The sequence below is a fragment of the Acinonyx jubatus genome, chromosome D1 (assembly GCF_027475565.1).
Source record: "Acinonyx jubatus isolate Ajub_Pintada_27869175 chromosome D1, VMU_Ajub_asm_v1.0, whole genome shotgun sequence".
Lineage (NCBI taxonomy): Eukaryota > Metazoa > Chordata > Mammalia > Carnivora > Felidae > Acinonyx > Acinonyx jubatus.
In genome coordinates, this window is record NC_069390.1 from 12,232,540 (window position 1) to 12,376,718 (window position 144,179).

Sequence of the window (144,179 nt, forward strand, 5' to 3'; positions counted from 1 at the left end):
ACATTAGACATTTTTAAAAAAAATAAATATAAAAAATTACTCAATGTCCTGTGCATATTTATTTATTAGAGAGAGAGAGCACAAGCAGGCGAGGGGCAGAGAGACAGGAAGAGAATCAGCGTGGAGCCTGAAGCAAGGGCTCAATCTCATGACCAGAGCGAAAATCAAGAGTCAGACACTCAAGTGACAGCCATCCAGGAACCCCTTGTGCATCATAATTTAAATGACCGTAATAACAAATTAAACTCATGATGTTCTTGAGAGGATGTAAGGAATATACAGATTTTCCAGGACTTACAATGAGCTTATGTTTCAATAACTCCATGGTAAGTTGAAAATATGGTAAGTTGAAAATTTACTTAATACACCTGACTTACTGAACATCATAGCTTAGCCTCTCCTACCTCAAACATACTCTGAGCACTTATATAAGCCTACAGTTGGACAAAATCATCTCACACAAAGTCTGTTTTCTAATAAATATCTCATGTAATGTACTGAAAGTGAACCACAGAGTGGTTGCCAGTGTCTGGGTTGTTGACCCTCATGATTGCGTGGCTGACTGGGGGCTGTGGCTGGTGCCAATGCCTAGCATCATGAGAGTCAAGCCTCACATCAGTAGGCTGGGAAAAGGTCAAAATTCAAAAGTCACAGTTTGATTTGCATCGAATGTGTGTCACTGTTGCACCATCATAAAGTGGAAAAAATCATTAAATCGAATCATCGTAGGTTGGGGACTGTCTGTACCTCTACAGGGTCTGCAGCAGTTTCTGGTGGGTGAGTCATGGGCAAATACCTGCTTTCACTAGGCTTGGGGGAAGTGAACGGCCAGACATTCCTTCTGGACGAGCCGTCTTGATCAAGTTATTTAATTCTCTACATCTCAGTTTACAGATTTCTAAAACTTTAGAATTGAGGAGATGCTCCATACTTCAGATTCAACAGTTTGCAAATCTACACATCATTAATGCGCTAACTTTTGTTGTCAAGCTAATTTTTTTTTTATCTGGAGAAACTTGATATACAAGCTACTGCTCTAATGAAATAACACATACTGTATGTATACACTTTTCAATATAAGTCTCTTGGTTTATCACCCATTTCTTTCTTCTCATTGCCATAGCGTTTGTGGTTCTCAACACTGATGGATAACAGGACAGAAGTGATGCAGTTCATCTTGCTGGGACTAACCAGTGATCCAGAACTGCAGGTTCCCCTCTTTATCGTGTTCACCCTCATCTACCTCATCACTCTGGTTGGAAACCTGGGGATGATGGCGCTGATTCTCTTGGACTCTCGTCTCCACACTCCCATGTACTTTTTCCTCAGTAACCTGTCTCTGGTGGACCTTTGTTGCTCTACAGCTGTCACTCCCAAGGTCATGGCTGGATTACTTATAAGAGACAAGGTCATCTCCTACAGTGCATGTGCTGCTCAGATGTTCTTTTTTGCAGCCTTTGCCACTGTGGAGAGTTACCTGTTGGCTTCAATGGCCTATGACCGCTATGCAGCAGTGTGCAAACCCCTCCATTACACCACCACCATGACGACAGGTGTGTGTGCATGTCTGGCCATAGGTTCCTACACCTGTGGTTTCCTGAATGCCTCTATCCACACTGGAGACACGTTCAGACTCTCCTTTTGTATGTCCAATGTGATTCATCATTTTTTCTGTGATGTGCCTGCAGTCATGGTTCTTTCTTGCTCTGATAGACGTGTCAGTGAGCTGGTTCTTGTTTATGTAGTGAGCTTCAACAGCTTTTTTGCTCTCATGGTCATCTTGATTTCCTACATATTCATATTTATCACCATCCTAAAGATGCATTCATCTACAGGATATCAGAAGGCTTTATCTACCTGTGCTTCTCACCTCTCTGCAATCTCCATCTTCTATGGGACACTCATTTTTATGTACTTACAGCCCAGTTCCAGCCATTCCATGGACACAGACAAAATGGCATCTGTGTTCTACACCATGGTAATCCCCATGCTGAACCCTGTGGTCTATAGCCTGAGGAACAAAGAGGTTAAGAATGCATTCATGAAGGTTGTTTCAGAGGCAAAATTATCTTTAAGATTGTGATTTTTTAACATTGTACAATGTACACTAATCTAGTTTCATTAAGACCACTGTGAAATTAAGTTTCTGGAGTGATATCTTTGCTTATTCAATGCCTCTTATCCTGAAGGAAAAAAACATATGTCCGGAAATGTAATAACCTGAACAAGAATGATTAAGATGTCTAAGTGCCTGGGTGCCTGGGTGGCTCAGGCATTAAGCATGTGACATCTGCTCAGGTCATGATCTCAGGGTTCTTGAGCTGGAGTCCCAGATCGGGTGAGCTGGAGCCACGTCTTGGGTGAGCTTGAGCCCCACTTAAGTGAGCTCTGCTTCTCTTTCTCTGCCCTTTGCTCACTGGCTCCCCATCTCTCTCTGTCAAAAAAAATCGCCTGGGGCCTACTTGTAAAAGCAGGTATTGATTTATTCATTTATTCTACATGAATTTGTTTCTACCACATCAATGCAGAAGCACATAAAATAGGGACACAAATGAGACCATGAACAGAAGGCACGTATCCTTATGTGCCCATGAAGATACATACACATTGGAGTAGGGAATTTCCCAGAGTTAACTGGAATGTTGTTAGTTTTTAATAATAATAATTTAAATATTTAATTCATGTATTAGAATAGAAATTTATGTCCAATATTTTTATTTCGTTAGTTGAATGCTGTTCGAAGAGTCCTAACTTAAGAATAACCTTGAGAATATACTTAAAGTAATATGCTATTAAATGAGTGTATCTACCCTAAGGGGGCACAGCTTATTTTCTGCTTTGCTGAAATATTTTTATCTCACTCAGAGTTTGTACTCCAAAGTTTGGGCACAATGATTTCCTGGATCCCATAATCAAGTGAATCATCTGAAACAATTCTATAATTTTTACTTTGAAGTGATGCCTCATTAAATGGGAAGTAACGTATCAAATAAATACTCTTTAGTAAATCATAAAAAGACATTAAATTTAAAATTATTTGAAGTGTTGGAACACCTGGGTGGCTCAATCAGTTCAGTGTCCAACTCTTGATATCGGCGCAGGTCATGATCCTGGGTCATGGGATCAAGCCCTTCATTGGGCTCCACACAGAATGTGGAGCCTGTTTGAAATTCTCTCTCTCTCTCTCTCTCTCTCAAAAAAATTATTTAAAGGTTAGTATCCCATTATATTTGAAAATTACTTCATATGTATGAAATATAATTAACTGAAATGATTCTAGATATCTACATAGAAATATATATGACAATATCTGTCAATAATAAAGATAATGTACATTCAATATGCTAGTATAATGCACAATATTTATGTTTTTAATTTTGATCCTCAGAAAGCTTTATACTATAAAAATCTACCCGCATAAATATGTACCCTCAACTAATTTGTTACCTCTAGATAATAAGAGGCTTTGATATTTCAGTATTTGTAAGACTGTGCTTGAATATACTAGTATTTTCATCCTACTATTTGGGGGCAGTGTAATATAACACAAACATTCACTTCTACGTTTATGGTAATATTTCTCCTGTCAAAAACATTATTACCTAAATTTTTATAATTATCTTAAATAATTGTTTCATTTTAGAAGTATTTTAGAGTTACAGAAAATTTTCAGAACACTGCAGAATGTTCAATGTAACCCTGTGGCAATCTGAATAATGACTTGATCCACATCCTAATTTCTGGAATCTTCCAAGGTTACCTTATATGGCCTAAAAGGACTATGTAGAGTTGATTAACTTAAAGATTATATCCCATATTTTCTGTGTGGACCAGGAAGGAAATCCCACGTATAATTATAAGAAGTTTGACCACAGATAAAAGAGTAGACAATGTGACATTGGAAGTAGATGAAGTGATGTGACCACAAATCATGGATGACAACAGCCATCAGCAAATGGAAGAGGAGAGGCGCCTGGGTGGCTCAGTCGGTTAAGTGTCCGACTTCGGCTCAGGTCATGGCCTCATGGTCTGTGGGTTCGAGCCCCACGTTGGGCTCTGTGCTGACAGCTCAGAGCCTGGAGCCTGTTTCAGATTCTATGTCTCCCTCTCCCTTGACCCTTCGCTGTTCATGCTCTCTCTCTCTCTCTCTGTCTCAAAAATAAATAAATTAAAAAAAATAAAAATAAATAAATAAATAAATAAATAAATAAATAAATAAGAAAATGGAAGAGGAGAGAAATGGATTTTGTCTTAGAGCCTATGGAGGGAGCGTGGCTCTTCTAATACACTGACTTTTGTCCAGAGAACCCAATTTGGACTTTTGGATTCTAGACTGTGAAGGAATTAATACGTGTTGCGTAAGCTTCTAGGTTTGTGGTCATTTGTTATAACAGCCATAGAAAATGAATACAACTCTCACCTAGTCTCCTCTAAAAAGGAATTTTATATTACCATGGGGCATTTGTAACACTAGGAACCCAAGCTTTGTATATATTAATTTTACTCTGCCATGTAGGGTTTTAAGGGTTTTAACAAATGCAGAGCATTGTGTTCACTAGCACTGCACTATCACTTCTCAGCCTTTTGGCTAAGATCAAGTGTCATTACCAGCACTGTACCAGGGAGAATGCATTATAATTCTAATATTTCCCTTTCCATTTCTGTTATAGACTGCCAGTCCCTACTCCTTCATCTGTGGAAATCACTGAGCTTTCCTCCATCCCTACGGTACATGAATGGAATCTCATGACGCAGAGACTTGGGAAGGAATAAATAAAAACTGGTTTTTGTTCACAGGTGACATGAATGCCTACGTAAAAAATAGGGAAAAATAGGAGAAAAGAACCCTCCCGGGACTAATAAGTGATTATAGAATGATTGTCGGATGCAAGGCTAATATACTAAATTTGATCACTTTCTTATATACTGAAATGAACAAACAGGAACTGAAATTAAAAACATGAGGCCTTTCCTATTAGCAGCCCCCAAATCAAATAGTTATAAATCTAACAAGATAACTAAATAAAAAACTACCAAACTTTAGGGCATCCGGGTGGCTCAGTCAGTTGACCAACCGACTCTTGATTTCAGCTCAGGTCATGATCTCATAGTTTGTGAGTATGAGCCCCGCACCAGGCTCCATGCTGAAGACACCAAGACTGCTTGGATTCTCTCTCTCCCTCTCTCTCTGAGCCCCCACCCTGCTCATGCTCTCTCTCAAAATAAAGAAATAAACTTAAAAAAAAAAAAAAAACTACCAAACTGTGATGCTGATGTTGTTGTTTGTTAATATGGCAATGGACATAGTTATTTCTCTGATATATTTCAAAAGAGGTTAAAAAAATAATGTATTAAAAAAAACATTTAAGAGATTGGACCGGGTACTAAGGAAACTAATAGAAAATGGGAATTTTTTCCAAAAAGAAAAATCAGGGTCTTATAAAGAAATATACCCCATCACCAGGGTTGAGGGGCCTTCAAAATGTCGATTCCATAAGATTTCTTTTTTTTTTTTTTCCAACATTTATTTATTTTTGGGACAGAGAGAGACAGAGCATGAACGGGGGAGGGGCAGAGAGAGAGGGAGACACAGAATCGGAAACAGGCTCCAGGCTCTGAGCCATCAGCCCAGAGCCCGACGCGGGGCTCGAGCTCATGGACCGCGAGATCGTGACCTGGCTGCAGTGGGACGCTTAACCGACTGCGCCACCCAGGTGCCCCGAAGATTCCTAAATTGAAATCTGTGCGCCTTCCATTACTATCTATTCTGAATGGGAGCTCCTTTTTTTCCCATTATCTTTACTCTAGTCCAATTTTATTTATTGGGAATGAATGTGGAAGAAGCTAAGTTTTCCTTTTAGTGCATAAGTTACTAGGCAACAAGGAGCCACACAAGGACTGGGTGGAGAAGACCTTTTAACCTCTCAAATAGCCTGGACATTGTGCTTCTATATTAATTAGTTGGGATTTAGGTTGTCTCCCTGGTGGAGGTGAATAAGAAATTTTCTGTAGGAAAGGAAGTATAAGATGAATATTTGATGATCATAAGCATTACAATGGAAAAGACTGGTTAGTTATTTTCCCAAACTATTTCTTTTTTACTCCTGGAAAAAACATAGGCTCTGTTCCTCTGCCTTCATACAAATAATTTTGACCATATGTTTGTGTTCTTAGCCATGGAATGTGAGTACAGATCATACATGCTGCTTCCGAGTCTGGACCACAAAACTCTCTAGGTGATGTCCTGTTCATTCTTTTTCTTTGTCACCAGCTGGGCGGAGAGGATTCAGACCACAAGAGATGACAAAATTACTAATGGAAAGAATCAGGGTCAACTGAATCTCTGTAGAGATTCCCCCAGAACAACTAATGGAACAATATGCAAGCACGAAAGACGTCTATGGTCATGTCACTGCTGTTTGCAGTTTGCTTGCTCGGCAGCTAGTATTATTGACCCTAACAGATTCAGAGAGCTTCCCATAAGATCATCTGGAGGATGTTGTGAGGGTGGGGAGGATTTATGCTGAGAGAACTATCAAATTTCTCCAACATAACTTGATTCTACAATGATTTCTTTTGAAAACTCACCAGCCTCCAAATCATAACCAAAATGGCTAGCGCCAACTTAGCACACGTTTTGGAGAGAGAACAAATCCAATGTGAATTCCATTCCAAACCAAACTTTGTGATGTAGGGCAAGTTATGTAAGTGTTCTGAGTTTCTAATGGGGAAACTACTGCCTCTCTCACAGACTTCTATTAAACGGGTACTGAACGAGCCAGACTGTAGCACAGTGCCTGGAACAGAGTAGCTGCTCAAAATATGTCAGCATCCTTTCCCTTCTGTTCCTTTTCTTATCTCTCTTTCAATCATCTAATATGCCAACCTTCTCCATAGAACTACTAAAACTTATATTATATTATATTGCTTTGTTTTTATAGGTTTAGTTGTAGCACTGAATTGCAAGACTTTTGAGCCCACAAATGTTATCTCATTTAGATATGTATTCTCAGAGTCTAGACTAATGTTTATTCCATAGAGCTCAAGAGTAGCTAATGAAATGTGATTCTGTATAGGAACAAATTTACATGGGAAAAAAAGGGCACAAATATTTATCTCTGTCTTCTTCATAAACAGTGGTCAAAATATTGCTTATTCATTTTTGTGTGTTTACTCCTTTCATTTGTTTTCTCTATTAGAATAAAAGTTCTATGCAGCCGGGAACAATTTCTGATTTGTTCACTAACAAAGACTCTTGAGAGTTCAGAGCTGAGGCTCAGTAAAAGATTTTAAAGAATGAATAACTGCATGAGAAGAGGAACTGACACCGGACAGAAAAACTCATCATCTGTTTGTAAAAACAGAACACAGACAACAAAGTATGCTAGCTCATACTGCAGGAACACATTAAATTGAAAACCCAGTGGTTGAACACAGCAAAGATAATAAAGATTTTATGTTAGTTTCCTATGGTTGCTGTAACAAATGACCACACTCTGGGACCTTAAAACCACACGCATTTGTTTTCTCACAGTTCTGGAGGCCAGTTGTTGGAAATCAGTTTCACTGGGATGAAACAAAGATCTCAGTCTTGGGAGTCTCTAGGGGAGACTCCGTCCCTGGTGTATTTCATCTGCAGGTGACCTCCAGCATTCCTCAGTGGTATTTCCATCAGTTTCTGCCTTTGTGATCACATTTTCTCCTACTATTGTCTAATTTCCCTCTGCCTGGCCTTTTTTAATGTATGGGAGATTAGCATAAAAAATCTACTGTTTTAAATTGTGCAACTCAGTAGTATTTAGCACATTAACAATGTTCTGCAACCATCACCTCGATTTAATTCCAACAGACTTTTTTTATTCACAAAGAAGATCCCATACCCATGAAGGCCCCCTGTCCCTGGGAACCAATAACCTATGGATTTACCTATTATGGATATCTCATGTAAACAGAATCATATAATAAGTGATCTTTTATGTCTGACTTCTTTTACTCAATTCATTGTTTTTGAGGCTTATCTGTGTTGTAGCATGTATCAATGCTTCATTTCTTTTTATGGCCGAACAATACCCCAGTGTACATATATACCACATCTTTTCATCCATTCTCAATTGGTAGACATTTGGATGGTTTTCACCTATTGGCAACTGTTAATAATGCAGCAGAAATATTTGTATTCATGCACAAGTGTTATTTGAGGACCTGTTTTCATTCTTGGGTGATGTTACTAGGAACAGAATGGCTGGTTTATACGGTAATTCTATGCTTACCTTTTGAAGACCATGGAACTGTTTTTCACAGCAAATGTTCCATTTTTCTTTCCCACCAGCAACGTACAAGGGCTCCTATTTACCCACATTCTTGCTACAATTTGTTCGTTTCCATTTTCTTTTACACACCATCCTAATGGGTGTGAAATGGTATCTCGTGGTTTTGATTTACTTTTCCCTAATGCCTAATGATTTTGAGCATACTTCCATGAGCTTATTGGCTTTGAGTAAATCTTCTTTGGAGAAATGTCTGTTCCAGGACTTTGCCAAGTTTTCAACGGGTCTATTGGTTTCTCTGTTGTTGAGTTGTAAGAGTCCTTTATGTAGCCTGCATATTACAGCCTTATTAGTAATGTGATTTGCAAATTTTTTTCTCCCATTCTTAAGCCATTCTTTTCATTTTCTTGAAAATATACTTTGATATACAAAGGTTTGTAATTTTGAAGAAGTTCATCTTATCTCTTTTTTCTTTTGTTGCTTGTGTTTTTTGATGTAATACATAAGAAACCATTGCCCAATCCAAGGTCTGGCACTTTTCTCACATTTTCTAATGGTTTTATGTTTTTAGCTCTCATATTTCAGTCATCAACCATTTTGTGTTGAGTTTTATATATGCTGTGAGAAGGGATTCAACTTCACTCTTACATGTGGATATCCAGTTGTCCCAGCCCTTTGTTGAAGATTTCTTTTGCCACTGAATGAACTTAGCATTTTTGTCAAAAATCAACTGGCAATAGACACATGGGTTTATTCCTTGTCTCTCAATTCTATTCACTTGACCGACGTCACTATCCTTGAGGCAATATCAAATTGCTTTGATTAATTTAGATTTGTATTAGTTTCGAAATCCAGAAGGGTGAGTCCTCCCGCTTTGTTCTTCCTTCTCAATATTGTTTTGGCTGTTGATGGTCCCTCAAAATTCCATTTGAATTTTCGCAATAGCCTCTCTCCTTGTGGTCATTAGAATTATGAGAGGGATTACATCAAAACTGTAGATCACTTTGGAAAGTATTGCCAGTAAACAGTATCATATGACCCAATCCGTGAACACAGAATGTCTTTCCACCTATTTAGGCCTTCCTGAATTTCAACAATTTATTCTGTAGTCTCAGTGTACAACACTTTCACCCTTGGTTAAGATTATTCCTCTGTATTTTAACATAAGGGGGCTATTGTAAGTGGAATTTTTTCCTTCATTTTCTTCTGGGATTGTTTATTGCTAGTGTATGTAAGCACTACATATTTTTGTTTGGTGATTAAGTTTGTTAGCTAATAGTTTCTTGTACATTCTTTTGGATTTTCTCTATGTGAGGTAGCATCTGAAAATCATATGGCTTTTCTTCTTCCTTCCCAATTTATATGCCTTCTAACTCTTATTTTCTTATGTAATTACTCTAGATAGAACTTTCAGTACAACTTTGAATGTAAGTAGTGAAAGAAGGCATCCTTGCTTAATATGTGATGTTACAGGGAAGGATTTCACTCTTTCACATTTGAGGATGATGTTAGTTGTGGGCTTTTCATTAGTACTCTTTCTACTTTTGAGGAAGTTCACTTCTATCAGATTTCTGGTTGCTTTTATCACGAAGGCACTGGAGATTTTGTTAAACGCTTTTTCTGAATTAATAAATCAGATAATTTAATGTGTTCTTTCTCCTCAATCTATTGAAGTGGTTAGTTACCTTGAGTGATTTCAAATTTTGCTTTTTCCAGCTTTTTAAGATATAATTGATAAATCACATTATATAAGTTTAAGATATATAACATAATTATTTGAAATAATGGCAACGATGTTTGACTAACATCTATGACATCCCATAGTTACAACATTTTATCCTGAGATGAGCACGTTTAAGATCTAACATCTTAGAAACTTTCAAGTGTACGTATTAGTGTTGTTAATTATAGTAATCGTGGTGTGTGTCACATCCCTAGTACTTATTTATCTTATAACTAGATATTTGTACCTTTAGCCACCTTCACCTGTTTTCTCGATTGCTCAACTTTTACCTCTGGAGCCACATGAGTGCCTAGGGGATTTGGATAGAACATCAGCTGCATTGGCTACAACAGGGTAATTCAGGATGGAAAAGAAACCCATCTGACTACATACCAGAATCAAATTTTTGAATGGCCTTAGTAGTATTAAAGCTGAATGTACTCTCCATATTTTTGGCCTATGTGTAATATTTTTGCTTTGTTGTAAACCCAAGAAGGAAAACAGGATTTCATTTATCAATCTCTAAAAATCCAACAGTCTACAATTTAATTACAACAAGTAAATGAATGGAAAGGAAAAAAATAAAATCAAATAGATGGCATACAAGAAACAAAGTAAGTTTTTACAATCTAATATAAATATCAATAATATAAAAATGTGAATGTATTAAACCCACTAGTTATGGACCGAGTAACTGCTTAATAAAATTTGGGGAAGGAAAGGAAATTACCACAAATGCATCTATGTGCTACTCAGCAGAAGAAATTATATCCCTGTATACAATTTAATTGCTTCTTCCCTAGATAGAAGTGATTGCCCTCATACGGGACTGTCCCCTAGGAATTTCACACCTACAAATTTTCTCCTGGTTCCCATTCATTAGGGCCTGAAATCATATCATGATTCCACATGACAATATTGTAAAGGGACCAGACTCCGTGTAGACCCTTTTGGTCACCATTTATCTAAATGAATGTTAATGCTTTTTAGTACACACACCAGTGTTTTCCCAAACTGAGTGTTGGCAGTGACCCTGCAACCACAGCCAGGGGAAACACCCTAAGATAATAATTATATTATTTTATGTTGAAAGGATAACCCTTACTAAGGTCCTTAAAGACCCACCCTCATTCACAGACAAAATTCTGTGAAATTGGGGGACAAGTAATTTTATTATGTCTATACCACAAATAAGGAAACTGAGCTCTGTGTAAGGTAAATGACTCTTCTAAATACACAGAAAAATCCACGGTAGATGCAAGACTTGAGCCTGGGCTTCCTAACTCCATGTTTATGATCCTTTCTTCATCTCTCCATGTACCTTGGAACTTTGGAACCAATACCTGAGATATGCTCCAAAATTGTTTATACATTCTTCTAGGTCTGAATTTCTGATTTCAGACTCAGTTCAGGATTGTCTTTTATTTTTTTCCAAGAGCAAGGTAAGCTTCTCTGTTTAATATACGCTTTTAGTGAAAAATGTAATTGATGCAGAAGCAGCGAGGCAGCTACCTCTTCTAAGAGTTTTTGAGCTCCTATCTAGTTGTTTGCACACTTTTTCTGAAACCTTGACTTAAGTATAGGATTCAAATGCAAAAAAAAAAACCACAACATTCTAATCCTCAGAGAGTAGGATAGTATTTACGAAATTTCGTGCTGCTTTCCTTAAGAAGTTAGCAAAAATCTATTGTTTTGTGCTGGTCCAAGTCTGTTGGCAACCAGACTTGTGGCTGAACTGACTCTTGAGGTTCTCGTTATGACTGCAAGACCTGCTCAGCCATAACCATCAGGAGACCTGAAAGAGATAAAGTTTATTATTCACAGATCCTGGAAACCACATGGCATCCCTGGGGCCACACAGCAAGGTCATGGATAGGGAGGGAGAGCAGGTCTGGGTTCTGCTTTTGTTGGTGTGGTGGATGAACACCTAAGGTATCTGGGGTTCACACTTGAGTGGTGAATTTAAAGCATAAAAGAGGGAATTTAAAGCATTGTGAGAGAAAAACAAGTGGCCTGGGATGGTAGGTTATTGAAATCCACCAAGATCTCTAAAACCAAGGAGTCTGGGAGGTGAGAAGCTAACTCTTTATCTAGTGGCTGGCAATGTGTTTATTCAAGATAGACATCACCTGATTGGCTCAGTCGGTAGAACATGTGAGATAAACATTTTTTTTCTGAGATAGACATCTTTGAAGTGGGTGTCTCTCTGCGTGGCTCCCTAGGCAATCAAACCATAAATCAGGCACTTGCATTAGAAAAAAGAAAACCTTCTGTCGAGGCTTACAGTGCAACTATGATAGATGGTAAGATTGGGTAGGTGGTAAATTTTTGACTTGTTATTGAAGAGATAACTAACCAAACAGGGCGAAATGATACTCCTTCAGACTCCAGAAGGATCATCATAAAGCTACCAAGATCCTTACTCCAGTTTTACTGTAATTTCCCTACAACCTGCCCTTTTATTACTGGATCATCTAGAAAATCTAACAATGCAATGATTCAAGCCACAGGCATTAAAATCAGTGATATATGGGTTTTTATCTTAACTCGGACTAGATGTAGAATTTTAAGAAGGCATGTAACTTCCAAATCCTTCATTTTCTTAACTGTAAATTAGGGTGTGTGTGTGTTGTGTACACAATTTATACCTTTCCTCTTCTATATCCATCCACCCATTCATCCATCCATCCATCCATCTATCCCTTCTTGATCCATCCTCTATATGCCTGTCTTTGGTGTCTCTGCCGGCCTACTTGTCTGTCGTTTCTGATTTCTGTTTATCTGTGAGATATACTGGCACATAAACACTGGGTTAAAGTTGTTACTAATTCCCAGAAATATGAACTGGGAATGGATTTATTCCAGATATGTGACCCTGAATAAGTTAATACCTCTTTCTGTTGATAATTATACACAATCAGAAAGTTGGCCACAAGATCTGTGAAGGTGTCTCAGCTTCAACAGTGTCTAACTCCCTAGATAATTTACCTATTATGTATTCTTTTCATCCCCACTGTGGCAGTCAGAATAATGCTCCCCTGTATGCCCACATCCTAATCCTGGAATCTGTGCTTATGTTCTCTTACATGGTAAAAGGTATTGTGCACATATGAGTAAAGTTAAGGATTTTGAGATAACAATTTTATACTGGATTATCCATGTGGGCCCAATAAGAGCATTCCAGTCATCATAAAACATGACAAATGCTAAACAAGAAATTGTAACTTGATACTATTATTGAGTGATGGGTTCACAAACACAAATTCTTTAAATTCCAGACATGCAATGTGTAGAGGGGCCAGAAAGAAGATGGTGGAAAATAGTAGTTACCAGAAAATGGATGTCCCTCAACACTTCAAGTATAAATAAAAGGATTTAAACCATTGTGCTTGCTCAAAAACAATCTACAGACTAGAGTCAGCTTCACATATATGGGTTTTCACCCCTCAGTATATATGATCCAGCTACATGCTGACACTAATGACTGTAAGAATATGTCTAGGATAAAATAGGAGTCTTTCAACCCAAACTAAAATGTGGACCAAAAGGAAGAAATTAAACAAAAGAGGTCTGTGTGAGGGTTTTCACACAGAATGCGTGTGACAAAGCCACGAACACGGGGGATATAGGACAGAGTGAGAAATACTGGAAGACACAAAAATATCTAAGTAGGCATAGCGTGTCAGAAAACTCACATCTGAGTAAAGCTGCCGGATGTCAAAACCCACTGGCACCTTGTTCCATCCTAATTATGAGATTATGAATAGAACACATCGGGATGGTTCTGAATACCCACATTGCGTGAACTGTGTGTCCTGATTATTTCATCTAACACTCACAGGAACACAGAGGTAGGTTCCAATATCACCTTCATTTTACTGATGGATAAAATGAGGCTCAGGAAACTTCATTTAGGACCAATATCTCCCAGGTGGTAAATGGATTTCTTCTGTGTGAATGCATGTACACATAAGCCCAGAGGCCAATATTTTACACCCAATTCTGTACCTTCTTTTGCCTTTGTTGACTGTATGTGTCTCTAATGTTGCACTAATCTCACTGCATATATGTACATATATTTGTGGATTGCACTGCTGTGCAACCCCAAGCATTAAGTTTGGAAGAATGGATACCATGATTAAGTGTAAATTGAATGAGATTAAAATCAATTCAAATTCACTGATGACATTTAGTTTGGGAGCCGTTCTGAATGTGTCTAAAGAACAGCTCTGTAAGTAACCAGGTAAACTTGAATACTCAATCTCTTTGTTGCCAAGTTACTTATGATATATATGAGCATAATAACTAATCAATCTAATGGGGATATGGAGAGGAATGAATAAATACACATAAACACTATTGAAGTGGAAATGATTAGTGAACCCAAAAGATCTGATTTGGGAGTTCAAACATTTCTTGGCATGTGGCCTTAGACAGCTCATTACCCTTTCCTGTGACTCAATTTACTCATATACAAAAATAAGTTGGGAAGACGATCTGTGACGAACCTTCCTGTACAAAAGTCTATTCTTTTATGGATAAGTTATCACTAAATTGCATTTGTCATTCCCATGCTTAGAAATGGAGAATATTCACAAATAAAGTATGGCCATAATAAAATAACGCTCATGCTTTTCAATTTCCGTGCAACTTTTTTTTATTGATTATTCTTTGCCACAGAGCGTCTCGTGATTCTGAAATCACATCCATGAAGAATCGTACAGACGTGACCGATTTCATCCTGCTGGGACTAACCGATAACCCAGAACTGCAGTTTCCTCTCTTTATAATGTTCACGCTCATCTACCTCGTCACTCTGATTGGAAACCTGGGGATGATCGTGCTGATCTTGCTGGACTCTCGTCTCCACACTCCTATGTATTTCTTCCTCAGTAACCTGTCTCTGGTTGACTTTTGTTACTCCTCAACAGTCACTCCCAAGGTCATGGCTGGGCTCCTAATGGGAGACAAGGTCATCTCCTACAATGCATGTGCTGCCCAGATGTTCTTTTTTGCAGCCTTTGCCACTGTGGAAAATTACCTCTTGGCCTCAATGGCCTATGACCGTTATGCAGCAGTGTGCAGACCCCTCCATTACACCACCACCATGACGACAGGTGTGTGTGCTCGTCTGGCCATAGGCTCCTATACCTGTGGTGTCTTAAATGCCTCTATAAACATTGGAGACACCTTTAGTCTCTCTTTCTGTGTGTCCAGTGTGGTTCATCACTTTTTCTGTGATATTCCAGCTGTCATGACTTTGACGTGCTCTGATAAACACAAAAGTGAGCTGATTCTTGTTTTTATCTCAAGCTTCAATGTCTTTTTTGCACTTTTTGTTATCTTTATTTCCTACCTGTTCATATTTACTACCATTCTGAAGATACACTCAGGTGAGGGATACCAGAAAGCTTTATCCACCTGTGTGTCTCACCTCATTACAGTTTCCATATTTTATGGGACAGTCATCATCATGTACGTACAGCCAAGCTCCAGCCATTCCATGGACACAGACAAAATCGCATCCGTGTTCTACACTGTGCTCATCCCCATGCTGAACCCTGTGGTCTATAGCCTGAGGAACAAAGAGGTCAAGAATGCATTCAAAAAGGTTGTTAAAAAGGCACATTTTTCTCTAGGTTTTGTCTTAATGAAGTAGAATCCACAGAAAGCTATTAAATCCTTATTAGATTTACTCCATGCCACAACTCAAATGTTAAGGACATTTGGGGTATTAGAAAAAATATTGGTCTAATATTATTTATTTTTGTTGAGGAATAAGTCCAACCCTCTACAATGCAAAAAAAAAAGTAATGGTTTTTAATAAAGTTTATTTCATGATGAAGTACGTGCTTTTGTTGGCACATTCCATCCAGAGGCAAATAATGATAGCAACTCAACAAATTAAAGCTTCAGTCATTACTGAGTGATTTGGAGAGAAAAAAGTATATTCACGTGGAAGTTTGCCAAAGAAAATAAGCATGTTAGAATAAAAGGAGATGTAATTACATATTTTTACCTTTATCTTTTGAGTACCAACTCTTCACATTTTGTCTTAAAAATTACATTAAAGGGGCATCTGGGTGGCCAAGCATCCAACTTCGGCTCAGGTCATAAACTCGAATTTCGTGAGTTTCAGCCTTGCTGTCAGCACGGAGCCCACTTGGGATCCTCTGTCTCCCTCTGTTTCTGCCCCTCCCCCGCATGCTCTCTCTCCCTCTCAAAAATAAACATGCAGAACTAAAATTAAAAATGCATTCAAAAATAATAATGGTGCTTGGGGTTTTTTGGTAATGAATGCTTTGAAATGGTTAATGCCACTCATTAATTTGTACTTTAGCGGAGTAATCGCTCATCCACCTCATTCACCCTTGTACTGGAAATACTGGACAGCCCCAATCTTGCCTTGTCTCGGTATTAGCTATTTTCTCCATGGGCTATTTCTTCACTTATTTCAGAGTTCTAGTTAAATGTTACCCACTCAAGGAGTCCGTAGACGCCTGCCACGAGAACTTTACAAGATAGTGACTCCTTTTCCATGGACTTTTTCCCTAAGCCTGCTCTATTTTTCATAGGCATTATCAACATTCAGCTCTTACATTTATTTCATTTATTTCCCTCGAGTGCATGGAAAGTCCTTTTAAGCAATAGCTTAATATGGTTATTTCACTGAAAATAAAGCTTTGAGCCTTATTTAAAAATAACTTTTCTGAGCATCAAAACAACCCCAGAAATTCCAAGTTATATAGGTGAAAGCGAGTTACAAAAACTCACTTCAAGGGGGGAACACCACCAATATCAACCTGATAATGATCTCAGCTCTTGTAGAAAATTAGCAGTCTCAAAAACTCGCCACCTCTAACAGCGAATAATTCTTCCTCTTTTTAAATTTCCCTAACTGTTCACTTGCCCACTTGCAGCCAACCAATCAGTGACAAATACACCTGAAGACCAGTTAGAACATCTCCCCCACTTCCAAAAGCTATATCTTAACAAAGCACCTGCCAAATATACACTGGCTCAGTATTTCTTCATTTCGCTCAATGAATTTACTCTTTACTAACACCCTTGGACTCCTGCTGAAATGAAATTTACTGGAAATGGGGGGGTTTTTTGATGCAAGTTCACGAATAAACTACTTCTGTTAGTGTTGTGTGCGACATAGTTTTGTGTTTGATATGTTTCAGAAGTGGCAATAAAGAATAATGGGTAAGAAAAAAACATTCAAGTGGTTGGAACAAGGAACCAAGGAAAACAGTGAAAAATCGAATTATGCCTAGAGAAAAAAAAATCAAGTCTCATAAAGAAATATTTCCCATCACCAGGGCTTTGTAATGTCAATTCAGCAAGATTTGTCAACTGTCTGGCATGTCTTCCATTACTCTCTGTTATGAATGGGAGGGTTTTTTTTTAACCTGGTCTAACATTATTTGCTGGGTATGACTATAGAATGAGGTCAATTTTCTTTTTATTTTGTAAGTTGTCAGACCATAAGGGGCCATTTCTAGACTTGATGGAGAGGCAATTTAATCAATTCGTTAGGCTGGATGTGGAACTTCTCTGGCGATTTTAGGGTCTATGGATTTTAGGTTGTCTCCCTGGTGCAGGTGCATAAAGTGTCCTCTGGATGGAGGAAATGGAAAACGGACATTTGCCGATCAAAACATTATAATGGAAAATACAATTAATTGTTTTCCCAGCAATTTCTCTTTCATTCCTGAGCATGTAGCTAGTAGGCTCCATTTTCCAGCTCTCAAGAAACTGAGTTCCTGGGATTGTGTTCCCGTGACTGAAACGTGAGCGTGAGTCACATGCTACTTTCAAGTTAGCCTCCTGAAACTTTCCGTGTGATCTTCTGCTCACTGTCAGTCTTTGTCATCGGCTGATAGAATTCATACTGCAAGACATGGGAAAACCACTAAGCTGAGAGACTCTGGGTCACTGAACCACAGGATGATTTCCCATAGAACAACGAACTGAACAGTATGTAAGCAAAAACGTCTATGACCATGGCACTGAAATACTGGAATCTGCTTGTATGGCAGCTGGCATTATTCCCACTAATACAGAACATTTCCTGTAAGTCAATCTACATGCTGTTTGAAGTAAGTCAGAAGTGAGGGGCTATATAATGAGGAAAACTGTCGAACTGTTCTAACACAATTTAATGCCACAATTATTTATTTGTGAGCCCTCACTCAACTCAATCTCCAAATCAAAACAAAAATGGCTAGCACACATAAAATTAGCACAGGTGTTAGACAGAAAATAGCTCAACATGAACCCCATTCTAACAAGCTTTTCTTATTTATTTATTTATTTATTTATTTATTCATTCATTTACTTTTAATATGAAATTTATTGTCAAATTGGTTTCCATACAACACCCAGTGCTCATCGTAACAGGTGCCCTCCCCAACAAGCTTGTCAATATAGGACAAGCTAATCAAATGCTCTGAGCTTCCGTTGGGGCAAATAATGCCTGCCTCACACAATTATATACTGATTAAGCTAGAACATAGTGCAATGTCATAAACAGAACAAAATGTTCAAGAAATGTTTCCTTTCCTTTCCGTTCCATTCCCTGCCTTTTTTAATTTCCTCCTCTATATTGTCAATCCTTTCCATATAACTATTGAGACACCTATTAATCGTATTGCTTTGTACTTACAATTACTGACTTTTGTCTGTTCCACCTATGTGATGTATTGCACTTATTAATTCGCATATGTTTAACCATCCTTGAATCCTAGGGATAAATCCCACTTGATCATGGTTTATGATTCTTTTCATGTGCTGTTGAATTAGGTTTACTAGTATTTTATTGAGAATTTTTGCCACTACATTCATCAGGGATAGTGACCTGTAGTTTTCTTTTTTTGTAGAATGCATATCTGGCTTTGGCAGCAGGATAATGCTGGCCCTGTGAAATTTGGGAGTGTTCCTTCCTCTTCAATTTTTGGGACGAAGCTGAGAAATACTGGTGTTAATTTTTCTTTAAATGTTTAGTAGAAATCACCCATGAAGCCATCTGTTCCTGAGATTTTCATTCTTAGCAAAGTTTTGATTACTGGCTCTTACTTGTTAATGATCTGTTCTAATTTAAAAATTGTTTTTTTGGTGGTGCCTGGGTGGCTCAGTCAGTTGAGTGTCCGACTTCGGCTCGGGTAATGATCTCACAGTCCGTGAGTTCGAGCCCCACGTCGGGCTCTGTGCTGACAGCTCAGAGCCTGGAGCCTGTTTCAGATTCTGTGTCTCCATCCATCTCTGAACCTCCCCCGTTCATGCTCTGTCTCTCTGTCTCAAAAATCAATAAAAGTTAAAAAATTTTTAAAAATTGTTTTTTTATCATTTAGCCTTGGAAGTTCATATGTTTCTAGGAATGTGCCCATTACATCTAGGTTGTCCAATTTGTTGGCATATAGTTGTTCATAGTAGTCTTTTATTAGCCTTCGTATTTCTATAACATCAGTTATGATGTCATTTACAAATTTATTAACTTGACTCTTTCTCTTCTTTTCTTGGTAAGTCTAGCTAAAGGTTTGGTATTTTTGAGTATCTTTTCAAAAAACCAACCTTGTAATTACATAGATTTTTTTCTATTATTTTCCTTTTATCTATTTCATTGTTTCTGCTCTGATCTGTTATTTCCTTTATTCTGCTAACTTTGGGCTTAGTTTGTTCTTGGTTTTCTATTTTCTTGAGGTATAAAGTTATGTTGTTTATTTGAAATTTTTAAAACATCAGTATGCATTGCTATAAACTTCCCTCTTAGAATAACTTTTGCTGTGATCCATACATTTTAGTATATTGTGTTTACATTTTCACATTTTCAAGATATTTTTTGATTTCCCATTTTATTTCATCATTGACCCATTAAATGTTCAGGACTGTGTTGTTTAATTTCTACATTTGTGAATTATCCAGTTTTCTTCCTGTTATTGATACCTAGTTTCATGCCACTGTGGTTGAAAAGATTTTTGATCTGATTTAAATCTTTTTGACTTGCTAAACCTTGTTTGTGACCTAAGATAGCATCTATCCTGGAGAATATTCAATATGTACTTGAGAAGAAGGTATATTCTCTTCCTGTGGGATGTGGTGCATTGTATATGCCCATTAGGTCCATTTGATCTAAAATATAGTTCAAATCCAAAATTTCCATATTGATTTTGTCTTGATATTTATTCAATTGTTGAAAGTAGAATACTGGAGTCCTTTACTATCATTGTACTGTTGTTTATTACTCTCCTCAGATTTGTTAGTATTTGTTATATTTCCTTAATATATTTAGGTGCTGTGAGGTTGGATATGTGTGTGTGTGTGTGTGTGTGTGTGTGTGTGTGTGTGTGTGTACAAACATTATATCCTCTGGATGAATTGACGCTTTTATAATTATGTAATGATTATTGGTTTCTTATTACTGTTTTTGACATAAAACCTATTTTGTCTGATATAAGTATAGTTACCTCTGCTCTCTTTAGTCTCCATTTGCCTGGAATATCTTTTTGCATCCCTTCTCTTTGAACTTATATGTGTCTTTGAAACTGATATGAGTCTCTTGTAGATAGAATATGCTTGGGTCTTGTAGGGTTTTTTATTCATTCAGACATACTATATCTTTTGATTAGAGAATTTAATGCATTTATATTTAAAGGCAAGGACTTACTATTGCCATCTTGTTATTTGCTGAATGTTTTGTAATTCCTTTGTTTCTTTCTTCCTCTTGCTGTCTTCCTTTGTGAACTGATAATATTTCTGTTGTGATATATTTTGATCCTTTGTTCTTTTTCTCATTTGTTTCTACTATAGGTTTTTGTTTTGTGGTTACTCTGATGCTGACTAGAACACTCTATAGGTACAACACTCTATTTTAAGCTGGTTACAATTTAACTTCAATTGCACACAAAAAGTTTACTCTTTAATTCTCCTTTCCCATTTTATGTTTTTGATATCTCTCTTTACATCTTATATCATGTGCCTATTAAGAAATTATCATAGCAACAGCTATTTTCATACTCTTATTTAAAAAGTTAAGGGGCACCTGAGTGGCTCAATTGGTTAAGCATTTGACTCTTGGTTTCTGCTCAGGTTATGATCTCACCGTTCGTGAGTTTAAGCCCCATATCAGGCTCTGTGCTGACAGTGAGGAGCCTACTTGGGATTCTCTTTGTCTCTCTCTCTTTCTCTCTCTCTCTCTCCCTCCCTCCCTCTCTCCCTGCCCCTCCCATGTTTGTGCTCTCTCTCTCTCCAAATAAATAAACTTAAAAATTTTTAAAAAGTAATTTAAAGAGTTAAGTAGTTTACCAATCACCACATTACAGTATTTGAATATTCTGAATCTGACCATGCACTTGCCTTTACCAGTGCATCATTTCTTTTTATCTGCTTTCATGTTACTAATTAACACCTTTTTATTCCAGCTTGATGGATTCCTTTCAGTATTACCTGTAAGGCAGTTCTTGTGACTTTGTTTGTTTGGGGAAGACCTTATCTCACCTTCATTTCTGGACAACTTTGTTGGGTAAAGTATTGTTGGTCAGCTATTTCTTCTTTCAACACTTTGAATATATTATCCCACTCTCTCCTGGCCTGCCAGGTCTCTGCTGAGAATACCCTGATAGCCTTGTGGGGATTCCCTTGTATGAGATCATTTTTTTCTCTTGCTGCTTTAAACATTCTTTCTTTGTGATTTTAGACAGGCTTATAAACATATGCTTGGAGAAGGCTACTTTTGTTTGAAAATTTGAGGTGATCTATAGCAGTGGAGGTCAGTGACAGGAATTGGGCCAGCACTATGCAGGTGCACAGCTTGAGGGGGCTCCAGGTCATGATCTCACAGTTCATGGGTTCGAGCCCCGCATCAGGCTCTGTGCTGACAGCTCAGAGCCTGGAGCTTCCTTCGGACTCTGTGTCTCCCTCTCTCTCTGCCTTCACCCACTCATTCTCTCTCTCTCTCTCTCTCTTTCTCTCAGAAATAAACATTTAAAAAAATTTTAAAGATATTAATTTTTCTTTTTCATTTTGGATTCCTTTTCTTTCTTTTTTTCTTTCTTTCTTTCTTCCTTCCTTTCTTTCTTCTTTCTTTCTTTCTTTCTTTCTTTCTTTCTTTCTTTCTTTCTTTTGCCCTAATTGCTCTGGTTAGACCTACCAGTGAAATTTTGAATGGAAGTGGTGAAATCAATATCTTTACTTTGCACTTTAACTTAGGGGAAAGAATTCTACCTTCCATTTTTGAATAATAATGTGGTTTCCTTCATAAGTGCCCTTCATCAAGTTGAGGAATTTTCACATTAGTCTAGATTTCTGCATTTTTCTTTTTATAATAAAAGTATGTAAGAGTTTGTAAAAAGCTTTTTTTTAAGTTTATTTATTTATTTTGAAAGAGAGGGAGAAAGTGGGAGAAAGAGGGAGAAAGTGGGAAAGGTGAAGAGAGACAGAATCCCAAGCAGGCTCCACACTGACGGTATGGAACCAGCATGGGGCTCAAACTCACAAACCCATGAGATCATGACCTGAGCTGAAATCAGGACTCAAAGGCTTAACCCACTGAGCCACTCAGGAGCCCCTGTCAAAGACTTTTTATAAATCAATGAGATGATCATATTTTTTTTAACGTTTATTCATATTTTGAAAGACAGAGATAGAGCGTGAACAGGGGAGGGGCAGAGAGAGAGGGAGACACAGAATCCGAAGCAGGCTCCAGGCTCTGAACTGACAGCACAGAGCTTGACCGGGGCTCGAACTCACAAACTGCGAGATCATGACCTAAGCCAAAGTCGGACGCTTAACTGACTGAGCCACCCAGGCATCCCGAGATGACCATATTCTTTTCCTTGATTCTGTTTAAGTGGCTTATGACATTGGTTGCTTTTTGCATATTGAACCATCCTTGTATTCCTAGGATAAATCCTATTAAGTCCTGCTATACAATTATATTATTAGGTAGCTGGATTTGGTTGACTGACATTTTGTTGGTTATTGTTGCATCTATATTCATAAGAAATATTGGCCTGTAGCTTTCATTTCTTGTAATGTCTTTATCTGGCTTTCTTATTCAGGTAATATTGACCTCACAGAATGCGGTTGTGATATCCTACTTGCTGTTTCATGGGCTACTTCAATGTAAAGATACATTTTAAAAATCCAATTTGGGGAAATTCTAGCCTTTATTTCTTCAAATACTCTTTCTGCCTCTTCTTTCTTCTCTCCCTCTGGAACTGTCATTATGCAAATGTTGGTACACTTGATGGTGATCCACAGGTCTCTTAAGCTCTGTTCGGCTTGTCTTTGTTCTTTTTTTTCTGTTCCTCACACTGATTAACTAATTTGAAATATTTTAAAATTTGCTAATTCTTTTTTCTTCCTAATCAAATAATGATCAAACTCTCTAGTAAAATTTTCATTTCAGTTGTATTTTCAGCTCCAGAACTTATATGTAGTTCTTTTATGATCATTTCTGTATCATTATTGATATTCTCTAAAGCTGAGACATAATTATTCTGATTTCCTTTAGCTCCTTCATTATATTGAAGACAGTTGATTTAAAAATCTGTGTCCAGTACAATTTTTACTGTGTCCAATAAGTGTAATGTCATGCTTCTTCAGGAAGTTTCTGTTAATTTCTTTTTTTTCCTTCTGTGGATGGGATATACTTTCTTGTTTCTCTTCACATGTCAATTTTTGTTGAAAACTGAATATTGTGAATATATAGTGTGCTAACCTTGGGAATTCAGATTCGTCCAACTCAGGTTTTTGCTTTTATTGTTTTGTTTGTCGTAGATTGTATTTGTTTGTTTCATGAGTTTTCTAAACTATTATTATTGACTATATGCTTTGTGTGTGGTGTCTCATGCCTCTGTTGTAGCTTGAGGTCACTTACCTGCTTGTCACCTACCTGTTTCCATAAACACTATAGATGAGTCATTTTCATGATTTGACATTTACTTGGTTGCTATACCCTTTGGTATTTTCCATACATCTGAAACCAAGTTTCTTCTGATAGTTTGGCTTATTTTTTGTTTTTGTTTTGTTTAGCTAGCGTTTCTGTGGAGTTACAGACCCTTGGAATCCTTACTCTTCCATTTTTGGGCTTTTCTCTCATAAAGACACTGGATATTGCCTTTAGTGTCCGAAAATGAACCCATGATAATCTGCCAAGTTTATGCCCTTAAGTTAACCATAATTGCAAAGTCTTTGCTATATGGAAAGCGTAACACATTCCGGTTGACAAGATCTCATATTTGGCAGTGATTATTCAGTGTACTACAGATTTGTTTCCCACATATGATAGTACAAGTTCATAACACAGGTTGTCTGGGAAGGGGTAGGTTCTCTCCATGTCAACACTCAAAGAGACAGTTAGGTAGTTTCTACTTAATTAAATGTATACTTACTATCTGACCCAGCGATCTAACTCAGAGATAATTACCCAAATGAAATTAAAATCTAGTTCATGAAAAAATAGGCAAATGTTTAGATATACTTTATTCCTAATTCTGAGATACTAGATGGGACACAAGTGTCCCCCAACTTGGAAACACATAAATAACCTGTAATGTCCATATAATGGAATATAACCAGCAATGAAAAAAAAATTACTACTGATATATTATGGGTCAAATTGTGTCTCCTAAATTTTATATGTTGAAGTCCTAACTCCTAGTACCTCAGAAGATGATCTTGCTCAAAAATAGGGTCACTACAGATGTAATAATTAAGATAAGGTCCTACTGGAACAGAATGGGCTTCCAAGTCATTATGACTGGTGTCTTTATAAAAATGGAAAACTTGGGGAGACATACACACAAGGACAACACCATGTAAAGATGAACAAAGAGATCAGGATGTGATAGCAGAAGACAAGGGATGCCAAAGATGGCCAGCAAACCACCCAGAAGCTAAGAGAAAAGTATGAAACAGATACTCCCTTACAGCTTTCAGAGACAACCAACAGAACCACATTACTAGCAGCTTGATCTTAGATTTCTAGCCTCCAGAAATGTGAGATAATAAGCTTCTGTTATATAGGACATCCAGTTTGTGGTACTTTCTTATGACAGCTCTAGGAAATTAATATAGCTAATATGGATGGGTCTCAAATGCACCATGCTAACTGGGAGAAGCCAGAATCAGAGGCTACATGTGCTAAGATTCTCTTTAAATGACCTTCCTACAAAAGTAAAGCAATATGGACAGAATATGGTTTAGTAATCACTTGAGGGCAGGAAGAGGGTTGATGGCAAAGAAGCTCAGAGATTTTGTTCAGATGATGGAACTCTTCTATATTGTGTTTGTGTTAGTGGTGGTGTGACTGGATAAATTTGACCCAGTTTGAACAGTTGTTCAATAACTACAATACTGAAAACTATAAATTTTACTGTTTGTAGATTACACTTTAATTAGAAAGCAGGGGGACGCCTGGGTGGCTCAGTCGGTTGAGCATCCGACTTCGGCTCAGGTCATGATCTCACAGTTCGTGTGTTCAAGCCCCGCGCTGGGCTCTGTGCTGACAGCTCAGAGCCTGGAGCCTGCTTCTGATTCTGTCTCCCTCTCTCTCTGCCCCTCCCCTGCTCATGCTCTGTCTCTCTCTCTCTCTCAAAAATAAATAAAACATTAAAATTTTTTTTTAAAAATTAGAAAGCAGGGAGAAAGAGAAAACAAGTAATATAAAAACATGTGTGCACCCTCAACATGTCCAATCAAGTCCCCATAGGAAAGCTAATTGATACTTTCCTAGAAAAGTGAGATAAGAGCTACAGATGCCCTCCTGAGGGACATCCCCAGAGACCTTATGTCTCTGTAATTCCCTCCTAATCCCCATGAAATAGCTTTTAAAACTCCCAGTATGTCTCAATGTGATCTCATTTCAAAAGGAGCAGACATGTGCTGAACCCCTTTGGCCATCATATATTTGTCTGAATGTTAGTAGTCATTAGTACATACACTTTCCTCCCATCGCCAAATCCTCACCTGAGGATTTGTCATGAACTTCCAATGATGGCCAGGGAACACGCCTCAAGATGAGAATTATATTCATTGACTTTAGAATGATAACCCCTCGGACAGGCATGTCATAGAGCCTGTTTCACAGACAAATTTCTCGAATCATGTGGGAGAAGCAATTTTCTGCTTCATTTTAGAGATAAGAAGGTACACAAAGATTGCATCGTGGATTCGGCACTTCAACATAGGTTCCTGGCTCCATGTTGCATTCTTCCCTTCATCTTTATTTACCTTATAAATATGTTGGAACTATTTGACTAGTACCTGATAAAGACTATCTCTCACAGTATGTGTGCATCATCCCATGGCTGAATTTCTGATTCCAAGCTAACTCTTCAGGGACTGTTCCTTCTTTCCCAGCAGCAAGGTAAGCTTCCATGTCCTATATACACTTTCAGTGAGAAATGTAATTCAAGCAAAACCAACAGGGCATCTACACATACTATGAATTATTTAAGCACAGAAATAAATTTCTTTTTTTAATATGAAATTTATTGTCAAATTGGTTTCCATACAACACCCAGTGCTCATCCCAACAGGTGCCCTACTCAATACCCATCACCCACCCTCCCCTCCCTCCCACCCCCCATCAACCCTCAGAATATTCTCAGTTTTTAAGAGTCTCTTATGGTTTGGCTCCCTCTGTCTCTAACTTTTATTCCCCTTCGCCTCCCCCATGGTCTTCTGTTAAGTTTCTCAGGATCCACATAAGAGTGAAAACATATGGTATCTTTCTCTGTATGACTTATTTCACTGAGCATAACACTCTCCAGTTCCATCCACGTTGCTACAAAGGACCATATTTCATTTTTTCTCATTGGCACGTCTAAAGCAGTGGTTTGAGGCTAGACACATGTATCAAGACTTCCATCCGTGGGGAGTTTACTGATCATCGTGAAACATTATCATGCTGCTCTCCTAAAAGAGATTTTAAAAATAGATGGATAGGTGTGCTCTGATTGAGTAGCTGTTAATTTTATCTTGTTCACTATCTGTTGAAAGAATCAAGGAGGACAGCAGTGAACCAATGATTAGCAAGGGACAAATGTCCTTCTAAAGGCATCCAAGTGAAATGAAAAGATTAAAAATACGATTCCTACACAAGATGACATTCAAGTAAACAATTTTAAAACATGTAATTGGCCAAAACACAGATCTTCAGGCTAAAGACCAACAAACTAGGAACTTCTACCCAGTGATCCCTGCGATTCAACTGTGGGATAAAAATAAAGAGAGAAAGAATGAGTTTAAGAAAGGGGACACTTTCAACACAAACTAAAACATGGATCTTAAGAAAGAAATGAAGCAAAAGAATGGCTCCCATGCAGTAGCTGAAACAGCAACTCATGTAGGCAGAGGACAGACAGACTGAGAAACACTGAAGACACAGAAGAGCCCAGGAGACCAACCGAGTCTATGATATAAAGCATATTGAAGAGGGATGCCAGCAGACCAAACACTCAACCACGCTGAGCTTGCGTGTCACCCCAGACCTTTCTTAAGCCAACAGAGAGGCTATCATCCCATCCTACTAAGAATACTATCCCTTACACTAATCAGGTTCTACTAAATACTCCTCATTTTGCTCACTTTGATTTTTATATTATTATATACTACCTCATTTAATTCTTACAGTGGTCTTACAATAATACCTTGAGTGAAGTCTCGTTACTATTTTCATTTTGTAGATGAAGAAAACAGGGAGTTAGGTTCGGACTAAAGACTCCTCAGTGGTGAATGCTAAGACTGACATGAACCTGGTCCCAGAGCCCAAGCTTTATACTCAATGCCATGCCCTCCCCAGACTGCCTCTGCTGGCTGTCCGAGCCCCTACTGCTACAGTGATTATACCACATGCACCATGGACGTATCTCTTGGTTACGTCACTGTGAAACCCCAAACACTGAGTTTATGACATGGGAGAAAGACTGATCATGAATTAAGTTAAATTCAATGTGATTTAAATTCAGGTGAGACCAGTGGACTTGGGAATCACTCCACCCGAGCACTAAGTTTGGCTTTGGCGATAATAATTTTGTAAACTTAAATATACATTACTCAAGCTCTGTGCTTCACACGTTAAATGGGGGTAACAAGTAATCAATCTCATAGGTTTGTTGAGAATAATAACTGAATATTCATACAAAGTGTCTAGAGCTTTTTCCGGCACATAAGGACCATAGATATAAGCATTTGCTAGGCTGAGAAAAACTGAATTGATATATAGATTCATTCAAGATGATTCATCATAATCAAGAAATTACATTTTCTACACCACTGTTTACAAATTCACAGAATTGAAAAGTTGGAAAATAATTCATGGATATCTTTCAGTTTTAACAGTGTCAAACTCTACAGATAATTTGTGCCTTAACTTTTATTCTCTAGTCCATACTTTAAATCTGGAGAAACCTGTGAGTAAAAATTATTGCTATAATGAAATATTATGTACATATGTGTGTGTATACACAAACAATATGGAATGAATTTCACTTCAATCTCTCATTTGTTTATAACTTTGTTTCTTTATTTCTTATCACTACAGGGCATCTTGTGATTCCCAAAGAACACCATAAAGAACAACACAGAAGTGACTGAATTCATCTTGGGGACTAACCAGTGACCCAGAACTGCTGGCCCCCCTCTTTATCATGTTCACCCTCATCTACCTCATCAATGTGGTTGGAAACCTGGGGATGATGGCGCTGATTCTCTTGGACTCCCGTCTCCACACTCCCATGTACTTTTTCCTCAGTAACCTGTCTCTGGTGGACTTTGGTTACTCTACAGCTGTCACTCCCAAGGTCCTGGCTGGATTACTTATAAGAGACAAGGTCATCTCCTACAATGCATGTGCTGCTCAGATGTTCTTTTTTGCAGCCTTTGCCACGGTGGAGAGTTACCTTTGGCCTCAATGGCCTATGACCTCTATGCAGCGGTGTGCAAACCCCTCCATTACACCACCACCATGACGACAGGTGTGTGTGCTCGTTTGGCTATAGGCACCTATGTTTTTGGTTTTCTGAATGCTTCTGTGGATGTTGAAAACACATTCCACCTCTCCTTCTGTAAGTCCAATGTGATCCATCACTTTTTCTGTGATATTCCTGCAGTTGTCTCTCTCTCTTGTTCTGATAGACATGTCAGTGAGCTGGTTCTTGTTTTGGTAGCAAGCTTCCACATCTTTTTTGGTCTTTTGGTTATTTTGATTTCCTACCTGTTCATATTTACCACCATCTTGAAAATGCCCTCAATAGAGGGATACCTGAAAGCTATATCCACCTGTGCTTCTCACCTCACTGCAGTCTCCATCTTCTATGGGACAGTCATGTTTATGTACTCCCAGCCAACCTCCAGCCATTCCATGGACACGGACAAAATTGTGTCTGTGTTCTATACTATGGTCATTCCCATGCTAAATCCTGCGGTGTATAAGCCTGAGGAACAAAGAGGTCAAGAATGCTTTCAAGAAGGTTGTTAAGAAGGCAAACCTGTCTCTAAGCTTCACCTCCTAGGGTTGTAGAATCCACGGTGACCTACCTTCATTCCTGTCAGATCTTCTCCCTGCATTAACTTGCAGTTTACAGCCCACATTGCACTTAAATTACTGCTCTGATACTTTCCTCTTCAAAAGTCTCTCACTTAAAAAGAAGATAAAAAAGAGGATAATCCAGTTGTGTAATATCTGGATGCGAATAGCCAGGAAGACCTTAAAGTGTTTAAAGCACTTTTGTCATGAACCTTAATTATATGTGATTTATTCACCTGTTCACATTTTTTCCACCACACGCCAATGCAAGTGTGTGTGTAAAACGCAGCTCAAACCCATGAAGGGAAGTGCATGCAAGGGTCCTCTATGTGCACATACACTCAAGAGGGGAAATTTGTTAAAAGAGTATGGCTAGTTTTTAACAAGAAAGTCAAAATAACTGTAGATCAGAGTATAAATTAATGTTCAGCATTTAAAATTTTTTTTCTAGTTTAAAAAAACAGTTCTAAGAGTCCAAAATGAAGAAAACCATGACATGGATTTTTTAATAAAAGTATGTGCTTTTTTGTTGGAACATTTTTTTTCAGAGCTATGTATCTGTAAAATCTTGAAGGAGTTCATCTTTATGTCTTCAGAAAGTTGTTTGGTAGAAGAAGTATGGTGACATGATAACTTTCAAATGCAAGAAGACCAGAGTACCAGAAAAGGGGATCGAATGATAATAGAGCAGTTTCTCAATTTTTCTGTAAGAACCCCAACTGTGTAAGATACATGCACTGAGTAGTGATAATGTTAGCTATTTTTCTCTCTGGAAATACTATGAAACAGCTCGTGTCTCTCACACAGGGATACTTTAGTTTCCTATGAGCTACGTCACGTCCTGCTGCTTTCCTACTTCCTCCGTCCTCCTCCCTCACACTGAGCTCCCTACCGTCCCCGGACAATCCAAACTCATTCCTGCCTCAGGGCCTTTGTACATGCTGTCGCCAATGCTCAGAAAGCTCCCTCACTTCCCTCAGGTCTTTCCTTAAATTTTACTGTACCATAGTCACCCCATCCCTATGGACACTTTTCCCAACTTACTTAATCCATCATAGTTCTAATCAGTACTCATCTGTTTCTATTTATTTGTCCCTTTTTTATTCACTTACCTTTCTAGAATGTACACTGCCTAAGAAGGGTACCTTTGTCTTCACTACTAACAACTTCATCCTCAACATACAGCCTGTTTCACACTAATTTCTCAGTAAACATTTGTTAAATTACTCAATCAATTAATTAAACTTTGAGCCCAACAGTTGATATATTTGATAATTTGGCTCATTACCTATTATATAATTCTTTAGAAAAGAATTTTAGAACATTTTATGAGACATAACTAGTTTTTCTTCTATTTTCTCGCTCACTACTTATATTCCCCACTTTTGGAAAAAGTCATGTTTTCAAAACTATATTGCCAAATGGATAATATATAACATCTTTTAAATTAAAATTATCTCATGGAATGGCAAAGAATACATGAAATTAATTCTACCTACTAAATCACACAAAGTATATATACTTTCTCAATGGAGCTTTAGAGTAAGTCATGAAATCAGGTAAGGAGTATATTTCAACTTTATTCTTTTTAAATACTACTTTAAGTATTCTAGTAGATTTACCTCTTTCTATAAATTTTTCAATCAGCTTACTAATATTTCCAAAATTCTTCCTCACGTTTTGATTGAGATTAAGTTGAACCTGTAAATCAGCATGAGGAAATTGGCATATTAAAGTCTCCTAACCCATGAACATGACCTTCCTCTCCTCCCGTATAGCCTTTACTTGATTCTTTTCATTGGCATTTTTCATTTTCTACATTCTAGTATTGCACATATTAAGTTAGATTATACCTAATTGCAAATTAATGACCAAAGGGGCTCTGCACACAGTCCAGTCCCTCTACAGTGATATCATGTGGGACCATGTTGGGATTTCAGAGGCTAATGACTGGGTAGAGACTTTTAGAGACCTGGAGTTCTCAGAGGAACAGGACCCCTTTGGGGACATCCAGAGGCCCTCATCCAATCTATCTACAGAAGAAACTTAACTGAGTCTAGGGACTTTGCTTGAGTTGTTAAAAGAGCACACAGATATATTTGGCTTACATTGTCATAAGTTCTATAAAATAAAGTTCATACATTTCAGTATGTTCGTTCCTGAGAGTTTGGACAAATGTATATAGTACATCACCCAGATCAGTATACAAAACAGTCCCATTCATCCGAAATTGTCTCCTGCTTCCTTTATGGTTAACCCCTCTCATCCCCCAGCTTCTCATAACCTCTGATCTGCTGACCCCTCCATATAGTTTTGCTTTTCAAATACAACATGCAACCTCTTGAGTCTGGCCTCTTTCACTTAGCATAATGCAATTAAGATGCACGCATTTCCTTGCCTGTATCAGTAGTAGGTTCCTTGTCGTAAAGTTCTTTATTGAGATGTAACTTACATACCACAAAACGTACCAAAGTATGCAATGCGCTGGTGTTTAGTACTTTTACAGACTTGTCCAATCGTCACCCTGGTTAATTGTTGAAGACTTCTGTCACCTCACAAAGAAACTACATACCCAACCATCAGTCAAGGTCCATTGTTCTGCAACCTCCCACCAGCCCTAGGAAACCACCAATTTACTTTCTGTCTCTGTAGATTGGCCTAGTCTGTATATTCCCATCATCCATTACATCGTAATGGGATCATTTTTGACCAACCTCTTCCACTTGTCATGATGGTTTTGAGGTTTATTCATATTGTAGCAAGTACTGGTACTTCATTCCTTTTTGTTGCCTAGAAATACTCCTTTGCAAGCATAAACCACACTTCGCTTATTCACTCACTTGATGGACCTTTGGGTACAGGTAGTGCTGGTGTTTTAGGTATGGGTGCTCATAGAACAGCCTTGCGGCTGGTGTGTGAGGAAGGCATGAACATAGATCTGGGGTCAGGTGTGTGGGCATTCCCGTGGCAAGGGAGGCTCCAGGATCTCAGCTGCAGGTGCTTGTGCACTGTCCGTGCAGTTGAAGTAACTATCAAATAATGCAGAAGGAAATTAAACAAGACCCCAATAAGTTGAAAGATATCCCACGTTCATGAGAAGGAAACTTCAGTTTTAGTTTACGACATCACTGCGACCCAAAGTGATCCAGAAATTACACAGAATTCCCTTCAAAATTCCAGTAGCCTTTTTTGGCCAACACTAAACTGCCAATCTTAAAATTCATGCGGAATTGGAAGGGGCTCAAAATTGCCAAAGCAATCTTGGAAAACGAAGTCAGAGAAATCACACCTCTTGATTTTAAAACTTACTACAAATTTATAGTGATAAAAACAGCGTGGTACTGATGTAAGTGATGGGTCACTGGGTTCCACTCCTGAAACCAATACTGCACTGTATGTTCACTAACTTGAATTTTAAAAAATTAGTTAAAAAAAGATAGACTAACCAATCAATGGAGTAGAATTGAGAGTTCAGAAATATACCCATATATATGCAGCCAATTGATTTTTGCCGGGATGACAAGCCCATTGAAGGTGGAAGGAACAGCCTTTCAGCAAATGATATGAGACAACTTGATTTTCATACATAAAAAATAAAAGTTGTATCCTTACTTCACATTATATACAAAAAGGGAACTCAAAATGGATCAATGACCTAATATAAAAGCTAACCCATACATTTTTAAAGGAAAACATAAGGTTAAATTTTCACGACTTTAGATTTAACTACAGGTTTTTAAATATGACATCAAAAGCTTAAGCAATAAGAACAAATAAAGTAATAAAACGTCATCAAAATAAAAAAAACGTTGAATATCAAAAACACCAAGAAAGTGAGAAAACAATCCACAGGATGGGAAATATATTTGCAAATCACACGTCAGATAAAGATTTGATATTTAGAATGTATAAAGAGCTCATACGACTCAATAATGAAAAAACAAAGAACACAATTTAAAAATAGATAAAAGACTTTAATATACATTTCTCCAAAAAAGATACACAAATAATCAATAAGCACACGAAGAGATGTTCAAAATCATTAAGATTGATATTTAAATACATTAATTTAAGAAATGTAAATTTTTAAAAAAGAAATGTAAATCAAAATCACAGTGAGATACTACCTTACACACGCTAGAAAGGCTATGTTTTTTAAGACCATATATATATTTTTAATTTTTTAATGTTTATTTTTGAGAAAGACAGAGTGTGAGTGGGGGAGGGGCAGAGAGCGAGGGAGACACAGAACCCGAAGCAGGCTCCAGGCCCAAGCTGTCAGTGCAGAGCCCGATGCAGGGCTTGAACTGGCGAACCACAAGATCGTGATCTGAGTTGAAGTCAGACGTTTCACCGACTGAGCCACCCAGGTGCCCCAAGACTATATATTTTTTAAAGAAAACAATAAGTGTTGAGGATGTGGAGAAGTTGGAACAGTCACTGTGGAAAACCATTTGATATGTCCTCAAAATATAAAACATACAAATACTATGACTTAGAAATTCTATTCATAGGCATATATTCCCCAAAATTGAAAACAGGTACTCAGATACTTGTATTCCAATGTTCATTGCAACATTAATCACAACAGCCAAAAAATGGAAACAATGCAACTGTCCATCAGGAGATGAATGCATAAATAAAATATATCCTGGGTGGCTCAGTCAGTTAAGTGTCCAACTCGATTTCAGCTCAGGTCATGAGCTCACAGTTTGTGGGTTCGAGCCCCATGTTGGGCTCTGTGCTAAGCGTGAAGTTTACTTGAGATTCTCTCCCTCTCTCTCTCTCTCTCTCTCTCTCTGCCCCACCCCAACTCACATGTTCATTATCTCTCTCAAAATAAATGAATAAACATTTAAAAAGGAGGTAATAAATGATAAGGGGACTGGTATTCAAGGATCTATTAAAAAGAAAGACACGTAGACAACAAAACACGAATAGTTTATTATATGTTGTGTTAGGCAGGATAGACCATGTGACGTGCGGTAGAAAATCGGCCCCCAAGTCCAGCGATTTAACACAGCAAAGATTTATTTCTTACTTCTGCTATTACGCGTGCATCACAGGTTATCCAGAAAAGAAGTCTCTCTGCATGTGTTCATTCAAACACCCGGGCCAATGGAGGCTTTGCCATCTGTAGCTACCGTCTCTGGAACATGCTGCCTCCTCGGCCACCATGGTAGGTGGGAGGCATTACATACTTGTGCACTGGCTTGTCTATACTTCAACCCAGAAATGACACACATCATACTTCTTCTCCAGCCCGTTATGTAGAACTAGCTCGTGGCTCCACCTAGCTGCAGGGGGGGCAAGGAAGTGTGGGGAACAGACGTAATGTTTGTGTACTGCTAATTTCGTGCCACGGAATGTATCATTGCTTACTGATGATAAAATAGTAACACTTAAATTAATTGATCTCTTTTTTAAATGTTTTTTAAGTTTGTTTACTTATTTTGAGAGAGAGAGAGAAAACAGGGGAGGGGCAGAGAGAGAAGGAGAGAGATAGAATCCCAAGCAGGTTTCCTCACTGTCAGCACAGAGCCCAAGGTGGGGCTCGAACTCACAAACCAGGAGATCATGACCTGAGCTGAAACCAAAAGTTGGACGCTTAACTCACTGAGCCACCCAGGAGCCCCTAAATTGATCTCTTGATATGTGCTAGACATCTCATTTAATCTTTAGGACTGTCCTATGAGGGATGTATAGTATTATCCTTGTTTTTATAGGTGATACTTTGAAGCTTTGAAAGACTGAATACCTTGGCCAAGGTCACCCTGCAACCGAACCAGAACTTGAGGACAAGCCCCATGACTGCTCAGCTCAAACTTGGCAGCAGCTAAACTGGACTGCATTGATAAAGGAGAGATAATTCCACCTGGTGTTTGTGGTTACAGATGACTATGTGGGGGAAAGAATGGATCCATATCCTTAGTTCTAAACATAGGGAGGGAAATCCCCCTAAATATCCCCAAAGCAGCTCTGCACTGGTAAGAAAAATGGGTATTTTGTTTAAAAAAAAAAAATTCTTAGGGACGATTGTAGGCCTTTCAGAAAAATGTAGCTATTGGTATGCTTGGGTGGCTCAGTTGGTTAAGTGTCTGACTTCAGATCAGGTTATGAGTTCACAGTCCGTGTGTTCGAGCCCCGAGTCAGGCTGTGCTCAGACAGTGCGGAGCCTGCTTGGGATTCTCTCTCTCCCCTGTCTTTCTGCCCCTCCCCCACTCACACTTTCTCTCTCTCAAAAATAAATAAACTTAAAAACCAAAGATGTAGCTATGAGAAAGCTTGCGTGAGAGTCCTGACATCACCTAAGCCAAGATTTTAGTGAGGTTTTTATTTTTGTTGCCTGGTGTGGCTGTGGCACCGCTGATTTGCTGACTGGGGGCTCCTCTCCTTAAGCTTTCATTCCCCCGTGTCTTCAAAAGCACTCTCAGCTCAAAAACACACAGACATTATCTGATGGCTCCTATTAGGTTCAGGACCAACCCTGGATCTGGAGCCTCCTGAGATATCCACTCTCATGACACTAAATGTCCCCCCTGTGATTTATGGGGTGAAAAGGTCATTGACTTGGCCCTGGTATTTGTAGGAGCACAAGCCCAAGTGATGTTCCAGAACACAGCGCTCCACAGGTAGGGAAGGAGCTTCTCCAGCATGATGCTTTCCTGGATGTGGACTTCTGGTCAAGAGTGTGGCCACGAAGGTTTTCCATACTCCCTGCCTTGCACCCTCCTTTGTCTGTTCCCAGAGCAAAAGTAAGTAACAAGAAAACACACAACCATAACCAATTAGAATGAAAAGCGGCTGTAGGAGATCCCATCGTGTTAATTTCACAAATGAGGAAAACAAAGCCCAAAGAGGTGAAATGGCTCGATCATAGACCCCTTGTTAGCTATAGCTCACCATCTTTCCACTGATTGCAATCGGATATCTTGAATGAATGATTGAGGTCGTAGAGTCATAAAGGGAGACCGTGCCTCCTGATCTTTTTTATTTAGAACATGCTAGAAGAGTAGCAGTGCAAATATCATAGCTCCCTTTCTGAATCTCAGGGGTTGTAGAATTTCAACATCTGTTTGGGCATCTTGAGTGAAGAGTCATTTCTTTTAGCGTCAAAGTTGGAACTTTCAATATTATTGGCTGAATTTCCCTCAGGAACTGAGAGATGAGATAGACAATGGAAAGTAATGACTCAGATGGCTTGACTGAAATGTTAGCATCTTTTATGCTTTTCAAAAAACTTCCGTGTTTCCTGTCACATCAGAGCAGGAGAGTAGCCTGCAAGGGAGAGGCACAGGGTTTTGCATCTTGTGAATTAAGAAGATACAGCCAGCAGCAAATCCATACCCAACTGATTTTCAACAGAACTAGAATCAGAATTGGGCTTGTATTTGTGGTACAATCATACCCACACCCCTACACCTCAAACTCCCGGATCAAAAAGAGCTGTTTTGTGTTCTATTTGTACCTACAGACAGTATAGATACGGAATTTGCTCAAGATGTTGGCCATTCTTGGTACATCAATGGGATACAGAAATTAACTTTTTTCAAGATAAATGTAATCGGATTCCCATGTTTGTGCATTTGGGCCAAATCTGGCAACTCTAACAAGCACAGACATTGAGAAATTGAGGAACCATTCTTGGGAGCAAGTAACTTCATCGTCAGTAGGGTGTTCTGGCATATTCTGGGCACTTCCATGATCATTCTGTCATACTTTATACACACTTTTATAAAAGCACTTGTCACTTTTGGGGGATAATTTCCAGAGCCGGCTGACTCTGTGCCTTTAAAAAGTCAGGAATCGGGTTATTCATTTTGTAATACCAGCTGCTGGTACAGAGGTGGCTTCTGTGCAAAGCCAGCTTTTGGGGGGGAGGGAGAACAAAAGGGAATTAACACTGTATACTTGGCATGAGCCAGGCATCATGTTAGTAGGGCTCCCTAAATCACTTAATTTCATCTTTTCAGCTGTATAAAATAGATACATTGGGAACTACATGAACTGGGTGTTTCACAGAAAATGAACTGAGGTTTGCAGAGTATAAGTAATGTTCCCAAGGTCACATCCCATCCAGGGTGCTAATCACTGAGTAACATTTTATCTATTCTACTTGGTGTAAATAGTCACCTTAGGCTCTTCTTCTTAAGGGTTGTAATATGTCTATAATCTAACACATTTTTCCCTTTCTTTCCTTTAGAGTTCTACCAATTAATTTTTTTTAAATATGAAATTTATTGTCAAATTGGTTTCCATACAACACCCAGTGCTCATCCCAAAAGGTGCCCTCCTCAATGCCCATCACCCACCCTCCCCTCCCTCCCACCCCCCATCAACCCTCAGTTTGTTCTCAGTTTTTAAGAGTCTCTTATGCTTTGGCTCCCTCCCTCTCTAACCTCTTTTTTTTTTCTACCAATTACTTTTGCACATCAATCCCTAATTGAGATTTTGATTGTGCCATGGATTTTGCTAATTACTAAGACCTATCTGCCTATAATTGTCTATTTATACTATTGAGCTTACCAATTCATACTTTTGTCCATGATGTTTCTTCTGCCTGGTATACTAATAGTGGAGGAGGCAGCTTGAATTACTTGAGTTCTTGCTGTGTAACTGACGTTATTTTAAGTGTTTTTGCATGATCTAAGTAATTCTATTCATCTGCCTCAAAGGATGAAAATTGTTATCATTCCCACCTGAAAGATCAGGAACCTGAAATACAGGAAGTTTGATTAACTCGACCCACTATTTTGAAAAAGTTGCTTAATGTTATGGATTTTAGACAATATTGCCTGAGTTCAAATCCCCAAGCATACTACCAGATTTGCTACTTAGGCAAGTAACTTACTTCTTTAAGCCTCAGTTCCTTTTGAAGTACAAAGCGAGTAATAATAGAGCTTGCCTCCCAGAGTTGCTAAATGTACTCACTGCGTTAATATATGTGAACGGCTTAGAACGGTTTCTGACACAAAGTAAGTACTACAGAAGTATTGCTATTATACTAACTAATAATTCTCATATGTCTGGAATCTCCAAAACCACAACTCAGGTGTAATCATCTCCAGAGAGGTTTCCTGAGAGTCTGTGTTGGGCTTACCATATATCTTGGAAGTATATTTACTTCCAAAGTGCCCTGGGCATACATAACCTCTACTTTAGAAATACGTTCTGATGAACATATCTTTGGGATAATAGGTCTCTCCCACTAGGCTATTCTTAAAGATGGGGCTGTATCATGCCCTTCCTTCAATATGAAGGATTTTTAATCTAGGAGAAATGTATGTGATGGATTCCAGAGTCAGAAGGGTCTCTTGGGTTGAGAGGGCTTCTCACACTGTAACCATGGCAACCACAGTAAGCTGTTAGCTAAACTGCCACTGGAAGTGAGGACAACCAGACACACAGATAACATGGATGGACACCCACGGCTTGGTCAACGGTACAAAGTCCCTAGGCGAAAATGAAAGTAACACTTTCACCTCCCCCACACTCTCCCTTCCACGAATAAAGCAAAGACATCAATGGTGGTCAGAGATGGAAAACATCAACCTAGGAGAAAAATAAGGACCGTGACATAGAGAGAAAACAACGGAAGTTTTGCTTCAACCTTTTGAAAAACTGTTACTTCTTTTTTAGAGTTACTGAAAGACACCAATATCACTAAGCATGTGCCAGAAATCATGACGTTTCCTTCAGGGGCCAACGGTTGAAGTGGAGCAGCCAAGTGAGGACCCTCATGAATTAGAAAGTGAAGAGTGGGTGTCCCTAAAGCAGGATCCCAAATCACTGTACATCTTCAGCTATTATGAACAAGTCAGTGAAGGATCCCGCAGACAGAAGAAGTGTGTTTGATGAGGCTTGCCATTGCATATACCAGTGACTGACAAAATGTTTCTTTTCTCTTCCTTTTTGTTGATTAAGCTTTCATGAACTTGGAATAAGAGTGCTTGCAAGATACGGCAAGTAGTGAGAGTCTTGTTGGTTTAGTGTAATAGAGGATGCCGTACAACAGACGAGCTGAAATGTGCCTCCAGAGTCATAACACCGTCCCCTGTGGTGGCCATCAGCAAGGACATGTCAGTGTCCTTCCACATAACTTCTAGATGAACGGCTTCGCCCAACTCACCCCCACCCAGTGTTCAGTCCAGCTTGCTGCCTGTGGGTTCCTGCCTTTGACAGAAAGCTGACACACATGGGCCAGAGACACCATTCACAGTCAGTGAATGACCGACAGCCATTATCTTGTGTTTGCTCATTAGCATTACCTTGTGTTTGCTCATCTTGTCATAGACGCCTCTCGTGATTCCCAAAGGACTTTCATGGAGAACATTTCAGAGGTGGTGGAATTCATTCTTGTGGGGCTCACAGATGCCCTGGAGATGCAGGTCCCTTTGTTTACCATCTTCACTATCATTTACCTCCTCATTCTGGTTGGGAACATTGGAATGATCGTGTTGATTCTGTTGGACTCTCATCTCCACACTCCCATGTACTTCTTCCTCAGCAACCTCTCCCTCGTGGACTGCGTTTATGCCTCGGCTGTCACTCCCAAGGTAATGGTGGGGTTTCTCACAGGAGATAAGATCATATCCTACAATGCATGTGCTGCGCAGATGTTCTTCTTCTCAGCCTTTGCCACTATTGAAAGTTTCCTTCTGGCCTCAATGGCCTTTGACCGCCATGCAGCCGTGTGCAAACCCTTGCGTTACACCACCACCATGACAAGTGCTATGTGTACCTTACTGGCCACTGGATCCTACATCTGTGGACTCTTGCAGTCTTCCATCCATGTTGCCTTCACTTTCCACCTCTCTTTCTGTCATTCCAATGTAATTAATCACTTTTTCTGTGACATTCCCCCAATGCTGTCTCTCTCTTGCTCTGATATCTACATGAATGAGATTGTGCTCTTCACATTGGCAGCGTTCAATGTCTTTTTCACCCTCTTGGTTATCTTGAACTCTTATCTGTTCATTTTTATTGCTATCCTGAGGATGCGCTCAGTTCAGGTGCAGAAGAAGGCTTTCTCCACCTGTGCATCCCACCTTACCACTGTTTCCATCTTCTACGGGACAATCATCTTCACGTACTTACAGCCAAGTTCTAGTCATTCCATGGACACAGACAAAATGGCATCCGTGTTCTACACCATGGTCATCCCCATGCTGAACCCTTTGGTCTACAGCCTAAGGAACAAAGAGGTCAAGGGTGCATTTCAGAAAGTGGTTGGAAAAGCAAAGTCTTCATTGGGTTTAGCCTACTAATTAGAAATAGCATGCAAACCATATGACATTTCTCTTGGACTTCTAGTATCTAAGAATATATTTTTTATTTTAATTCTTTCTTGTCTTTCATTTCTCTGAGTAGTTCCCTCCCAAATGAGACTGGTTTTGTTCATGCTTTGGGATTGTGATTGCATAGGACAAAAATTGGATATCTTTTACCAGAAAGAGGATGGTGCTTCTATCTTAAAATGAAGATTACAAGCCTAGATACTTTGAGATCCCACACTACATTGGTCTAAAGTGATTTGCAGGTGAATCTCCTAAGTGTGTGATACCAGAATTACATTTGTAATTACTAAAACTCAAAATAACTCTGATTTTTGTACATAGTATAGAGATATGGTTCTTGGACATTCATTCTCTTAAGAATTACCTTGAGGGTTGCCTGGGTGGCTCAGTCACTTAAGCGTATGATTTCAGCTTAGGTCATGGTCTCACAGTCTGTGAGATCCGTGAGGTCTGTGAGTTCAAACCCCACATCAGGTTCTGTGCTGACAGTTCAGAGCCTGGAGCCTGCTTCTGATTCTGTGTCTCCCTCTCTCTCTGCCACTCCCTCACTCACCCTCTGTCTCTGTCTCTCTCAAAAATAAATAAACATTAAAAAAAAATTATCTTGAGAGGGGCTCCTGGGTGGCTCAGTTGGTTGAGCATCCCACCTCAGCTCAGGTCACAATCTCATGGTTTGTGGGTTCAAGCCCCACATCAGGCTCTGTGCTGACAGCTAAGAGCCTGTAACCTGTTTTGGATTCTGTCTCTCTCTCTCCCTCTCTCTCTCTCTCTCTGCCCCTCACCTGCTTGTGAGTTCTCCCTCCCTCTCACTCTCACACACTCTTTCTCTCTCAAAAATAAATAAATAAAACATTAAAAAAAAAAAGAGTTACCTTGAGAGATGTTGAAATGCAGAATTCCAGGAGTTAATTCCAGATAATCTAATTTAGTATATTTCTGGTAGAGCCCAGAAATCTGTGTAATTATCCACCATTATCCACATATACCTGGATCCTGAACTTAGCACAAATGCCAGTGGTGAGTATAGATAATGAGGGATACTATGTGAGTTTAATCTATTTAGTTCCTGAATTTCAGAGAGAAAAACAGAGTTCAGAGGGTGAAAATATACCCATCCCTATTCCTTACCTGTGTTCTAATAAAGCTCATATAAGAGAGTCTGGATAGGAAAGTCTGCCTACATTCTTAACAAGCTTCCCCTTTATTTCAGAAGAGGTTGGTGTGCAGGTTGCACTTTGAGAACTGTTTCCTGAGACCAGTGGTTCAAAAGCATCATTACAAGGCGAGCAGCATCAGCTTCACCTAGCACTTTTTAGAAGGTGCCAATTACAGAAACCCCCACCCCAGACCGACAGAACCAGAAACTCTAGGACTATAAGCCAGCTATTTGCATCTTAGCCAGTCCTTCTGGTGATTCCGAGGCATACTTAGGTTTGAAAACCATTGGACACAACCCAGAAACACTAACCTAGAACAGTAGTTCTCAACCTTGACTGCACATAACACTAATCTAGAGGAGATTTTTTTAAATATTGCTGCTTGGATCCCAGCTCCAGAGTGTAGGATTTAATGCATCTAGGGATAAGACCTGAGCACCAGGAGATTGTCAAATGCAACCACTTCCCCAGAGCCTGATACAAAGAGGGGATTGAGACTCCCCCCCCGCCAAAAAAGATGATATTTATTTATCATCTAGTGTCTACGCATTATTTGCATATGTGAGCTCATTCAGATCCCACACTACCTCTGAGGTGATCAGCCAGGTAGAGAGGAGGAAATGGAGGCTAAGACACAGGCAGATGGTGGCAAAGTGAGAACTTTGAACCCAAGTCTGTGGGACTCCAAAGCACACTCTCTCCAGTTTAGTTCCACTAACAATCGTTTAACACCATAACACCATGTAGAGGGCATAAGGAATACTAAGATGAAGAATCATTCTCTTTTATCAAGGACCATGAGTCTTCTCAGTATAATACAATTATCTTTGTAATAAATCACTACGACCCAAAGGGACATGAAGAATCACAATAATATTGAGCTAGCATCTCCTTGAAACTGTTTAAATATCCTTTAATGTGGACATTCTGAAGACCCCAAATCCCCACTGCTCATCCAGGCTCTAAGTAGGAGGGTATTAAGCAACATAGGTTCTTGAGGTCATCAGACATACATAAAGAGGACAAGAGCCCATGAGCTCCGTCCATGCGTTGCTGCTACTTACACTAAAGCCCTTGCTATCTGGGAAGCCCTGTTATCCCTGTTTTCCAGAAGCTTCGTACTACACATTCAGTTGGATAAAGACACGCCGCTGGGAATCCTGCGTGCTCCAGTGAACAGCTTCGTTTAAGAAGGTGGAAGGCCATGAACCTTAACATCCGATGTGCTCACCTTCATCAAACCCCAAGTGTCCCATCGCCTTACTGGGAAGAAATAGGAAAAAGGCAGTAAGGGGCGAATGTGTACACAGAAAGCCTTCTTGCCCTGACCTTTGAAGTCCTGGAGGGCTGGTGTGGGGGATTATTCACAAGAGCTGTGCAGCACATTCAGCAGGCAGGTTTAGACGGTGATTTAACCACGTCTAACACCCTGTGGTGGACAGCAATGGGATAATGTAGCAACTCATCTCCCAAATATGCTTCCGTAACCTTTTAATAGAAACATGTAATAAATTTGTACAATCAAAAGTTTCTGTCAGATTATTTCTGGGGATGGCAGCTGCTATAGACTGAATGTGTGCTCCCAAATCTCATATATTAAATGCTAGCACCCCATGTGATAGTAGTAAGAGATGGGTCTTTCAAAGGGGGCAGATTAGTCGTCTAATGCATGTGATTAATGCTGTTAAAAAAGAAATCCCAGAGACAGCTCTCTGTGACCCAGGAAGCAGGCTCTCATCAGACACAGAATCTGCCAGAGCACTGACCTGAAACTTCCAGCCTCCAGAACTGTGAAAAATAAATTTGTTCTGCATAAGCCACCCAGTCTATGATATTTTGTTACAGCAGCCTGAGCAAGCTAAGACATAAGCATGAGGAACACATGAGTGAACTCAAGCCCTTCCCCAAACTATTAACCATGACTTTGACTTTAACAAGACTCTAAACTTCAAGATCAACAGTGAGGGGAAATTTTTTTAGGTGAGCCACAGAAGAATGAAATAATATCCTCAGCCACTCCGGTTCAATGAGGCCAAAATGTAGTTTTCTACAAGTTAAAAGATATCCCTGGACCTGGCATCTAATGAAAACTATATTCTCCTGATGACTGCTCTTAGCTCATACATCAGCCCTCTCTCCTCTACCAGGCTTGGTTTTTACTAGGAATCATTAGATGCTTATTCAATGAGAAATTAAATTAATGACTGAAGAAATATGTGAATGGATGGCTACATGAGTGAATAAATACATGAGTGAATGAACTGAGATTGAGTAAATGAGTCAGTACCAAGCTGGGTCCCTAATGGATTCAAGATTTGCTCATTTTATGAGCCCAAATAGAGGACATATCTCAGGTCACCCCTCAGGATGACCTGAGATATGTCATCCCTCATTCCATGGAAGTACAAACCATTTTCACTAACTAAACTCAATGCTTATATCTGTGGGTCCACGGGTCACCCTTTGAGCTTTTGAGGCATTCCAGATGATCATGAAATTCAAGATTTTAAAAATGATTAATTTGAGCCTAACATAAGGAAATAATAAATAACAGGTTCCAACCCTTGTAAGAAAATTTCTACTGGCAAATATGGAACAGCAAAAAACAATGGCCCAATTTTTTCTACCCCCTGGATCAATAGACAGAAAGAAAAGCAGAGGGGATAAGAACTGGCACCCACTGAAGGCTCTCACTGTGATAGTGTTAGATTTGTTCTCTCTCTAGATGACAGTGAAAGCTTATATTCCTCATGGGGGCCTCATAGCTTGAGTTGTCACTCCTCGCAAGGCCAGACTGCAAGAACAAGACTGCTTTTTTTTCTCTCTAAAGAATTCTGATTAGAAAGACAAGCATCCAGAAAAGAAGTCACTAATGGCCTTACAACCATAAGAAAATTGTTTCGCAAACTCTCCATTCTGAAGGAGTGTTTTTAAATTGTACTAGTAGTTGGAAAGAAAGAAAGAAGAAAGGGAGGGAGGGAGGAAGGAAGGAAGAAAGAGAAAGAAAGAAGAAATGAAGGAAGGAAAGAAGGAAGGGAGAAAGAGAGAGGAAGGAAGGAAGGAAGGAAGGAAGGAAGGAAGGAAGGAAGGAAGAAGGAAGGAAGACAGAGAAAGAAGGAAGGAAGGAAGGAAGGAAGGAAGGAAGGAAGGAAGGAAGGAAGGAAGGGAGAAAGAAATAAAGAAAGAAAAAAGAAAGAAAGAAAGAAAGAAAGAAAGAAAGAAAGAAAGAGAAAGAAAGAGTACTAATGCAATGGTTAAATCAAAAGTCTTTGATGGGAGACAATCTGGACTCAAACTATGTTAATAGTGCCTGGTGCATAACAATAGTAACTACTTCAGAGAGTTGGGGTAAGATTTAATGAGATAATACATTTTATGTACTCAGTACGGTGTTTGGCATGTTGTAAAGAAACAAATTTTAGAATTATTTTTATTATACCTTTAGCAAAAGTATAGAGAATATCACATCTCTCTGCCCCGCAACCCCCCCCCCCCCACTTCATAACCATCTGACCTTATTTCTCCACTCCTGAGGGTTTTTTAATTTTCTGACCCAGACCTGTGTTTATATCCTATATCCACCTGAGGACATCTCCCTGGGGCCAAGGACCATACTGGGAAACCACAACAAAGACCAATTTCTCTGTCTAACTCTGTTTAACCAACCGGTCAAGATAGGTTTAATATTGTGACCCCAGCTGCAGAATGGTCTGGTTCTTTTCTCTTTGGAGCATCCAGGAGATGTTGAAAATGCAGGACTTTAATGTCCTTCTCATCATCAGTACTAATATATAAATTTTAAAATGTCAAAGAATATGGAGATTAGTGCTATTCTTGCAACGCGTGTACCCAAAACACATGTACACACTGCAAATCTTTTTAGTTCTCAAAGTTTTCCGTGAGTACTTCATAAAACTAGCATTTCTAATGTTCTAGTGAGAGAGAGGCAGATGTGCTTTGTGATAGCATGTGTGTATTTTCTTGAAGGCTTCCCCGAGAGAGTGCTATTTGCTGAAAATGGGGCTAGAGGGTGAAAAGAAGAGGGAGGGTGAGACAGAGAAGATACTGAGCATGTGTGGATGTGAGGGAGTAATTGAGTCACATCCTGTCGGGAAAGGAGTTGCTCCTTGGCATTGTGTGAAAACCCTTCCATACAAAGGTTGATGAATCCATCAAGAATAATTTATTCCAACTCCAAATTCTACCATGCGTGTGAATGTCAGCACCGTTATGCAGGCAAACACTTCTAACTTGTTGATTGGGATAAACCTTACCGATCTGAGGTTAGGACATTTGGAACCCATTGAAGGTTATTTGCTACATGATAGTCAATGTTCCTCCTTACAGGCCAAGTGAAATTTCATCTGTAATCATTCATTTAACATCTGAGGAGAAAGTAATGAGAAAAATCTCCTTCCACAACTGTAACTACATAGAAATTCTACACCATGTATTTTAGAATACATACTTTTGGGGTGCCTGGGTGGCTCAGTAAGTTAAGCATCAGTGATTTCGACGCAGGTCAGGATCTCACTGTTCATGAGATCGAGCCCCACATCAGGCTTGCACTGACAATGTGGATCCTGCTTGGGATTCTCGCTCGCTCGCTCTTGCTCTCTCTCTGTACCTCCCCTGCTAGCGCTCTCTCTGTCTCTCAAAATAAATGAATAGACCTTAAAAAAAATAATAAAGTACATACTTTTGCTCTAAGATATGACTGGGACTTATAACCTGACCACGATAGGCTGAAAGTAGTCTGGCAACTTAATTGGGTGAAGGCCAGAATAACGCGCCTGCTCGTGGCAAAGGCATTCACATACGCAACAGCTAAGTCAAGCCACCCATTTGCTTCGGGCATCCGATTATAAACATAAGAACAAACATGATATCTCATTATAAATACAATGACCAAATAAGTTATTATCATGGAAATGTGTGGGAATGGGGCAGAGCTCAGCCGAGAGAAATATGCTATGATTGACAGGGGAAATGAGGAAGCTACGAAGGATGGCGGGCTGCTGTTCTCTGTTCCTTGAGAGAGAAGCAGAAATTGTAGACTTTTGAGGTGAGAGGGGACCATAGACATCACCTGGTTCAACCATGCATAATATAGATGAGGAAATTCAAATATAAAAATCTTCAAAATTTGCCTGAGTTGACTTAGCATTTAAGTGGCAAAGCTCAGCCTAAAATTCACATTCCCAGTTGCCCGGGGGGAGGATCATTTTAATGTAGTCTACTGCTTTGGGGAACCTGAGCTGGCACGAATGTTTCCCATAGACTGAATTTGCCAGAATACCCATCCTTATGTTCCTATGGGTTGGGTTTATGTTCGAATGAGGACACCACCCTGCGGTCCCCGGACAACAGTTGTCTGTGACTACCAAGGTGCCCGTTAACTTTGTCACAGTTGATCAATGCAGGAAATTTCCTCCCAATATTTTTTAGTTTAATTTGGTTTAAGTAAGGCCACTGGGGAAATTCCTCCTCTTTGGGACCCATTATTTTAAGACATCCTATAGAGCACTGAATTATGTGGCTAAATCAGGCAAAATGGACTCTGAGTAACGAGGAGAATGCAGAAAAGGAGTCTGGTCCTTCCATGAACTCTGGCTTAGAATAATTCCAAAGTATACCCACTTTCCTTATGTTCCTCTTTATCTTTCCCTATTCCAAGAATGGCTTTCTAAAACCTGACTCTCTTCCTGAACACCAGTACACTCTTTGCCATGCACATCTAGATATTACAAAGACATCACCTACTGGTTACTTTTCATTTCCAGGGGATTATACACATCTGGATCCCATGTATTCATATTTCATTTCATTCTCAAAGAACAGAATACATAGGGTCAGGAAGCATTCTGAAAGAAGTGCCTTAATCATCTATAGGCAGAAACAAAAAAATTTTTGCCTTTATGAATGTTCTTTGGTGGCTGACGGAATGAAGTGAATTGCAAGGAGGTAAGGAAACATCTTAAGAGACTTTACTTTTTAAAAACTAATGGTTATTTTTTTTCCTAATTGATCTTAACCTGCTGCATATAATACTTCAGGGCAAGGATAGGCAAACTAGGCTATAAACCAGATTCAGCCTCTTTTTGTGCAGCCCTTGAGCTAGGAGTATGTTTTGTACTTTAAGAGAAAAGAATAAAAAAGAGAGAGAGAGGAGATTGGGAAGGAGGGAGGCAGAAAGAGAGAGAGAAGAAGAGAAGGACAGGAAGGAGGGAAGGAAGGAATGAAGGAGGAAGGGAAGGAAAGAAGGAAGGAAGGAAGGAAGGAAGGAAGGAAGGAAGGAAGGAAGGAGGGAAGGGGCAAGGAGGGAGGGAGATACATAATACACAAGGACCCCATGTAGCCTACAATGCCTAAAATATTTTCTATCTTGTCCTTTATAGAAAAAGCTTGCTAATCCCTACTTTAGAGTACAGGGAGAAATTTCAAAGTACATGTAAGAAGGGTTAAATAAATCAAATAGCTTAGTGGTTTGGACGTAATTCTCCACACTCCCCAGATGAGGACAATGAGGCTTACTTAGATTGTGGTTTGTCCAAAATCACATAACTCAGAAGTGGTGAAGCCAGGGCCCAAACTTAGGTCTTTCTTTTCCAGATCCAAAATGCTTGGGCTTAAATCACAACTCCACCATGGACCAGCTGTTGAATCTCAGACTATTTAATCTTTCTCAGTTCTTGATCTGTAAAATACGCATAAAATATGACCCAGCTCATGGTGTAGTTGCGAGGTGCGTCTGAATTAATACATGTGGAGAGTTTACCAGAGTGCCTTCACATTGTGACATGAGCCATTATTATTATGTTTGAATATGCTGCCAAGGCACCTGAAGGAGCTTTTGTGAAACGCCAGAGAAATAAATGTTGAAAAGTTAAATTTATAGTTACTTCTGCACATCAGGATTCTAAAAGCCTTTCAAGCTTATCTCCTCTGCAGGTCACAAAGAGACTATTTAGTTTTTCCCAAATGTGCTTGACTATGTATATATGTATCCATGTACCTATTTATTCGTTTATAAATGTATGTATGTATCTATCTATCCATCCATCCATCCATCCATCATCTTTCTATGTAGGAGGAGAGGTCTTTTATAGCTTTGATATTCTAGAAAGGTTACATAGGAAACTCTCACTTAGAAGAGTTTTTCCCAAATTCTGTTAAACATCGGGTCTCCCCTACATGATTAAAGACACACATCATTTTTCATATTTTTTAAAATGGTTTACCCAGAGCTGAGACTAAGATTTCAGTAGGTGTCAGGTGCTCAATAAATGCTAGCTAGCTTTCTTGCTTGCTTGACGGTGCTTAGTCTGATGCAGGCACAGCAGTCTTGGAACTGAGACAGTTTTGCAGCCGTTCATACAAATAGCACCTTACCCAGAGGTGCAGAGAGAAGGAGAATCAGGAATTCTTCCTGGATAATTGCTTCCTGAGCAGAAACCTGTAGAAATTAGCTAGAAAGAAAGGAAGGAAAAGTCACCCAGGCTGACAGACTTCCAGCCATTTCAGGAGAGAAACAAGATAGTAGTCAAGGGATTAGAGAGGGTGAGCACTGGGGAAGAGATAGGCCCCTCTTAAAAGCTAGACACACGAAGTGAAATAAGCCGGTCACAAAGAGACATACTGTAGGGTCCCACTTATATGAGGAAACCAGAGTAGTCAAAGTCACAGACACAGAGCGGGTGGTTCAGTAGTTAAGGGTCCGATTTGCTCAGGTCCTGTTCTCATGGTTCCTGAGTTTGAGCCCTGCATCAGGCTCTCTGCTGTCAGCACAGAGTCTGCTTAGGATTCTCCATCCCCCTCTCTCTCTGCCCCACCCCCTGCTCGTGAGCTTTCTCTCTATCTCTCAAAAATAAATAAACATTAAGAAAAAAATCATAGTCACAGAGAGTAGAATTGCAGTTGCCAGGGGCTGGGAAGGAAGAGAGATGGGGAGTTGTTTAATGGTATAGAGTTTCACTCTTGCAAGATGAAAAGATTTCTGTCGATAATGGCATTGATAGTTGCACAAAAATCTGAATATACTTAACACCATTGAACTATACACTTAAAAGCGATTAAAATGGTAAATATTGTGTTATATAGATCTTACAATAGGAAATGTTTGGGAGGGGGAAGAGCTGGGCAACGCACAAGGCACTGTGTGTATATTTTTACTAACATGAACACGAACGCTGCAGATTGTCAGCTAAGGAAACTGAGCTTTGTAGGTTTACTTATTAAGTAAATTTTCAAGGCCAGAGAGCTGGTGTGTGGCAGAACCTGGATTCAAATGCAGGCAAAAGGACCTTAGAGCCTGTGTGTTTTCACACAGGAATAATTAACTCAAGAATTTCCTTCACAGTGGTCTGGGGACAATATGGTGGGGACAGTATGGAGTAGCAGGGCTTTTTCTCAGGCTTCTCTAATCATACTTTGTAGGAGACTGCCTCCCTCTCTACATGTATGGATTCAGAGATTGAATATTTGTATTCAACTCTCCAATGGAATTGTTCCAACAAATCTGTCTTTTCTGTGTAGGTCTTTGGGACGTCTTGTCAAAGTTACCAAGTAATTGATAACAGATTAAAAGAATGAAATCCAAGAACCAAAGAGTGTAGGGGAGACTCTACCTTCTCATAACTAGATCTTGCTGGCTCAGGATCTTAGTTTTGTCCTTACCTATATGATTTCTTTGTGATTTCCTTTTTGATTCTGCTTTTTAAGAATATGCTTTCTGGCCATCCAAAAATAAATGTCAGCATATGATAATTTTTAAAAATTCATATCAAAATGAATATTGGTCCATTATTCCATACTGTAGTTATTTGAAAAATAGTTTGAGTTAACATTTAGTGAATGTTTATAGGGACAGATGCCATATTAAGTGCTTTTAACTTATTTTCATTATATTGTCCAAGTGTCTTTATTGTCATTCCCATGTTATGGATTTTAAAAATTGAAGTATATGGATTTTATGTAAAGTGCCCATGATTCCTTTGAACCCAAGGAGTCTGATGGCAGAAAACATGCACTTAGCCAATCTGTTATGCTGCCATACCTTTATCATGAATTGGAGACTCACATATTTATGAGTATTTTCTGTCTTACTGAGCTCTCTATTCCTGCATGTATTTTTAATTCATTTAATTTTGATATACAACATGTTATTATTTAATGCTACAATTTAATAGTTAATGCAAGCCTCACCCTCACTCTTTTTTGAACATCCATTCTCACTTGGCTGTTCTTCCAAATAAACTTTAAAATCACATTATGAAATACATGCACACGCACACAGAAGTGTGCACATATACAAACTCAAATTATCTTGGGATCTGTATCAGACTCATACCAACTACATGCATTATTTTTAAGATACATAATATTGCTAAAATGTTGAGTTTTTCCATACAAAAAAGCTCTACTAGCTGCCTTAAATTTGTCTTATGATTACATTACAGTGTTTGACACTTTATATTTGTGAGGCTATTGGGATTAGAATGTTCTAAGTACTTATTGCTGATACAGAGAAAAACTTTTGTGCTTTCTGTAAAGTAAAAGCCCTTTCATCCAATGCAATCAGAGCCAGAAATTGATCAGATCGTTGAAAAGGCAATTACGAAAAAAATTAAATTTATTATCATTTTTACATTATTTATTTATTTTTATTTTTGAGAGAGAGTACGAACAGGGGAGGGGCAGAGAGAGAAGGAGACACAGAATTCAAAGCAGGCTCTAGGCTCTGAGCTGTCAACACAGAACCCGACTGGGAACTTGAACCCCCAGACCACGAGAACATGACCTGAGCCAAAGTTGGATGATCAACTGACTGAGCCACCCACACACCTGCGCAAAAAATCAATTTTAAAATGTATGTATTCCTTAAAATCTGTAACATATAATTGCATAAGCATATTTAAAACACGTAACTGCATGTTTTTACCCCCATTTCTGTATCCATTTTGTTCTTTTTTCTTTTGAATAATAGCTTCCTTCTTTAATTTTTCTCTTTAACTTTGGAGAAAGACATATATGTTTATATTATGTATATTTGGAAAAATACATTCTCTTTGTGTTTAATATTAAAGTGATCAATATTAAATATTGAAGAATTGGGCACCTGGGTGGCTCAGTCAGTTAAGCACCCAACTCTTGATTTCCACTCAGGTCATGGTCTCAAGGTTCGTGAGATTGAGCCTTGCGTCAGGCTCTGTGCTGACAGCACAGAACCTGCTTGGGCTTCTCTCTCTCCCGTTCTCTCTGCCCCTCCCTCCCCCTCCCTCTCTCAAAATAAATAAAAAACATTTTATGAATAAATATTAAAGAATGTATAAAGAATAAACTTTTCTCTAACCACCCACATCTCAATAAAGTTTATACTTTAATCATATAGAGTCTATATATAAGTCACTCTTTACACAGTGTGAGAAAATTAACAGTTTTCCCTCTCTCTCCTTTCTCCTATCCATTTTTCATATTTTTCATATCAGTTGAGAGGTTTTAGGTCTGGAGTACTCTTAAAAATTATTTTTCATAATAAACTTCTTAAGAATTATATTGGTCATTGAAGAAGGCATCTTTTGGGATGAGCACTGGGTGTTGTATGGAAACCAATTTGACAATAAATTTCATATATTAAAAAAAATTATATTGGAAACTTCCGTTCTTTATAAAACAATACTTGGAATAATTATTTAGACACAGCAGGGTTTTACTGTTTTACTTCTCACGACATTTATATCACACAACACCCAACACTTCGCTTTCGTTTGGTTTTTTTTAACAAACTAGATGATTTGAGGAATTGAGTTATTTTTTTCTGCACGAAACGTGCCTTTATTCTAACTCGGACAATAAAACAACTCAGCGAAGGAAGATCCGGCCCTTTCTGTCGCTCTCTTGCAGGGGACATGTTTGCCAGGAGCCCCGTCCTCAACCAGTCCGGCCCCACCGAGTTCGTGTTCCGCGCGTTCACCACCGTCCCCGAATTGCAGGCCCTCCTCTTCCTCCTCTTCCTCCTGCTCTACTTGATGATCCTTTGTGGCAACGCGGCCATCGTCTGGGCGGTGCGCACACACAGCTCGCTGCACACCCCCATGTACTTCTTCCTGTGCAACCTGTCTTTCGTAGAGATCAGCTACACCACAGTGGTGGTGCCTCTGATGCTTGCCAACCTTTGGGGCGCCCGGAAACCCATTCCGCTGGCTGGCTGTGGGGCCCAAATGTTCTTTTTTCTCACGCTTGGCGGCGCTGACTGCTTCCTCTTGGCAATCATGGCATACGATCGCTACGTGGCCATCTGCCACCCGCTGCTCTACACCCTCATCATGACCCAGAAGCTGTGCGTCCGGATGGTGCTGTGCGCCCTGGGCCTGGCCCTCCTCCTCTCCCTGCAGCTCACCTGCTTGATCTTCACCTTGCCCTTCTGCGGGCACCGCCGGGAAATCAACCACTTCCTGTGCGACGTGCCTCCCGTCCTGCGGCTGGCCTGCGCCGACATCCGCGTGCACCAGGCGGTGCTCTACGTGGTGGGCATCCTGGTGCTGACCGTCCCCTTCCTGCTTATCTGTGTGTCCTATGTGTTCATTGCCTCCGCCATCCTGCGCATCCGCTCCGCCAAGGGCCGCCGCCGGGCCTTCTCCACCTGCTCATCGCACCTCACCGTGGTCCTGCTGCAGTATGGCTTCTGTGCCTTGGTCTACCTGCGTCCCCAATCGGGCTCGTCGGTGGATGAGGACCGCCAGTTTGCCCTAGTCTACACCTTCATCACCCCCCTACTCAACCCGCTGATTTACACCCTTAGGAACAAGGATGTCAAAGGTGCCCTGAAAAAGGCCATCAGTAGCAAAGGAACAGGTGAAGCTCTCTGAAGTTTCAGGGGGACTTGAAACAAGTCCCTGAGCATAGGACAACAGTGAAACCCTTACCAAAATGCCAGATTTATATTTATTTCTCCAAAGTTTGGATTTTCATTTCTTCTGTCCCTAACATGCTTGTTTGCTACAGTTCACTTTCATGTTTTTAAAGTTCTCTGAACCTTTAAAACTGAAAATTGACAAGATTTCTGTAGGCTATTATTCACTTAGCCACGGATTAAAAGTCTACATTTATTCTGAAGCAATGTTATTATCTTTGAAGCTTCCTCTTGAGAAGCAATGGTATTAGCTGATTGCTTGGAAAATGTTCATAAGGATATCTCACCTAAAATGCCTTATTCTTGTTTTATGTTTAGAGTATGACAGAGTTGCCTGGGTGGCTCAGTCGGTGAAGTGACCTGCTCTTGATTTCGGCTCAGGTCATGATCTCACAGTTCATGGGTTTGAGCCTCGCGTTGGGCTGTGAACTGACAGAGTGGGGCCTTCTTGGGATTCTCTCTCTCCCTGTCTCTCTCTGCCCCTCCCCTGCTCACACTCTCTATTTCTCTCAAATAAATAAATAAGCTTAAAAAAAAACCTTTAAAGTATGACAAGTAATAACCTGGTTAATGCACCTATTTCCTTCATTAAGCCTCTTTTGTACATTACAAGATCCTGTGGTTGGGTCTAACCTATGCTCCCACATTCAATCCAGGAATGTACAAGTAAGTCAGGAAAGGTGGTGCAGAATCAGTTTGCTCTGAGAGTTAACATGTGTTGAGAATAACTTATGCCAACATAAGACCCCCTAAGTTCTGGGAAAGCAAGAGTGGGTCATCAAGTATCATGGTCAAACTCTCCAGCGGTCATCCTCTGTATTGGTCAACATTCTCCAGAGAAACAGAACAAACAGGATAGAGAAAGAGGTGTTTGCAAGCAATTGGCTCACACAGTTGTGAAGTTTGGCAAATCCAAAATGTTCGGCCGAGGTCAACAGGCTGAAAGTTCCAGCAGGCATCAGTTGCCATCTTGAGTTTGAAGGCAATGGAAAAAGAATCCCTTCCTTTTCTGGCTGTCTCAGCCTTTTCTCTCAAGACCTTTAAGAGATTAGATGAGGTCCATCCACATTATGGAGGGTAAGCTGCTCTACACAAAGTCTACTTATTTACATGTTCAGCACATCTGAAAAACACCTTCATGGCAGCATCTTGACTGGTATTTGACTAAACAACCGAGTACCATAGCCTAGCCATTTGACTCATAAAAGTAATCATCACTATCCACCCCCTGTCCACTTGGCGTTCATACTCATCTCCTTAGACCATACTTGACCTCCAAATAAAGACAATAACAGCCATATTTCTACCCAACCTGATAACAATTATCGTGTCTATAACCAAAAATGTACTTTTCCTCCCCAAGAGAATGCAAAGTCTTTGGGTGATGTTCACCCTGTCCTTTATACTCTGTAACTTAAATACTATGATGTAAAGTTAATACATTTTATGTTATGTTTTAATGGGATAAGAGAGGGAAGAAAATACACACATACATACACACATATTCCTTAAAAAAAAAATAAAGAAGAAACACACCTAACAATTGCAGTCTTCATTTCTGCAAATGGTTATGTGCTCAAAACTGATGTTTATAAATCCCTTCTTTCAATACCCATTCCGTATTCCCTTTCTCCTTAGAAAGTATCCTAGCTTGCCATGGTTCTTTATGTAGTGGAGTGACTCAAACTTTCCTTCCCAAAAGGTCTGGGACTTTTACAGTCTTCCTTGAATTGAATTGTTGTAGTGGCCCATCCATTTTAACCACAGGGCATAGTAGTACTAAGACATACCCTAAGGGATTCCCTTGAAAGACACTCTTCAGTACCTCTATTATGAAGCAACAGTCCAATTTCCCCTTCGTAATCAGGATGTTACCCCAGTTAGTACAGTAATACCTTGTTTACCTGTTGATTCAGGGTCATGAGGAGCCCAAAGTGGCCAGGTGACAGTCTTAACTTCCAGTTCAATAGAATCATTGTTGTGTCTCATGGTGGAATCATTCCTTCCATTGGTACAGAGACCTCTTGACCAGCAAAGCATAATGTCATGGGGACAGAAAAGAATCATTTTGCTGGTGGATGACCAGAATCCATTCCCATTTCCACCCACTGATTTGCAAGTCCTGGCTATGGGAGAAATAATGCTATATTTCTGGCTATGGGAAGTATGAGTCCTGGCTACGGGAGAAATAATACTATACGCTGATTTAGAGCACATAAAACCTCCTGGAGAAACTTGCCTCAGCCCTGAAAGGTACTGTCAGCCAGCTGGTGCTGTAATTATCTTCAAAAGGTCATTCACTACTCTACCGAGCCTGATGCTTCAGGATGGTGGGAAACATGGTAAGACCAGTGAGTTCCATGAACATGGCCCCATTATCACTTCATTTACTAGAAAGTGAGTTCCTTGAGCAAAAAACTATGCCGCATGAAATGCTGTGACTGTAAATAAAGCATTCTGTAAGTATGTAGTTTGGCAGAAGCATTGTATGCAGAGAAGACAAATCTTCCTGAAAGTAAGCATCCCAAACTGGGGGAGAAAATACAGGATGGGTTTAGGGACCCACTGGACCCACTGTGAGATGAACCTGAGCTAAAAAGTCCTTTGATCCCCTGGTCTCCATAAGCACCTACTCTGACTAGGGACTACAGTGACTTCTGGGTCTCCTGGAATTAGTGTCAGTTCATGGCCATTGTATAGTAGACCTGAAAATTCTGATTATTTCCTTTCCCCCAATGTAGTCATGTTGCTGAAAGTGTTTAGGTCCCTTTCGGGAAGACTGAGCAAAAGATTAACAGCATACATACATTTTTGGAAGCATAGTAGGGTCCTTCCCCATCAAGGCACAGCCTCCCCCTTCATTCAAGGGGTTCTAGGTCTGCAAACTAGCTCAAGTCTGGGAATTGACTCTCTGTTTTATGATTCAAGTTACACTTTTGTTCACTTGATCCGGAACTCTTCCACTCATACATATCAAGTAAGAATGTAGTAGACTTCTCATCCTTTCACTTCTGGGAGCACTGTGATCAACTAGCCAAGGCCGTAAGTCTCTGTGAAGTAGACTATTCTGATTACTGCTTTGACTCTGTGCAGTGTAATAACCACACCCACCCTACCTTTGACAAGTAAGTACCATCACTTGGCCTTGGCCACCCTGGGGTCCAAGTATTTCCATTGCATTTAGAGGCAGCAGATCTTACTGAAATTTCTGACAGAGAGAAAAGCAATCACACAGCCTTCAAAAATGTTGGGGGCTCCCCTTATAAATTTGTTTCCCACAATCATGGGGAAAGTTGTGTCTTCTGGACTTTCTTGGGATAAGTAAGCGGGTCTTAAGTGACAAATCCACTCTAACTTCTAATCTCCTGAAGCTTTTCAATTGTTTTCTCTACAGTAGACCAAAGCAGGACTCGTATTTCAACTTATTTTGGTGTAGCCCCCCTACTGGCCCATGTTTCAACCAAACAATCAAATTGTTTAAGAGCCCTAACACCCCAAGCTGCAAAGTTAATTGAGAATCTATGCTTTGCGGACCCATGTCGATAAATTCAGCCTGATCCAATTTTGTGTTCCTCCCATCATTAACCCATACATTTAATATCCATTTCTACACACATTCCCCAGAATTTTGTTTGTTATAAATTAGAAAAAATCATGTATTTCTTTTACAATGTAATGCACCTCTTCATATGATAGGCTTTGTAGGGGCGCCTGGGTGGCTCAGTCGGTTAAGCGTCCGACTTCGGCTCAGGTCATGATCTTGTGGTTTGTGAGATCAAGCCCTGCGTTGGGCTCTGTGCTGATAGCTCGGAGCCCGGAGCCTGCTTCAGTTCTGTGTCTCCTTCTCTCTCTGCCCCTCCCCCACTTGTGCTCTGTCTCTCTCTATCAAAAATAAATAAGTGTAAAAAAAATTTTTTTAAATGATAGACTTTGTACCCCATCTTTCAGGGCCTGCTGGGACTTGAGCCTAGTTATAGGTCAAGAAGCAAAGAGGGGTGATGGGAGTGGATCCTATGGAGAACCAGCAGTGTCTCACAAGGCAAATCGCTCAGGGGAGGCCATTATAGGTAAGGCAGGATTAATCTCCTCAGTGGGAGTGGTATGCCTTGTTCTACTGCCAAAGAAGACTCATCAGAATTTGGGGGTTCTATGCCCCCAGAATCATCAGGAATTATCCTGTATATCCTCATTCCAATTTTCAGGATCCCATTCCTTCCCAGCTAATGTCTTCAAACGTCAGGAGGAAACCCTGAGAGGCTAAGAATCCAATTTACATTGTAAATCAGCCACTCACAGAATGAGTTTCTGGGTGTGTTTTTCAGCAACCTCAGCTCACAACTACAGAATACACTGGTCTCTTTCAGGCAGGCATGGAAGTTTTCAGGTCATTTATGAAATAGTAGAGCTGAGACTTGAGTCACCGGGCTCAACCTTTTCTTTCCCACTTACTCTAGTGCATTTAGAAGCAAACAGCCAATCTCATTATAGTCATCACTTGGACAAAAATATCTGAAGGTATCATGTGCATGGTCACCCAAAACCTGGCTTCCGTAAGTACTGACTTAGCTGTACCCAGTGGTGATATTTTGCATATCTCTGTTGCTGCATCACACTGTAGACTCAGTGTTCCCTTTACAACTTGAAGTGGAGTCTTCAGTGCCTTTATCTCTTATCAGATCAGTGAGCCAATTCCACAAACCCCAGAACCAATTCTGAAAACTCATCCTTAATATTCTGTTCCTCTAGAACCACTCTTGGGATAAAAAACCGTATTAATCAGGGTTCTCCAGGGAGCAGAACCAATAGGTTGCATGGAGGGGTGGGTGGGAGGAAAAGCTTGTTTTATGGAATTGGCTCATGCAGTTGTGGGTCTAGTGAGTTCAAACTCTGCAGGGTAGGCCAGCAGGCTGAAGACCAAGGGAAGAGTTGATGTCTCAGCTTGAATGTGAAGGCAGTCTAGAGGCAGAATTCCCTCTTATTCAGGGCACCTCAGTCTTTTTTCCTCTTAAGGCTTTCAACTGATTAGATGTGACCCACCCACATAACAGATAATAGTCTGCTTTACTCAAATCCTACTCATTAAATTGTTAATCTCACCTAAAAATATCTTCACAAGTAACATCTAGACTGGTGTTTGACCAAATATTTAGGGACTCTGGCCTAGCCGAGATAATACATTAAAATGACCACAACAGCCTAGGAAATGACAGAGAAAGGCTCTGATGCAACTTCTAATCTCAGTGGTATTATTTACATTTCTATATTAGAAAAATGTGAGGAAATCCTTTTAACAACATTTTATTCACTAGAAACTCATCATACAAAGTATTACTTCAAAATATGCAATCATTTAGTTCTTAGAAATATATTCAATCTCAAAAAATTCTCACTCTGATTAGTTTTCATCTTTAGAAAAAGATTAAATCCTTGGCCTAAGGAGTTATTGAAAGCAGTGTGCTGATCTTTTAAAAATAGATACTTATTCTCTACTCACTTCCCTTGGGATCCTGAAGAGCCACCTGGTTTTAATGTTCAATAGTCAGCGGACATTATTAGATGAAATCAGAAGAACCAAGTTAGTCCCGTTTTTGCCACTGACTTTTTGGACGCTATACAAATCAGGCCACTTCTCCACGTCTAATTTTCTCAATGAAGGTCTCTGAATGATAGGATTTCCAATATCCATATGCCTGGATATGCTTAAATTTCAATATTTTTTTATTTTAGCCATGTTGCGTTTTTTTTCTCCCAGCTTTGAGTTCTTTACTACCTTCAACTGTATTTCCCTGTGTTTGAATTTTTTTTTTAATCCCATATTTCATGGATTGCTTCTTCTCATCATTCATGTTTTAGGTCAAACATCACCTCCTTAAAGAAGAGTCTTCTGATCATCCTCTTCCAGTCACTCTCTAGCTCTTCAACCTGTTAGATTTTCGTCATGGGGCTCATCACTATCTGATACTAACTGACTTATTTACCATGTGTATTGTCTGTTTCACTAGCGACAGCACAAGCCCGTGACAGCAGGAAGCTTGTTTGTCTTATCCATCTTGGTGCCCAGACTTAGACCAGTGATGGGCAGATCATATTAAATAAATATTTGTTTAATTAGTCAACCAATGATGAACCAAACTTTAAATGAGTGAACCCTAAGTCTGTGTTATTATCGGGTATCAAAAAGAATGTATCAAAAGTATGTTCCACTGTGAAAGAACTAGGAGATCAATGGAGATGAGGGAGAGAAAGGCAATAAGGGGAAAGATATTAAAAATTAGCAAGTTTAATATGGCAAAGTAATATCTGAGCAGGGACATGATCAAACCTACAAGCCTGTATGGTACACTGAGTGAAAACGTATGGTTTCTTCAAATTCTGGAAGACCACAGTAAGGGAATTATTTAAGAAGTGACAGAGGAGGGGTGCCTAGGTGGCTCAGTTAGTTAAGTGTCCGACTTCGGCTCAGGTCATGATCTCGCTGTCCGTGAGTTCGAGCCCCGCATCAAGCTCTGTGCTGACAGCTCGGAGCCTGGAGCCTGCTTCAGATTCTGTGTCTCCCTCTCTCTCTGTCCCTCCCTTGTTCATGCTCTGTCTCTCTCTCTCACAAAAATAAACAAACATTAAAAAAAGAGACCATTAATAAGTGACAGAGGAAAGTTAAATGTCTGTCTAGTATTTCCCCTCAATTCATTCCTTTATATATAACCAAGGTTACCAGGTCCCCCTTTTTCATAGAAAATATAATTTTTTTAACATTTATTCATTTTTGAGAGAGACAGAGTGTGAGTGGGGGATGGAAAGAGAGAGGGAGACATAGAATCTGAAGCAGGCTCCAGGAGCTGAGCTGTCAGCACAGAGCCCCATGTGGGGATCGAACCCTTGAACCATGAGGTCATGACCTGAGCTGAAGTCAGACGCTTAACCGACTGAGCCACCCAGACACCCCTAAAATACAAAATATGGTCTCAGTTCCCCAGGGCAATAATAACTTGGGACTTGGGCTGACCCAGCTATGACAATCTGGTGGGAGTCAACTACTTGAAAGAGGAAGCACAAATGACCTTGATTAGGGACTGTCTTATTTCTCAGGAAATTACATGGGACGCTGAGAGTGTTGATAAAGGGTTTAATACTGGTCTTCACTTTGACAAGCTCACTGCAGACCTTCCATTGATGGGAGCTCCCAAGTGCAGGGACAGTTTTGGCTTCGGCTCATTATCTGGTCACAGGAGAGATCAACAGTCATCAAACCACCTCCTGGGAGAGACAGAATTTATGGACTAAGGCCCTAGAGAGCAGAGCAATTTATTCCTTCCACAAATTTCCTTGCGAAGGTTACTAAAGCTTCCATCCCACGGGGCCAACTTTCTGGCCTCATGGTCCTCTCTCTCTCCACCAGAGCAAACAGCCCTCACCTGCTCTCTTCCATCTCTTACGACTAGACCTGAGGAGACCGGCTTGGTACACCCCTCCTCCTTCTCATGATAAAGGTAAGAAGAAGTCTTTTTCTGTCTCCTTCTAGATTTACAACATACCAGGTACCCACTGACACCAGGCTAGAAAAGCAAGTAATGGCTCTACAAGTAGAGACTCCAGGATTTTAGAGCTCATTCAGCCCACGGCTTATTGTGTTCCTCTAAATTCACTTGGAAGGCCTATTCTTCTGATTAAAATGGTAATAACTAATCTTAGACTAAAAAATATTGAAGGGATGGCTAATGTAAGTTTGGAGAAGGTTTAAGGAATTAATAAAAGTCCTTTTCTTGTAAGGTACCTCATTTAATCCTCTGCTATGAAGCAGGTATTATTAATATCCTTTTAACAGATCCGAAGAAAGGAGAGAAGAATTAACATTTATTATGCAACTTAATAGGTTTCACGCATCAAACCAAGGGTTCTAAATACTTTATCCCATTTAATTCCATCACAACACCATTAGGTGAGTATTATTATTTATGTTTTCGGAACATGAGGAGACAGACATTAATGTGAGTTGATCTGCCCCAGTGACATCGCTATTAATAATAGCTTGAGATTCTGCCTGGGGTATGATATCACCAAATCTGCTAACCCCCTTGTTTTGCACAATGCTAACTCCACAATTTGAGAGCCACGGCCGTCTGGACATCTTGTATTTCCAGAATGCACACGGGCAAGGTTTCTCAGACACTCTTGCCACATGGGGCTGGCCTGGCTGGAGAGGTAAGAAGGGAGATGTAGATATGATGTGGGCTGTGACTTGCAGCCACCGAGATAGGTGTGGATTCATGAACAGATGCCAGCCTGGGCAGATTTCTGGGCACGATGCTGGAGTGCTGTCTCTACTCTTCCCTCTGTCCTATGCCACATGTTTAGTAACAACTTGGAAAAACAAGTTGATGACATGCGGTTACAATAAGTTTCACTCTCTTTGAACATTAAATCTACTTTTTCATCTGTCCGGAATATGGACCCCATTATTCTGCCTGTCGTTCTTCTCCTGATTAATTCTATTTTTCAGATTTAAGCTTGAATATTACTCCTCTAGGAAGCCTTTCCGAATCCCCTAATCACAAACTATGTCAGAGACATATGTTGTTTAATCTTATGACACACTTCTTTATAGCATTCAGACTCTTATGTACATAAATTTGTATGGCATACATAAAAAATATATTTAATATATTTATATTATATTATTATATATTATATTAATTATATTATATAACATATAATTATAGTTATATAATATAATTAATTAATTACATTAATTAATATCTATTAAATACATAATATATTTAATATAAATATAAGTATAAACATGATGAACATGTTTTGCTTCTCTGAAAATGAAAAAATAATGTTTAGGGTTTTAGCATCCTGGGAGCTACCTCAGTCCATGTCTGAGGAGACTATCAAAACAATGAAACACAAACAACTGGATGAATCTAATTTTGGTTAGTCTGAAGCAATAGACTGCCAATGGACAGATACTGATACCCAGATCTCTTTATACTTGACCATCCTTGTGATCTGTCCCATGCAGTATACTTCTAAGTAAGTTATTTAAAATTATAACATTTCCAGGGAGCCTGGGTGGCTCCATCGGTTGAGCATCTGACTCTTGATTTCGGCTCAGGTCATGATCCCAGGGTCATGGGATTGAGCCCTGTGTCAGGCTCCAGGCTGAGTGTGAAGACTGCTTAAGATTCTCTCTCTCTCTCTCTCTCTCTCTCTCCCCCTCTGCCCCTCCTCTGCTCATGCTTTCTCTCTCTCAAACACAAAACAGAACGCAACAACAACAAAAATGAAAGCATTTCCAGAGCTGAAACTGAGACGTAACAAAACTATGTCGTTCAAGGAATACCAAAAGGAAAATGGGAGAAAATTTAGGGCTGCATGATAAAAGCTCTTAGTTCCAGAAGTGTTTCATGAAACAATGGCCCCATGCCATAGAACAGAATGGAATGTAGAGGTTACTGAGGCAGGTTTCAGCCATTACAAGAAAAGAATTTTAGGGAATTATGCTATCCAACAACAAAGCAACCAAGTTAGGAAGTAATGACATTCCCCAGGCTTTGAAGTGAACCCGATGTTCAGGTATTGTATGGAAAATTCAAGCATCTGACAGAGGACTGAACTAGGTAATTTCTGAAGTCCTCTCCAGCACTAAAAATTAATGACCTATAGATAACTCTTTTATAAATATTTTATTATAGATCTTGGAGAGCACTATTAAAATGACAGAAGTGTGGCTATCATAAAATTCTCTAAAGTCATCATTATCACACAGGTTCCAAAGCCCTCTATCAAATATAAGTGGGAAACTAGCCCTAAATGTGTTTGTTATAGCCTTCTACTTGTTATGCTCCCTAGTGACAGGGTATTTTCCACAGTGCAGCCCTAATGTTGGTTACCAAGTTGTTTTCCGTGCGGGCTCTTAAACGGATGATTTGATCATGAAATCACCTTAAAAGTGAAAGAGAAAGTGAAAAAAAAAGTATAAATGACATACTTTTCATAGTATATTTATCCATACAACATGTATTTATCAAGTGCCTATAATTTGTACATTAGGCTTGGTGATATGGGAGATGAAAATGTAAATAAGAACAGATGTCTGCCCTTGAACTTATGGATAATAATGATGGTTATCTGTCATCGAGCTGCTCTTGTGATGAACTATGCATTGTGGTAGATACTTTACATAATGAACTCTTTTAATCCAAACAAAAACCCTCAGAACTAAGTATAATTATTATCCCCATTTGTCAAGTAAAGAAACTAAGACTCAGAGAAATTATATATCGCCCAGCATCACAGAGACAGGACGTGAGATTTTTCAAACCACATCATTTAATTCAAAACTGATTTCACATGGATGCACTGCCCCTACTCCTCATATTTTAATAAAATATTGAATAGGACAGGTAATATTAGAAATCATTCAGAGTATGACCAAAGTTCAGAAGAAGAAAAGAGAATTGGTAGGAACTGGATACTACTCATCAGCTGTTGGAGAAACAACAGAGTCATTTGTGCCCCGGGTGCTCTGAATATCTGTGACAGTCTAGTCACATTTCTCCCTAGGCTTGTGACACGGAGCTGGGTCTATGTGGACAATTTGTACTAGTGTGGTGCTTCTGGCTTAAGATTTTTCTTCAAAGCTCATCATAAATAATTAATGTTGAAAATGGGAAGGTTGAGGAGCACCTGGGTGGCTTAGTCGGTGGAGTGTCCGACTCTTGATTTCGACTCAGGTCAAGATCTCACGGTTCATGGAATGGAGCCCCATATTGGGCTTTGTGCTGATGGCACGGAGCCTGCTTGGGAGGAGCCCTATGATAAATTTCCCTGTTTTCTTCAAGTCCTGCACTTCTCTTGATTGGGTATGAATTGAGAAACCAGGAGCGGGAGGCTCATCCCTGACCCTGTCCATCTCAGACCTGTGTGAGCTCTCCATGAGCATTGTTTACTTTCTTCAATTTCCATCTTATGATTGGATTTTCAGTGTTACATCCATATATTCCTGAGTCAATCCCTCAGGAGGCACTGGGTGTAAATAAATATGTGAATGAATGAGTGAATGAATAGCTTCCCGCCCTCATCTTAATGACTGACCCCTGCTTTCAAGAATTCTTTGACACTTTCTTATGAATTTGCTGAAAGAATGAATTTGCATTCCCCTTCTCCTAAAAATTGTTGAGAATGCCACAAACTTCCTCTGCCTCTTTTTCTTAAAAAAAAAAAATCTTATACAATTCAGGCCAACTCTTGGCACTTAGAAATTAAGTTATAGAGCTGTAGATATTTATGTGAAGAGACTTGGTAAAAGAAGAGGGAAAGAGAGAATTAGTCTCAATTCGAAGTTTCTAACTCCAGACCTGATCAGATTAGAACATGGCTCAGAGTGTGAACTAAATATATCATTGGTCTTATTTTCCCTCCTGCTTTGTAACTCTCAGCAGAGATCCTCTCTCTTAGCTCAATGACCTGGGGAAATCACTCACTGTTGATGGAATTTGTGTTCCTGGCCTATCCGTCTCCCCCAGAGCTCCGGGTCTTGTTTTTCCTTGGAGTCAGCCTGGTTTATATCTTGATCATCGGTGGGAATGTCTTCATTGTGGTGGCCATCCATACAGAAGCACGCCTGCACACAGCCATGTACTACTTCCTGGGCAGCCTCTCGGGAATAGAACTATGCTACACTGCTGTGGTGGTGCCCCACATCCTGACCAACATCCTCCAGTCAGAGAAGACCATCACCCTCCTGGGCTGTGCCACTCAGATGATCTTCTTCATTGGGCTTGGTAGCGCTGACTGCTTCCTCTTGGCTGCCATGGCCTATGACCGGTATGTTGCTATTTGCTCCCCCTTGCAGTACCCGCTCACTGTGACTTTAACTCTCTGTGTCCACTTGGTCATGGCCTCTGTGGTCATTGGCTTGTTCCTGTCCATACAACTGGTGGCCTTCATCTTCTCGCTGCCATTCTGCAGGGCGCAGACTATCGAGCACTTCTTTTGCGATGTGCCACCGGTGATGCATCTTGTTTGCACCAACAGCCACATCCATGAGCGGGCAGTGCTGGTGGAGGCGACATTGGCCATTGCCATGCCTTTCTTCTTCATCGCCACCTCCTACGCCTTCATTGTGGCTGCTGTGCTCAAGATCCACTCGGCAGCTGGCCGCCACCGGGCCTTCTCCACCTGCTCCTCACACCTCTCCGTGGTCCTGCTGCAGTATGGCTGTTGTGCCTTCATGTACCTGCGCCCCAACTCCAGCTACTACCCCAAGCAAGATCAGTTCATTTCACTGGTGTACACATTGGGAACCCCACTGCTCAACCCACTTATCTACACCCTGAGGAACCGTGAAATGAAGGGGACCCTGGGGAGAGTTCTTGCCAGGAATTGCCTCTCCCAGAACAACTAGGGGAGGGTACAACTTTCAGGCAAGGATTTGGTTCCAGCTCATGCCAATCTCCATGCAACTGGAATTTCTCCTAGTTAATAAGTCATCTTTAAAAAATGATATAAATTATCTGGATATTATTTAGCTATGTGTGCCAGAGACCTCTAAAATTTGTGTACTATTTTACTCACTAATTCTCTTCTAGAAAGGAAATTAACAAATGTGCATAACAACAGAAAGTGACAAGTATAATACTGCCTCTCAGTTATCGGCTGGAAAGAGAGGGCTCATTCAATAGATTTTAACTGAAAAAATAATAATAATAAAAAGATTACATATCGAAGTAAAGGAACCAATAAGAGTGGCAACACACACCAGTCTAGCAATAGAAAGAAGCCACGATCACCCCTGGACCTCACAGACATAAGGTGGTACAGTATTATCAGAGACCAGTAAGAGCTAGATTCATTGAAAGAAAACACTTGGTAGAAACTGTACCTTCAGGGCTTCAGGGGGGGAAAGGCAACAACTGACAGGACTCCAGCCACGCAAGGAGAGAGCAGGGAGATAAATAGCCCCACCTCTCTCTGCTTGCACCCTCCCAACCCAACCCTTGCCCTGTCTCCCATTGGCCAAACCCAACTGGAAGCAAGAGGGCAGTGTAGACTGAATGATTCGGTTCTCAGAAACTAGACTTGTAGAGCAAGACAGGGCAGAAAAGGATCCTGAGAGTTAGGGACAAACAGAGAACAATCAGAAAAAGATTGTTTATTATATAGTATTTTATGGAGAAATGAAAATATGTTAATGGCCCAATTTCCCCTTAATAAAGTATTGGCTAGACAATTATTGTATGAAAGAATATTGTTTATACCCTCTACCTCACAATGCACGTCCTCCAAATAAGCTTTATTTTCTGGGAAAAGTAACAGTAGCTTCCATGCTCATTTGCCTTAGTGAATTCCTGTTTTCCTTCCAGTTATATTCTGATAATACTTTATTATCTTTTCACCTGTCTGGGGCTTTTAAGAAGATGATTTTTGTGTCTTTTTAAATATTCTCGATAGCCCCTAGAATTTTAGGTAATAATTAACTTCTTAGTAACACGTTCATTTATCAGTGGCATTCTACAGTCAATAATCCCTAATTAGTTACATAATTAAAGAAGTGGTTATCTGGAAGTTTACCGAGAGGCAATGAAGAAGATTTGTGGCACAGCACAGGCCCCGGAGCCACGATACCTGGCTCTTTCTACATGTGTGACAAGGAAAGAATCACTTAAGGCTTCTGTGCTTTGATTTTATTTTTAATCAAATGGAGATTACAATAAACATAGCTGAAAGAATCATTTAAGGATTAAATGAATTCCGGCAGGTTTTACAATAAGCCCTATAAGCATGATATCAACCATTGTTGTATTATTATTGCTCCTATCATTATCGTCGTTATTTGGGGGTCCCAGAAGGAAAATAAAGGAAGAGAACTGGAGGGGCTATTTTCCCAAGTGACGTTATGAGAGGTTCTTCCAGCATCTTCTCCACACTTCCTTCCTTGGGGTGTTCTGCTGACTCATCAAATAGATTCAAGCTTGAGGGGATCAGCAGCAACAATGAAAGGGTAAATTTACCTGAGAGAATTCCTTCTTTTTGAGATTCAGCCATTTAAGATCTGTAGAGGTGAAAGAAGTGTGTTTAGTTTATAGTATTTGTTAGTAGTAATGAGTGTAATGATTTTAAAGGAAACCTTTCCCATTCTACCTAAACCTACCGAAATGATTAACAGAGCATATATGTTTTAGTTGGCATGGGCTGCTGTAACAAAACACCACAGGCTGAGTGGCTTAAACAGCCGAAATGTATCCCTCAAAGTTCTGGAAGCTGTAAGTCCGAGATCAATCAATGTGCCAGCGTCTAGTGAGGACACCCTTCCTGGTTTCCTGTCTTCTCGTTGTCACCTCATATTGTGGAGAGAGAGAGAATTCTAGTCTCTTTCTATTTTTAAATGTTCTCTTTACTTTTGAGAAAGAGAGACAGAGAGAGGCAGAGAGTGAGTGGGGGGGGGGGGAGGGCAGAGAGAGAGGGAGACAGAATCCGAAGCAGACTCCACCTCTGAGCCATCAGCCACAGAGCCCGACGCGGGGGTCGAACCCGGAAGCTGTGAGATCATGACCAGAGCTGAAGTCGGACGCTTAACCGACTGAGTCACCCACGCGCCCCTAAGTAAATAAACTTAAAAAAAGAAAAGAAAAAAAGAAACTTAAACCTATAAACTTCTTGTGGATATGCTGTCAAGTCCTAGTCCTTCTTTTCTGCTTCATGGATGAGACGGTGATGATGATGATGATGATGATGACGATGATGATGATAGCTGACCCCTTCATGATCACTTACATGGTTTTATTCATTTATCCTTTCCAAAACTTTAGAATGGGCATATCATTATTATCCCCAATTCATAGATGAGGAAACGGATGCACAGAGAGGTTAAATTACTATACAAGGTTTAAAAAAAAATGGTGAGAAGCATAACCAGAGATCAAACCCAGGAAACAGAGCATCTGAGTCCACCCACTTAATCAATATGCTCTATTACTCTTTCCAGAACAAAGTGCCCAATGCCCGGTGAGACAAACAGCAAGGAGGCTGTTTTACTCTAGACACAGGGTGAAGCAGAAAGCAACAGACGGTGGTATGGTAGGAGATAAGATATGAAAGGAGATAAGAAATTACACAAAGTCAGAATCATGAAGCAATGTATAGACCATAGTAAGAGCTTTGACTTCACCCTAAGTAAGGTACAAGGCCACAGGAGAGATTTGAGTGGAGTGGGAGCATTATCAGGCTTACATTTTAAGTAAATCACTCTGCTTGTGGAGTAGAAAATACGCTATTTGAGAGAAAACAGGGGACCAGAGTCTTGTTAGGCATCTGTTGTAACAATCTAGGCAAGGAATCACATTTCTGATGTCTTTGGAAGGTAAAGCCAATAGAATTTTGTACAGACGGGATGTGGGGTGTGAGTGAAAGAGGGGAGTCAAGGAAGACTTCATTTTTTTTTTTTTTTGACTTCTAAAAGTGGAATGAGATGCCATCTACTAAAACTGAGACTCCTAGGAGAAAGTAAAATTTAGTGAGGAAAATCAAAAATTGTGTTTTGGGTATGTGGCACTTAAAATATATTTTGGATGTTGAAAAGGTTCTATTCAAAGCCTGCTCCCCAGTCAAGCTTCCAGACAAAGCTCACAGGCATCTGTACTTGGCCCCAACTCTTTGTTTTTCTGCATTATGGTGCTCCCGGTCTCAGAAAATAGACCACAACTACAAAACATATTCTTTTCTAGCTGGACCACAACCCACATCGCAGACGAGCCCCATACGGAGTCCCCCCAAGGAACTGGTCACCTCCTGCTCTACCCGGCCAATAGTGGATCCCTCCACTCACTTTCCCACATGGGCACAGCTGCAACCCTCTTACATCCTTAAAACCCCTTAAAAGGCCTAGCCTAGGGGTGTCTGGGTGGCTCAGTCAGTTGACATCCAATGCTTAATTTTGGCTCTGGTCATGATCCAGAGTTGTGGGATCAAACCCCACGTCAGGCACCACACTGAGCAGGGATTCTCTCTCTCTCTATCTCTCTCTCTCTTTTTCTCTCTCTCTTACCCTCTGCCCCTCTCCCCTGCTCATGCTCTCTCTCTCTCTCTCTCAAATTAAGAAAATTAAAAAAAAAAAAACGTTGAGGGGCTCCTGGGTGGCTCAGTCAGTTAAGCGTCCGACTTCAGCTCAGGTCATGATCCCACCGCTTGTGAGTCGGAGCCCCACGTCGGGCTCTGTGCTGACAGCTCGGAGCCTGGAGCCTGCTTTGGATTCTCTGTCTCCCTCTCTCTCTGCCCCTCCCCTGCTCACATTCTGTCTCTCTCTCTCTCTCTCAAAAACTAAATAAACATTAAAAAAATTTTTTAGAAAACGTTTACAGGCCCAGCCTAACAGAAACTCGGGGTCGACATTCCTCTTGATGTCTGGCCCCTCTCCTCCCTTGCAAAGTGAATAAACTCTGTTCTGCTCATTGCTCTACTCTTGGTGCAATTCCTTGCCACCTGCATCACCAGCCACCCCCTCAGATACCCAGATCAGAAGAAATGTGGTTGTTGCAATCATAAATTCACAATGATGGGCATGTGGATGGTACTTCATTAAACCAGTTCATGGGTTGGAGCCCCGCCTCTGGCTCTATGCTGACAGCTCAGGGCCTGGCACCTGCTTCGGAGTCTGTGTCTCCCTCTCTCTGTGCCCCTCCCCTGCTCGCGCTCGGTTTCTTTCTCTCAAAAATAAAAGGAAATGTTACAAAAAATTTTTTAAAAGAAAAACGTTTATAACCTACAATTATGTGGAAACTATGGCAAGGATGTAAAAGATGTTTGTAGGAATGAGGTCATCTGAACAAATAAATGTATCTGTGTGGGACAGAAAGGAAAATGGGTCTGAGTACAGCCCCCATATGCACTTACCCACCCATTCAGTCATAAGAACCAGCACAGATTTACTTGGCCATTGCCACGAATATAAAAGGCAAGCTGTCTTCACTCACATAGATTTTAGATATCTTGGACCTTTATGGAAAAACCTGATTTGCTTATTTTGGCTTCAGAGAAGACCTTTCCACGTGAAGTTGCCTGTGCCCTAAGCCTTTTTTTCCCTTCCTGTGGCTGGCACATCATTTCGTAGATCTGTTCGTTGCCTTGCAGAAGCCTTCCTGGAACGCAGAATAGCCCTCTGCACCCGTCTTGCCTAGAACATCACTCTCTTCTGCTCTCTCTCCCATTACCCTTACCCCATTCTGCTTCTTCTCTATAGCACCCACCCCTCTGGCATGTTATTAAATGTGCGTATTCTTGGGGTGCCTGGGTGGCTCAGTCTGCTAAGCCTCCGACATCAGCTCAGGTCATGATCTCACGGTTCGTGGGTTTGAGCCTCGTGTCGAGCTCTGTGCTGACAGCTCAGAGCCTGGAGCCTGCTTCGGATTCTGTGTCTCCCTCCCTCTCTGCCTCTCCCCTGCCCGCACTCTGTTTCTCTCTAAAATGAATAAACATTAAGAAAAATTTAGCGTGCGTATTTTTCTAATGTTTATTTATTTTTGAGAGAGAGACAGAGCATCAGCAGGGGAGGCCAGAGAGAGAGGAAGACACAGAATCCAAAGCAGGCTCCATCCAGGCTCTGAGCTGCCAGCACAGAGCCCGCTGTGGGGCTGGAACCCACCAACCGTGAGATCGTGACCTGAGCCTAAGTCGGACGCTCAACCAACTGAGCCACCTGGGCGCCGCAAATGTGCGTGTTCTTATTTATTGCTTGTGATCTGTTCTCCCCTCTCCAAGAACACAATCTCTGTGAGGACAAAATAGTTGTCTATTTTGTACACTGAAGTATCCGGAAAGTTGGAAGAAAGGCCTACCTCACAGCAGGAATTCAATAAATATTTGTTACATATTGACTAAAAATGTATTGTTGATAATGGACATGAGACAAGGAGGCCGAACGTGGCTAAAAATAAATGGCAGCAATGATGAGAAGGTATGTGATTTTAAGTCCATGAAGTCTGGAGGGAGGTGGGAAGGCAGAAACAAATAAGAAAAACATGGCAAGGCAGAGTTGGAAACGTAACTATAATTACAAAACAAAACAAAACACCACCTTTTAATGACTAAGAAAGTATCAGCAGAGAAAAAAGTTAATCAAGAAACAAAAACAAGTAAGATAAGAGGAAATGAGGCCATAGACCAGAAGGAATGATTATGGAAAAATCCTTCATAAATTTTCTGCTTCTCAAGAAAAAGGCACCCACCATTCATAGAAGTTTAGAGCTGAAAGGATCCATGATAACTATTAATCAATGACCTCCCACCCCACATGAGGAGCCCATGTTAGAGCTTCAGTATTTGCCAAAGATGAAGGAGCCCCGTGGCAGAGCTGTAACTATACTCTAGATCCCCAGATGCCTAGGCTAGTGCTGAATTAGTGCATCGCTCATACACCGTGAGTTAAGGCTGAAATGAACGTGGGCATTCAACAATGCTCACTGGGAAACTGTCTGGAACACAACGTCAGAAAGTTCCCTGGCGGGTACAGGAAAGGAATGAGGAGACCCTCATGGAATTCTCGGATAGTAAATGTCTACAGTGGCCACACAGAAGAGTTGCCCATTGGCAACTGGCTGAGTTCATCAACTCAGAAAATAATTTTCCTCAACTACTTTTCTCTAGCTGGGTTCAGTTTGAGGGGAAACCATTGGGGAAATTCCTCCTCTTTGGGGACTCATTAATTTTAAAGACCTTTTACAAAGGACACTAAATGATCTGACTAGATCAGACGAGACTGGACTCTGAGTGGCTGTACCAGAATTTATTTCCTATGGTTAAGGAAGAGACTAGCCTTCTAATTCCAAACTTGAATTAGGATTATTCGACAGGATCATCCTTCCAAAGGATATCTCTCTTACCCTACTTCACCTTGACCATAAATTTCTAAGAGTGTCTCTTCTCTTGAATATTAGCATGTAGAGGAAACTTCTCTGTTTTTACCTGGATATTATAGGTATCACATACCATCTACTTCTCCTCTCCAGGAGATATTGCACCATGCAAAGTTCATGGATCCTCACTGCATTTTATCCTGTAAAAGTCAGTGAACTCTGAGAGAGAGCTCCTTTATCCTACAGGGTGCGAACTGAGCAACTCAGAAAAAAAAAAGGAAAAGGGAAAAAAAAGGTAACCTTCTCTTTAGTGAATTTCCTTAGAAGGCTGATGGAATGAAGCAAATTTCAAAATGGTAAGAGAGCATCTCAAGAGACTTAATTCCTTTGATTGATTTGATTTAGATTTTATTTTTAAAAATAATAGAGACACAAATTCCTATAATGTTTACTATTGGGGAAAAATACTCATGTATATCAATATTAAATTGTGGAAAACCAATGAATTATCAGAGTGTGTGTTACTATCCACTTTCACAGATACAGAAAAGGAAACTCTGATAAATGATTGAATTGCTCAGTTTCATATACCTGATAAGTATAAAGCCAGTATGAAACACGTCTTTTGCCTTTTCTTTCACTATTTCCTCCTTGGGACCATCCTAAAGAGTATAGCATGAAACTCACTTTTTTCCAGTAACGTTATTAAATCATAAGCAATTTAATGGCGCTATGTGAAAACCAAAGTATTCCATGGTGAAAATAGTTGGAAAATTTTCAGGTAAAATTAAGCTATTTGCTTTACAATAGGACCTCACAGAACTTTATTGTACTAATATGCATCGTGAACCTTGAGGAAGAGTGTGAATGTTTTCAATGTCATCAAACTCATTCCTGAAGCCTCGCCAACAGCTAATGTTCTAAGGAACACAGTTTCAAAACTGGTTCCTCAGAAGATGTTTAAATTCTCTTCTCAGGTGCTTTGTTTCCTTATAAGGCTGAATTTGGCAATTAAGTTGTAATTTTCTTAGATCCCTCTACATAGCTGAGCCCAAGACTTGAGTTCATAACAGACACTCAATAAATGTTCACTTGATTTATTTATGGGTAAGGTACCATGCATGACCTTAGAGTTGAGATGAAGGGGTTTTCTGGAAGTTCACAGAGGGAGCACCTATCTCTAGAGTTGGGGGAAAATGAGAATCAGGAAAAGTTTTCTGGGGAAGAACTGAACTGAGCTCTGAAAGAGGAGTAGGATGTATCTAAGGGAAATAGTTTGGGGGGCAGGAGATGTATTAAAGAGCTCTCAAAATATTTGGCAAAAGATGTGGCCTCCCTTACCTGTGTGCACAGTAGTAGTCTGAGTCTGGGCATGTTTTTTAGCAACACTACCAGAGTCATACCAAGTATCCAGTTTTGCCTAGATGTTTGCAGTCTCTAGGTAAGTTAAGCAGCCTTTGATATTGGTGAAAAGTGAGGTGTTGATATACATAGACTCTATTCTCTGCTAACTAATACATCCAATGTGGATTCTGGCCTCAGGTTTGCCCATAACCAGCCACATGCCTTTGGACAAGGCTTCATCTTGGTGGACCTCAGTTTTTGCATGTAGGATACAAGAGGATAGAACTGATGTCTCTTGAGTCCCCTTACAGTTCCCAGATATAAGGATTCGACTTTCTGTATGTTTTATTTTTTTTAATGTTTATTTATTTTTGAGAGAGAGAGAGAGAGCTTGTGTGAGCAGGGGAGGGACAGAAAGAGAGGGAGACACGGAATCCAAAGCAGGCTCCAGGTTCTGAACTCTCAGCACAGAGCCCGACGTGGGGCTCAAACTCACAAACCGTGGGATCATGACCTGAGCCAAAGTCGGACGCTTAACTGACTGAACCAACCAGGTGCCCCTGCATATTTTCTAAAAGAGCACACGTTTGACCTATGGCGGGACCTGGCCATGGTTTCATGGTTCCCTGACATTTTCAAAAGTGTTTCTCTGTTACATGCACACTGTTTATGCGTTGCCAGGATGCAATACATTACAAACTCCAATACTGCTTCGTTGGCTATTGAGGAATAATCATTACCTGAGTTTCCCAACATTCTCAAACTTACTGGCTCAACACGTACATCAGTGCTTCCCACTACTCATCCACTGAATCTATCCCACCCAAGCCCTGCTTTATGCCCTGTAGCAGACAAACAAACTAAATAACCACTGGACTGAGGAAGTCCCAGTCAAGGTGGAGCTGGAGGAATTGCAGGCTAACTAGGCTGTAGAAGGAGCCACCCGACATTGGCTTTTAAAGGAAGTTTAAAGGGCACGAAATTTAACCACAAAATAATCCGATTTAGTTTGAATCAAATCAATGGCCATAGGGATATACTGATGAACAAGAGAGACATTCTTGCCTTTAAATATCGCTTAAATGTAGCCCTGACTGAAATGTTTATCAGACGGGCACTACCAGAGTTGAGTGCTTTAAGCATAAACTCCCCAGGGAAGGAATACAAATAGCTGGAAATCAAGTGAATTCACAGGTAGTGATGATAACAGGGTTGGGAGGTTCTTTGAGAACAGCAGAGTGAAAAACCTTTGAAAATGAACCCTGAAGAGGAAACCCCTATTTTGTAAACACAAACTCTGTTGCACCTGGTTTTTCAATAGGCTATGTAGACCCACCTTGGATATGTGTGCAAGTTGCTCCTTGAAATCACCTTGTAGTGACTTGTCCTGGAAGACATCAGGTTCCAATACTACATGTCTTACTTTATCCCCGGATTATGTCTTGTACCAAATCTCGCATGTTCTCATGAGGTACAGTGCTACACATTCAATGCCCATGTCTTAATCCAATGGAATCATTTTGAAATGTTTTCTTGAATCCAGATCTCTTATGTGGTTTTCACCACACATAATTATAATTATTTTACTGAAATCTCACTTCCACTTTGTTTTACTCTTCCTTATTTTCTGTTACTCTTATTATTATTCAAGGTTTATGAGAGCAACTGTACAGCCTGGAAGGATTCAGCTGTAGAGGAAGCTCTTCCACTCTGGAAGAGACAAGAATGAAGGGTAAATATCCAAAGGAAACCCACCACCGTGAGAAAAGAGAGGGGAGGGCAGTTGGATGCTTGTTATGCCCCAGACACACTATTTTTTGAAATATTTAATCTTCATAAATTCCCTATTAGGCACCAGATTCACTTCCTCCATCATACATTAGAGAACCAAGGCTTACCAAGCAACATAATTAATGTGAAAATTAAATTAGCAAATATAAGGGGACTAGATTTCAAAACCAGATCTCATTGACTACAAAAATCCGTGTGACTGACATTCTACCAGCTCTCCTTCCCAACACCATGTTGAAACACCAATGCACAGAGGAAAAATTTTAATTTGCTATATGATTGCCAAATTGTGTATGTTCATTATAAAATTTGTAAAGACAGAGAAGTGTAAGTCATAAAGAAAAAGATTCTCAATCCCACTCACCCATCAATATCTATTATTAACATTTTTAAAAATGTTCTTTCAATTTATGAGCAGATATAATTGTTTTTTAAATGGAATCATGATGTAATGCTTTTTTATAATCTGCTTCTTCATGAGCCTTCTAGATCTTATTAAATAATTTTCTGCAACATCGCTTTTTTTTCAGGAATAGAATTTAGTGATTCATCACTTACATATAACGCCCAGTGCTCATCCCAACAAGTGCTCTCCTAATGCACATCGCCCCTTTAACCCATCCCCCCACCAACCTCCCCTGCAGCAGCCCTCAGTTTGTTCTCTGTATTTAAGAGTCTCTTATGGTTTGTCTCCCTCTCTGTTTTTATATTATTTTGGATTCCCTTCCTTTATGTCCATGTGTTTTGTATCTTAATTCTCACATATGAGTGAAATCATATATTGCAAATGGCAAGATTTCATTGTTTTTTATTGCTGGGTAATATTCCATTATATATATATCTCATCTTCTTTATACATTTATCCGTCGATGGACATTTGGGCTCTTTCCATACTTTGGCTATTGTCAATGGTCTGCAATATCATTTTTAAATGATTACATGTTCTCTCACATGGATTAACCATTTTCTTATTACTGATATTTTGGTTGACACAGTTTTTCACTGTTATATTGAAAACTGTAATAATTTTATGCACAGACTCATAGTCTATAAGAATAAATTTTTAAAAAGAATATCACTGAAGCAAAATGTATGCATTTACTCAAGTCTCCTATTACGTATCTCCAGATTATACTTCAGAAATTTTTCTAGCACCTTCTACTTCCACTAACAATAGTCAGGGATGTGTCTCTCCTTGAAACTTTAACAACAGCAGGGATTATCTTTTTTTCCACTACTGTCAGTTTATAAGCAGAAAATAGTATCTGATCTTGTTTCATTGTATATTTATTTGAGTATTAATGACATCGGATTTGCATATATTTGTTTGCGTTTGCATATTTCTTTTTTGAATTGCCTGTTCAGATCCTCTATTTGTTTTTCTATTGATGGGTTTATTTTTGGTGAATTATATAAAATTTCACCTTCTATTTAGTTTGCTTATTTTATTTTTGACCCACAGATCTTTTAAATTTTTATTCTGTCAAAATATCAATCTTTTTATGCGTGCAGCACATTTGCTTGCAAATCATCTGTACTCTTTGGACTGAAAAATGTTCATCTTCACTATCTTGTAGTTTTCTTCCTCTTTTTAAAATATTTGAATCTTAAGTCCATCAGAAATAAATGTTGATACATAATGTGTTAGGGAGTTCTTTTTTTTAAATGATTAGCCCATTGTCCTGAGTCCATATCAGGAAACTGTTGGTCCTCTCGAACTGATTTGAAATAGTGACAATAGTTCGTATCCATTGCATGTATACTCTGTGCCTGGACTGTTCTAAGTACTTTTATAAAATAATTCCTTTGACAAAGTCTGACAACAACCTACGAAGTAGATACATGTATTTTCAGATCCATTTTACAGATAATAAAACTGATGCACATAATAGACAGAAGCAATATAACACGGTGATTAAGACAAGAGACTCTGGAGCCAACTTACGTTTAAATTCCCATTCTGGCACGTGCTAGCTGTGGTGACAGCTTTGGGCAAGTTACTTAACCTCTCTGGGCCCCAGTTTTCTCATCCATACAACAGGTACAAGAGCCCCTTTTTAGAGGACCGTTGTGAAATAAGCCAAGGAATGTAAACTGCATAAATCAATGCCTGACCAAATGAATGCTATCGAACGGTCGGCTACTGTTAATGATTCTTTCTGTTCTAACGTGCTGGATCTCTGGTGCTCTACGAACGCCATTTTGATTTATGATGTAACATAGGATCTATTTTATAACATATGATCATTTGTGATATATTTTAACATCTTGTGATGCAAATTCTGTTCTGTGATGGCACTCATTTTTTTTTAACTCTCTTGTCTTTCCACCTGTTTATTTTCTAGGGATTTTGATAGGAATTTCATAGAAATTACACATTCCTTCAGAGCCAGTTAACACTAAAATATTGGGTTTTCCATCCAGCCATGTAACAATTTTCTTCAAATAGTTCCTACTTGTTACTCCTTAGGTTTATTCCCTGGTGTCTTATTTATTATTCACTCATTCCTTTTGGTGGTTGTTTGAGGGAAGGGCACTTTCTTTTTAAAATTTTTTAAGTTTATTAATTTATTTTTGAGAGAGAGAGAAGGAGAGAGAGGGAGCAAGGGAGGAGCAGAGAGAGAGAGAGAGAGAGAGAGAATTCCAAGCAGGCTCTGTGCTGACAGCACAGGGCTGACACAGGGCTCAAACTCATGAAACGTGAGATCATGACCTGAGCCAAAACCAAGAGTCCAGTGCTTAACCGACTGAGCCACCCAGGCGCCCTGGGAAAGGCACTTTCTAACTAACATTGATTAAAAAACAAAACAAACAAAACCCAGAAAGCCCTAAGATCCAAAGCATGAAGTACGTACTTACCATAATCATTTACTTTAATTTAAAATAGTCAAAGGGGAACTTATTCATCAACCTTTGGATCTAAAGCTGAGGGCTTTGAGTTTGTATCACTGAAATCAAAGCCTTGATTCTCAGGATATGTTAATTCCAGTTTTAGCTTTTGTAACGATGGAGTGAACATTTAGACCCATGGCAGATACGAATACGAACTTACTGAAAATTGTATCATCTTCGCTCCCAGTCTTTCATCGTTCTGGCACACACCTTATCCCACAAAAATTTTTAGCAACCTGTAATTATCAGGTGTTTCTTAAGCAGTCATTTGTTAATTTTCATAATTTATAGCCACGTAACATCTTATCAGGTTTTGTCATACGTAATAAAATCACATAATTACAAAATGACTAGCCAGTGGACTGACTATCGGGTTGGTCCTAATTTTTCGATTGGTTCTGTTGTGTTTTCAGTTCGTGAAATCCTCTATCTCCTTTTTTCTGTCCCCTTGCATTGGCTCAGTCACAAAATGTCATGCTAAACCAAAGTAATGCCAGCCTTTCTAGGTCTCTGTGTGTACACTGGGTGGATGTGCCTATGATGTAAATATGAGACTCTGTCTTTAATGGAACATCAACTTCATTTAAACTTGTTTGCAGAAATTAAACATTTACTTTTCTTATTTAAGCCATTTCATCTTATATGCTTGTTCACATTTTCCTTTGTTTCAGCCTTTTGTTCTCTGCACTACATGTACTCTTTTAATCGGGTCATTTGGATGGATATGTTGTGACTTAGTCTACATATGATCATTATAGAAATATACGTTTGAATAGGTATGTCTGTGATTAGTCACATCCGAATGAAATATCTCTTGAATCCTTCCTTATACAGATTGAGGATATTATTTCATTATTATTTTATTTCTCCCATCACTCCCTATCAGTTTCCCAATGATATAATTCATGGTTTTAAATGTGAGGAATTATTGGGACACCTAGGTGGCTCAGTTGGTTAAGCGTCCAACTTTGACTCAGCTCATGATCTCGCGGTAAGTTCGAGCCCCACGTCGGGCTCTGTGCTGACAGCTTGGAGCTTGAAGCCTGCTTTGTGTTCTGTGTCTCCCTCTCTCTCTGCCCCTTCCCTGCTTGCACTCTCTCTCTTTCTCAAAAATAAATAAACATAAAATTTGTTTAATGTGAGGAATTATTTTAATGTTTGCATTTTATATTATGTATGTTTTCAAGCACTATTTGGGGAATTTTTTTTCTTTGAATAATATTTGTATTAACCATTTAGTGTTAAATATATATATTTACTATTTGATTTTTCAAATCGAGTTTTTCCATTACAACTTCCCCAGTCCTGGATTATGTATCCTGATTAATCACCCAGCAGCACAGAGTCTTTGTTGAGAAATTATTTCAATTGTATTTAGAACTACATACTTCCTAAGCCCTTGTAAATCTGAGAGAGTCTGTCTGTTGCTTTTGAACATAAGTCACTGAAGCCTGGGTACAGAATTCTTTGACACCAGTTTGTTTTTCTTAAACCTGTAGATATGACTTTATTGTCTCTTGGGTTTTTATATTAAGAATCAGGTTGTAGTAGCCGAAGGTGCTTAATTTATACGTACTTTTCCCTTCCTAGATGCTTTTAAAGTTCTTTTCTTACTCGCCTGCGTGTTCTAATGTCTATTTCAATCCTGCTATTGCATCTTTAGTTTCCTTATTGCATTTTCTTATCTCTAGCAGTCCTACCTTCATTTTTCCTTACTCCCTACAGTCCCCTTCTAGGTGAATCTGTCCTAGCCCTAAAGTTTAGGTTCATGCCTGCAAATTTAGAAAAAAATATTTCAACGAGAGGAAATATATAAAAAGTGTATCTCAGAGGGGCGCCTGGGTGGCGCAGTCGGTGAAGCCAGGTCACGATCTCGCGGTTCGGGAGTCCGAGCCCCGCGTCAGGCTCTGGGCTGATGGCTCGGAGCCTGGAGCCTGTTTCCGATTCTGTGTCTCCCTCTCTCTCTGCCCCTTCCCAGCTTGCTCTCTGTCTCTGTTTCTCTCTCTCTCTCAAAAATAATAAACATTAAAAACACGTATTAAAAAAACTAAAATTATTGGGGCGCCTGGGTGGCGCGGTCGGTTAAGCGTCCGACTTCAGCCAGGTCACGATCTCGCGGTCCGGGAGTTCGAGCCCCGTGTCAGGCTCTGCGCTGATGGCTCGGAGCCTGGAGCCTGTTTCCGATTCTGTGTCTCCCTCTCTCTCTGCCCCTCCCCCGTTCATGCTCTGTCTCTCTCTGTCCCAAAAATAAATACACGTTGAAAAAAAATTAAAAAAAAAAAGTGTATCTCAGAAAAGACTGGAATAAAAGGTGTTTGCCCAGTTTTATCTGAGGCAAAATAATTGGATGAAAAGTGAACTCAAGAATAAATTGCAGTACAGCCGTAAAATGGGATACTCTAAAACAACAGAAATGATAACAAATGTTACAGGGAACAGCAGAAATAACTTTGCAGACACAATGTTGAAGCCCGTCACAAGACAGTACACGCTTCATCATTACACGTAGGAATTGAAACGTAAACTGATCTGCAGTGACCAAAGTTGAAAGGGCGGTTTACCTTTGTAAGGTATAAAGTCAGGAGACAGGAGAGATGGGTGTAAGTTTCTGGAATTGTTCAATTTGTCCCTCTTGATAGTGGCTATACTAGTGTATTTACAGTGCAAAAAATTCAAGCCCTACACTTAGGATTTGTGAATGCCTCTGGTTGTTACATTTCACTAAGAATGTTTAGCAAAAAAACCACATCCGTTTGTCTAATTTAAAAAACATCTACAACCGCACACCTGGTCGATGAAATGCAAGCAAAGATTTAGCCCTTCTCAAATTAGATGTAAAATATCAGTGTAAAAAAAAAAAAAAAAAAAAAGACATTTCACCAAAGAATATCTATAAGTCTTTGGCACAAGGAACTCTACAGATTACTATCTATCCCATTTTTGAAGATTCCTTGGGAAAACATATACCGTAGCCTCTAGTGTGAATTCATCCCAAGCACTGAATTTGGAAACTGGATACTAAATGCCAAATCAGAAATCAAATTTAAAATGTCTGCTTTTCTTCCCGCAATAAAACAACTCAGCGAAGGAAGATCCGGCCCTTTCTGTCGCTCTCTTGCAGGGGACATGTTTGCCAGGAGCCCCGTCCTCAACCAGTCCGGCCCCACCGAGTTCGTGTTCCGCGCGTTCACCACCGTCCCCGAATTGCAGGCCCTCCTCTTCCTCCTCTTCCTCCTGCTCTACTTGATGATCCTTTGTGGCAACGCGGCCATCGTCTGGGCGGTGCGCACACACAGCTCGCTGCACACCCCCATGTACTTCTTCCTGTGCAACCTGTCTTTCCTGGAAATCTGCTACACCTCTGTTGTGGTGCCTCTGATGCTTGCCAACCTTTGGGGCGCCCGGAAACCCATTCCGCTGGCTGGCTGTGGGGCCCAAATGTTCTTTTTCGTCGCCCTTGGCAGCGCTGACTGCTTCCTCTTGGCAATCATGGCATACGATCGCTACGTGGCCATCTGCCACCCGCTGCGCTACACCCTCATCATGACCCAGAAGCTGTGCGTCCGGATGGTGCTGTGCGCCCTGGGCCTGGCCCTCCTCCTCTCCCTGCAGCTCGCCTGCTTGATCTTCACCTTGCCCTTCTGCGGGCACCGCCGGGAAATCAACCACTTCCTGTGCGACGTGCCTCCCGTCCTGCGGCTGGCCTGCGCCGACATCCGCGTGCACCAGGCGGTGCTCTACGTGGTGGGCATCCTGGTGCTGACCGTCCCCTTCCTGCTTATCTGTGTGTCCTATGTGTTCATCGCCTCCGCCATCCTGCGCATCCGCTCCGCCGAGGGCCGCCGCCGGGCCTTCTCCACCTGCTCGTCTCACCTCACCGTGGTCCTGCTGCAGTATGGCTGTTGCAGCCTGGTCTACCTGCGTCCCCGCTCCAGCACCTCAGAGGACGAGGACCGCCAAATCGCCTTGGTCTACACCTTCGTCACCCCCTTACTCAACCCGCTGATTTACACCCTTAGGAACAAGGATGTCAAAGGTGCCCTGAGGAATGCCATCGCCAGTAAAGCAGCCTCGGACACCCGTTGAGGCTTAAGGGGCCTGGGGGTGGGTGTCTGTCAGTGGCCGTGATAATGGACTCTGAACAACGAATATGGAATTCTCATACTTACCTCCCCCACACTTTGCAGTTGACGTTTCTTTTTGCCATGTTGGCCCCATGTCCACAGTCTGTACTCATTTTCTTGAAGTGCTTGAATAAGATTTGAAAAATGTGGACAAAAACCTCAATGCAGGAGAGCTAGTCTGCGGGCCCTACTTTAAAGGTTCAGAGCTCAGTCGGGGCAATTGCTTCGTCAGGACCTCCCCCCGCCTCGCCCCCCCACCATGCATGCTGGGACTAAAGCATCACAGACCTCCTGCCTGTTGAGAAGGCGATGATACTGAGGTATCCTGTGAACGACGCCTTCAGTTAGATGTGTTCCTACACACATAGATCTTACTAAGAGAAATACACTGTACTGTTGTTTTAGATACGAACGTGTGGCAAACAGAAGCTTATCTAATGCATCAATTTCCTTCCTTCCATACATCCCAATGGGTTGCCTTCATCGTTCTTCATTGTGCCAGGAAGCGGGCAGGAATTGGCATCCATTGACTGAGCAGGACTGCTCAGTCCTGCGCTGCGGGTACAAGCCCTCCGTGCCCTTGTTGGCTTTCCTGCAGCTTTACTCTCCTTTCTTCACCTCTTCCGGTGCCTTCTTAACGGCTACTGGTCGAAGACCCGCTCAGCAGGTGGCGCCACTGGTCCTCCCATCGCGGCACGTCCTGCAGCCCCATGGTGGTTCCATCCTCCTGCACCTGCTCCCTGACCACAGGCAAACCCTGTAGAATTCGCTCCTCGGTGCCTTGCACAGCTGGCTTCATGCTGCCCAGCCTTCCTGAGGAACAACGAAGTAAAGAGGGATCCAAGGACAGTTCTTAACAGAAATTACCTGCTCCAGAACAGTTGGGGGCGGACACGACCTGTCAGGGAAGGGACTGGATGTTGCCCATTAGGCTGACGTCAGCTAGTGACCCCAAGAAGTAAGTGTCAGCCAGGGGATACTAAAACTCACCTAAGGACTTGGTACAACGTTTCTAAATGCCATAGGGCTAAGTTTACCAAAGGCCTGAAAATGCTTCTTTTTACTAATTCAGTAATTCTCGTTCTAAAATCATAATGTCAAATAATTAAGGCTAACGTAAGTGGAACTAGAAGCCTGTTCCTTACCTTTATAAAACGAAAAGGCATTAAAATCTCACTTCCAGTGTTGGACACATGAATATAACATACTTACAATGCATTTCAATCAATATTAAACAACAAGGGGCAATGTTTCTCATCAGAACACTAAGTGGTAAGAGCTAGAAACAAACCTGTATGTATAACGGGAGCCCCGTTTGGTAAACACACATGGGCAGAATAATGAATAGACACATACCAAAAAGTTAGTGGTTCTTATCTGGGCTTTGTAGAATTATGGGTAATCGTTTCTTCTTTATTCATTCATGCATGTTTCCAAGTTTTGTAAAGTGAGACTGTGTTACTCTTGTAAGCAGATAAATGACAGTTTCTGTAAACTCCTATCACAGCACAATCCACCTTTCTTATTCTTCCTAAACTGGCATATTTTTTTGTCTCAGTTACTTCTCTTCAAAATGACTGCTTTCCACGCTTTTAATTGTTTTCACGCTGATGTCACATGGGGGTAAGGAGAAGGACTACAAAGTGTTAATTATTCTGGAAACAGTCATAGATTTCACAATGTATGAGAAATGCCTTTGCTTCCAGCTAAATGCCGGAGGGAAGGAACAGAACTCTGGTTGGCAAGCTGCTTATCAACCAATGCAGGCCAAGCCACATCAGGACAGAATGAATCAATTACATGTGCACACTGTGCGAGACATTGTCGAGAATGCAAACATCAGGAAAGTTTCCAACTGTGTTTCCATGCCTCCTTTTGTTTTTATTTAAGGTCACAAATCATATAGAAAATTAACTTGGGGGGGTGGCGCCCAGGGGGCTCAGTCGGTTAAGCATCCGACTTCGGCTCATTTCACGATCTCACAGTTTGTGAGTTTCAGTCCCGCGTCAGGCTCTGTGCTGACAGCTGGGAGCCTGGAGCCTGCTTCAGATTCTATTTCTCCTTCTCTCTCTGCCCCTCCCCGACTTGTGCTCTGTCTCTGTGTCTGTCTCTCAAAAATAAATAAATGAAAATAAAATTTTTTTAGAGAAAAAAAAAAAAGAAAATTAACTCGGGACCCAAAAAGAAGGTGAACTCTTACTCTATCCAGATGAAGCTTCCAGAGCAATGATCAATCCTTTCAGCTGGATTACTGGGCTCCCCTAGTTACCTTCCTGGGCATATTTTAGCTGAATGGAAGCTCCTCCTTTTTGTCTTTTTTTCTTTTTTAAAAATTAAACATGACACTACATGCAGTACAAAATGGAAATCACTTCCATTCACTGAAATGACACTGCCTGCAAGTAACTTTGCCAGAAGCATCGTTATGTCTTCTTAAACACTTTATCACTGATATGTTTGTCACACTGGATTTCTCCAAGTCCTTTCTCCTGGTTCAACGGGTGCATGAAAGGAAGGGTTAGCCACAGTGGTGAGAGTTTTGTTTCCATGTGCAAATTCCTTCCCAGCACTTCTCAAAAATAATTATTTATTTTTAAACCCAAATTCTGAGGAAAGGTATTTTGAGACATTAGGGAAATTGGAAAAGGCATCGTAACTCTCCCGCAAGAATTAAAGCATAATAAGCAACACAGAGAGGTTACTGGTTTAGAGAATCCGCGAATGTCCAGGGGAAAAGAAAGAGCAGGAAACATGACACACGGGGTCTGAGGTTAAGTTTACACGTTTGGGACCAGGAAAAGACCAGAACAAGAAGCACTGGGCAAGAAACCGTCACGACGGATCAGTCAATCTTGCCGGTAGCTGTTTCCGTGTGTGAGTTCGTGGCCTTGTCTGCTGCTAACTTTGAGTCATCCTTGTAAATAAAATAAATAGTCATAAGCCTATATGCCTGAGAAATTTTATACAAATCCTATGAATGATGTTCTAAGAAGTAACACGGTTTGGAAGCAAATAAGTCCTCAGATTGGCAGTTTTGACATGCGATCCTGCACAGAACTGTTGATACTAGTGGGAGATTGGAATGTGTCTTTCCTCAAATGCCACCTGGTAAGGTTCACGGGCTTTTTCCAGCATCTGCGTATTCGCTGGTATTCACTTGGTATATAGTAATATACCTACTGTTTCTAACCATTGAACAAATTTTAGATGCCTACCATAATGAGTAAAGAGGATAAAGAATGGTGAGAATGGTTTTTACATGGCTTAATTTTGTACATTCCTGAAAATTCCCAAGAATTCCATTTTCTCCTTTCCACAGGTTGAAGACCAAGGAAACCATATAAGGAGTGTGTTACTTGTGCCTGTCTGTTTTATCCAAGCACGACTAACGAGTGTAGACGGAGAGATGGCTAGATAAGAGAAGGCTGGAATAAGAGAGATTATGTAACAACACATCCTGGGCAGACGGTTCACTTTGTGGATATTAGATGGGTCAGAAACAAGCTGCAACAGCACATCATCAAACGTCACAACAGGTATTTTCACAATGATGACCACATTCCCTTTCCTTCCTCCCTCTCCCTCTCCCTCTCCCAGTAGCTACTTTGAAAACCACATTGTAAAATTATGGATTCTAGGGAAAATAATCAGAAGCTTGAAATAGGATGGTGATTATTGCTTGGACCTCTCTTTGCCCATCAGCTCTGACTTGACTTGTCTTAGCTGCTCCTTTTTGGTTTCTATCCAGCTCTCATGAGAAGGAAAAAAGTATGGTGCTCATACATGGGGGGAAAGAGGTTACTCAACAGAGATGGGCCACAGTGTTTTGTAACCATCCCCTGAGATCACAGCCCACATACTTGGTGATCTTTGTAAAATTGTTTTAGAAAGGCACCTCGATGCCATAATACAACAACCCCTTCAACAAATATTAATCATGGGTGTTCATTTACTCATTTTTAAACAAATGTGTAGAAAGAATCTACTATTTGCCAAAGTCTCTGACTCTGTGGGTCCCTCTCTGACTCTATGTTCCCGAGAGGGAAAGAGATAATACATCCATATGCCGGTGCTATGAAAATAAGGAGGAGAGTGGTGATGGGGGGGCCAAGGATTTGGGATACACAAGAATGTTGAGGGATGGTGACTTGGGAATGAAAAGGGGACTGTATTATGTACCTGACACTGTGCTATATGCTGGAATTCATAGACAAAACACAAGATACCTGCTTTCAAGGAGTCTACAAACTATTGGGAACATAACCACACAATTATTAGTGTCTTACACATGGTGTAAGATGTGCCTGTGTCTTCCTCAACGTAAGTTTTGGTGCTTCTTATGTGTATTCTCACAGAAGGGTTTATATTTTTTCCATGTCCAAGTTGCTCTTAGAAACTCTGGCTCCAAAATGTCTCAGACTCCCTCCCACCCATACATACGAGTCCAGAAGCCTCCAGCAAATCCCTGTGGCTGTACATAAGTGCCCACTGGCTTGTTCTATCCTGGGTCTTCTTATTTCTAAGATACCGCCACATATCTGGTCTCATCTCTCTTGTCGAGTGTGGACCAACTTCCTGTTAGACCAAGACATCTTGGAGGTCGATATCTTCCCTTTCGATGTTACCATATGTAGAAACATCCTTGGCTTCATGCTGCCTCTCAGCTTCTGCTTCCAGAATCCCAGCAAAGCTTTAACATCTCCACCTCTGCTTCTCTGGCAGAAATGACAAGGCAAGAAAAGATTTTTCCAGGAACTCCGATGCCATCATATATTCAAATTCCCCTTGAAGCACAAAAAGGAAAATGTAGTGGCCTTATTTTGGTTTTATTATATTTTAATTGAAGTGTAAGCAGCATACAATAAAATGCATAGATTTCCAATGGCTTGGTTTCATGTATTTGGGCAACTGTACTCGATAATAAGATATTTTCATCACCCCAGAAATGTCTCTTGTGCCACCTTTCCAGTCAGTTCCCCTCCCTGCCGAGTCAACCACTGTTCTGACTTCTATCACTGCAGATTAGCTGTGCCCATTCAGAAATTCCATATGAATGGAACCCACACAGTTTGTATTCTTTTTGTGTCTGGCTTCCCTCGCTTAACATGATGTTTTTGAGATTCAAACAGGTGGTTATGAATTTCAGCAATTTGTTCTTTTTTATATCTGAGTAGTATCCCAGTGTATGAATATACCACAATTTGTTAATCCAATTTCTTTATCCATTGTGAGCTTGATTCTAACGTCTCATTTTTGTTTCTGGGTGTCTTATGCCTGACATGTGAAATGGGCACTTGTCATCAGATGGTTTCTCTGGCCCCCATAGTCCAGTTCTCTGAACTCCCATGCCCCACTAGCCAGAGCTTAACACACCTATGTCTCAACCAGGCTTTTCTGGAGATATTTTGTTATCTGAGCCCTTGGTGATTTTTATCAGTGTTTATCTCAAACCAGCTAAGAAAAAACGGCTGGGATTATGGAGCTTTTAAATTACACTGGACTGGAAACCACTCCATGCAGTTCTCTTTTTGGTTCTGCCCAAACTAATCAACTGATGTCAACAAGGCACCCATCCTTCTAGGGATCAATTTATTCATTTGTACAACGAGCGAGGTTTTAGCTGAACTTTGTGGTGCCCTCCAGCTCCAGATTCCATGACTTTGTTCGTGGAATGACTCCACACCATGTAATTTACGAGCGACTAGAAATGATTGATAAGGAATTGGCAAATGCAAAAGCAGCACCTTTCCCTGACATTAAAAGCGCTCCAAGATCAGGCCCCAAGGTACAACTTTTCAACTTTATTTCTTACTTCTTCTTAGGAACTTCAACCTTAACAACACTAGTCTCTTCACTGAACCCAGAACATGCCATGCATGGTCCCACCATGTGGCCTCTGCTCAGACCATTGCCCTGCTTCACAATCCCTCTCTGTGTCTCCCCACCCATGTACACCCTACCCATGTTAAAAGAACGACTCTGGTTCACGTCTTCCATGAGATATTTACTTACTAGCCCAGTCCACAGATAACTCTCCGTCTCCTGGATTCCTGCAGCGTTTTCTCTGCCATGCTTGATAGCTGACGGCAATCACTGTGCTTGTCTCCACCTGCCATTGGCAACTTCAAGTTCTTGCTTCTTTGTTCACATCTTGTATCTGCAAGTTAACCGTGAACATCTAAGAGGGTAGAACCTGAGCGTTAACCCGCATGACTTCCCCCTAATACCTAAGCCAGAACAGGATATGGAGTAAAGTCCAAGTAATGTTTTGTTAATGAACTTTGAACAGATAAAACATAGTCAGAAGCTTAGGAGATTTTCCCAAGTCCTTCTCTTTCGATAGGGCTAACCCTCAGGTTCTACCTCCAAAATTTCACAGCATGGTAGAGAAAGGGGGTTTCCAGTTCCCGAAACCTTGAACCAGGATAATTTTGAACTCTGGAGGGAAGATTATAATGAGCAATCACGACAACCAGAACCCAAAAGGTTAGGACAACTATGTGTCCTTACCCCTCGGGGAAGCAGAAAACAATCCAGACCAGCCAAAGTGCGATCCCAGAGTCAGAGAGTCTGGACAAATGAAGGAGGGGGATGAGGAACTCAGTCAGAGCCTCAGGGCCAGCTAGAAACGGGGGGACTAGGACTTGTTTTGCTAATACTCTTGCTGTAGTTTTCCAAGAGACCAACACTGGCCACCCCCTTGATGGGATCTCCACAGGGACAACATCGCCCCCACGTGGGCAAAAATCAGTACTTGGAGGTGAAAAAAATCTTAGATATTCTAATGGTTTTCTCTCCAAAGCTCACCTTTATCTGACAAAATCTTATTCCATAGTATTTAATGTCATGGGAGCTGGAGACAATTGAAGATAAAAGATATAAAGGGTCCTTAAGAGGAGAGGGTACCTGGGCAATAATGAATACAAGGTTGAGAAATACTGCTCTGGGCTAAAGGGGCTTATCCTTCCCTTCTCAGAGTGTTTTCATTCCCTTGGAAAAATGGAAGCCCCACAGTGTGGTATGAAGTGTAGAGATGAAAGAGGCCTGAGTACATCTGAGTGGCACAGAGGTGGGTTGGATTGGACGCTAACCCTTCAAAGGACACTGCTCGCCTCCCAAACTCTGCCCTTTTTCTTAGGTCTCTCAGCCAGCAGACATCCACGTGAACCTGATTGCCAAACCTGCCCACACAAAGTCCCCCTCCTCTTCCAGACTCAGATTGATAGCCATGTTTCCGAACATGGTTCCTGACTTCCTGTGTGGCCACGGTTAAAAAAAAAAAAAAACAACTACAGACCAAGGTGGAGTCACTTCTCCCGGTACAGTAAACCAAGACTTCACTGCAGTTTCAGCCTCTGCAGGAGTGGGGTTTTAAGCCAATCCATCTGGGATGTTCTGGTCAGCACCAGTAAGGTAATCTGTCAGAGGGGCTCTCTCTCCCCCATAGGAAGATAAGGTCATCTGCATAATGAGACCCGCCGCCCCCCCCCCAGCCCTTCCTCCTAAAGGAAGATGACCTTGCCTGAAACAATCCTTTTCTTTTATTAATAACTTCCTTGTCCTACCCTCCTTCTTATAAAAACCTTTCATTTTGTAAAGCTCCTTAGAACCCCATTCTACTTGCTAGTGGTATGGTGCCTGATTCATGAATCATTTAACGAAGCCAATTAGTTCTTCATATTTACTTGGTTGAATTTTTAAAGTTTATTTATTTATTTTTAGAGAGAGAGAGAGAGAGAGAGAGCACAAGTGGGAGAGGGGCAGAGAGAGGGAGGGAGAGAGAGAATCCCGAGCTGACTCAGAGCTGTCATTGGAGAGCTTGAAGCGGAGCTCAAACCCATGAACTGCAAGATCATGGCCTGAACTGAAGTCAAGAGCCGGTCGCTTAACCAACTGAGCCAGCTACGTGCCCCAAATTTTGCTTTCTTGCACCGCGAAGGAGCCAGATGGTGCAACTGGAAGTTCAGAAGAGTCAAGTCCCCAAGGTTGACGGGAAACAAGAGATGAGAAGGAACGAGGTACAAGAGCATCCTTTCCTTTTCTCTTCTCTGAACTCCTGGCTGCAGTGGCTCCTTCCCACATGCTGAGTGAACATGTCTGATGAGTAATCTCGGCCCCTCCACGCATGTGTGCAATCCCCTTGCGGTAAAGCATCTCACCACTTTGTTTGCATCTAGCCTTGCCTCCTTCCCTCAGTTGTCCTCACCTCCCCAGGGAGATCTTCCAAATAGAATGTCAAGATCGAAATTCCTGCTTCAGAGTCTGCTTTCTAGAAGACTCATGCTAAGTTGGCAGTTGTCTTAAGCATTTCAGGCTGTGTAACAAAACATCATAAACTGGGAGTCTTACAGACAACAGAGTTTTATTGCTCACACTTCTGGAGGCTGGAAGTCCGAGACGAAGGTGTGGGCAGTTTCCCTGTCTGGTGAGAGTCCACTTCCTGGTTCATAGATGGCCATCTTCTCCCTGTGTCCTTGAATGGTGGAAGGGGATGGGGGTCTCTCTGAGTCTCAGTTCTGAGGGCACTAATCTCATTCATGAGGGCTCCACCCTCAAGATTTAATCACCTCCCAAAGGACCCCCCCCCACCACGCCACCTGCTAATACCATCACCTGAGAGTTAGGTCTGAACATATGAATCTGAGGGGGACACAAACATTCAGACCATAACAGTAGTAGAAGGAGCTCATAAACATGTCAGGATTATGGTTCCACCCACATTTCCTTCCTACCTATAACTAGATAGATTGATATAACAGAACAGCTTGCCTTTTCTTTCTTCTTCATGATGTAGTTCTTTTAAATATTAGTCCTGAGTAACTATACGGTTACTCTATAGGTTGAATTGTTTCCTGGTGAGGAGGGTGTGAGCGTTCCTGGTTTGGGTCGGAAATACCCGCACGACATAATGAGGCACATGTAAGCATTAGAAGGGAGGTACGGATTTAGGTTGTGTCTCTGGCTATAGAGCATCGCTTGATCCTGCCCTCTTCAGGGTCTCTTTCTCCTGCCTTCCCAGCAAATCTGTGAACCACCCCAAATCATTTCAGTATGTTTCTTTTGTGTATCAAAAACCCAGAGTTTATTTCATTCTTTGGCAGCTAAGAGCCCTCAGTGCTGAACCACTGGACCCTGAGATTCCCTTCCAATGCTGACGTGCATTCACATGGCACAAAGACCATAGCCTCTCCCCTTCTGCTAGAGACAGAATCACTTTGGAGTCCTAACCCTCTAATGCAGGAATTTCACTTATTTCTTGAGGTATTTCCTAAGTGCTCCCCCTCTACTAGGCACTAGAGAGGAAACAGAAGGAATCCAAAATATTTACCATCTCACTGAAAACCTAAGACACACAGCAAACAATTCACTTGTGGGATGAAGAGCCTCAACCAACAAGTGGGAAGGGGCACCTGAGGGCAAACAAAGAAACAAAACAACAGAGCTGCCTGACTCTTTTCCATTTTCCTCACCGAAGCTGGGATGTGAAAACAACCGTCTGTTTGGAGGAAAGCACTTCAGGGACACCATCCCAAATGACACTGAAAGAGCCAAATGTCCCACGAGAGCCCAGCACCATGACTTGTGCTTGGGGAAAAGAGTCTGGTTCTGAAAAATACCTAAGAGCTGCTCCCAGGCTCCCCGATGCTACCCTGCCAACAATCAGTTAAGCTGCTGGGTTCAGATTCCAGTAACTTCCTGAGCTCTTATCATCCTTCAGAGGTGAGCCTGTTTAGACTGTAGCGCTGCTCTTAACCGGAGAGGCAGGTGCCTCAGGGACTCCATTTGTGTGGGACAGCTGGCAGGTGGGAGAGACAGGAGATTGTCACTCAAAACTACACATCACCATTCTAGTCAAGCCCAAACCAGCCCAGGGCTTAGTGATCACAGGGCCTTAGAAGGCAGGTCTGTGTCTTGCCCCGAGGTTTCAATATCGATGCCTGCCAGTTCTTTATCTCGTCATGGCTTTGGGTGGGAATCTCCCTTCTATAGGTAGGCTTCCCCTCTCTGATTTGTTTTATATATATATTTAAGTTTATGTATTTGTTTTGAGAGAGAGAGAGTAAGGGAGGGGCCGAGAGAGAGGGGAAGAAGGAGAATCCCAAGCACTGTCAGCACAGAGTCTGAGGTGGGGCCACGAGGTCATGATCTGAGCCAAAATCAAGAGTCGGATGCTTAACCGACTGAGCCACGCAGTCACCCCCTCTCCCCTCTGACTTGTAAGCCAGCCTTCTCATGAGCAAGGAGACCTCAGATCTACTGCTCAGTCTCCACTGCCCTTCAGTTTGCCAGAATCCCAGAGGGGGAAGATTCCTGGGGTTTGGCCTCTTCATGGAAAGAAAAGTTATTTGGGGACACAATTATCTCAAATCTTTGAGAGATGAGTGAAGGGAGAGAAAGAGTAAGAGGAGGCAATACAAGCAGAGTAGAAAGACTGGGAGGAACCACATACCTCAGCCCTCGGCCCAGTGTTCTTCCCAGTCAGCTGCAAGGAAACCCAGACTTGGTTCAGTCTCCCTTCCCTGACTCTGGGCCGCACCTTGGGTGGTGCCTCTTGCTTTTCAGTCACTGTTAGTTTTAAAAGTAACTTCTACTTTGGGACTCAAGACCACTTCTAGGTTTGCAAAAGCCTGGACCAATTCAACACTTTAACTTCACATCCTTCAAAGTACTCATCCTCCCCCATGAGCTCAGGCAGCTTGGGGATATGCAGTGGGAAGGAAGAAGAAAGGGAGGGGGTAAGAGGACCAAAGTCCTCAAGTCTGCTGCCGTGGAATACGAACAGTCGGTGAGTTTCGCATGGCAGGTGTGCTCTGTCATGAGACCGGTTGGGGTTCTTCAGAGGCCTCCTTTCTGGGACTGCTTGCATCAAGGGCAATGCATTTTCTACCTGATCTTTTTATGATCCCTCTTTTGTAAGACAGCCCATCCACGACCTCACTGCTACGGCCTCCTCTGCCCCAGCAAGACCTTTTGGGTGGAGTCCCAACACAGTGGTCTGAGTCCAACAAGATCCAGGAGCACTCACTTGGCCTCTAGATAGGAAACTCACCTACTCATGCTATGCCATGGTGAGGGTGCAGAATTGCCCCCCACCATGCTTTCTCCCCTCCCCCAGCCACAGGTGGCTAATCCAGGGAGCCTCCCATCTTTATTTATTTTTAATATATGAAATTTATTGTCAAATTGGTTTCCATACAACACCCAGTGCTCATCCCAAAAGATGCCCTCTTCGATACCCATCACCCACCCTCCCCAGCCTCCCACTCCCCCATCAACCCTCAGTTTGTTCTCAGTTTTTAAGAGTCTCTTATGCTTTGTCTCTCTCTCCCACTCTAACCTCTTTTTTTTTCCCCTTCCCCTCCCCCATGGGTTTCTGTTAAGTTTCTCAGGATCTACATAAGAGTGAAAACATATGGTATCTGTCTTTCTCTGTATGGGGAGCCTCCCATCTTTAGAAGTGGCCCACAAACACAAGTCTTCAGGTTCTTACAAGTCCCCTAAACTTTCTCCGTTCACCTAACATCCATCCACGAATGAAGTGAACTTCTGGTCTCCCTTCTTGTACACATTCCCCAAGAGTAGCTTTTCTGCATCCTCCCCCTAACGTGAGTGGGCAGGAGCACCCACACTGCAGTATATTTCAGTAAGCTCGCTTGGTTCTCCTTCTCAATCTCTTCCCTCAGTGACTCTTCCCAGTTCTGTCTTCTTCAATTTCAAAATGAAAGTGAACGCTAGGAAAGGTGTTAGGGCCATTTTCTTCATTTTTAAGTAATTCCTTCAGGGGTATCCAGCATCTTTAGAATACGGAGTACACCTCACCTATCGTCCTTAGTTTCAGACTTTTCACTGCATTTGGAACCCACTCTAACCATCACTGTCAGAGTCGTGTTCGAGTTTCAAACGTGTTCATTGAGAAATGTCTATCGTGGTGGCTCTGACTTTCCTTTTGAAGGCATTTCCTGAGTCTCTGAACCGCTGACATAGTTCCTCATTAAGTAATCTTTCTCCACCCCCCTCCAGCGGCTGCAGCCAAATGTTACCACACTGGCTTTTCTTTGGGTCTGTGAAGACCTTGTGTTCCTTTCTCCAGATCAGCAGAAATATGCATCAAGGAAATCGAACCACCGTCTCTGGGTTCCTCCTTCTGGGACTCTTCAACCAGGCTGAGCAGCAGAAGGTCCTCTTTGTGCTTTTCCTGGGTATGTACCTGGTCACTGTAGTTGGGAATGGACTCATCATCCTGGCCATCGGCTTGGATTCTTACCTTCACACTCCCATGTATTTCTTCCTTGCCAATCTGTCCTTTGCTGATATTTCCTCTGTATCCACCTCAGTCCCCAAGATGCTGATGAATATTCAGACCAAGACTCAATCCATCTCCGATGAGAACTGCATCACGCAAATGTACTTTTCTATTGTGTTTGTCGTTATTGACAATTTCCTCTTGGGCGTCATGGCCTATGACCGCTTTGTGCTATCTGCCACCCTCTGAACTACATGACCATCATGCAACCCAGGCTCTGCGTTTCACTTGCAGTCATTCCGTGGGTCCTCAGTAATGCTGTTGCCCTAATGCACACTCTTCTGCTCCTTCCGTTGCTTTTCTGTGACAGCAACACTCTCCCACACTTCTTCTGTGATTTGGTGCCTCTGCTCAAGCTGTCCTGCTCAGACACAAGGACCAATGAACTCGTATTATTTATCGCGGGCTTATCGGTTGTCACCTTCCCCTTTGCCCTCATCCTCTTCTCCTACATCTGCATTGTCAGGGCTGTCCTGTGAATCTCATCCACAGAGGGAAAGTGGAAAGCCTTCTCCACCTGTGGCTCTCACCTGACAGTTGTATTGCTCTTCTATGGGACCATTGTAGGGGTTTACTTCTTCCCCTCAACCACTCACCCTGATGGCGGAGATAAGATTGGTGCAGTGCTATTCACTGTGGTGACACCCATGAAGAACCCCTTCATCTATAGCCTGAGGAACAAGGACATGAAAGGTGCCCTAAGAAAGCTCCTCAGTAGGAAAATCTTCCTCCCTTTGATGCCGTGGGCATCTGATTTATCCCCATAACCAGATGGATGATTCTGCCCAGAGTTTATGGCATAGATGTGATGGTTCAGTTTTAGATCCGCCTCCGAGGGGCTGGGGCTTTCCCACATAGCTCTGGTCTTGGAAACGAAGCCCTAACCCCGTTGGTAAGTCACAAGGAAAGCGCATTATTCTGATTCTCATCTATGTTCCTGCAAACTTGGGCACAAATCATTTATAACTTAGACAATAACAAGTGCATGTAGTACCTTTTACAGCTTTGGAGACAGTTATTTTATTTATTTGTTTGTTTGTTTGAAGACAGTTATTCCTAATTCCTTTATTCAGTCTTGATTTCTCTAGGTCAGCTTTTCTCAAAGTCTGTTTTGCCAAAACTACTATTCGGTGAGATGTTCACAGAAGGGTCCCACATCCAAATAATGTGAGGCATCGCTGAGCTGCATGAAGTAAACGTCTTCACTAGACAACTTCTTAGAGCCTTTGGTATAGCATAAATCTCCAAGAAGGCAGTATGGTACGCACAATTCTCAAACGTATTCAATCATATATGAGCTTATTCAGTCGGATATGACCTGACTCATCACCAAGTAGTTCGTGGGACTAGTGTGCAAAACATAATTGGAGAAATGCATTCAATGACAAATCAGAGAGAATTTCTATAAAAGACATCAGTTCTAGTCCTGACTCTGCCCCAAAGTAGTTATGAGACTTAAGGCATGTCAATTCACTTTCTTGAGTCTACTTTCTCATCTATAAAACAAGGTTATTAGTTCTAGTTGGTGAGAGCCACAGGTGGAGAAGGCTTTCCACTTTCCCTCTGTGGGTGAGATTCTCAGGACACCCCTGACAATGAAGATGTAGGAGAAGAGGATGAGGGCAAAGGGGAAGGTGACAACTGATAAGCCCGTGATAAATAATACGAGTTCATTGATCCTTGTGTCTGAGCAGGACAGTCTGAGGTGACTTGTCTCCTCAACCAGCTGCAATGGTCTTGGGTTCAGCTTGGCAATAAAGCTCACCAAAGACACCAAGAATCAAGCTTTAAGAAAACTTTAAGGATACGGGACAGCCACAAAACACACACACGATGGCATCATACAGGCCTCATTTAAAAAATTTTTTTAACATTTATTAATTTTTGAGAGACAGAGAGAGAGAGAGAGCACAAGTGAGGGAGGAGGGTAGAGGTCTCATTTAGAAGGCACACCTTCTAAATATATCAGTCATTCCATACTTGGAATGTGCATGGTCATGAGAGAGAGCACTCGTTGGGTGTGGACGACCTCAGTTCAGGAAGGCTTCAGCTCTGGGGTTCCTTAGCCATTATGCCTTGCCTCTTGATGATCCCCATAGAGATATGTGACTAGCACCCCTTTTCAGGTACAGCTGCATCTATGCAAATATAAGCTGCTCATCAATTACAAATTCCTTCATAACCAATTTTAACAAACAGATAAAAGTGGCCAAGAAGCTTCAGAGCCACTTTGGCAGGGCTGTCTTGCATCTTGGATCCAGGATCCACCTAGAAAATTCTGGACTTCATTGCAAGAGGGATTAGACCAAGGGTCAAACCTCGGACTTCCTTGAGGCTGAGAAAGGCTACAAACCAGGTTTTACTGCTTTCCTCCCAAATCCCACCTGTATCTACTAACCAAGACTCAGTGAAGGAATCAGGCACTCGTAGCCTGGAAACACCCCTCAGGTGACCCTTGTGCTAAAGAATCACTGAACCCCACAAACTCTGAGTTCCACTCCAGCTCTGGAATTTTTGCAAACCTGGGTGCCCACTGGTTGATGGAAATGTCTTTCAGACATCTACCTTAAATAGCTCCCCAGAAGAACATGTTCTTTTTCTGTGTCCAAATCCTTTTCAAAAAACATTTGCAGCTCTGGAGCAAACTTTTATTCGCTATTTAATCTGATTCCTATAACAATTGCACTGTAGCGTGAAAAGATTTGGTTCTAAATCCTGGCTTTTCAGGAAGTTGGGATTCACCTGCGTGATCCATAGAAATTACTTAAGCATTGAAACTTGCTTTCTTCGTCTGTCAAACTGGAGTAATCATCCGAACATCCCAAAGCTGTTTGTGAGTAAATGGACATGTATGCGAGACAACCATAGATCCTCGTATATCGTAGACACTATTAAAAAAATTCCTTGTTTTGGGAACTGTCCCAGGCTCCCAACCCCAATCTACCTTCCTGGCCAAACGAAGTTTATTCAGTGCCCAATCTAAGACTTTTCTTCTTCTCTAAACTCATAAAAGCCCAACCTCCATAAGAGGAGATACGTAATCAGCCACCCGCCTTTCTCTCTGGTGTCTCTCAAACTTTTATGCTTCATTTGATTTTTGCATTATAAATTTAAAATCCACTTGCTTTTATGTGACTTACCAAACTGGCCTCCAAGTCCTTGTTCCTCAAATACCTCAAAGTCCACCCTGTTCCACCCACAACTCCAACATGAACCATAGAACCCTGCTTACACTATTCCACCGGGACAAGTAGAGAGTCCTAGATTTATAATCAAGAGACTTGGGCTCTGCAATGAACTCACTTGTGACAAACCATGTTACCAACCTCAGTTTCTTTTTCTGTAACATAACAATTGGTCTGATATACGCAAAGAAGGTTTTACGACAGCATTATCATTACGCCCATTTACGTACAACGGCATGTGCACAAAGAGATGCCTAGGAAGAGAGTCAGCAAAATATTGAGAGTGGTTGTCTCAGATCGTGTTTTCCAAAAACAGCCAGCCACGACAATATTTCCATCTCACACGCTCTTGAAGAAGTTTGCCACTTCTTCATCAAGAGATGGAGTCGGTGTCCCTCTCCTTGAACCTGGAGGGCTTTAGGGCTGCTCTGATTAATAGAGTGCCCCACAAGTGGTGCTGCACGATTTCCAAGACTCTTAGAAAAGCCAGTACGGCCTCCACCTGGCACTTTCTCCAGATGTGTTCCTCTGGAGCCCTGAATTTCCCTGTAAGAAGTCCCTCTGCTCTGAAGCCACCATGCCGGAGATTCCATGTGGTGAGGCCACAGAGAATCAGAGGCAGATGCCCAAAGAGCTCCAGCTTTTCCAGCCTTCGAATCTCGGAGTCTGCAGAAAGTGAGTGAGTGAACATTCAGCTGATCCAATGTCAGCTCGGGCTGTCGGCACATGAGACCCCAAGTGAAAACTGCCCATTGTGTCCCGTCAACTCCTAGAACTGTGAGAGACAACAATAAAATGACAGTCCTTGTTTTAAGTCCCTATATTTTGGGGTGGTTTGTTATACAACACTGTGTGCCCAAAAGAGTGATTTTGTTTCATAAAATGGAGGGATTTATATAATACTCTCTTATTGCTTTATCATTTTGCAGTGACTATTGCTTTAGGAAGAAAAATACTTTTTTATTTTAAGTAAGATAAAATGTCTTGTCCTATTACACCACCATGCTTAACCTGGTTCCAGAATCTTCTGTTCCAGAATGTTCTGTTAAACATCGATTGGGCAGATCTGTGATTTTATCTCTTTATTCTGGTTTCATCCAGCTTATATGTGATAGGATAAGAACCAGCAGGTTTAGACCCAGGCGATTTGGTTTGAATTGGTGGTCATCCATGTGGGCCAGTCCTCCGTTGCCTCCAGCTCGGACGCTCCCCAGGAGCCTGGATCCTTTCTAAGGTGCTTCATCCTCAGTGAGTAATGGGGAAGCTGATTTGGCTAGGGATGGACTTGGATGCAAGTTGGGAGTTTACCCGACGAAGTGAATTAGGATTTAGTTTAAGACACAAAAGACAATCGATTCAGGAAATAGAGAACCTCAAACTTTTATAAAAACCTTGACAGGCTTCCATGGAGAAGAGGCATACATCTGGGCCCAGATGCTTGAATTCCCTTAAAGGATCCTTGTACCTGTCATTTCAACAAACATCTATGGCAAGCCATCAATAAGCCATCAATTTACCAGGCTCTGACTCTGACCCTGGGACTAACGGGATGAATAATTCACAGCCCATGCCCTCGGCGCCCTCGCAGACCAAAGAGAGAAATTGACACGAAAATAATGTGAAGAGATTTGTAAGACCGGATAAGAAAAGACAATATTTAGTCAGTAACTGATGTCGTTAGATTTAGAATACATAAAGATTTTGTGCAAAGCACTGTCAAGTGAATGTTAATGTATTTTAGTGCTTTTGTGTTAGCCATACCTGAGGAAAACCAACTTGTGGCCTGATGAATAAATTAGCAGGATTCCCTACCACCTAAGTGTGAGTAACACAAATGCAAGGGAAATGCCTAGAAAAACAAACTGGAAAAAAAAATTCATACATTGGCTAAACATGGCTTGTAAAACCCAATGCAAAACATGCCAGCAAAGGTACATTATTTTATTTCCTAAACAAATACATTTTTTTTAAATACCTAGTGAGAGCAAAAAGAAGATGAGATAGCACCGTTGCTTGTCTGGCTTTTCCTTCATAGAGAGGGAGACAGACGATGAAGGTGTGAATAAAGAAATGATGGCTGTAATATGAGCTAGCAAGAAGGCTTGGGATAAAAAGTGCACTAGGAGCAGAGAATAGACAACGACCCAGCATGGGATGGCTATTTGGGACGGAGAGGTGCAGGAGTTGGGGAAAGCCTTTCTTGGGTATTTGAGTAGAAAACTGAATAAAATAAGAGAGTGAGCCATGAGAAGTTCTGAGTAAACACATCCTAAGAAAAGGGGAGAGCAAGTGGAAGGATCTTGCTGCAAGAGCCGGGTGGCGCCCTCACAGAACAGGGTGGACGAGGGAGAAGGAGATGAGAAGTAAATATAGTCACGGTGGTAGTTCGGGACGCAACCTGGCTAAATCTGTCCGGCCATGGTGAAGACTTTGAATTTTATTTAAATGCTCTAAGTAAGCAGTGCCTGGGTGGCTCAGTCAGTTGAGCATCCAGCTCTTGATTTTGGCTCAGGTCATGATTCCAGGGTTGTGGGATCGAGCCCCACATCGGCTCCGCACCGGGCTTGGAGACTGCTTGGGATTCCCTCTCCCTCTCTTTCTGCCCCTTTCCCCCACTCACCCTCTCTGTCTGTCTCAAATTTAAAAAAAAATAAGTATAAATAAATACTCTAAGTAAGAACTAAATCCTTGGAACTGGATGAAATTACCTAAGGGGTAACTACAGAAAGAGAGAAAGACCTATGACCAAACCCTGTGTGGACTCTAACATTTAGAAATAAGGACCCAGCAAAGAAGTCAGAGGAGCAAGAACCAGGGAGGTAGGAAACCGGAATAAAGTAGTGTCAGGACTCCTGAGGAAGAGAGTGAAAATTCTTCCAGGAGAAAAGAGGGATCGACTGTTTCAAATACCACAGGAGGCCAGCTGTCAGCCCTTTGATCTTCCCTTGTGATCTGCTCGTGTCAACCCAGGAAGACATCATCCCCAGCGACCTCTTCACCGGTCCCGTGTCCTCAGAGTTCAGCCCACATGGAAACTGTATCCTGCAGAACATGTTTCCCAGAAGATGAAAACATCTCAAATTTCTTCTTTGCTCCCATTTTCCTTCCATTGCTTATGCTACTCTCTATTCTCCTTTCAATAGAGGTATTTAGATGACTCAGAACTACAGTCTCCTTTTAAAACTGGCATATGGCTTTAGGCAATACCATCTGTGATCTTTTTAACCAAGCAAGAATACTGAGGAGCATCTTTTACTTTTTTTGATAATACAAGCAATACTTTACTATAATCGAGAACGGTTTATCCGAAAGATACAAGAATTATCTAACAGTCCAAAAGCAATCAATGTAATCCACCATATTAATAAGCACAAAATAAAACTATATGATCATCCTAGTGGATACAGAAAAATCTTCTCACAAAATCCAAAATCCACTCCTGATTTAAAAAAAAAAAAACAAAAACAAAAAACAAAACAAAACAAAAAAAACTCTTAAGGCACCTGGGTGGCTCAGTTGGTTGAGCATCTGACTTTGGCTCAGGTCACGATCTCTCGCTTCGGAAGTTCGAGCTCCACATCGGGCTTGCTGCTGTCAGTCTGTCAGCGCAGAGCCTGCTTCAGATCCACTGTCCCCTCTCTCCACCCCTCCCTGGCTTGTGCCCCCTCAAAAGTAAATACACATTTAAAAAATTTTTTTAACTTAAAAATTAAAAAAAAAAAAACTCTCAACAAACTAGGAATCAAAGGGAACTCCCATAAGCTAATAAAGGGCATCTATGAAAAACCCACACAGTGACTGATGAAAGAATAAGTTTCTTCTGATCAAGAACAGGACAGGAACGTACACTGTCATTACTTCTATTTTTTTTTTAATTTTTTTTAAGGTTTTTATTTATTTTTGAGACAGAGAGAGACAGAGCATGAACAGGGGAGGGGCAGAGAGAGAGGGAGACACAGAATCGGAAGCAGGCTCCAGGCTCTGAGCCATCAGCCCAGAGCCCGACGCGGGGCTCGAACCCACGGACCGCGAGATCGTGACCTGAGCTGAAGTCGGACGCTTAACCGACTGAGCCACCCAGGCGCCCCTCATTACTTCTATTAAACATTGCACTGGAAAGGAAATAAGGCAGACAGAGAAAGACAAATACTGTATGATCTCACTTGTATGTGGAATCTAAAAAAACAAACTCCTAGAAACAGAGATCATATTTGATAGATGATAATAGATAGATAATGGATAGATAATAGATATGTAGATAGATTATAGATACATAGATACTTAGATAATAGATGGATAGATAGATAGGTAGATAGATTAAATAGATGTAGATGATAGAACAAAACAATTATATATTAAATGCTATTAAATGGTAAGAAAACAATGATCGGTGTTTGGAAAGGAACCTTGAATTCTTAGGCAATCACTGAAATTGAACAGGAAAACACGAAGGCAAGGTTGGTGACTGCCTAGAGGCACCGTACTGATGAACTGCCTATTGGAGGAATCAACTAAAACCCAGACGCTTCTGAAATGATTTGCATCTGAGACTTGGGGCCTGGGAAGGAGACAGGGGGAAATACACAGGGGGGGTGGCATTTGTGAGCAGACCTTTTCGAGTGACAGAGGCTTGGGATCAGGTGCTCCCTGTTCTGCAACTTTCTTGCTGCAGAACTTGGACAAGTCATATCACCTCTGTGGGTCTAAAATCTTCCTTTTGCAAAATGAGGTCAACCAGAATTACTTTCCACTCAAGTTGCTGGGACTAAAGTAAATCATTCGTGTAAAGCCTTTAGCCTGGTGCCTCGAATTAATTTAAGTGTGTATTTAAGCGTATATTACTTCAAGAGTTAAGTTAAAAAATTTTTAGTGAACTCCACGTCTGCAGGTGTCTGGACCCAAGGCTAATGTCAGCCCAGAAGACACTGTTCCAGACAGTTCTAAAATGAAAAGGCCCACCGATCAGCTATGGGTCTTTCTGCCCACTGGTGCTCATTGGGCTGCAGACCCTGGGACAATCACCATAATCAAATTAATTAACGTTTATAGAACTTCACCCAGCACCTTCTGTTTCTCCACATGTACGGAGTTGTCGTGAGAATAAATGTGATACACACAAAACCTGGCCGAGGGTAAATGCTCAATACGTTTTATTTCACAGTTGAGAAAGCAGACTGACAATCCCTAACTAATCTGAAGCCATACAGCTAAGAAGTGACCGCCTGGATGCTTTGATGCCAAATCCAGAGCTCCTTCTACAACACGCTTGCCTCTGTTCCTGCCACAGAAACTGATCTGTCAGGGGAACATTTGCCCGGCAGTTCATATTGGAAACACGGGCCCCAATATGCACTCTGTGCGGTTGCTTTACCCCACCCTGCAAAATGTAAGTGACTTGTGCAATAAAAAAAAAAAACAAAAAAAAACAAAAAAAAAAAACGAACAAAGACTGATAAGTCTTTGGATTTTCCAAAGATATTTACTCCACTCATCAAGTGTGTGTTGTGCCTGGGATGTACAGAATTCAACAGATGCTAGCAAATAAGACAGACATGGTCCCTGCTCTTTTTTGCCCTGGATCCTCGAAAATCTAGTCCTATAAAGTAGGTCAACCCACTTGGCAGATACAAAAAAAAAAAAAAAAAAACAACTGAGGACGAGGAAGTTGGAACCGAAAGGTAGACACTGGAACCAGAGATGAATGTGTTTATTCGACAAATACTTGTTGGGTGTTTTTTATGTGCTAGGTGCTTGGCGAGGCACTGACCGCACAGAAGTGGATTTCACAGATAAAAACGCCTCCTCTCGTGTAATTTACCTTTTAGTTTGTGAGAATTAGACAATATCACATATGTAGCACATCGGGCATCGGATGGTGACAAGTATGACATAGAATAATAAATCTGAAAGTGGAGGTGGGAAGTTCAGGTGCAATTCGAAGTAGGGTTGTCTGGGAAAGTCTCCCCAGTTGGTGGAAGTTGAGGATAGACAGAAAGGACAGGGAAACGAAGGAATGACGTACTTGGCAAGAGTCCCTCTAGGGCCTTCCACGAGACTTTGACCTGCTCAGGGCTTTCACAACCGCCTCCTTTACCTCCTTATTCCTCAGGCTATAGATGAAGGGGTTCAGCATGGGGGTCATCACTGTGTAGAGCACTGACACCGCTCGGTCCTCCTCCGAGGACTGGCCCGAGTTGCCTCGGAGGTACATGAAGATGAGAGTGCCGAAGAAGAGTGACACGGCCGTGAGGTGGGAGGCACACGTGGAGAAGGTCTTGGCCCGGCCCCCCGCGGAGCGGATCCTCATGATGGCCACGATGATAAACACATAGGACACCAAGATCACCAATACACAAAGAGGCATGACAAAAATGGCAAACACAATAATGACCACCTCCTGGGTGTAGCTGTCCCCACAGGTCAGCTTTAACAGGGGAGGGAGATCACAGAAAATAAAGTCGATCTCATTGGTTCCACAGAAGGAGAGGGTGAAGGCTGTGACCGTCCGAACAAAGGCACTGGAGAAACCAGCCGCATAAGCTGCAGCCAGTAAGCCCCAGCGGGCCTTCTCGGTCATGACGGTGACATAAAGCAGGGGCCGGCACACGGCCACATAGCGGTCATAGGCCATGATTGCCAGGAGGTAGCAGTCGATGGAAGCAAAGAAGGTGAAGAGGAAGAACTGAGCGGCACAGCGTGTGTAGGACAGAGCCGCCCCGTGCTCCAGCAGCACGGCCAGCATCTGGGGGACCGTGACGGACGAGTAGCAGATGTCCACGAAGGAAAGGTGGCCAAGGAAGAAGTACATCGGGGTGTGAAGCCGGCCATCCACACGGATCAGGATGACCATTCCCGTGTTCCCCAGCAGAGTGAGGAGATAGAAACTCAAAAACACCAGGAAGAGAGGGAGCCCCCACTCAGGATGCTCTGGGAATGCAGTGAGGAAGAACTCGGTCACTACAGTGTCATTCCTCCCAGCCATCCATCCGGCGGTTTACCTGCGAAGATGGACAAGAGCCAGGTGAGGGGACCCTGAAGACACGTGCAAGTCATTTCCAGCAAGAAGGCTTTAAATTGGGTGTCTGGCGGGAGGCACCGGACTTGAACAAACCTTGCAGTTTAAGTGGAAATGGACAAATACAGAGCTCATTAGAAGAGAAAACTGATGAACGCCTCTATTACACTAAGAACGGACAGCAAGTGCTTATCTGACTTTCAAGTCAGCCCTTGTATTTGCAACTCTGTCTCCAATTAGCTGTTTGATCTTATACAAGGCACTTAACCTCTCTGAACCTCAATTTCCTCCTCTGCCAGAAGGGGATCATAATATCTGCCCTACTTAAGAGATAACGTTAATGCATAGATTAAAACAGATGCAAAGTGTACAGGAAAGCTAAAAGCACTCCACGTATATATAGTAGCTATTTAAAATCGTAAATGAATGTTTTAAGGAAGGAAAATTTATATTCTATTGAACAAAGGAGCATGAACCGAAAAAAAAAAAAAAGCATATTAGCAATCAGCAATGGACTCTGACTGTAGGAAGGAAGATTTCTATTCTCAGTCTAAAAGCAGGCATGTTTAACAAATAGCTGTTACCCTAATTAGGGTTGGCTGCCTGGCTTATTAAGGGGTTTTCATTTGTTGCTTTTTGTAAGTACTAGCAATAACCTTGGAATCAAAACAACAAACGTAAGCTCTTTTCAGCACCTAACAAAACTCCATAAGCATTGTTTGGTTGTTCACACAGTCCTGGAAAACGCAGTAGTTTGCTCATAGACAAGCATCCAAGTTAGAAAGCAGAAACACTTCTGCAGTCTGGTATCTAAGCGCTGTTGGTGGGATCTCAGCTAAGGGATTTGGAATCTTTAGGGTCTAAAGCAGGGCTGTAAAGGAGGACTTCGATCCTGTTTCATTCCCCGATGCACCAGCAGCCAGGCCAATACTGAGCTGATCCATTAGGGAAAATAACAAAGAACAGAAATTAGATCTGGAAGCCATGGGACCTGCCAATGCAGAAGAGACCTGTGTTCTGATTCATCCACACAAGATGCGTGACCCTATGCAAGTCATTTTTCCCCTCTGGACTTCAATTACCCTGTCTTTGTTCCCTTTCACTAAACAACAATACAGCATGAGTCCATAATCATAGCAACTCGGGGGCGGTAAGGTGGCTTCCAGACCTCTATGTCTGCTCTCACTTCATGGAGCCCCTCTCTTTCTTCTCACCTTGACAAAACAATAAATCCCTGACTCTGGAGCTTCCTGGGACTGTCTTCAGACTCGGACGGCATAGCAGGGCTAGGGCACCAGCCTGTCTCCCTGAGCTTCTGATCCACCAGTAGACCTTGGCTGACAGTGCTCCCTATATTCACTGCCCCAGCATCATGCCTGAATTGGTCCCCAAGGGGAGTCTCCAGGGAGGGGCAATTTATCTTCATGTGACTTCTAACGAGGTGTCTAATATCTTTGAGGATTTCTCTGTGATTTCAAACTCCAAAAGCCCCATCTCCTGTCCTGCCATCACTCAGCAGCATCTGACAAGGCTCGTTCCTGGTCTTGCCTCATTTCTGCCTTGTACCAAAAGGAATGTACTTTTTTGAAGTTTTCCTGTATCTCTATTGGGAATTTTGTCAAGGGCTTTGCCCACTGCCACTCTAGGCAGCTCTGACCGTTTTTGGAAGCACAAGCCTTTGTTCCCCGATGCCAAGACATGCTGAAATTGGCGATTCTGAAATTTCGCCGTTTGGCAGAAATAGAATTGTGCAAATGGCGAGTCACGAGGTGTGTGTGAGTCGTGAACAGACTTCTACCAGGCAAACTGAACAAATTCTTAGTGGTGATCGATCTCTCCTCCAGAGTGCTGGTTCTCAAACTGGTTCTCCTGGTGCATAAGAATGGCCCAGGGAATTTATTTAAAACATGAATACTATCATCCTGCCTCCAGAGATTCTGATACAGTTCTTTTGTCATGGGGTGCAGACATCTACCTTAGTTTTGTTTTTTTTTTCTTCAAGTTTATTTATTTATTTATTTTGAGAGAGAGACAGAGAGTACATGAGCAGAAGAGGGGCAGCGAGAGGAAAAGAGACAGAATCCCAAGCAGGCTCCATCCCCTCAGGGCAGAGCCTGACGCGGGGGCTCGAACCCACGAACCCGTGAGATCATGACCTGAGCAGAAATCAAGAGCTGGACGCTTAATGGACTGAGCCCCCCAGGCGCCCCAACACCTTCCTTGTTAACAGGCTTCCCAGGTGGGTCCAGGGAGGAAAAGAGGTATACTGTTCTCACAAGTTTGGAAATCACTGCATACTGTATCTTCCGTGTGGAAACTCATATCGCCTAGCAGTGTATTAAACGATCTATGAGGTCCTGTAATTAAGAGGCCTTGTCACCTTTCTTAACCCACCATTTCCCCCAAATATTTGACCACAAAACCTCTTTTTCAGTGAAAGCAGATTAGCATCCTGCAGAGTCAGAGTTCCCAGGGATGGGTGTGCCTGAGGCAGTACAGCTCTGAAAAAGCTCAGCAATTGACCAAATGCCAAACAGCCAAGCCATAATCATTCCAAGAAAAGGCATCTCCTGATGACTCACCATCTCAAAGTCTGGCTCCTTTAAGTCTGTGCAGACTGGCTTGCCCAAAAGCTGTTGCTCCTACTGTGAAAGGGATTGGTAGGGGGTCAGGCAGGGAGTAAAATTCCTCCAGATCATTCCCTCAGGAGCTTTTTAAAAAAAGACTTTTCCTTCAGTCCCGAAGAGGGTCCAGTGGCTGAGCATCTGTAGTTCTGCTTCAGAAACAATAGTGATTCCACCTCACTCCATCCCCGCTGCAATGGCTGCTGAGACCATCAGAAGCCCACTTTCAGGAAGCTCTGGTAGAATTTTAAACCATTATCAGGTAATTATTCAGACAATTCAGTCATCATGAGGCCAGCCCCAGAAAGAAAGCAGAATGAAGCTCAAAAGTTATGGACCAAAATTTCACATTTGTGAGTAGTGGAGCCTATACAGCTACAGTAAAGGGAGTTTAGAGGTTTGTTTCTAGAACTACTGATTTGACCGACATTTGTTTCCCGATCTAGAGATTCAGGGCATGGCGGTGGCTAAGCCAACATGTGATAGGGATATCCAAGAGAATAATAGAAAAGACCACGTAAGCTGTTTCCTATATGCCAGTTGACTCTTCTACGATGATAGAGGATGACAGATGATGATGCTCATGCTGATAGGTGATAGATAGATAGATAGATGTATTAGTTAATTGAATCCACAAAATAACCTTATGAGTTAGGTACTATTATTGGCCCCATTTTAAGGGGATGAGAACATGTAGGCACAGACAGTTGGAGTGGATTACCAATGGTGCCAAAGTGAGGGGTAGAGCTAGGATTTGAGCCTGAGCAGCCTGGCTCCAGAATGCACACGATGAACTCCCGTACTCTATTGCAAACCCTCGTGCGGATGTGTCTAGACCCCTATATTTGGGAATAGTTGGCGAGTTCTGCCTTCTACATCTCTACTTTCTTTCTAACCTTTTAAAAAGAAGGGACAGGGCTTGGAGATGGGACCTACATTGCAGAGTGAGGAGACTGTGGTAGAAAATTCTTGGGGTACTTGTCCCGGCCGTTGCTCCTTCTAAAAGGTATTACTCAACAGCCACGGAGGAAGAATGGACTCAGCATCGTCCTCAGCCCCCTCTGGCCTCACCCTTGTAAGCACAGATCATTGGAGGAGGAGAAAGCTCAACCTGAGTTGATTGCCAGGGTTAACCCTCTCTTCTTCCAAAAGGCTCTTTTCTTGAACTAAAGTGGATATCTGTTCCTTATAGCCAAGGAGTCCTGCCTCATAGTCTGGAGGAAGCATTAGGAAGGACAGTAGGTATTGGTGTAAGGAGGACATATCCTCAGCTCTCACCCTGGGATCCATCTCTGTTATCATCCCCCATCCATACGTGGATGGATCTCATGCCAGTTCAAGGTTGAGGACCGTCTAGGGCCCTTAAATTGGCTTTGGAAGCATTTATCCTGATGTTACAGTTCATCATTGGTGTCCCAATCCTCCCTTTACATATTACAGATTTTTAGAGGCGCCCATAAGATGCTAGAACTACAGGGGACATTAGAAGCCAAATGACTTCTTTCCCATTCACAGGCTAACAGGCCGTAGTCCCCAAATAGGAAGACAGTTGGTGGTTGGATCAGTTCACTTGATTCCCAATCCATAATTTAAGGCCAAACGGGTTAACTGGCACCTTACCCAGTGGCCCCTTACTTCCCCCAAATACAGAGGAGGCCCCAAACAGAAGATGACCAGATAATCAAGTGAATGCTTCTTGATTCAGTTCTAATTCTTAAAAATGCGTATCCACCCTTTCTCCCCACCAAATTCTGTCAGGGGTTTGCAGCCTGAGACAAGCTTCTTCCACTGTTTCCTTTATAAGTTGTCTTGAAGTTTTCTTAGAGCTTCTATATCTGAACTTCCCCAAATGATGGAGCCAGAGGACTTTAGGGATCCAGTCCAGCTCCTCACAAGTGTGGAGAATGAAATCCTAAAACGGGAATACTTCCAGTCTCTGGGGCTTCTTGATGAGGTCTTCTTAGTCATGGGGGACAAAAGCCCAGCACCCAACGTGACTGGAACACACAGATGAATTCACCCCAAGACTCTCAAAACCTCAGGAAATGCAGGGAAGGGTGCAGCCAGAACTTAGGGACAACTGGACCTGGTAATGCTCATGACATCAGGAATTTTTCTATGGTCCATGACTGTCTGTGAATATCAGCTTTGGTCTTTCCACAAAGTAGAAAAACAAATGGCCTCTGGTTGTGTCCACACCTCACATGCCCCAGCCTTCCCACCACAAAAAAAGATGAAAATCACCTTTTCTCGTGCCAAGTTAAAAGAAAAATTCCAAGAAAGGTCTCGGAGGTCATATGGCCAAGGGACAAGGCGCCTACCTCAGGGCCAGTCGGTGGAGCCCAGAAAGATGTGGAAATGCCCATGTGAACTCAGGGTCAGATTCCCAGACGAGAAGGGATGCTAGTTTGGGAACACGAAAGAAGAGATTTTTACCACACTAAGATCAGGAGAACCCGAGAAATTCCTGTGGCCCCTGGACTTTGGGGGATCCCTCAGAGGTGGTGACTAAGCAGTGACTGGGGGAAGCAAGAGGCGGCATAGCTGGAAGCAGATGTGTCCGGCGCTGGTGTATAAGCCTTCAGGTTTCCATCCTGCCTGCAGATCTAACTGCCATCAACAAGGCATTGGAAAGACAAGTTCTGTTTGGGAATGTCTTTAAGCTTTATGGCCGACCACCTATGAGAAGTAAGGGAGATGGTTCACTTTCAGAAATACCAAATGAAAGCTGTGCTATCTAGTTAACTGCAAGTTTGCAACCTACTAGAAATATGGATGAACCACCCTCCCCCCAACAATGGAGTCCCGGGGTGCCTGGGTGGCTCAGTCGGTTAAGCATCTGACTTCAGCTCAGGCCATGATCTCACGGTTCATGAGTTCGAGCCCCGTGTCAGGCTCTGTGCTGACAGCTCAGAGCCTGGAACCTGCTTCGGATTCTTTGCCTCCCTCTTTCTCTGCTCCTCCCCCACCCCTTCTCTGTCTCTCAAAATTAAATAAGTGTTAAAAAAAACTTTTTTTAAAAACCAAAAAGAAACAAACAAACAAAAAAAAACAATGGAGTCCCAAAACCCTTAGACACTTCACTTCCTGGTTCTTCTTCCCCTCTCCATTTCTCCGGCTTATTTTCATGGGCTTTACAATGAGCATGAGCCAAAGAGCAAAGGGAAGAAGGACTGAAAGTCTCTGCGTCACCTCAGGGAATGTACATTTGTTCCAATGGGCATAGGCGACGTCCAGGTAAGGCTGTAACTTCTGTAGTACTCAGCCAATGAGGAAACGGGGGCGGGACTTCATGCTAGGAGATAAATTGTCTGCTGTAACTGCCCCAGGTGTGCCTGTCCATCAGACACCTGCTCTCACAGGAACGTTGATTAAAGCCTCACTCCACTGTACTCTGAGTTTCTGCGTCCCTCCTTCAATTGGGTCGGTGGACTCATTTCTCACACCATGTAAGCTTTATGCCTGACCACCTATGAGAAGGGAGATGATTCACTTTCAGAAATACCAGATGAAAAAGTGTTCAGAGTTCATCTCAGGCCACTCCAGCTTCCTTGACCTAAGCACTCATTCCTGTACTTCTCTGTCACCTAGACTTGGGTGCTCATTTGTCCTAACCCAGGCTGGACAAAGTGGCTGGCAGCACATAATGTGTGTCCTCTTCTCAAACAATTTACACTTTCACAGAGTTAAAGCCCAGTCTATAGAATGCCAGACCACAAAGGGGCTCTTAGAATTCTCTTATTCTAGCCTTTCCCCAGGTTTTCAGGTGGAGAAACTTGAGGTACAGAATTGGGAACTCCCTTAAGGAAGGACATGCCACTGGTTAGTGTCAGTCACCACCCAGCCTTCTTTCCATCACCCAAAGGTTCCCAGAAAAGAAAGCCACACAAGGTGATTTCCAGCAAAGGAACTGAAAGCAAAGAAAGGGGTTTTGAGAGGGAATCGGGCCCCTTTTTGACACCTCACAAGTCATGCCTTATCGCTCCTGTCCTACCTGCCTCTGGAAGAGCTGTAGCCTTTCTTCCCCCACCTCCTGGACTGGGAAGTGTGGTCCTCAGGACTCCCCTTTCGGGGCTGGGGCAAAAAATGTGAGGAGTGTGTCCGGAACCCAGCAGAGAGGCCATAATACCAATAAGTCCATTCTTTGATAGCTCCTAGAAGACCTGGCTGACAGTATTAGAGTTCTCCTTGGAGGAAACGACCTGAGAAGGGTGAGGGGGAGCATCCAGCTGAGTGCCAGGCATGAGACCAGGAGCGTTTGGGTAGGGTATTATACTCACTACCCACTTCTTGAGTTGGATATCCAAGGTTATCTGCCCAGAAGACCTTTTTTTTTATTCTCCTTTTAGGTATTACAGCCACATTCAAGACTGTCCCACAGATGGTGTTTTCTGGTCTAAATAGCCTAGTGTTCCCTATGCATATTTTACCAATTAATCCTCAACTATGTATTTTCTATTAAAATGGGACTTTTAAAATTAAAATAACTAGGAGCGCTTGGGTGGCTCCGTTGGTTAAGGGGCCGACTTCGGCTCAGGTCATGGTCTCATGGTTCATGAGTTCGAGCCCCACGTCGGGATCTCTGCTGACAGCTCAGAACCTGGAGCCTGCTTCAGATTCTGTGTCTCCCTCTCTCTGGCCCTCCCCCGCTCCTGCTTTCTCTCTTTCTCACAAGAATAAACAAACATTAAAAAAAATTAAATAATAAAAAGAATCACAGTTTGCTTTATTTTAATGACTTCCACACAAGATATAGCAAGATGTAAGGAAATACTAACACCTATTTACAACCAGGTAACCTTCATATTATCAACTATTCTTTAAAAATACTTAATTTGAGGTGCCTGGGTGGCTCAGTCAGTTAAGCGTCCAACTCTTGGTTTCGATTCAGGTTATAATCTCAAGGTTTCATGAGTTCGAGCCCTGCATTGGGCTCTGTGCAGTCAGCACAGAGCCTGCTTGGGATTCTCTCTCTCACCCTCTCTGTCTTCTCTTCCCCCACTTGTGTTGTCTCTGTATCTCTCAAAATAAATAAAACTTAAAAAGATTTTTTTTAATATGCAATTTGGGATACCAGGTGGCTCAGCTGGTTAAGCATCTGACTCTTGATTTCGGCTCAGGTCATGATCTCACGGTTCATGAGATCGAGCCCCACATTGGGCTCTGTACTGACAGTGTGGAGCCTGCTTGGGATTCTCTCTTTCCCTCTGTCTCTACCCCTCCCTTGCACACACATGCGCTCTCTCTCTCTCTCTCTCTCTCTCTCTCAAAATAAATAAATGAACTTAAAAAAAACTAATTTAGCCATGTCTGCCCTTCCATACGTAAGTGGATACCTTAGGACATTTTTCTTAACTTTCCCTGAACTCTCTCTATACAGGAAAAGTCCCATATACAACACTGGGGCTCTGTGGCCACTAGTCCCTAGAGACAGCTCAGTTGGCCCCTTCTTCTCAAACAGCAGCCTTAACTGCCTGCTTAGAATCTCATCAGAAAGAGCATAAGTTGTCTCCTTATATCTAGCAGCTCATTCTCTTAGCAGTTCCTTTCAATTCATGGTGTGCTTCCTGCCTTCTGGAAGATTCCAAGAGAGCAAACAGCTCTTTGGTGCACTGCTCTCACTCACACAGACCCAATGGTGTCTCTTCAATCAGGAGGTAACTTCACATGACCAATCGGAGATTTCTAGCTCCTTTCTTAACTTTTGCCTTTTGCCACTACCTGTAACACAGTCAACACGGGAGCTATTTATTAACTGTCCGTCTTTTGGAGCTATGCATTTTCAACCTGGGTTTTAAGAACCAGACAAGCCACTATTGAATGGATCTAGTATTTCTTATGATGATTATAATATGCATTTTAAATCATCCTGTCTTCTAGAAATACACATAATGTCTTTGGAGATTTTAATGTGTTTTATTTTACTGTAGGTGAGCTTAAATTTAGTATCCTTTGTACTCGTTCTCCCTGAATCTTTGACCGGTCCTCCAGCTGCTTCTTCCAATTTAAAATCCCATTACTGGTATTCTTCACCTTTCAAAATTTCACGTTGCCCCACTTTACTTTTATGAAAGACCTGTATTCGCACCTGCTTTTGCTACCTAAAAGACATCCAAAGCGGATCTTCACGTTTCCAAAAAAAAAAATGACAAAAGGTGACAATAGCGTTCAGCATGCACCTCGAACATGGAGAGTGGCCTTCCCACGATCCCTCCCCAGGAATCACACTCAGCCTCTCAGCATCAAGCCGCCACAGCTCCGAACAATGTCTGTGAGCATCTGTGCTTTGTCTCGATTTATTTTGTGCATCTGTTAGCAAGATGTGTCCTAAGGTATCAGAAAAGCCCAAGAGAGGTTATTTTGGGCTTGCTGAGAATGCTGAAAAATTTTTTCCGTATAAATTAATGGTAATTTTTTTCTTTGCTTTATGCTGTTTTGGCTTAAGAAAGATTTCATAGGAAGCCTCTACTCTCGGATAGCAGGGCAAAGCCGTACTGCAATTCTGGGGGTGACACAGCATTCTGGAATCATGCCCTGTTTGTAAGATACTGTCAGCCTCTCTCTTCTTTCGCACGATGGTTTACATCATTCGTACACCTGGGATCTTGGTTTTTATTTAATCCAAGGGACAGGGAGAAAATAATTTTAATTCCAGGAATAAAGATCACATAAAAACAGAAAATGAAGGGTTGGGTGGCCTGTTCCCTTCTAGTGCCCTGCATTTGACTGAGACACCTGTAAGTTAGAGAAGTGAGGATCAAGAACCAACATCCTCTGGAAGTCTTCGGACCCAGGTTGAGCTGCTGCAGACACAGCGACCTAGTACGGGAGAACCTTCTTGCCCACCTGTGTATGGAATACAGCAAGGCTCTACCTCCCTGAGGTCAAAAACTGTAAGAACATAGGGGGCGCCTGGGTGGCTCAGTGGGTTGAGCGTCCAATCTCGCGGTCTGTGACTTTGAGCCCCACGTCGGGCTCTGTGCTGACAGGTCACAGCCTGGAGCCTGCTGCGGATTCTAGGTCTCCCTCTCTCTCTCTGCCCCTCCCCCATTCACGCTCTGTCTCTCTCTCTCTCTCTGTCAAAAATAAACAAACATTAAAAAAATTTTTTTTAGGGGCGCCTGGGTGGCGCAGTCGGTTAAGCGTCCGACTTCAGCCAGGTCACGATCTCGTGGTCTGGGAGTTCGAGCCCCGCGTCGGGCTCTGGGCTGATGGCTCAGAGCCTGGAGCCTGTTTCCGATTCTGTGTCTCCCTCTCTCTCTGCCCCTCCCCCGTTCATGCTCTGTCTCTCTCTGTCCCAAAAATAAATAAACGTTGAAAAAAAAATTTTTTTTTTAATTTAAAAAAATTAAAAAAAAATTTTTTTTAAATTGTAAGAACATAGAGTTGACATCAGTGATACAGACATGGCAGATACCATTACGGGAAGTGGGAGGGATATCAATTCACAAGTAGGTTCTCAGCACACGTTGTGAGTGTGAGGGCTGGAACAGGCGGGGAAGAAGGAAGAATGGGGAATGTTTCCAGGCAAGAGGAATGGGACAGGCATGTTATGGTGGGCATTTTCCAGCGAGTCCTGCGAGGCACCTCTGTGAACTTTTAGAGTGTGAAGAATACTTTGAGGGGGTCGGCTTTATTAATTAGACCACTGAACTATGACCTTCATGTAATCATTAGCAATAAGTGTAATCTCAATGTTGAATCCTGAGGACGTAATTCTAAAGTGTTACGGGAGTGACGAGTTCTGATACTGACGGCGGCATCTCGCTTCCAAATGCATCAGAAAATAAGGTGGGTCGAAGGATGACTTGATCGATGGGTAAATGAACAGATTATACATATATATGTGTATATATTATACATATACATATATATATGATAAAGCAAAAATAACAAAATATTAGCAATAGCAGAATCTAAGTATTGGACATAAGGAGTTCACTGTACATTATTTTCAACATCTCTGCGTGATAGAAACCTTTCATAGAAAAGTTTGCAAAACTCATTTTGTTTCATAGTCACAGACCTGTGACCTGGGTCACGTGTGGATGATACACAGCGAGCGTGCTGGGAATAACGAGTGTCTAGAATGCTGGGGCTGCTGAAGAGGTAATTCTCAGGACTTTCCAAGTGGGAAATGGTCAGGACCACTCAGCTCATTCGAGAACTTTCCTCAGGGCTTCCTTCACTTCCTGGTTCCTCAGGCTATAGATGAGGGGGTTCAGCATGGGGATCACTGTTGTGTAGAACACAGCCACCACCCGATCTTCCTGCAAGGAGTGGCCAGAGTTGTCTCTCAGGTACATGAAGATGAGAGTGCCGAAGAAGAGTGACACGGCCGTGAGGTGGGAGGCACACGTGGAGAAGGTCTTGGCCCGGCCTCCCGAGGAGGGGATCCTCATGATGGCCACGATGATGAACAGGTAGGACACCAAGATGGCCGCCATGCAGGCAGGGATGACAAATATCGCAAACACAATAATGACCACCTCCTGGGTGTAGCTGTCCCCACAGGTCAGCTTTAACAGGGGAGGGAGATCACAGAAAATAAAGTCGATCTCATTGGTTCCACAGAAGGAGAGGGTGAAAGCTGAGACTGTCCTCACGGAGGCACTGAAGAGACCAGCACCGTAAGCCCCAGCCACAAAACCCAGACAGGCCTTCTGTGTCATGACGGTGACATAAAGCAGGGGCCGGCACACGGCCACGTAGCGGTCATAGGCCATGATTGCCAGGAGGTAGCAGTCGATGGAGCCAAAGAAGGTGAAGAGGAAGAACTGAGCGGCACAGCGTGTGTAGGACAGAGCCGCCCCGTGCTCCAGCAGCACGGCCAGCATCTGGGGGACCGTGACGGACGAGTAGCAGATGTCCATGAAAGAGAGGTGGCTCAGGAGGAAGTACATCGGGGTGTGGAGCCGGCCATCCACGCGGATCAGGATGACCATTCCTGCGTTCCCCAGCAAGGTGATGAGATAGATCAACAGAAAGAGGAGGAAGAGAGAGAGAGCCTGTTCAGGACAGTCAGTGAACGCAGTAAGGAGGAACTGGGTCGTGGAGGTGAGGTTCTCCTCTGCCATGACACCAGAGGTGCCTGAGAGTGCTAGGATGAGAAGCCAGGTAGGAAGCTGTAAACAGGACTGAACCGTATTTCTAGCTTAAGTCCACGTACTATGGACAAAACACAGCAGGTGCTGTGTGAGCTTCAGAGGTGACTGTTCTCAGCCCCTCCCTTCAAGGGAGCGCAGAGAAACAAGAACCATCTTCTATGTCCAGGAAGCCAGTGCAGGCGAACATCGCAGAATAGGATTACACATTCCCCCACCTTTCTCACAAGTTAGCTGCGTGAGCCCCTGCGAGTCAAATAACCCTTCTGAACCAAAATTCCCCTGTCATTCCAGGAGGGGTTGGTCCACGGGGTCCTGCCCACCACGGGAATGTCTGTCTCGGGACTCTGTCTCTTTCTCTGCAAGATCACACACAGCTCCTCCCTTATCTCAAACACTTGTCATCACTCGCCTGCATCAAAACAACAACTGTCACTGACAGTTTTCCCCGGCTTCAGAAGTACTTCTTGCCAATTCTTGCTCTTTGTTGTCGCCAGAGTAATATGTCTAAGGCTTTAATCTGATCGTACCTAACTCTGCTGTTAGAATCCAGCCATGGCGTCCCGTCTAGGATAGGATATTTTGCAGACGTCTCAACATTTTGGGGAGAGCCCGCCATGGGGTCCCCCCCTCCCTACTTCTCCATGTCCCTTGCTTTCTTCTCACTCTTCACACCCTCAGCCACCCTCCCCCATCACACGTCTCTCCAGCCACACGGGATCATTTGCACACCTTCTCTAATCCCCATGCTTTCTCTCATTTCTGTGCCTTCCACGGGCCACCCCTTCTGACAAAGCACCTTGTCTTTCCCATCCCCATGGGGCAGATTGTACTTCTCATGGAAAAGTCTCTCTTGAGTCTGTTTTCCCTGGCAGGGATATGTGCCCTTGGAGCTCAGCACGTAGGAAGGGTTTAATATGTCTTCACGGAATGAAGACAGTTACCAAATAAGATACGAAGCACTTTGCAGAGGGAAAGGTGCTGTGCAAATGTTCCAGGGATTATTTTTATTTTCTGTGAGTGTTTAAAAGCAAAAAAAAAAAAAAAGTCTGAAGTCTTAGAAGTCATTAAAATCAATCAACATTCACAAAGATCGGAAGCCATGCATAGGTTTCCCCTTCCGTTCTCAACCCAACAAGGTGCTTCCTTAACAGAAAGCCGCTGCCTTAATTACAGCCTCTTTGTTTACCAACAAGAGATTTCATTAAGAACAGATATTGTCTTTAATCATAGAAACGCATAGCTAGAAACTATTCTCAGTGATTTAGGTGTTAATTTATCTAATCCCCACAACCACTTTAGAAGGCAGGAACTTTTACTATCCTCGTTTTACAGATGAGGAAACGGAGACAGAAAGAGCTGACGTCACACACCGAAGACTGAACTGCCAGTAAGAGGGACTGTCATTAGGAATAAAACTGCATGGGGCGCCTGGGTGGCTCAGTCGGGTAAGCATCTGACACCTGATTTTGGCTCAGGTCATGATCTCACAGTTTGTGAGATCACGCCCCACGTCAGGCTTTGTGCTGGCAGCACGGAGCCCGCTTGGGATTCTCCCTCTCTCTCTGCCCCTCCCCTGCTTGCATTCTCTCACTCTCTAAAGAAATAAATAAACTTAAAAAAAAAAGGAACAAAACTGCACACAGAAGCTATTACCGGAGTTTGCATGAATTGTGTGTCTACTCCTACAGCCCAACAGAACATGCACGGACACCTGCCTTGCAGTCGACTCCTCTCTGAAGGCTGATGGGGACTTTTGTGCAAAGGGACAGAAAGTCCTCTGGCAGAGTTGCGGTGTAGCAGGATCAAGTAGATATTTGATCATCTTTATTTTTTTTTAAACATTTATTTTATTTTTGAGACAGAGAGACACAGAGCATGAACGGGGCAGGGGCAGAGAGAGAGGGAGACACAGAATCGGAAGCAGGCTCCAGGCTCTGAGCCGTCAGCCCAGATCCCGACGCGGGGCTCGAACTCACGGACCGCGAGATCGTGACCTGAGATGAAGTCAGATGCTTAACCGACTGAGCCACCCAGGCGCCCCTGATCATCTTTAAAGCATTAGACCTTGGCAGCTAGTTGGACTGATACATCAGGGGGAAATTATAAATAAAAGAAATTGGATCTGGGGATCGGAATTGACCATGCACTGGATCCATTTTCTCCCCTGAATCCCACTCCACCTTCACCTGGCCAGCCCACCTCTCTCTGTGTCCTACAAGGTCATTTGTCTTCCACGGCTTGAAGTGTCCTAGGGGTGCAAGGGAAAGACCACCGCTCTGGGAGCAGGAGGTCTGGGTGGGTGGTTCCTGCCCTCCTACATCTGCTCAGCTACGATGATACAGTTACTTACCCTCTTAGGGCCTCAGTGTCCTTCCCCCTCCCCCTACACTCCCCTCACACACGAAAAATAGTGAATCAACATGGAAACAGTAACGTCAGAGCTGCCTGAATGTCAGTGCCCTCACGTATCATCTCCAAGCACCTCTCAAGCTCTGGTCTGTCAAGCACTCTCTTCTCTCTGCCCTCAACCTTTCTGTCTCCTTGATCTGGGAAATGTGGCTAAAATGCACACCTCACCCTGGTTTTTGTTCAGTTGCGGGCTGGGATAGCCGAGGCTGGAGCTCAGCCTCTTCTCATGGGTTCCTGGCTCCAACTCACCCGCCTTTAGGAGAAGACACTAAGTATAAAAGCTCCAAGTCCCCAGTCGGTGGCTAAAGTGATCTCTAAGGAAAGGCAATTATTGTTGGTGTGGATTTGTAACAGGGCACCTGGTCCCAGTCCCAGCTCCCAGAGCCCTGTGACACGCCCACTGGGTGTGGGCTAAAAGCCCTGAACCCCAGTTCTGCAAAGTCCCCTGCGGAGTGAGATGTCTCTGGCTTTAATTTCTTCAGTCAGAATGATGTCAGAAGTTGTGGCCATTGCCTCCCTCATCAGGGTGGCCATATCCTGGAAGAAGGGTGCTTTATAAACACAAGGCTTTGATCTGCATAATCCAAGAGGATAAACCTGGCAAGACCACAGCAAGACACATGGTGTCTCCTAAATTTGCCCTCCCTGGGGTTCAAACGTTTCATTAAATGTCAGTGTCCCTGTGTGTGTGTGTGTGTGTGTGTGTCTCAAAAGCAAATGAGACCGTAGGGAAAACAAAAGCCTAGTATGTCGCCCAGAGGAGAAATTGGCAAGTTCTTCTTGCTGGCACGGCCAGCTCTTTGCATCTTTGACACTGTAATATTTTTTAAGCCCCAAATTCATAAGCATGAATTAAGTCACTGAATTTCAACATGCTTCAAATCAGAAAAGGAAATGAGAGAAGCGGGGAAGAACAAAATAATTGCTCTCTTTGACAATTAGGAAAGCCAAAAGAAAATGAAAGCACATAGTTCATTAATTCATTAAGGTGCTAAAAATTCTAAACTAAGAGCAACAGCTACAAAAGGAAACAAACCTTGCCACAGGAGGAAACGCATGCCTGTCTACAAGGCATGTGCGATCTAATAGGTAAGATAATTATCCATCAGATAAGGTAACAAGTACTAAACTCTTGAGCGGGGTGGTGTATGGGGATTCAGTGTAGGTCAAGATTACCTTTAGGTGGGGTAGATCAGGGAGGACTTCCCAGAGGAGGTGACGGTTTGGGCAGAAGTAGGGGGGGCAGGGTTGATGGGCAAAACTCTTTAGGAAAGGCGACCAACGTGAGCAAATTTAGAGGCAGGACAGCCCAGAGACTACTCCCGGGACAACGGATGGGCCTTTGGCAGGAGCACAGGACAGTGCTGGACAGGTCCAGGACTCGGGTAAGGTGAGTGAGGTACTCCACCTCAGGTGAAAAACTTCAGGCGGTGCGAAAAGGTAAATAATAATGTGATATTATGATAAAAGCAAAATCAATGCAAAAAAATCTATGCTGAACAAAATATCAAGCTTACACACACATGCACATACACACCAGAGCTCACTGGGTGAAGAGGCGAGTCCTCCAGGCTATGCTGTATTAACAAATTACCTTAAGGGACACCTGGGTGGCTCAGTGAGTTAAGTGGTCGACTCTTGATCTCAGCTCAGGTCATCATCTCATGGTTTCAGGGATCGAGCCTCACATCAGGCTCTGTGCTGATTGCACGGGACCTGCTGGGGATTCTCTTTCCCGTTCTCTCTCTCTGCCCCTTCCCAGCTCACATGCTCTCTCTCTCTCTTTCAAAATAAATAAATAAACTTAACAAAAATAAATTACCTTAAAATCACGGCAGCTTTACACCGTTAGTTTATTTCTGTCCATAGAAAATCCACTGTGGGTCAGATAGTTCTCCATCTGGTAGCCATGGCGTTTGAAACAGGTGGCCTTCAAGAATGCTAGTGCATGCTAGGAATTTTCCCGAGGGATACAGGAGTGCTGATACATAGGGGCATTCGTACCCCAATGTTTATAGCAGCACTTTCAACAATAGCTAAATTATGGAAAGAGCCTAAACGTCCATCAACTGATGAATGGATAAAGAAATTGTGGTTTATATACACAATGGAGTACTACGTGGCAATGAGAAAGAATGAAATATGGCACTTTGTAGCAACGTGGATGGAACTGGAGAGTGTGATGCTAAGTGAAATAAGCCATACAGAGAAAGACAGATACCATATGTTTTCACTCTTATGTGGATCCTGAGAAACTTAACAGAAGACCATGGGGGAGGGGAAGGGGGTGAAAAAAGTTAGAGAGGGAGAAAGCCAAACCATAAGAGACCCTTAAAAACTGAGAACAAACTGAGGGTTGGTGGGGGGTGGGAGGGAGGGGAGGGTAGGTCAGGGGCATTGTGGAGGGCACCTGTTGGGATGAGCACTGGGTGTTGTATGGAAACCAATTTGACAATAAATTTCATATTTAAAAAATAAATAAATAAAAATGTATTTAATATTAAAAAAAAAAAAGAATGCTAGTTCAGGGGAAAGGCATGGCCTTTTCCCTTATTCCTTCATTCTCTAAAGCAAAGTTAGCATGTTGTTTATTTGAGTAACTGGGTTTATTTATATTTCTCTTCTCCTGTTCCCCAGTCTTCCGAATTCCAGGGCAATCCACTGGGAGAAGACTCAAACTTCTTTACATATCGTTATACATCATAATCAAATTTTTAATAGCAAAATGCCTACCTAATTTTTTTTGTAGTCTCAAGTTTTTATTTAAATTCCAGTTAGTTAACATATAAGGCAATATTGGTTTCAGGAGTAGAATTTAGTGATTCAGCATTTACATATAACACCCTGTGCTCATCACATGTGCCCTCCTTAATACCCATCATCATTTAGCCCATTACCCTCCCCTCCTCCCCTCCATCAACCCTCAGTTTATTCTTTATAGTTAAGAGTCTATTTTCTGGTTTGCATTTCTTTTTTTTTCTCCTATATTTATCTGTTTTATTTCTTAAATTCCACATATGAATGAAATCGTATGGTATTCATCCTTACTCTGACTTATTTTGCTTAGCATAATACACTCTAGCTCCATGAATGTCATTTTAAATGGCAAGATTTCATTCTTTCTGATGGCTGAGTAATATTCCACTGTGCATATATATTCCACATCTTCTTTATCCATTCAGCAGTCAATGGACACTTGGGCTCTTTCCATAATTTGGCTGTTGTTTATAATGCTGCTATGAACATCAGGGTACATATATCCCTTTGAATTAGTATTTTTGTATCCTTTGGATAAATACTAGTGCAATTGCTGGGTTTTAATTTTTGGAGGGATCTCCATAACTGTTTTCCAGAGTGGCTGCACCAGTTTGCATTCCCGTCAAAGTTGCAAGAGGGTTCCCTTTTCTCCGCATCCTCACCAACATCTGTCATTTCCTGAGTTGTTAATTGTAGCCATTCTGACAGGTGAGAGGCGATATGTCATTGTAGTTTTGATTTGCAATAGCTTCCATTTAGATAATACATTAGAGGGGCGCCTGGCTCAGTTGGTTAGGCATTTAACTTCTGCTCAGGACATGATCTCACCGTTTGTGAGTTCGAGCCCCGTGCTGGGCTCTGTGCTGACAGCTCAGAGCCTGGAGCCTGTTTGGGATTCTGTGTCTCCCTCGCTTTCTGCCCCTCCCCTGCGCATGCTCTGTCTCTCCATCTCTCTCAAAAATACATAAACTTTAGATAATACACTAGAGATTCTTAAATTTCCTAATTAAAATGCCCTTTAAGAGGTTTTCCTCAAAAAGGGGGGAATTTCGTCTTTAATAAAAGAAAGTTCGATCAAACCCCAGCTAACATTTATTTATTTATTTATTTATTTATTTATTTATTTTACTTTTAACACACCAGAGAAGGATTCAGTGCTCAAAGATGTCTAGAAAACTTGGTTATGTGGAGTCAAACAATTGTCTTTACTAAAGGATTTCTCAGAGATCCCAGTGTGATAATACACTTTATAAATCTCTGAAGTGAAGTATATATTATGTAGAAAACCTCAAAAGTACTTGCCCATGGAACATTTATTTAGCTGCTGTGGTGTGACAAACACCCACAAACTCAGTGGCACACGATAGCAAGCACTTGTTTTCACATTTACCCGTCTATGGGTCAGCCCGGATTTGGCTTATCTAGGTGGGGCTTTGCTAGCATGACCAAGCTGGGGTTTGGTTCCTGATTTGTTTTTCGTCTCTCTCAGCATCTGTGGGCCAGCAAGCCCCAGGACGTGTTCTCCTAACAACGGCAGAAGCACAGGTGGGGGTAAAGTGGTGTTGCCAAAGCACATTTCGGGTCTTTGCTTACATCAGGGGTGCTAATGCCCATCAGCCCAAAAGAAGTCACATGTTTAAGCTCAGCATCCTAGAGCAGGGGAATATATTTTACTCCCAGCAGAAGAAGAGTAGAGCAAATATTTTCTCAATAATAATCGAGTCTTCCCTATCGTCCATAAACACTCATATTCCACCCCTCCAATCACATGCCAAGTCCACTCACCACCTCCCCAGAAGCTCCAAAAAATTACATTATTTGGATCAAAGTCTAGGTCTTGTGATGTCTACCGGTTCCAGATGCAGCTCCCCTTGGGGTAGAGAACTATGAATTAAAACACACACACACACACACACACACACACACACACAACACAAGTTTTGTGCCTGCCCCACAAATGCCCAACCTATATCGGTGAGCCAGGCGGGAGAGCCACAGTAAACACACCCACTAGAAAACACTAGAAAAGGGAAGAATGGCAGGCACATAGCAGATGCTGGTCAGTAACAATTCTGAAATCCTACATGGCTTCGCCATGTCTGCCCACCCGAAGGTAGGAAATATGCCTTGTGAGACCATGAATCTGTTGCCTTGGGTGGGGGTGGGGGGAATATTTCTCATGGACTTTAGAAAATATCACGACCGGGGGCACCTGGGTGGCTCAGTTCGTTAAGCATCCGACTTCGGCTCAGGTCATGATCTCTGGTGTGTGAGTTTGAACCCTGTGCCAGGCTCTGTGCTGACAGCTCAGAGCCTGGAGCCTGCTTCAGATTCCGTGTCTCCGTCTCTCTCTCTGCCCCTTTTCCCCCTCCTTTCCTCATTCTCTCTCTCTCTCTCTCTCTCTCTCTCTCTCTCTCAAAAATAAATAAACATTAAAAAGAAAAGAAAATATCATGACCATTAGAGCTTTTTCATGCCCCAAAGTACTTTAATCCTAAACGTACACAGCTTCTATTTTAGTCTTTCCTCTTTGAATTAGGATTCGCTAACCACTTAGAGTTGACGAGAAAGAAGACAGTGTGCGTTCTGGTCAAGAGTATGGATTCTGGTATTAGACTACCTGGGTGTGAATCTTGGCTTCATTACTTTCTAACTGTATGATCTTGGGGAATATTCATAATCTCACTGTATTTCCTGTACATTGGGAATTATAGCACCAACATCATAAAGTCATAGAAAAAATCAAACAAAAGAGAAATGGGTAAGAGACCGTAAAGCCAGTCTTCAGGAACATACCTCGTGCTTCACCATCAGCAGGTGTCTCCCAGACCCCTTCCCCAACCCCCCCTTTCTTCCTACTTTCTATATGAATCTTTACACATTCAATGACGTTGTAGAGTTCACACCAACTCATTATTTTAGGAGCACTGCAAAACTTTCTCTCTGCATTTTAATAAATATAGAACCCACTCATAATACTTGTGATGACCACAGAAATAGCCACTAAGTGCCCCCTATGTGCCAGGCACCATGCTGAGCACGTTCCATGTAATTTCTCACTTGAAAAATTAAAAAATGGGGATTTTTTTGAACTTTTTATTTAAATTCCGGTCAGTTAACATGGTATATAATGTCAGTTTCAGGGGTACAATATAGTGATTCAACACTTCTATACAACACCTTGTGCTCATCACAACAAGGGCACTCCTTAATTCCCCCAAAATAAAATTTTAAATCACTTAAACAAAAGGTAACATTCTTACTCATACAGGGAAATATTCTCATAGGTGATAAGGCATTCTTTCTTCCCATGAGAGTTTTCACAAATCCATTATGCAATGGCCATCTCATCATCTCCCGATCCCATTTTGCTCTTCTCTCACTCAATATTAATGTGACTGCTGACGTCCATCTGCCCTATTGCTGCCATGACATAATTTCATTTCCAATATTTATCAATATTTCTGCCCAGTAAAAGTTGGAATTCCTTCGCTGATACTCTGCCCTTGTCTTTCATCGCATCCGCTGGAGGCAGGCTTCATGAGAAACTCCTTACTGGAAGATTCTCTGCCTCTGAGGGCCTGGTTCCATGCTTTCTCGGTTCACACGTGCGGTGAACACTTGCAAATGATAATGAGGGCCCAGATGGTTAGCACAAGAGAAGAGGCTTTTGATGAGCATTTTGCGGAGCTGTGAAGATAATTAGTACAACTTGGCTTTATTAAGAGCTTCCCTCAGGGTCCCATTCACTTCCTTGTTCCTCAGGCTATAAAATCAGAAAGTTCAGCCGGGGGCTCACTACTCTGTAGAACGTGGTCACAGCCTTTTCCCCCTCCAGAGACTTGCCTAAATCATTGCATACGTGGACAAAAGCTTGAGTCCCAAAGATCAACCCAACTGCAGCTATATATGAGGCAAAGGCAGAGCAGGGCTTTGCCTGGTAACCTGATTTACCCCAGTTAAGATATCCTGACTGATGAGAAAGTAAACGAACAGGATCCAGCTAATCAGGTCAGCATCATAGAGAGCAAGTCCCATAGAGTAGCAGATATCAGATAATGAGAAATCATATAGAGCAGCTCCCCACCCCCGGGTCAGTGCCAGCAGCAGTGGGAGGTCACAGAAAAGGAAACCAGTTGATGAGGGCCACAGAAGGAGAGGGAAAAGGTGACACGCATGGATAGGATTACATTTGTCAACTGCTCTCAAATATGCAGCCAGACCTCGGGAGCTTCTGCTAGACATCTTGGGAGCCGTGATGCTGGCATAAAGCAGGGGTGAGAACGGCCACAAAATAATCATAGACGCATCTGAAAACCTAATTCATACTTCCAACGATGAGACCCTAATTTCAATCAAGTAATATTTTGAGACTTTAAGCACTGGCTTTCCACCACTGCTGTCATTTCCCATCACCCAATACCCTCTGCTCGTTATGGCTCTCGCTTCACCCCCACGATTCAGGAAGTACTCATTTCTTGTCATGCACTTTCCCTTCTGGAGCAGACCTGACACTTCCTGGACTAAAGGAAACACATGTTTAAATGGATTTTGTAATGCATTAAAAAAAGAAAGGAAAAAAAAAGTCTTGACACTTAAGCTTTTAATTGCAAAGAGAGACTATGTTGACTATGAGATTTTCCTTGATATTCCCCAAAATGGAGCTTTTAATTTAAAGAGCAATCCAGGAAGACAGGAAGCAGAGGGTTTATAACATGAGCCTAAAATTCATACTGTGATAAAGAGTCATTTTCTTAAAAGAGCAAGGAAAAATGTTATCAGTAGGCAGGAGAGGAGAAAATCAGAGGGCATTCTGATTAGATTACAGACGTGTAGATTAGAGTTGTTTTTAAGGAGTCAATGCCCCAGCACCCTCCAACCCAGAATGATTCCCAGAGGGGGTCAGTAGGTGACGTAAGCCCCCATCTCATTTTGTGGAAGTCTGGAAGAGAGGACACCTGTGCCTCACACTTCCTCGGGTTGTGGCAAGCCTGCTCCGGAGTCTCTGTATCCAACATGGCGGCCGAGAAACATACCAACAATGGTTGCTGGACGTGTCCAGGTAGAGGGCCCGAGAACACTTTCACAGAACACTGACAGCTAAGTATAAAATGTGATGAGAGGATTGGAAAACTAAAGGACCCTTAGAGCTGTACAAAAAGAATGCAGAGTATATGTTTTAAGAGAGAAGCCATAGTGAGGACAGCGGCCCATACAAGCATATGACAATGAGAACCAGAAACGACTAGCTACTTCTGTAGAGGATAGTGACAACAAAGGGAGTTGGTTGTACTAAACTTCCTACTCCCAGTGCCAGGATGATACATAAATCCCCTGGGAATTTGGGTCATTCCCAGAAGAAAGAAAGGAATAAAGAAGAGAAAGAATTTGGAACAGAGTTTGAATTCTGAATAGGCCATGTTTATTTTTTATTTTTTTAATTTTTAAAAAATGTTTTATTTATTTTTGAGACAGAGAGAGACAGAGCATGAGCAGGGGAGGGGCAGAGAGAGAGGAAGACACAGAATCCCAAGCAGGCTCCAGGCTCTGAGCTGTCAGCACAGAGCCCTCCGCTCGCCTCGAACTCACAAGCCATGGGATCATGACCTGAGCTGAAGTCGGATGCTCAACCGACTGAGCCACCCAGGCACCCCATGAATAGGCCATGTTTAAAACTGAATTCCCTTGGGGTGCCTGGCTGGTTCAGTCTGTAGAGCATCTGACTCTTAATCTTGGGATTGTGAGTTCAAAGCCCCATATTGGATGTAGAGATGATAATGTTTATTTATTTATTTTTAGAGAGAGAGAGAACAGGGGAAGGGCAGAGAGAGAGAGGGAAAGAGAGAGAGTCCCAAGCAGATTCCACGTGATCAGCTCAGAGTCTGACACGGGGCTTAATCTCACAAACCAGGGGATCATAACCCAAGATGAAATCAAGAGGTGAACACTCAACAAACTGAGCCACCCAGGCACTGCAATAAAAAAAATTTTTTTAAAGGATTTAAGAAGAATAGGAAAATGTAACAAATTAAAAACAGAAACTTTAAAAAAAATTTTTTTTAAAGTAAAGCTGAGTTGCTTTGGATTGGAAAAGATTCTTTTTTTCTTTCTTTTGCTTTCAGTGGAAAAAAGGTTGAAATTAGTTAAAATGAAATTTTGAGATATTATTTTTGTTGCACACCTGTGTTGACACTATAAATTGTATAACTATTTCATCTATCAGAATATAGAGCAAAAATGTCAGCAACAGAGATAATAATCATGAAAAAAGAGGCACAAAAAACACTTACCTGTTTAACAAAAGTTCAAGGAGGGGTGCCAGGAGGGGTGGCTCAGTCAATTGAGAGTCTGACCTTTGATTTTGGCTCAGGTCATGATCCCGGGGTCATGGGATTGAGCCCTGTGTCAGGCTCTGTGCTGAGTGTGGAGCCTGCTTAAGATCCCCTCTCTCTCCCTCTGCTCATCTCCCCAATTCACGCACTCTCTCTCTCGCTCTTTCAAATAAATAAATAAATAGATAGATAGATAGATAGATAGAAATGTTTTACATTTTTAAACAAGTTCAAGGGGCACCTATGTGATTCAGTAGATTAAGCTTCTGACTCTTGATTTCAGCTCAGGTCCTGATCTCAGAATTCATGAGTTCAAGCCCTGCACTGGGCTCTGCACTGACAGCTTGGAGCCTGCTTGGGATTCTGTGTCTCCTGCGTTCTCTGTCCCTCCTCCACTTGCATTCTCTCTCTCTCTCTCTCTCAAAACTAAATAAATAAACATTTAAATATATATATATATATAATAAACATTTAAATATATATAATAAATAAAATTTCAAGGAGAATATACAAAGAGAATAATAAATTTTTTTAAAAACAATAGAAGGAAATTCCCTTGAGCTTCAAAAAAATCTGAAGTCTTCAGATCCAAAGAGCTCACCAACACCCTGATACCAACATTGAGGACATATTTCTAGACTCAAGAATAAGACAAAAGGCTGGGGCGCCTGGGTGGCGCAGTCGGTTAAGCGTCCGACTTCAGCTCAAGTCACGATCTCGCGGTCCGTGAGTTCGAGCCCCGCCTCGGGCTCTGGGCTGATGGCTCGGAGCCTGGAGCCTGCTTCCGATTCTGTGTCTCCCTCTCTCTCTGACCCTCTCCCGTTCATGCTCTGCCTCTCTCTGTCTCAAAAATAAATAAACGTTAAAAAAAAAAAATTAAAAAAAAAAAAAAAAAAGAATAGGACAAAAGGGCCTGGCTGGCTCAGTCAGTAGAGCATGTGACTCTTGATCTCAGGGTCACGAGCCCAAGTCCCATATTGGGGGTAGTGTTTACTTAATAGAAATATTTTTTTTAATAATAGAATGATATACTGTACATTTATGTAAAAGAAAAAAAACAAAAATAAGTGATCTGTAAGGGAATTAGAAACAAAATTTCTATCTACTATACTGAACATCAGAAGTCAAAGGAAAGAAAAATGTCTATAAAGATCACAGAAAATGATTTTGAATCTAAAATTTAACTTCCAGCTCTTCCCTGGTCACAATGTAAATAAATTAACAAGGATCTAGCCAAAAAGAATACCAACCATTTTGGCATATTGAAATGGCCTGTTCAGTGACTCCGGAGATAAAATGGAACTCATCCTGAAATTTCAAGGTTTTTAGAAATAACTGACATTGATTAGTGTATATTAAAACCCGTGAATTGTAGTAAAATGAAAAAGGGGAAAAACTAGGCTAGTAAATGCATTTATTAGAAGATATGGAAAAAGAAATAAATTAGGTATGTTGCAAGTAAATACTAAACCCCAAACACACTAACCAAAAGAAGCTAGAAGAAAGTAAAAAGAGAGAAGTAGAAAGTAACAACATATAAGACAAAATTTTTTAGTGGACCTGATAAATAAAGCCAGAAGCTAACTTTTTCAAATGATCAATACAATAGAAAAAATATTGCCAGATTCACAAAAAATTACATAGGGAGCTATATGTATCAATAGAGATAAATCCCAAAGCCATTGTGCTGAACAAATTCCTAAATATTTGAACATTATGAACATTATGACACCATAGATGTGGAGCTTAGAAATAAGTATAAATAAATGGTGGGTTATTAAGGAGATATAAGTAATTAGTAATAATCTAAAAGCACGTAGGGGGATGTTAACACCAAATTTAAGAGAGTTGGTGCCTGTCTGGATGAAGTCAAGAAAATGAGATCAGAAATGGGTACAATAAAGTTTTCAAGAATATCATTACTGTTTTGGGGTGCCTAGGTGGCTCAGTCGGTTAAGTGTCCAGCTTTGGCTCAGGTCCTGATCTCACAGTCCACAAGTTCAAGTCCGGCGTCAGGCTCTGTGCTGACAGCTCAGAGCCTAGAGCCTACTTCAGATTGTGTGTCTCCCTCTCTCTGTCCCTCCCCTGCTCATACTCTCTCTCTCTCTCAAAAATAAATAAAAACAGTAAAAATGTGTATATTAAAATAGAATATCATTAGTTTTATCTTTTAAAATATTAGACAAACAGTAAAATGTTAATATTTGCCAAACCTGGATGGTGGTACGTATGTTCATCAGAATATTCTCCATGTTTTTCTGGATAATTAAAATATTACACAATAAAAATTATAATAGAATACCCTAAGTTTTTATTTTTTATTGAAAAATATTTTTAAATGTTTATTTTTGAGAGAGAGCACGAGCAGAGGAGGGGCAGAGAGAAAAGGAGACACAGAATCCGAAGCAGGCTCCAGGCTCTGAGCTGTCAGCACAGAGCCTGACACAGGGCTTGATCCCACAACCAAGAGATCATGACCTGAGCCAAAATCAAGAGTGTGATGCTCAACCGACTGAGCCACCCAGGCACTCCTGCAAGAAAAACATTTAAAAAAATTAATAGCTATATAACCAACTAAAATCATGCCCTTCATTATGGTGGTAGCAGCCATATGTGACTATTAAGCACTTGATATGAGGCTGGTCAGAACTAAGATGTATTCTAATATAAACCCTGGACTTTAAGGATCTACTATGGAAAAATACAGGGAAAATATCCCATTAGTAGTTTTTATAAGTTGTATGTTGAAATGATAGTATTTTAGATACACTGTGTCAAATAAAATATGCTATGAAAAATTAATTTCATCTATTAATTTTTAATGTGACTGTAAGAAAATTTTGACTATATTTGAGGTTCATACTATATTTCTATTGAACAACATTGGATCAGACAATGCAATGAAAGGATGATTTAATTCATACCAATGACACAAACTTCGATTACTACTTAGGAACCAACCTAATACACTGTGCACCACCCCATATAAAGAAAATTATAAAATCTACAGAAGGACATAATTTCATAAAATTATAAAACCAGAAGACACGTATGTATGCATGGGAAAAGATTACCATGTTGTTAGAACAGAAGACTCTGTGTTAAGAATGCCAGTTCTCACAGAATTAAATCTATTATTTTAATGTGAGTCCAATCCAATGAGCTTTTTGCTCATGCTGTTTGCTTCTTCATGATGATGGTATTGATGACCCCAATCAAGGGCGACCCTTTCACATGCCCTTTTCAGTGTGATACAAGCTCCACCTTTTGAGAGATTGACTCAGTATCCCCACCCTTTGCATAGTTGCCTGTTTTATCACTTTATTCAGCAGAACGCAGCTGAAGAGATGGCGATCTAAGTTCAGCAGATGCACACATCTGCTCTCTTAGACCCTGCCACTGCCATGTGCACAAGCTTGAGCTCACCTGTTGGAGGAGGAGAGCCCGGTGGGCTGCTTACAGCCAGCTAATGCCCAACTGTGTCAGAGAACTAGCCAAGCTGTGACCTAATCCAGAGTTGACCGCAGATGCGTGAGCTTCCCCAGCTAAAATCAGAAACACTAGCTAACCAACCTTTAGATTCACAGGCAATAGTAAAAGCTTATTGTCTTGGGGCATCTGAGTGGCTCAGTCAGTTAAGCCTCCGCCTCTTGATTTCATCTCAGGTCACCATCCCAAGGTTGTGGGTTTGAGCCCACTTTGGGCTCCACACTGACAGCATGGAGCCTGCTTGGGATTCTTTCTCTCCCTCTCTCTCTACCCCTCCCCTGCTTGCATTCTCTCTCCCTCTCCCTCTCTCTCTCTCTCAAAGCAAACAAAAAACTTAAAAAAAAAAAAGCTTATTGTCTTAAGTCAATGAGTTATTATGACAGTGGGTAACTGACACACTGCTAAAATAGGGCAAGTTGATCTTAAACTTTATCTAGAACTTTAGATTGCATAACAAAAGCAAAGCAATTTCTGAAAAAGACTGAGATATTTTGCCCTAACAGATAGCAAAATAAATTCCAAATCTTCAGAAATTAAAGAAACTAAGTTAAATACTACTATAGGGTTAAAATGTATCTGGGGCTGGGGGAGGGAGGAGTAAGTACTGAAAACACACTCAAGTACATGTGGAATATACATGAAAATGAAGTGTCAATTCAGTTATTTCTCCTCATCTTTTTCCCTTTTACTCTTCACTATCATTCTTACACGATTTCATATTTCTTGAACATTTTCGTGTTATATATGGTGAATTCAGACTTATATAAAGTAAACTAAGATTTCTATGCTGTCGTGTTGGGTCCATGAATCAATATGTGCATGCAAACATTATCCACGGGTAATAAATGGTTTCTATATACGTGCAACCATATATGTATGGACATACTGTGTAGATACTCTGCTTTCTGCAAATATGTGTTATTCATCCAAGTGTTTTAGGAAGTAAACTGCAAGTCCAGGAGCCTTTTTGACTTAATATTCTTTTTTCAAAAATGATAATAAACAATTCACTTTGGCAACAACAACAACAACAAAAGAATAAAAAGAAAATGAAGTGTGGCAAATTACTGATTAAGGAAACCAATAAATAGTATCTAGACAACTGACATACCACATCAAAAAATGAATTTTTTGTTAAACAAAATTACTTATTTTTTGTGTTTGCAAAAGTATGAAAGTTTTTTTTTTTAAGTGTGTTTCACGCCCAGCATGGCACCCGATATGGGGCTTGAACTCATGACTTTGAGATAAAGACCTGAGCTGAGATCAAGAGTCAGATGCTTGGGGCTCCTGAGTGCCTCAGTCGGTTTAGTGTCCAGCTTGGCTCAGGTCATGATCTCACGGTTTGTGAGTTCAAGCTCCGCATGGGATTCTGCACTGACAGCTCAAAGCCTGGAACCTGCTTCAGATTCTGTGTCTCCCTCTCTCTCTAACCCTCTCCCACTTGCTCTCTGTCTGTGTCTCTCAAAAATAAATAAACCTTAAAAAGAGAGAGAGAGAGAGTCAAATGCTTAATCAACTGAGCCACCCAGGCACTCTGAGAGAATATTTTTATAAACTTCGGGCAGAGGAGGACAGCAGGGAAGCTGGCATCCTTTATTGTGAAAGTAAACATTGCACTTGGCCCAGGTGTTGGAGAAGCTTTAGGGGAGACCTGGAAGCAGCTGATGTGGCAGGAGTCTGGGTGTGGTCCCGCGGCAGCCAGGTGACCTGTCAGCAGGTAAGTGACAAGGCAAGTAAGCTGTAACTGTCTCCCTCCCTCCAACCCCCTGGGGCTCTGCACCTGTCTTCAGAGCTAAAAGAGATAGGGCTTCTACTTTATTCACCTCCTACAAAATGTCTCTTGTGGCCCACACTGAAACAAGGAAATGGGGCTCCCCTTGTCTAGCTGACACAGGACAAATCCACCAACAATTCTCTTTCTAACCACCGGTCATAATGCCGAGCATGAGTGCATAACCACGCTCTCAAAGATATTTATTCCGATGTTGTTTGTCACTGGAAGCAATGAGGGGAATAAAGGGATAAGAATATCTCCACAGAGTGAAAGAAACCAAACCTGCAATTGACCAGTGAGTTACAAGGATATGCACAGTAGAGTAAAGTAGTAAATTGCAGCAAATGATACAAAAAAAAAAAAAAGATACCATTTTTGTTTAAAAATAAGTTAACAAAAGTTTGATGAGCACCAAAAGATTGATACAAAATAACCGTGGTTGTCTCCGGGTGATGAGATTGGAGGCAGAGGGAGGAAAGCCAGTCTCTCCTTTTTAGCACATGTATAGATATATTTATCCTTTAGGCTTATTAAAACAGAAAAGTATTAATTTTGTTTTAAGAAACCAAAAAGTTTTTAAAAGAGAGACTGATTTAAAAAAGAGAGAGAGAGAGAGAGACCAAATGCCTAAAAATCATAAATCACAGGAATTAGTATGAGAATCCTAGGCTCTTAAAACTATTATTGTTGTTGTTGCTGTTTAGTGGTAGTATCTGGTTAGCTCAAGGAGGCTTTTTGGTGACCCACCCTCTCTGCCTTTTTCCTGAAAGCTGAAATGTGTAGGAGAAGCAATCTTCCAATAAAGAAAAGTCTGGGTAGTATTTTCTCATCTTACTGCACTAAATAAACAGCAGAATCCCTGCAACCCTGAAACCCCAGGAGGTGCATAATTTTGTAAACGTTGAATCTTCAAATGAAGGAATTTCCCTAAAGATGTATTTGCACTGAGGCCCGTGAGGGGAGGAGATTTCCCTAAAGCGTTACTCAGCGGAGTGCCTGAGGTCAAGGATCTCATTCACTCTCTCCCTGGCACTGCTAACTCTGTCAACAAATACCCATCTACTGTCTACCAAGTATCAAGCAGGGTTCTGGAAGTGCGGGGAACATCAACAAGCCAGCAAGGCTCACATGTGCCCTGCCCAAGGTCTGTTGGGGAAAAAAACTGACATTAATAAGTGCTTTGTGTATTTCAAAAGCAAGCCACTAGGGTGCCACAGGAGCAAACAACCAGCAACCTTAGTGTCTTGGGGGAATCAGGGAAAAGCTCAGTAATGTTGCAAAACTTATTTGAGGGCCCTGAATGTGGCAGTTCCTTCACAAAAGCGATCTGGGAGTCACAAAGCCACGAAGCCACAGGTGGTAACAGCAAATGATCAGAATAGTTTTCAACAGAGCCCTTGGAAGAAACAAAGTTTGTCTTTTTTTCATTCCATAGACAGAGCCTGTGTTAAGAGCTGGAATTGTGATAAATGTATCCAGCCTGAAGGAATACATCCTTTTACTCATCATTTATTCCACAGATATTTGCTGGGTACTTACAAAATGCCAGGGGCTGTTTTAGCCACTGAGACACGCAGAGAACCCTGCCCTTATGAACTCACATAATTGCGAAGTGACAGAAAATAAAACAGGAAAGGAAAGCATTCACTATGTCAGATGGGATAAGTGCTATGCGGAAAAATACAGCAGAAAAGGATGTTAGGGAGGTTGTTTGCAATTTAAAATAGGGTGATCAGAGGCCTCGTCAGAAGGTAATATTTGAGCAATGATTTTAAGGAATCAAGGGAGCAAGTTATACAGCTATCTGGAAGAAGCATTGAAAGGGCGGGCCTACGCCAGCCGACTCCATCTTGTTCTGTGTCCTTCACCTTGACCACACCTCCTCCCCTTGAGTAACCCCCCCCCTCACCTGCCTAACAGGACTCGACCCTTCCCCAGGACCCTTCCCCAGCCAATCGGCTGAGGCCATAGCCATTACCTCACCAACTGCCCCCAGGCCCCAATAAAACCTTTGTCCTTTTGAAACTCGCTCTCTTCCCCTGGTATCTCACCACTGCGTTGGTGCAGGTAGGGGATTGAGCTCGAGCTAGCTCGAATAAAGGCTCTTTGCTTTTGCATCGGACTCGGCTCCCTAGTGGTCTTTGGGGATCACGAATTCTGGGCATAACAGCATTCCAGTAGGGGGAATAGCGAGTGCAAAGGTCCTGAGGTGACATCACCCCCGGTGTATTCAAGGGTCCATGAGGAGTTCAGAGTCTAGTACAACAAACAATATACTGAGGTCAAAGAATATATTTACTCTCTCCCTGGCACTAACAATACTTCAGTCAACAAATATTCATCGACTGTCTACCAAGTGTACATAAAAAGGAACTATTTTACAATGTATCATGACAAGTGATGATGCCAGGTATTTTTTCTAATTAATTAAGGGAGGTCATAGCAGAATTCTGGTGCTGGGAAGCACAGAGACTGTCTACTATTGCTAGAAGTGCCTGGGCAGCAAGGTCAATGTTAAACTGGAAAAAAAAAAAAAACCCACAAACCTGATTTGGCAGCATTGGGATGGGTATGGACTGGATGAACCTGATCAGTCTCCTCACCTGCAACCCACTTCACCTTCCGCTGAACAGTATTTTTCCACCCTTGTTCATTGTTCTTTTGTTGCTCATGACCTGCTCTTCTGCTGATTGTAATCTTAGACCGAGGGTGAAGAAAACAGTGCTGTGGGGCAGCGGGACTACTGGGTCTTCATCCCCGTCCCCTCCCCGGCCCCCACCACCATCTCTGACTAGCTGTGGGATCCTGGGTACGAATCTCTCCATCTCTCTGTTTCCACTGCCTGTTTTTTTTTTTTTTACTTTTTAAAATATTCATTCATTTTTGAAAGAGAGAGAGAGAGAGACAGAGTGCAAGCAGGGGAAAGGCAGAGAGAGAGAGAGACACAGAATCCCAAGCAGGCTCCAGGCTCTGAGCTGTCAGCACAGAGCCCGACACGGGGCTCGAACTCAAGAACCATGAGATCATGACCTGAGCTGAAGTCAGACGCCCACCTAATTGAGCCGCCCAGGCACCCCTTATCTGTTTTTTTATAACCCCCACCCCATGACAAAAAGCTGGACAAATTCTAATTTCATCATTACCTTTTCTTCCTTTTTCCCTTTCCATAAATTCTTATATGTGGTTACCGTAGGCCCCATCCCCCACCCAAGCACAGGTAGGGTGGGGGGATATCCTCCTTCTGTGGGCTCCTGGCCCCCCACAACACTCTGCTAGTGTTGTTTCCAATCAATGGCTGACCTGCATCCCCAAGGAAAGGTCATTGCTGATACTGGGCTTCCTTGCCTGCAAGGTTTCTCTTCTACGCCCATTGCTAAAAGCCTTTGCCCTCTTGTGCCACCGTTAACAATGGTTAAGGGAGCTTCAGTTCTAGTTCTGACTTGTCCCCTGAGGAGTCACCAGTCCGCCAGACTCCGGTTTCCTCTGCCGGAATAATGTCATGCATCATAAGCTCTGTCACCCTCACCAGCTGTGACCTGGGTGAAAGCCACTTTGCAAAGACATGGCTCGCCCCACATTTTGCCCAGAGGTAATGGGAACCTATTCACCTAGGGAAAGGCAGGGCACATTGTAACCACAGGTCTGCCCCCTGGGGTCAGGTGCTTCATCAAGTTTCTCCCTTTAATCTTTAAAGCAAGAGAAACCTTGGAGGCAGGGGGTGGGGTGAGGGGGATAAGTAGGACGAGTGCATTGCCAGGAGGAGCAATTGGCAGTCTGCAGTTTGGCATGACCTTTGCCAGCTCTCTGCGGCTGAGAAATGTGGCAATTATTCTTAGCATCTGATGCACAGGCATTTTTATGAGTCTCAAAATGGTCCAGGCAAGGCAAAGAAAAGCAACATGGTCAGGGAGAAACTCCCTTGATAAAGATGGTATCAGGGAGGGTAAGGTGGGAACTACCTGAAGATCAAGCCAGGGTGTCCTTTTTCACTTGCGGAAGGTGCTCTAGAGCCCTGGACCAACAGGGCTTTCACAGAACAGACAGACACACGTGCACACATGCACAGGCGCACACACACGCACACACACATAGATACTGTCAACCTTAAAAATAGAATGTCCAGTTATTTTTACCAGCAAACAACGGGCGTATTTGGGAATAGCAGAGAATTTCAATCCAGGACAAGCAAGCTACAGCAAACCCATCGGCAAGTCCAACAACAAACAAAACAGAGGAAGGTTATTTTAGGGAGAGGTCGGAGGGAGTTTGGAGGGTTGTTTTGATCACAAGAGTCAAGAGGTGAGGCAAGAGTCCAGGGTGATGACCCTTTCTTTGATTTATTAGCTACAGGGCCAGATGATTTCTTATAGGAGATGCAACATACATCTTTCCCTGCTGGGGCCTGTAATTGATTATTTTTTCGTGTTGAGATGCTTCTGATCTGGAGTCTGTGATTGATCATTCCCATAATTGACACTGAGTGTAAGTAAGGCTTCTCCTACAACCTTGCCCCCTGGGCATCATCCTCAGTCCACTTTCTCGAGCTTGCCTTTTATTGATTTTCACAATACACACACCTATTTCCTGCCCTCAAGAATCGTATAAGCTTCCATGAGAGGTGGATCATACATATAATTAATCATTTCCAAACCAGGATAGAAGTCCAAGGGAGATGATTTCCAAGGAAGAGGCATTTGAGCTGAAACTTAACACCAAATTGCAAACTGCCTCTTCTCCTTGCCTTCCCTTATATTCTCTACAGGAATTATCACCTTTCTGAAATAACAGGTCATTTAGTTATTGCAATTCTTGTCTCTCACCCTCACCCCTCTGACCAAGGCTGCTCCTACACTTTTTCCCATGGCATCTCTTTTAGTAGAGAAAAATGCAAAGAAATAAAAATTGATGAGCTCTTTCCCTTGCAAAGTACCTTTGACCTTTGAGAGCGATGTCCCACTCATTTTATCCTCCAGAGAGCTCTGGGAAAAACAGAGGTCATGTGACTTTCCCCATTCTGCTTAAGTAGTAACATAGGCTGGGGGGGGGTGGGGGAGGGATGGAAGGTTGCTCAAGGTCATCCACCTAACACTCACCAGCCTTATAGAGGTGTCGTTAGAATCTCTCCTGGCATATAGAAGGCACTCGAATTACAGAAATCATGATTTCATTTTTCTTATGCCATATTCTTCAGGAAAAAAAAAAACTATTAAGCTACTTTCTTAGTACTGTCAGCTGGCACTGTGAATATTTTTCTGACTCCTTTTCCTTTCCTGTCTTTTTACGGTGCCAGAAAATAATTACCCTTCACTTTAATGTCCTTGTTTCCCAAGGACCCAGGAAGGTGTTTTCCCGAAGACCAGAGGGTGGGCACAGATAGTTTCCCCAGTGCAAGACTCCTGCCTATTCCTCACTGCCAAAAAAAAATTTTTTTAATTTTTTTTAACATTTATTTATTTTTGAGACAGAGAGAGAGAGAGAGAGCATGAACGGGGGAGGGTCAGAGAAAGAGGGAGACACAGAATCTGAAATAGGCTCCAGGCTCTGAGCTGTCAGCACAGAGCCCGACGCGGGGCTCCAACCCACAGACCACGAGATCATGACCTGAGCCGAAGTCGGCCGCTTAACCGACTGAGCCACCCAGGCACCCCTAAAACAGTTTTAATAGCATGTATTCACTGATCACGTCTTCAGTACAGTTGCGGGGTAGAGAGCGTGAGTTTTACCACCCTGACAGCCCATTGTGAGAGTGATACTCTTCCTATGTATCCCTATGAAGAAACATTTAAATAGATGATATTTAATCATAACATATAATAATTAATTAATTTATTTAAATATATAATATTTAATTACAGAAAACATTAAATATATAACATTTCTAAAAGATGAAAAGTTATTTTCTCCAAAAAGTTGGGACATTTTTGCTTATTATCACTTCTCATTACCGGTCACTGACGACACTAATGGCATCAGCATGTTACACAGTTACAAAGTGGGGGGTTAAAATAATCCTCAGGAGGCTTCCTGGAGGACTCCTTCATTTTCTTGTTTCTCCAGGATTTAAATCAGAGCGTTCCATGCAGGAACCCCAAGTCCATGAGGCTCTTCATGAATGGCCTCTTGGCTGCTGCCTACAATAAGATTTGTTACAGGTGCAGGTGGGGGGAGTGGGATCTGTTCAAGATTCTTCAGTTCCCCCAAGCTATCACCAATCTAATGATTAATTTTTTGATCTGGCCTCTGTAATATCCGCTGTATATTTTCCTGGGCAACATCTGGATGAGAATTGGCTTCTATTCTGTTGTTCTCCACCAAAGGTTGCAAGGACCAGTATTCTAGTGTCCAGATACTTGGCCCATGAGACCCCTGCCACCCCCACTTCTGTGGGCCTGTGGTCTGAGCGATGAGCCACCAATCCCTTTGCCAGCACATACCAGGAAATGTCACTTTCTCATTCTAGGAGGGGGACGTCCCTGCTGTGCCTCGCATGCTTTCTCAAAGTCTGATTTTGCACGTTACTCCTGCTACTCCTGACTTTTGTACTGGTTGAGACACTTGGATGCAAGTATCAGAAACCAATTTAAATGCATTGCAGAATTGTTAAGAAAAGATTTATTGTAAGCAAGGACTGAAGGGATTCTCACAGAACCTACAGGCAGCGGTGCAGCCAGATTTAGGGAGCACATCTCCTGAAAGGCTACCAGGAACCTGGGCAGTGATGCTTTGTTGTTGTTGTTGTTAATTTTTTAAAATTTTATTGAAGCATAGTTGACACACGATGATACATTAGTTCAGGTGAACACACATAGTGATTTGACAAGTTTCCTAAACTGTAGGAACAGCTGATGGTAAAAACCAAACAAAACAACAAAAAAGAACACTGGTAATATGGTTGGGCATAAAGAGAAAGGTAAAAACCACCTTTTCCAGGGGGGGCACTTGTTGGAATAGGCACTGGGTGTTACATGTAAGTGATGAATCACTAAATTCTACTCCTGAAGCCAACACTACACTATACGTGTTTTCTTTTAATATAATTTATTGTCAAGTTGGCTAAAATACAGTGTATACAGTGTGCTCTTGGCTTTGTGGGTAGATTCCTGTGACTCATCACTTACACGTAATACCCAGTGCTCATCACAAGTGCCCTCTTCAATGCCCATCACTCATTTTCCCCTCTTCCCCACCCCATCCACCCTCTGTTTGTTCTCTGTAGTTAAGACTCTCTTATGGGTTTGCCTCTCTCTCTGTTTGAAACTCTTTTTGCCCTTTCCCTTCCCCCACGGTCTTCTGTTAAGTTTCTCAAATTCCACGTATGAGATAAAACATATGATATCTGTCCTTCTCTGACTGACTTATTTCACTTAGTATAATACCCTTGAGTTCCATCCACGTTGTTGCAAATGGCAGGATTTCATTCTTACTCATTGCCTAGTAGTATTCCATTGTATTTATAAACCACATCTTCTTTATCCATTCATCAGTTGATGGACATTTGGGCTCTTTCCATAATTTGGCTATTGTTGATAGCACACTACATTATATGTTAACTAACTTGAATTTAAATTAAAAAAAAATCTTTTCTGCCCCCCCATTCTGTCTCCACCCAGAGTCACCACGCAGAGACAACCACAGGAACTAGGGTAACATCTGCTCTGAGGTCTGGCTCCTCCCCCTGACTAATTACTTAACCTTTTGGAACCTCAGTTTCCTCAACTATAAAATGGGAAGAAGAAGGAGAAGGAGAAGGAGGGGGAGGAGGAAGAGGAGAAAGAGGAGGAGAAGAAGAAGAAGAAGAAGAAGGAAAAGAAGGGGCGCCTGGGTGGCTCAGTCGATTGAGCATCTGACTTCAGCTCAGGTCATGATCTCCCGGCTTGTGTGTTCAAGCTCCGAGTCGGGCTCTGTGCTGACAGCTCAGAGCCTGGAGTCTGCTTCTGATTCTGTGTCTCCCTCTCTCTCTGCCCCTCCCCTGTTCACGCTCTGTCTCTCTCTCTCAAAAATAATTAAACATTAAACAATTTTTAAAAAAAGAAGGAAAAGAAGAAGGAGAGGAAGAGGAAGAAGGAGAGTTGCCTTGTAGGGTTTTTGCAATGACTAAATGGGCAGCGTTTCATCATCTGTCATCTCCGCTTCTCTACACACCCATTTCCTATTTCTCTCTCCCTGAAGAATTGTCTCCTCTGTAACTCAGTCCACACGATAGCAAATGGCCAACCACAGCTCCCAAGCATAAGTTTTGTAGGTCCAGCTCCCTAGAACAACCAGTCTCTTATAGCTGCAATTTCAAATTCCTGCGAAAGGGTCCCAAAATAGCCAACCTGGGTCAGGCAGCCTCTCCTGTTCCAGGGAACTGCGGCCACGGAGCTGGGACCACCCTGGTTATTGAGCACCCATTTCTGTCCTTTCGGCCATCACGTACCCAATGCTGGGAATCACGGAATAAAGCATTCGACAGTTTTATTATGAGCCTTGTCAGTCTCTTCAAAGGCATGTGAGGCAGCGAGAACCTAGATCCTTAATGCAACTGTCTAATAGATGTGATTTTGGACCGCTGCCTCCAGACATGTTCTAGTTCTCTTAAAACTGTCCCTATGAAAAGTGTCTAAAGCACAGCAGACCTAGGTAGCCATGTTTACATCATATGACCCAAACCTCATCTGCACGTACAGTGAACAGCCTACCCAACAGTGCGTCCGGCCAGTTGACCCATATTCTTTCTCTAGAGAATTTCAACCAAGAAACACAGATACCGTGATCAGTTTCGTGGTAAAAACTTGAACTGATTCATCATGTGTATTTTGAGGGCCGGTGGGCACGTTGAGTCCTTACAAACAGCAGAAGTTGGTTAAAAGAAGGAAATAGAAAGACTCAGAGCAAAGCAAGGATAAATCAGACCACGCACCCCTGAGAAATGAGAACACAGTTTTGGTTCCCAGCGGCTCCTGGAGTCCACTTCCCATGAGATCTGGCTGCAGTTTGGCTCCTGTGGCCATGAAAGAGCCCATTTTATCTTTACAGCAAAATCTCCCACTTCTACTGAGCTCGCATGAGGAGAGTTCCATTTGTTACCACCAGCAATCCCTGACTAAGAGAGCCCGAGAGGGTGTTGGATGGGGAGTGAGGCCTGAAGGGGGGGGGCTTCTCCTTAGCCAGTCAGCTGAAGAACTCTGAAGAGAAACAATTCATACACCTACCTCCTCGTGTCTGCAGCTCTTCTGTTTTCAGAAAAGGAAGTTCTCATGGTTCTTTAAACACCTCCAACCTGTTTTCCAAGCCTCATCAGGACCTGCCAGTGAGAGGTTACTGGACACTGAAATAGCAACACACAGTTCTTCCTGGGCAAGCTGGGCCAGCCTCGCCTGGATGACAGATGTTCCTGCAAACATTTCATAATCTTTTCCTTCTGCCTTCCTTCCTCCCTCCCCCCTCCCTTCCCCTTCCCTCCTTCCCTCCTTCCTTCCTTCCTTCCTTCCCTCTTCCTTCCTTCCTTCCCTCCTTCCCTCCTTCCTTCCTTCCTTCCTTCCCTCTTGCTTCCTTCCTTCCTTCCTTCCTTCCTCCCTCCCTCACTTTCCCTTCCTTCCTTCCTCCCTCCCTCCATTCCCCCTCCTTCCTCCCTCCCTCCCTTCCCCTTCCTCCCTTCCTTCCTTCCTTCCTTCCTTCCCTCTTCCTTCCTTCCCTCTTCCTTCCTTCCTTCCTTCCTTCCCTCTTCCTTCCTTCCCTATTCCTTCCTCCTTTCCTTCCTTCCTTCCTTCCTTCCTTCCTTCCTTCCTTCTTCCCTCCCTCCCTCCCTTCCCCTTCCCCTTCCTTCCTCCCTCCCTCCCTCCTTTCCTCTCTCCCTTCTTTCCTCCCTTCATCCTTCCCTCATTCCCTCCCTGCCTCCCTTCCTTCCTTCCTCTCAACCATTATTTTCATTACTAGAGGATAAAGACCCAATGACGGGCAAAACAGACACAGCCCCTGCCCTGGTGGCGTTTATAAGCCATCTGGGGAAACAGACAGTAATTAAATATTAAATAACCACTCCAAAATGTAAAATTACACTTATGTCAAGTGCTACAAAAGAGAGATATAAGTAGCTATGAGTGCAGAAAGAGGTTCATATGATCTCATCAGGGAAGTCCTGGGAGGCTTCCTGCAGAAGTGAGCTGAGATCTGAACGTCAATGGGAGTGGTCCTGGTGAGAAGTGTATAGAAGGAGCACAGTGGATGACCTGGGCAGGTCCTGGACTGGAATTAGCCAAGGTCACGTATTTGAGTGACTAGAAGGAGCCAGTGTGACCTGGGCTCAG

General features: G+C 41.9%; 9 protein-coding genes and 1 pseudogene across 9 annotated transcripts; 8 read left to right on the forward strand and 2 right to left on the reverse strand.

The window, feature by feature from the left end:
- Nucleotides 1–1,144: 1,144 nt before the first annotated feature.
- LOC106979524 (olfactory receptor 5B3-like) lies at nt 1,145–2,083 on the forward strand. Its single transcript, XM_015077410.3, has one exon. It carries the CDS (start codon nt 1,145–1,147, stop codon nt 2,081–2,083), a length of 939 nt encoding a protein of 312 aa, XP_014932896.3.
- Nucleotides 2,084–14,680: 12,597 nt separating this feature from the next.
- Nucleotides 14,681–15,649, forward strand: LOC106979525 (olfactory receptor 5B2-like). The gene has a single exon (XM_015077411.3). It carries the CDS (start codon nt 14,699–14,701, stop codon nt 15,647–15,649), a length of 951 nt encoding a protein of 316 aa, XP_014932897.1. The 5' UTR covers nt 14,681–14,698.
- An 11,628-nt stretch (nt 15,650–27,277) lies between these two features.
- Nucleotides 27,278–29,510, forward strand: LOC106979526 (olfactory receptor 5B2-like; annotated as a pseudogene).
- Nucleotides 29,511–39,831: 10,321 nt separating this feature from the next.
- Nucleotides 39,832–40,791, forward strand: LOC106979527 (olfactory receptor 5B12-like). Its single transcript, XM_015077412.2, has one exon. It carries the CDS (start codon nt 39,847–39,849, stop codon nt 40,789–40,791), a length of 945 nt encoding a protein of 314 aa, XP_014932898.1. The 5' UTR covers nt 39,832–39,846.
- Nucleotides 40,792–52,836: 12,045 nt separating this feature from the next.
- On the forward strand, nt 52,837–53,845 carry LOC106979528 (olfactory receptor 10Q1-like). Its single transcript, XM_015077413.3, has one exon. It carries the CDS (start codon nt 52,886–52,888, stop codon nt 53,843–53,845), a length of 960 nt encoding a protein of 319 aa, XP_014932899.2. The 5' UTR covers nt 52,837–52,885.
- Nucleotides 53,846–65,353: 11,508 nt separating this feature from the next.
- LOC106979550 (olfactory receptor 10W1) lies at nt 65,354–66,298 on the forward strand. The gene has a single exon (XM_015077434.1). It carries the CDS (start codon nt 65,354–65,356, stop codon nt 66,296–66,298), a length of 945 nt encoding a protein of 314 aa, XP_014932920.1.
- Nucleotides 66,299–81,844: 15,546 nt separating this feature from the next.
- LOC106979529 (olfactory receptor 10Q1) lies at nt 81,845–82,853 on the forward strand. The gene has a single exon (XM_015077414.3). The coding sequence runs from the start codon at nt 81,894–81,896 to the stop codon at nt 82,851–82,853; it is 960 nt and encodes a 319-aa protein (XP_014932900.2). The 5' UTR covers nt 81,845–81,893.
- Nucleotides 82,854–94,918: 12,065 nt separating this feature from the next.
- On the forward strand, nt 94,919–95,962 carry LOC106979530 (olfactory receptor 1S1-like). The gene is given in 2 exon segments (XM_015077415.2): nt 94,919–95,361; nt 95,364–95,962. Coding segments are annotated over 2 exon segments (1,035 nt in total). The 5' UTR covers nt 94,919–94,925.
- An 8,455-nt stretch (nt 95,963–104,417) lies between these two features.
- Nucleotides 104,418–105,372, reverse strand: LOC106979531 (olfactory receptor 9Q2-like). Its single transcript, XM_015077417.3, has one exon. The coding sequence runs from the start codon at nt 105,360–105,362 to the stop codon at nt 104,418–104,420; it is 945 nt and encodes a 314-aa protein (XP_014932903.2). The 5' UTR covers nt 105,363–105,372.
- A 10,803-nt stretch (nt 105,373–116,175) lies between these two features.
- On the reverse strand, nt 116,176–117,099 carry LOC106979532 (olfactory receptor 9Q1-like). The gene has a single exon (XM_015077418.3). It carries the CDS (start codon nt 117,094–117,096, stop codon nt 116,176–116,178), a length of 921 nt encoding a protein of 306 aa, XP_014932904.1. The 5' UTR covers nt 117,097–117,099.
- Nucleotides 117,100–144,179: the final 27,080 nt, after the last annotated feature.

Coding starts and splice junctions, on each gene's coding strand:
- LOC106979524 (XM_015077410.3), top strand. CDS start 1,145: ATGGATAACAGGACAGAAGTGATGCAGTTCATCTTGCTGGGACTAACC.
- LOC106979550 (XM_015077434.1), top strand. CDS start 65,354: ATGACCTGGGGAAATCACTCACTGTTGATGGAATTTGTGTTCCTGGCC.
- LOC106979531 (XM_015077417.3), bottom strand. CDS start 105,362: ATGGCTGGGAGGAATGACACTGTAGTGACCGAGTTCTTCCTCACTGCA.
- LOC106979525 (XM_015077411.3), top strand. CDS start 14,699: ATGAAGAATCGTACAGACGTGACCGATTTCATCCTGCTGGGACTAACC.
- LOC106979529 (XM_015077414.3), top strand. CDS start 81,894: ATGTTTGCCAGGAGCCCCGTCCTCAACCAGTCCGGCCCCACCGAGTTC.
- LOC106979528 (XM_015077413.3), top strand. CDS start 52,886: ATGTTTGCCAGGAGCCCCGTCCTCAACCAGTCCGGCCCCACCGAGTTC.
- LOC106979532 (XM_015077418.3), bottom strand. CDS start 117,096: ATGGCAGAGGAGAACCTCACCTCCACGACCCAGTTCCTCCTTACTGCG.
- LOC106979527 (XM_015077412.2), top strand. CDS start 39,847: ATGGAGAACATTTCAGAGGTGGTGGAATTCATTCTTGTGGGGCTCACA.